Below are 144,179 nucleotides of genomic sequence, written 5' to 3'. Positions count from 1 at the left end.
ATCATTCTATACGTCGTTTCGCATGTTATGTTTAACTACTCTCCTTTTTATATAATTTTTTTTTTGTTTTTTATCTTTGCTTTTTTTTTGGAATTTTTGGTTTTCCTTTCAATGGATTCTTCTGAAATTTGCTTACACACAATTTTGGTGTTCGCGCTGTGTCGCACACAGTGGCGCTGCGCTGCTTTTTCTGTTGCTGTTGTTACTGCTGCTGCTGCTGCCTCATCAGTTTCATGCTTTGCTCCCTGATTTTGCGAGCTTTTTAGTTTTGAATGCAGAAAAAAATGCCAAAAATGAAATAAACGTGCACAACGAACAGTAAACACAAAATCATAACGAAATTACAAAAACAAAAACACTCTGTTAAAATAAATAAATTGGAGAAAAATAAAAAATATCTACATAAATAATGGGAGAGCCCTCTGGAGAGCGCCAGGGCATAGCAGCAAATACAGTTTTCGGCTTTTTATTGTTCAGCGTAGTTGTATTGCATACTGACATTTTAGTTCTTGTTTTTGCTCTTTTTTACGTTAGCGCTTTTAAATTTCTTAGACTGTTTTTGTTCTGTTCTTTTTTTTTTTTGTTTGTTCTTTACTTCGTTTCACTCTTTTGCTTTTGTTTGTGTAATTGCGGCTTTTCCAATTTGTATGCATTGCCGATTTGCTGCTATTTTGATGTATTTTTTTGTTGTTTTTGGCATCCCCAAGATTCCCAAACTTTATTTTCCCTTTATTATTTTTACTTTGCTTTTAATTTTTATTTTTCATACTGATTGTCTTTATTTCATGCAGTTGCTTTGTTGTATCGCTAACTCGCCCGTTTGACTGAACTTGCAAGTTCATATTTCGAAATACGGGGATTATCATATTTGCGTTGTTGTTTCGACCTAATAAATTACACATTAACCAAGGCTAATTCTGGCTGTTGCCGAAAATTTTATTACCAGCAAATTTTGTTACCACTTCCGATAACTACAATTCTGGTGCACTGGTAAAAGCGCAAAACCCACCATAGACGATTTTGTTCTGTGCGGTGAAAAGGTAAAACACCATTTTTGTAAGCAAATCAATATGGAATTCCATAAGTAAGCAGATGATGATTGACTCAGTCAAACGTAAACATTTTTAACACCACATTTTTGGTAGCAATCCAAAGAATCTAAGACAACAAAAATACACAAAAGGGCAAATAAGTTCTTTGCATGGCTTTTGATAGCAATTGCGCAATTTACATTTAGTTTGCGTCTCTCGGCATGCGAAAAGGTTGTTCCTGGGTAAATTAAAGGGGTCATTGATGTCCCAAAGTTGCCACATTTGCCGTCGGCAAAAAGAAAAGCAATACACTTGAAATTATGTTAATGTATAAACTTGAAAAATAAATGTCAAAAATTGTTTCTATCGGAATTCGCGTGCTTTTCCATCTTTTATTTCCTAGAAGTCAGTAAACTTCAACTATTTTCTCGCTTTCTACTATTTCCCCATTATTACCAACTATTGCGCTGGTAACAATGGTGAGCAGAAAACCAAAAGGATAAAAAAATTGCCAGTATATTTATTTATCGGTAGGAAAACATATGGAGAGATAGATCTGTATGTATCTGTGGCGACAGCAAAGCTGCGCTCATGACCTTAGACAGCCCTTCAACCACTTCAAGGGAAGTCAAGTACTGAAAATTCAGTAACGAGATCTCAGACTCTTTAGCCAGAGGAAGTTGGCCTCAGAGTCCGTTCTGCCACTCCCTTCTGCAGCCGTCAATGCCACGGTTAGCAAATGGAGCGAGATTGGCAGGCTGAGAGAGGCTGCAGACGGACTAAACAGATGTTACCTGTCATGTCCGATCGACTGTTGCAAACCCTCCTGCCATTAAGCAGAGAGCACTACAGACAGCTGGTTGGACTGATGACGGACCACTTTCTGTGGGCGAAGCATATGGAAGAGGTAGGCATCTCAAACAGTGCACTCTGCCCAACTTGTGAAGAGGAGGATGAGACGGCGGACCACTTGCTGTGCGTCTACCCCGCCTTCGCTCGAATCAGGTTTGAGGTCTTTGGCACTAATGTGCTAAGAAGCGACCACCTTGGCTCCTTGGCACCACAAGATCTACTCAGATTTCTTTAGAGATCGGGAATATTTAAAGAAAATTAAAAGGGAATCCAAGTATAGTACAATGGACTTAATTGTGTTTGAGTGCTGCACTTGCTACTTGTCCCGACACAAAAAAAAATATTTATTGGTAACAAAATTTTAGTTAGCGGCGCAGAATAGACCTGTCATAATGATTTTCCAAACACCTACTAAAAGCTGTACAGTATTTTTCACTTATAAGCACCGTAAGAAAATTTCACCTATACAAAAAAATCTCTGTACAGAGGAATTACTTTGCTGCAACTGTATACTAAAATATTTGCTGATTATATTGCAGCTGGTTGATAGAGGTGATGTATGAGTGGCACACCGCAGACTCAATTAACATCAAAGGTGCCATTTTGGTACACCACTAGTGGAACCATGGTCGTTATTTACTCAAGCCATCTTGATTTGACTATTAATCTGCCTATGTCATCTATTTTCTTCCCTGCAATTTCGACCTAGCTGTTCATTGAGCACTTTCCCCAGCATTCTATGTCGAACAACACCTTGACTTGGACACTCAGACAGATAGTGGAAGACTGTCCCCCTAGCATCTTCTTGACTGCAGCTTCTACATCAATCGTTATACGACGACCCCCCCCTTCTTTTTAGCATGGTCTCCGGTGTCTGTTCTTGGCTTCCTTAACAGCTCGTCAGTCCAGGACTTGTTGTAATCTGGCCACGTTTCATTCGCTATTTTGCAGATATCGGTCCATCTGTCAACAGCCTCCTTCGGGAATTGCAAACAGATCTCCTTTTTGTAGACCCTTTGGGAGCAGACCACTGCTACCACTTCGGATACTCAAGAGGATGCCGTCTGTCTTGCCAGCTCATCAGCTTTTTCATTTCCTTCCATGTAATCATGATCAGTTACCCACATGAGAGTGATGTATGCCTTTGCATTGTCTGACGACTTTTCAATTGGTTGCAGGTGACTTTATATCTAAGATGGCTGTTTGACTACCCGTAAAAATGCATACTTCCGATAGTTATTGCAAATTATTTTTAATTGTCCTGCAAGTTTCTTTTATCCCGAGAACGTCTACTTGAAAAATACTATTCCAATTCACCAGGTGTCTTTCGAATATCTTGGTTCCATCGGTGTAAAGTGCGGTGGTATCTTCCTTGACAACTAAATTTAACTCACATTCCCTTCGCGCGGGAATCATTACCTTAAGTCTGAAGTCTAGGCTAGCGCTAATATAGTTTGAAGGATTGTCGTTTAGCTTTCGACTATCAGGAATTGTACTATGACCCAACATCCTAGTATTCCAACAACTACCCTCCTTTTTTCTGGTATTTTGGTATTTGCTGCTGTTAGTCATAGTTGCAAGGCTATTGGTAACGGGTTTAGTGTGACATTCAGTGCCTCTGCTGATGGCGATTTCATAGCTCCAGTTATTCCTGCGCAGGCTACTCGTTGCACGCTAGTTAACTGTCTAACAGAAACTGGCATTGTAGAAGAGCAACAAGGATTCAGATCGGCAGTATATGACATCTTTATCTTGCGTCTCCAACTCGTCGAAAAAGCTATTGAATATAAAAAACCTGCTTTTTTATGTTTTATCGACCTGACAAAAGCATTTGATAAGATTCGGCTTAAAGATGTAATTAAAATTCTAGATATTGACTGCAATGTTATTAGAAATCTCAACATCGAAAACACCACTTCCGTCAAGACTAATAATGAAATATCAACCTCAATACCGGTGGCAACAGGGATAAGACAGGGCGACAGCCTAAGTCCTATCCTATTCAATCTGATTATGGACGAGTTAACATCTGCTATAAAATCTACACAAACAAGAGCATATTGGCTGGGATATGAAGTCAAGGCGATGATGCAGTTATAATGTCGAACAACGAGGACGAGACCTTCTGCGAATGTTATATGCATTCTTGAAAGCTGCTTCTGCATTTAGTATCGGTAGCCAAGGCGAAGATCTAAACAGGCGCTCAGGTGTAAGCTCGCAGTATATGGAAAGAGTATCGAACAGGTTACGGAATTCTGCTACTTGGTGACCATAATTTGATCATCGAATGAATTAATTTCTGCTGAGTTTTAGGAGAAAGGTGGCAATTTTCCTGTTTGGTTCTTTCACAAAGCAACACAACAAACAATGAACAAGTTTGAGATGGCAACTTTGCGATCAATCACTGAGTTCTTATGCGAAACGAAGAATTTAGAGGGATATGCGATACGCAAGGCATTGTTAGGTGGAGCCGAGGACGAAAAGGGAATGGAAAAATCAGGTGCTACACATTCCCGACAGTGGGTTGGCTAAATCAGTAATGACGGGCAAGCCGATGACTACGAAGCCACCCGGACGCCCTCCCAAACGGTGAAAAGAGGGTTGCACATTCAGCTCTATATAAAACTAATACTTTTACATGCAACATAATAAAAAAAGGATTTAATCCTATAATAAAGAAGAAAAAAATCACGATATACGCATTTCTCACTCACATGCAGCAAAAAATTGGTCATCATCCAGCTTATATGTATATAGCAGTAAAATATAACTTTGCACTTATCCCTAACAAGTAAATTTAAGTACGATAAGCATAGATGCAGTCAGTGCTTAGAAGCGGCATTTTCATATAAGTACTTCCCGCTTAGAAGCTGCGAATACTGTACCATTGTACCGGAAAATACTGTACCAATTTAGATAATTGTTTTTCCAATTTTTCATAAAAACTATCAATTGATCTTGGCTTCGCAGAATCACTATTAAAATATGAATTATGGCATTTGCTCTAATGTAAGGTACGATACGAGATCGTTTGAAAAGTACGAGCAAAAATAAAAACTACTTAATTGCTTGGAAACCTAACAACCTTTATTATGTCTACACATACTCCTCCTTAGGCTTATACACTTCGTCCACCGCTATTCTAGTTTGTTGATCCCTTCCTTCAAGGTCTGAAAAATAGTCATTCGTTTCTGCAATCACCTTCTCGTTTGAATGCCAGCCATTTCTTCAAATTGGAGAACAAATAGTAGTCCAACAGATCCGAGAGAACCAAATCTGGGGAATAGAGGCAATGTGAAACAAGTTGCAACCCTATTTCCATTAATTTTGCGCCACAACTGCTGAGGCAAAAGGAAAATCACTCGACCTCCTCAATTCAAACGAATTCCAGACGCAAAGAATTAAACCGATCTGGCTGAAACTTGGTGTGTATTTTTCTAATCTTCTACTAATCAGACATAACCTGGATATGCGTTAGTAGTGTCACTTCTCTAACTTTGCACGGACTTTTCAAATGATCGTCATGAAACATATCAATATATTTTACTGTTAAATAGCTAACACTAATTTTGCCTCTAACAGCTACCAAATTGTGTAATAAAATAAAAAATAAATTAATAACTGGCGCGATCTAACTTCTGTTAGGTGTTTGGCCGAGCTTCTCCTCCTATTTGTGGCGTGCTTCTTGATGTTGTTCCACAAATGGAGACGCCTACAGTTTTAAACCGAATCCAAACGGCAAATAGTTCGTATGAAGAGCTTTTTCATAGCAGAAATACAAGGTGAAGCCCAATATAAACATGACTGGAGTCATAAAAATGTTTCTGATGGCGACATCTTTTTAATGAGTTAGTGCGTTGGAAGTTACATCCCGTGCTGACTTCCCGTGAAAGCTTGATGGCATTCGGTTCAGTGGAAGTGAAGTTATTGCGTCTAAAGTGTCAGTATGTTTGTGTTATCGGTACAAAAATGAGTTTCGAACAAAGAGCCATTTTTATCAAATTTTGTTTTAAAATCGGTAAGAATTGGAGGAAGCTGGCGCTCATTGCATGATAATGCACCATCTCATCGATCCACTCTTGTGACTGATTTTTTGACTAGAAACCGCATTTTAACCATCACATAACTTCCTGTAACTTCTACCTATTCGGAAAAATGCATTTGGTCATGAAAAGAAAACGTTTTGCGTCCGTGGAGACCATCCAAAAGGCTTGTACCGACATGCTGAAGGACATTCCGGTTAATGACCTGAAACACTCTTTCGAAAAGCTTTTAGTAAACTCGAAGTTATCAGAAGAAAGCTCCTGCCGTTTCTATTTAACTCAGTCTTATTTATTTTGATTTTCACCTTGTATGTTGATGTCCAGAAAAAATGGTGTGGTACCTGGTACAATTAAAATCGGGTCAGATGAATTTGAAACTGTGAAAACTTTCACGTATTTCGGGTTTAAACTAAGCCACGACAACACAATGTGCGTGACAATCGCTGAATGAATACAAGTAGCACTTGGAGCATTCTACTCATTTATTAAACTTTTTAAATCAAAGCTGCTGAACAGACATTGCAAAATTTCGCTGTGTAAATCTATAGTCCAACCAGTTCTTTGCTACTGATCAGATTCTTGGACAATAAGACAAAAGACAAAATAAAAAGGCAATAAAAAAGACAAAAACATCCTCCAAGGATTCGAGAGGAAAATTTTGGGGGCTAATCTGAGGTGCAGTCAAAAACAACGGCGAGTGGCGTATAAGCTGGCACCATGAACTGGAGCAACTTATAAGAGGGGAAAATGTTGAGCGGTTCATCAAAGCTCAAAGGCTAAGCTGGCTAGGCCATACCATGAGAATGGACCTCACGAGAGCGCAACGAAAAATAATTCACGCTAAAACATTTGCAACGAAAGCGAGAGAGGCAGACCAAGATCAAGATGGACTGACGAACTAGAAGACGACATGGGTAAGCTCAAGGTTAACAAATGGAAGGAATCAACCAAGTACCGGGGCAAATGGAGGCATTTTGTGCATCAGGCCAAAGCTCATACAAAGCTGTAGCGCCAAATGATGATGATGGTGATGTACATTGATCTGCAGTATTTACATAAAAAAAATTATATATTCCTTTTCCTTTAATTTCTCACAACAATGCTATTCATACTGTTTTTTCCATTTCTGCCTTTTTTCTAAAAAACAATATCGGCTATCCACCTTCTGTTGCCATGCGATTTTATTTGTGGTGTCATCCACTGTTTCTTCATCGTTTCTTATTCCTGCATCACTCCTGACTCAGTATTTTTGTAATACATTATACACACGTACTCCTACATATTCACACATAACACATACATACACATGCACATACAATAATGCCGAAATGTTTCTTTACATATGTAATATTAAACGATGACTGTGTCGGTGACGTTTTTGACCATTGCCTTTAATGCCATGCATTTCATTTCAAACTGTGTGTTGGCATTGAGGCACTCCTTTTCACAAATTGTATGCCAACAATAGTTTGAGGAGCTTTTTGACTACTGACCGTGTCGTGGTAGTCATCGAAAACAACGAAAACAGAGTGTGGCTCAAAGTCAATGCACACATACATACATACATATGAAGTAGTGATGCCAATAAGAAATATGGCATACGGCCGAAATTTATTTAATCCTCAATTTTAAGATTTATTGCGAAAAATTGATAATTATACGGATATATATGTATATATACTTGTTCGTATGTATATAGAATTGCAAAAATCGCACTGTTTACTTTTTTTGTTAATGCGCATTTAGAATGCTAAATCTTCGCTACTACTGAACAAAATTTTGTCTGATTTTTTTTCTTTTTTTTGTTACATGCTTCACTCCTTTTAATCAACAATTTTACATTAAATGAGCATTTAACGCCAAAGCATTTCCTTTGCCTTTTGCGCGTATTGCGTGCGTTTACTTGAATGTTTTACTGTTATTGCGTTTTACTTTTCTGCACGCACATCCTTTTCACTTGGCAGCGCTGTCAGCCGCGTAGTTATGATGCTACTCCGCTGCTTGCATAGAGTCGATACCGGTAAGGCAGCTGCGCGGCGGCTTTTAGACTTTTCCGCTTTGCCTGTTCAGTCAGTTTTGCTTTTTCGTGCTATGTATGTATGGATGTATGAATGTGTCTATATTTGCCATTGCTCATATATTTAGGAATAATACAAGCATTGAGTTGTTGGTGCAGCGAGGGAAAACTTATGTCACGATTCAATGAGTTTTTCCCTTAATTTCTAGCATTTATTGCACTCAAATTTTAAAATGAATTACAAATAATTCCGCTTTAGAAACCCCAAAGTAGTAAGAGCATGAAAACCTCATTCCGCACCTGAAGCCACGCCTAATATTAGAGATTTTTAAGTAACTAACCAAGCAAGTATTTGTATGCGCGTATTTGCACATCAATAAATTTAATTTCTTTTCCATACACACATTTCCACATATCAATCAATCGTTTTTATCACCGCCACCCACCTACTCAAAACACTCCGATACACTCTCAGTATACCGTCCGACCACCCGACTGCCCATTCACTTCTATACAAACGCGCTATCACCGGCTTTTCAGCTGCGACGCTGTCATTTATTTTTCTTTATTTCCGCTTTAATAAAGGCGGATGTATGTAGGTATGCACTTACATATATTTGTGTGTGTACATTCTTTTCTATTACCTTTCTTTGCATTATTGTATTTTCTACTTTTTCATTTCATACTTTCAACTTTCGCTATTAGGTTCTTTTGTACTTTTTTCCATATTTTGTTTTGTCACTTTTGTTGTCATTTTTTGCTGTTTGCGCAGTGGTGCAGAGAGCAAATACAATAAATTGAACAGTGAACCGAACTGCGTCGCTGCAGCTTATGCAGCGGCAGCAACTTTAGCTGCTGCGTTTCGACGAGTATCGTATTCGTAATTTACTTTCCGTTTCTCTTTTCGCAAATTATGTACATGTTTACATATACATATTTACGTATAAATTCTGCCTACCGCAAATTTCTTCCCTCGAAATCGTTGATAATTTGCAAAATTTGGAAAATTGCATATGTTTTATGCAAAAAATTATTTACTGATTTGCTTTTGGCGAACTCTCTTCAAGCCGTGACACTAGGTAACACATTTGTTTGGTTGCCGCAGCTCCTTGTTCGTTGTTGTGTCTTCTCTCAAGCCGTTTAACGCACTTTTTCTCTTTTAATTTATTACGTGTTATTATTATTATTTTTTTAATTTACCTCAATTACTTTTACACACTAAAACACATTTTTAATAATATTTCACATAATTTTGTTTACAAAAACATCAACTCAATTAAATAACTTCGATAGAACACTTCACCGGCCGGTTGGCTTTGCCACCGCGCACACACACGTTATGTTATTACCGAGTTGCCGCGTGCACTCCGCTAAAACGTCATTGCATCCAAACACGTTCTGAGCGATTGTAGAACTGATGTGGAAAAAAGCTGAAGAAAGCATAAAACTTTACAGAAAAATTGAAAGCACTAGCTTCGTCGCTCTGGAAATTGTGGTGAGCACGAAGTTACTCTCTGCTCTTGCCAGTGCGATTGCTGCAACAATTGGGTGGTGGAGCAGGGAGGTATTTCACACGAGTTTATGTTTTTTCCTACATACGAACATATGTACTGTACAAAAGTTTGTGTATACTCGTATGAGTGTTTATTTTGTGGATATAAGGTTGAGCCGGCAAAAGGCCGCTTCAACATGGATTGCGCACAGTGACTTAAAAGTAAGAATGATAGAATAAAAAATTGCACGTTTCCAAGTGCCAGGATGCCAGTGCAGAAAATATTTTAAACAAACAAAAAGTGGAGAAAAAATAAGCGAAGAAGTCGTGTACACATTCGTCTACATGAGGATACATTTGCACTCAAAAGTTGGTTTATTTCCTGTGCAGGAGTCACTCAATTGTCAGATTCGCCAAAAATAAATTAGCAGTTTTCTGAAGGTTTTCTCTAGATTTTGGATTAAAAGTACCTTAAAAAATCCCAACTATTATTTACTTAGACATATTGCTGTCATTTTAAAAGCATACTTGATTCGAAATTAAAAACCAATGGTGTTTAATCATAGTCAAAATAAAGCCGGGTGTAAGTTTTTTATATTGAGGTTTAAGAAAAACTGTAATTTATTGTCAGTCGAATTAGCACCGGATTTTCAGCCTAAAACCGGGTTAAAATTTAAAACCACCACAAGCTGGTAAATTAAAAATGCTGGTGCACCCAAATATTGAGAACTAATAAAACTCCTTCATTGCAAAGATATTGAAAGAGATTTGGATATAATAACTATGAAAGATTGTTTAGACACTCTAATCTCTTTGAGTTGGATGAAATTGTTGTCTATCAACAAATAGAGTTAAAAATCAACGTGAATTTTGTGCCACTTTAAGTTAGCACTTTATTATACCGAAAGTCAGTGAGCTAACACAACATACCTGAATTTTTCCTAAAAATTTATATTAAAACAAATTTTATTTTAACGAGTATTTTTTAAATTTTATACAAAGTGTGAAACTTTAAGTTATATGGTTTTTGTTGTACTTATAGTATTAAAAAAAGTATTAAAAAAAATGAAATGAAAAGCAAATATCAAATATGCACTTAACTTTATTTGAAATTTACTTACTTTTTGGAGTTGGTTCGAGAAATTCCGACGATCCGATCGTGCGGACGAAAGAGATACCGCGTTTTCTTCGGATTATAAGTAAAATTTACGTATATTAAATTTCTGATCCCAAAAATTATTTTAATGATAATATTGTTGAACAACAAATTGAATCTTTCAACAAGTATATAAAACGCTTAAACGCACTTTTTATATGGTATTTGGAGATACAAAGCTACCTTCAGCAAGTGTTTTGTAGTCATAATTTATGCAAATTTTGTTTTTGAATAATTTTTTAACTAAATAAGAAACAAATATTTTGAGTGATGGAAATCTTTATTTTAACCTTTCTACGTTCCATTGCTTGTCCGTTTATATATTGCTGCCTTATAAAAGCCCCAATTAGCAGGGCAGCATCAAGACGTACAGAGTTTTATTGAAAAGTAATGAGCCTTCCCGCGCAGAGCAGTCAACATCGCTCCGCGCGTGAAAGCTGTTTTAAAAGTGTATTAAGATTTTGCAGTGACGAAAATGCAGCGATCGTTGGAGCCACGTTACTCGATCAAATTTTGCGTAAAGCTAAACAGTTTGAACCTCCAGGAAGCACTGTAAACGCGGCATTATACAAAGAAGTGCTCCTTCGGCTGAAAAATCGCGGCGCCCTGGTTCGGCCCGACCTCGTCAACAATTGGACCCTTCATCACGACATTGCGCAGGAGCACACCGCCTTCCTCTGCACCTCTGCATTGGCCAAGATGGGGGCTCCGGTGCTCCCTACAGCCCAAACCTGTCCCCTCCGGACTTCTTCTTGTTCCCGCGCCTGAAAAGAAAGCTGAAGGGGCGGCGTTTCGACTCCATCGAGGCGGTCCAAAAAACAGTGACAGCCGAATTGAACACGATTCCGGCGGATGAAGGGCCGCTACCAGCGGTGAATTGAAGCTCAAGGGTTCTATTTTGAAGAATATTAGTTGTATAAGCCAAAAGGTTTAATAAAACTGCTTAAAAACATAAGGCTCATTACTTTTCAATGAAACCCTGTACATCACAAATTTAAAAAACTCTGTCAAATACCCAAAGAGGGATGTACATGCAAGTTATTTACTTATAATTATATAAGCTGGTTTTGGTCTATCGCTTTTGATGTTTCATATAGACAGAGATCTTCGAGCCCATAGCCAACCGAACGGCAATCATGCGCATATCTTTCGTTTAACGCCTTAAGTAAATCGTAAAAACAAAAGGCAAACAAAAAGTTGTTCAACAAAAATAAATGCGCTTTTCATAGTTTACTTCACTGGCTACCAATTAGTGTGATTATTAATAAAATCGTTTGAAAATTTATATATCTGTATACTTACCGATGTGCCATATCGGAAAAATGGAATTATGAATTTTTTTCGTCAGCTCAATTGACATGCGATAGCTTCGCTAATTAAAATAAAGATAACAGAAACTGAATTTTTTTTTGGTAAAAATATTTTGGATCAAACACTATTTTTTCGCTTGATAACTTTGATATGACGTGTTGAATTTATTCATGGAAATGCAACGGTATATTTTACATTATCATATGGCAGCCGTGGTTTATTTCGAGTTAAGCCGCGCATTTGTATCTGAGCTTTTGAACAATTTATACCACTGTGCAATCCAGAAACGTGCCACCTTCCCTCACCAAATACTTACACACTACCTTTATTGTTGCAATATCCGAAGTTTTGTTCTCAACGCCACATACATACTTATACATATTTCAAATTCGAGTACTCAGCATACACAAATTCATCTGGTATTTAAATGTATCGGGAGCAGCACAGATAAAACAACACAATACATGGAAATACATGAGTATGAACTGTGCATGTATATACGAATATGCCCAATGTAATATATATTTGGAGTTACAAGTGAGAGAAAACACGAAAGCCGCAACAAGGAATAACGGTGGAGCGCAATTGGCACTACAACGTACCATATAGCAAGTGTCTGTTTACATATTGGCAACTTACTTTAAAGCGAATATAGGTGGTTCAAGGTATGTACATGCATTCACAACTTGACTGAGAGCCAAAAGCTACCCGCTGAGCTGCTCCACACTGCAAATGTAGTTGTAAATACATACATATTTAAAATGTGTTTGGAGTACACCAAGTTTGAGAGAAGGTTGTGATCAAAGCAAATGCTGTGATGAAAATGCACGAGTATATTATGTCACTCCAAAGTATGAATGAACATGCGAGCAATAGATAAAATACGATTACAATTACATACTTATACATATGTTTTAAATGTATGTACATGTGTATGCATGCAAGCTTGGTTAGTGCTTCAGCTTCAGATGTGCTTTGAGAACACAAACAGCATAAAAAAACGAAATATTGCGTATCTATAACATGTTGACTACACGAGGCATTCTCATGATTTAGCTTTTTTTTTATCAAAACGGAGGCAAACGTATCCGATTTGCAACTTGATGAAGGATGGACCACTAATTTGTGGAAATTTATTTTTGTTAAAAGGAAGCTTCATAACATGGAAAACTAGGGTCTTAACCTTCGAAAGATACACCAAATGTAAGCAGAAACATATCAAATTTTAATGGAGTCAAAGAAATCAGGTCAGAGTGTAAATATATAAGAAAAGAAGTCACCAAATTATAATATAACCTGTAGGACGTTTTCAGTGAACTGTCATGTTATTCTATTTTTTATATTTATTTATTATATATATATATATATTGCTTATGAATACAGTGGGAGGAGTGGATACTATCGATGGCGATTTGTTGTCAAAAGCAATAAAATGGAAAATTTATTAACAAAAAAATGTGTACATAAAATATATTTATAATAATTTTTTTGAACTACACTAAAATGTATAAACAAACTCAACTGATATGCTGATATGACACCGCCTACCGGTTTTTGCAAGTGATGGCAAATTTTCCGTCCGTTAACTTCTTTGCTTTTTGTTCTCTTTCAGAGAGAATTTTCGTTTTGGCTCTTGATTTGGATCGATAGCTAAGTTTGTTATCGAGCACAACTAAGCGGAGTGAAACTCCGGTATCCACAGGATACCGGTATTGAACGCGTCTCCATGACAGTCAGTTCTATGTTACCGGAACGACCTGGATTTATATCCGGGAAAGACTGAAGCAGCTTAAACTGTTATTGAACTCAATTTTATGTGGTCAGCATTTTCACTCTTACGAAAATATGAATCGATTCCCGAATCACAAGGCAAGGAAAACTTCGGTGTGCTCAACTCGTTTGCACATATGTTATTAAAGTACATATTTTATTATTTCTTAAGAGTATGGTTGGCTGTGAAGCAAGCACCTGGGTGGATAGGAACGTGACACTGATTACAAATGATCCTAGTTTCACTGCGAAATCCTTTCGAAGAGGAGCCTTTGCACCTCCTGTAGGCTCTTTTTTTATTTCTTTGACCAAATATTTTCTCTATGATACCTATATACAAGTGGGGCATACACCCTTTTTGGGTGTGCGTCTTGGTGTTGTTCCACAAATGTAGTCACCTACAGTTTCAAGTGGCCTTTTTTTATTTTCATGAGGAGCTTTTTCATGGGCGATCGCTTTAGAAACAACTTCTACTTCATTTTGGTGTCTCACCGAGATTCGAACCTAAGCTCTCTCTGAATTCCGAATGGTAGTCACGCACCAACACATTCGGCTAAGGCAGCCGCCATCTCTATGATATGTTCGCTTATTTTACCGCTTAGTCGACAAGGAGAATCTTGCTGAGTGGATGAATTTTTCTTATACCTTTTCGGGTTTTTCGCAATATGTTGAAACAGGATGGACAAATATTGATCTGAGAGGCTAACTCCTTTCATATATTTGTTATACTCTAATATATAAGTTGGCTTAATTATATCAAGACCAGTTCTATTTTATTTTTCTTTTTTGATGTCATGAATGCGTTTTGAAAAGTTGGTAAAGCCTTTTGTCCTTCCAAATAAGAAGAATGATCTCTTCTTTCCGTAAGAATGTTACTTCTCCGTTCTGTAGATTTTTCCTCTACTTGCTTTGGTAAACCGCGATTTTCCCTTATTATTCCACAAACTTTTCCTTTCTTTCTCAACAATATTCCAGCCGAGAAAAAGCTGTCCCTATCCAATATAACTGGATACCGTATGGAGAATCAACTGGCAGCCCTAGCGGTAGGCCATTCACCTATTTATCATAAATTTTTTTTTAGATTAACGAAATCACAAGTGGCCCTATGCTCCACACTAGAATTCCAGGAATTTATGGTGATTATGATGACCTGTATAAATCTCAAGGTTACATATATAGGCAGTTTCACTTTCGCTAACCATCTTCACTAAAATTCCATACTTTGTAAGTTTTCGGGGCTTATAGGTCCTGAATTTTAGACGTCCTCTCCAAGGAATCATTCGCTCATCAACGGACAACTGCTTTCTTAGTACATATATAAATCGATTAAAATTTTGGTAAAAAATAATCCGAAGGGATTTCAGTTTTGAAAGTCTGTTTCTAGGAACTGGAGTTTGCAAATTGTCGTTGAACAATGGAGAAATGTCAATATTTGTTCGAAGCGCTTTCTTGACATTATCTTCACATATAATATATATAGAAGCTTCTAGTAACGGATCGGTTGAGCAATATTCTCTCTAGTGTGACTTTCGTGTTTGGTCCCATTACAATTATTAATCCCAGAAACCTTTTATGTCAGTATTAGGCGGCTCCCGTAACCGAATGACTACCATTCGGGTGTGTGTGTAGGTTCAAATCTTCGTGCATGAAACAGCAAAATGATAGAAAAAGTTTTTTCTAATAACGTCGCCCCTCGGCAGGCAATAGCAGTGTATTTTTTCCATGAAAAAGCTCCTCATAAAAATATCTGCCGTTCGGAGTCGGCTTGAAACTGTAGGTCCCTCCATTTGTGAAACTACATCAAGACGCACACCACAAATAGGAGGAGGAGCTCGGCCAAACACCTAACAGAAGTGTACGCGCCAAATATTTTTATTTTTTTTATTTTATATTTTTTTATTAGTAACTTCAGTCCAATTTAAACATTTACCACAACTTTTATATAATTTTTCAGTATGCTAATGTTACAGATTTGTTTGCGCCACAAGCAAATCGAAATAGTCGTTGCCGAAGATTAACTTTGTCACTTCACGGATACTCGTACTTTGTGGGTTACTAATATTATATTCAGAGGTTTGTAAAGTTTTCTAATTTCGTAAAATGTTGCTTTCAGTCCATTCTTCTGAGGAAAAGCAGCAATTTTTTCGTGCATCATAGCCGTTATCTTCATTTTCAGAGTCACTCTCAATAATTTTGTTGGTCGAATACTTGTATCGTCTGAATCAGAACTACATATGTTCTGAAAAACTATAATTTTCTTAACCACTAACACAGGCGTCGAGACGTCGAAATCAACGTGACTTTCTGCGAAAAACTGCAAAATGGAAGGGCTAGCAGTGAAGACTCTATAGCGGCTGAACTCTTGAAAGAAAGTACTTAGGACCTACAGAAGTACTTCCACCACCTAATAATAGACGTTTGGGAAAAAGAATCCATACCATCTGATTGGTTAGGCTGCATAATCTTCCCAATACACAAGGAAGGAGATAAGACAGTATGCGACAACTATCGTGGCATATCGCTGCTTAACACGGCTTACAAGCTTTTTACAAATGTTCCCTATGAACGAATCAACGAATATGCAGAAAAAATGATTGATGACTACCAATACGGATTTCATAGAGGAAAATCAATAATCGACCAATGCTTTGTTCTTAACCAAATGCTTGAAAACATCACGAATACGTGCCAGATGTTCACTGCCTTTTCGTTGATTTTAAACAAGCCTTCCACAATGTTAAAAGAGATAGGACTCACCACGTGCTGCTGTCTTGGAATACCAGTCAAGGCTCACAATTACAAAAGCAAAAGTGATCATTCAAGAGAAGCTCACAGATTCTTTCTCTATTGAAACAGGTATAAAACAAGGTGAAGCCCTTGCAACTGACATAATTTGATGCTGCACTTCGTCGTAAAGAAAGTCAACAAAGGTGGTACCTTATTAATTAAAAAAACCCAAATATGTGCACACGCAGATGACATGGCTCATGATCAATACGAATGATTTAAAAGAAACCTTTTTAAAAATTTACAAAACGAGCGGTATTGGTCTGTTTGTAAACGAGAGAAAATCCAAATATTTGCTGAAGTCGAGGCGGCCTACATAGGTGCTGCTGTATGCTTTTGAAGCAGTGCAGCATTTTAAGCATTTGAGAGTTATGTTCGCATGACGCGGTGATTCAGCTTCTGCAGTCAGGGGTCGCATCAACGCCGCCAACAAAACGTATTATGCACACCTTAACTTGTTCAAGTCCTGGCTCTTGTCTAAAGCTACAAAACTAACTATGTGTAAGACTCTTATCCGACCAAACGTATGGATTTGAGGTGTGAACTCTTAAAGTCTCTGACTGCTAGCATGCTGATTACTAAAAAGAATGGATGATGGTACCTATAGAATCCGGTAGAACTCCAAACTAAAGGATCTCAATCAGAACTAGTGCTTATAATCTGGGAGGTTTCCAATAATATGTATATTGGGTTGGGTTCGTAGCTTTTTTTTATTTTGAAGGATAAGGGTAAGTATTCATTCGAGAGAACTCTTTCTGCTCTACAAAACTTTGTTAATTGTATTCGTGAGTTATTTAATTTTTTATTACTTTTGAGGCTCAGAAGTGGAATATTCGGAGGCAAAAATCAACATTTTCGACACCTACTCTCCTTTGCTTTTCATCGAGGGGAAAAAGTTGCCGAAGCAGCCCGGGACATTTGCGACGTGTTTTGGGAAGGTGTCATAGACGAGTCTACAGCACGGCAATGGTTTGCTAAGTTCAAAAATGGCGACTTTCACGTCGATGACACGCCCCGCGGCGGAAGGCCTTTTGAATTCGATAAAGAACATCTCAAATCACTTTTGAAGGAGAACGGTTGCCAAACCAGTCGTGAATTGGCGGAAAAAATTAACTGCGATCATAAAACGATTCTCAATCAACTTCATTCAATGGGATTTATCTAAAAATTGTGAGCCTGGGTGCCTCACAAGCTCAACGAAAAAAACAAAGAAAGTCGCCTTCGAATTGTTTCTCATCATCTCGCCCGCCATCGAGCAATACGCGGTCATAAACAGCGCCTTTTGCACCGAATCGTCACAGACGATGAGAAATGGTGCGCATACATCAATATGAAGCAAAGAAATATACGCCAAAGCAGAGAGCCAAACCGAATCTTCATCCAAAGAAGATCATGATATGAGTTTGGTGCGACTGGGAGGGCATTGTGCAATGGGAAGTGCTCGAAAGGTCAACAAGGGCTCTACATTGTCCAGCTACACCGCGTGAATGAGGCTATTCGACTGAAAATACGTCTTCGACATGGTTAAACCATACTCCTTCACGACAACGCCAGGGACCATGTTGCACAAGTCATCAAAGCCGCACTCCAAGAGCTCCAATGGAAGATCTTTCAGCATCCGCCGTATTCTCCAGAGCTTGCCCCGACCGATTACCCTCTTTTCCGTTCCCTGTCAAACCTTCGATAACAAAGCGGTCCTTAAAAACTGGCGGCTCAACAGCTTCTTTGACACCAGGCCAGGCGATTTTTGGCGGAACAGCATCAACAAATTAGTCGAGAGGTGGGAAGAAGTTGTAACAGCAACAGCGAATATATTATATAAATGATTAACTTATTGATATATTTAATTACTGTTTTTTTTTTGTAAAAAAAAAACTCTTTGGTAAAAACGCTACGAACTTATTCCCCAGCCCAATATTTTATAATATCAGGTCAGTCCATAAGTTCGTGCGTTTTTAAAGCTGGTTTTAAAATTAGTAAAAACGATGTTTAAAGTATTTATTAATCAATAATATATTTTCCTTCGTTATTTACAATGGCTTCCTAACGTTTAGGCAAATTTTTAATTCCCTGCTCAAAAAATGGTTTGTCCTTGGAGCCAAAATACGCTTCGATATCCCTTTTTATAGCTTCTTTTGAGGAGTAGTTCTTGTTACTCATATGGGATTGAAGTCCACGGGAAAGGGGATAATCACAAGGTGTAATATCCGGAGAGTATGGTGGTTGCGGCATTAGCTCCCATCCGAGCTCGTTCAGCTTGCCTAATGTTTGCCTTGCGGTATGAGGTCTTGCGTGGTGAAACAAAACTTTACGTCTATTTACTAAAGACGGTCGATTTTTGTTAAGTGCCTCATTCAGGTTTGATAGCTGATGGGAATAATAATCAGCAGTTATCGTCTGGTTTGGTTCCAGAAGTTCATAGTAAACAATACCGGCCATATCCCACCAAATCGACAGAAGAATCTTCTTGGGGTGAAGACCATCTCTAGGGGCGGTTCTGGTGTTTCATCTTTATCTAACCATTGGCGTTTGCGAACAGGATTATTTTAAAGGACCCATTTTTCATCACCAGTAACGATACGGATCAAAAAACTTTCATTATCAAGCCGTTACAGCAGCTGAGAACACACATTCACTCTCTGCTGAAGGTTGGCGACAAAAAGTCTATGCGGAACCCATTTTCCCAGCTTTGACACCTTTCCCAACTGAACCAGGTGCCTATGAACTGTTCCATGCGATGAATTTAACCTCTGAGCTATCATAACGACTGTCAAATTTGGCTCAGCTTCCACGAGTTCGAGCAAGGCGTCGGAGTTAAAGACTTCAGGATGACCAGCCACGGGGCATCCTCCACGTCGCAGTTACCACTTCGGAGTTTTTAAAACCACTTTTGCGCAGTCCTTACACTCACTTTATATCAAAGAAACATTATATCAAAGAAAATATAAATAGTTCCGTTATATTCCGCGAATAATTTTTTGTATGCAAAAATCGTACAAAAGTGAAATTATGGGTAAAATACGCACGAACTTATAGACTGACCTGATACATCGCCAATGAAATGAGGTTATCGAAAGACGCCCCTGTAAACAATCTAACCACCCCACAATATTTCAATTTTAACTTATTTTGTTTTTTAATTTTCAGTTATCACGAAAAAATCTGGCATCACTCTCCGCCAGCTGTCACTGAAGATGAAGGGTGTAGTTTTGGACAGCGAATTAATTTTTGGAATCTTGTAGTCGGTCGTCAGTCGTCGTAATTACGTTTGGAAGTTGAAGCATTTACAAAAATATGAGTTTTGAACGAAGGGTAATTGCCGAGGTGCAAAAGTACGAATGCCTATACAACATGCAGGCGTTGAATTACAAAGACGCGGCGTTCAAAGATAAGCTGTGGCAAAAAGTTGCCCAAAAATGTGGCTCGAATGGTGAGCCTAATTGCATGAATGTTAGAAAATATGTATGTGTGTGTGTATGTTAATTTGAATGTTCAATTGACAGTAGAGGAATGCAAGAAAAAATGGAAGCATTTGCGTGACTGTTACAATCGATGTAAAAAGCGCGATTTGTTGTATTCTAAGCAGTATCCGGGGGACACAAGGCGGAAAATATGGCGTTATAAAAATCAAATGGATTTCTTGTCGCCCTTCTTCAACCAAAAACAGTAATCACTTTGAGTATCAATAAATATTTGAAAATTGTTTGAACTTTCAGTTCTAGATCCCTAAAAAATCGAGACACTTTCGACTATGATGACGACTTTGGCTCTCCGGTGCCAACACAAGCAACAGATGAATCTTCAGGAATGGAAGAGTCAACAAAAGTCGGAGAAATTTGCGCCGAAAATGAAAGTATTGAAGCTGAATCATTTAAAGAACTTGACCCGGACGAAATAGATCCGGAGAGTGTGGAAACAATGTTTACAAACTTCGTAGAAACAACAATCCCACCTGTTTCGAATGTGTGCGGCTTAAGAAAAGAGGAAGAGGGCGACAGCACAACGTTAATGTTTAAATTGTTAGACCGTAAAATAAAGCAGGCAGCACTTACCGAAGCACAAATTTCAGATATGGAAACTAGCGTCATGTTGTTTGTGTATAAAAAGCTGTCTGAATATAAAAAAAAGAATAAAACCTTAAATTAAGTAGACAATTTGACGCAAATGATGCAATTTTCATTCGATTAGTTGTTGTTGTTGTAGCCCTGTCAGTGTAGTGTATATCACCGGTCGTCTTCGTCTAACTCATCTAAAGGTAGGCCCAGAAAACTTGCTGTTTCGACAGGTTGGGTCCAGAAGGAGAGGGGTGTTAGATAAGTGGGTTTTGAGAGGCATGTGAAAAGGTGGTTAGTGTCGTGCGGGTTGCCTTCACATGCCGGACATATGCTTGGTATGACGGGCTCAATTCTGGATAAGTGGAGTTTAACCTGCTACTATATCCAGAAAATGATTGTGCCAGTGTTACGCGATTCTCACGGGGAAGCTGGAGCTCTTCATCTGCTGTAGGTGGTGGTTGGACGCCGATTACGGCATTCGGTGATCGGGAGCTTAAGAAGATGGTGATGGTATCCTGATGAATGTCGTTTGGACTTTAGTAGCAATTGCGGTTGTGTGCGCAGAGAAGAAGAGCAAATTATTGAAAATAGCTCCCAAAGTTTTAGGGTTCTTTACTGTCAGAGAAGAAGAGCAAATTATCGAAAATAACTCCCAAAGTTTTAGGGTTCTTTACTGTCGGTATTGGTATGTCATCGACTTTTACCTTGAGTTGCAGTTTGACCTGCTTTGTCCAGGTGGTAAAGAGGGTCGCCGTGGACTTTGTAGGGGAAAGTTGGAGATTCCTCGTAGTGAAAAAGCGAGAAAGGTCGGCGAGGTAGACGTTTACTTTGGCGCACAGGCCATCAATGTCATTGCCCGACACGTCAGCGTATGAGACCAGGTGACTCCCTCTGGTGGTTGGGGGAGCTTCGATAGATAGAAGTTCAACAGTTGATCTTCTTCTGTTTGGATGTTTGGTCTCTAAAAATCACTGACGAGTGACGACCGCTCAGATAGTTGGCGGACCACCTCTTCAGCCCTGGCGAGAGTGTCCACTGAAAAATATCATCTAGTATCGTTGAATAGCTGAAAGTATCGCAAGCCTTCTTCAAGTCTAACGCTACTAGGACAGTCCTCTCACAGGGGCGGTTTTGGTTAAGGCCGCGGTTTATCTGGGCGTTTATGACGGTCGTCGGAAACCAAGCGATGTGGTGAAACATGGCACATTGGCTATGCCAATGGAGAGCCGAGTGAGTGTGAGCGATACACCGCCATCGAAACGATCTGAAGCAACTGAACAAGTTGTGGAGGATGTGGAGATGGCGGACAATCTCTCAGTAGACTCAGACGGATCTCTGGTACCGAGTAAGTCTTTGACAACGGTTAAACCTGGTGTGAATCAGGTAAGTACCGGTAAAAAGACCGAAGTTATTGGAGAGTCGAACGCAGGTGTTGGTCTAACCGCAAGGCAGATCAAACGAAGAAGACAGAAGGCGAGGCAAGCCGAAGCACTAGCTAAGGCAAGGACTCAAGCTCCGTCAACTTCGACACCTGTAACGGAAACGGGAAAGCGTGGCAGAACAGAGCATTCCTCTGTAGCGCTGCGCTCTTCCGGAAACGAAACGGGGTCTGTGCCAACGACCGGGAAGAGGAGGAAGGCAAAGAAGAGGAAAGTTGAAAAACGCAATTCGGAAATGCCTGCATCCTCGACCCCATCCAAGGCAGACAAACCTTTGCCTGACAAGGCAGAGGCTAAGGGACCTCAAATGTCGAATGACACTCTTCCGTCAACGTCTGGCGAATCATTCGCGAGAATGGCAGCAAAGGCAATGACGGTGGAGATACATACCGACAAACAAGATGGTCTACTGTCCAAAGGGCAACAAGACTATCTTGACAGCTATCTGTGGAAAGCTATCGGTGAGTCGAAAGACGCGCCGACTTTCGAGGGGAAAAGCGTGGTGGACGGCATCGTAAAGGTGCACTGTTCCAATGCTTTTTCCCGAGAATGGCTAGAAAAAGCGATAGCAAAAATCCCAGCCTGCGAAAACAGCAAGTTTATTCTTGTTGAGAGTAGCAAAGAAAGGCTGGTACGAGCGAGTGTCTGGATTCCGGGTCCTTCCTGTAATTCAGCAGAACTCCTCAAACGCATCCGTGTTCAGAATAAGGATCTTGACACGACTCTCTGGAGAGTATACTCGTGCACCAGGCAGAAATCCGCTACCACTTCGGAGGCGGGTTCCCATCTGGTACTGGGTATCGATCTTGGGTCCCTCAAGGTTCTTAAGTCGAAGTACGGGTGCCGTCCCCACCTACATCTGGGGCGGATCCAGTTCCGCGTCCAGGATAAGGTGGAGGACAAAGCGTAAATATACTCAGTCTCATGACTGAAGTAATATTTACACAGATAAATCTGCAGCATAGCAAAGCGTCTACGGCTCTCTTGTGCCGTAGGCATGCAAAACTGCAAACAAACCCACACATAATACTTATACAAGAACCATGGGTATGTCACAAGCGTATCTGTGGTCTAAGTGCTATGTCGTGGGGACAAATACTTCATTGTGAAGGGAATGTGAGACCGCGAGCATGTATTATCATGCCGAGGTTGATCGAACACACGATGTTAAAAGAGCTATGCTCCGGAGATATCGTTGCTGCAAAAATAAAGTACTTGAAAAGTGGGAACAGTGTCGAAGCTATTATAGTTTCGGCCTACCTACCCTACGACTCTTTACAGCCACCTCCTTCGAGGGAGCTAAGAGAAGTGGTCAAGTACGCAGAATCCAATAATCTGGGGCTAATAGTGGGCTGTGACGCAAATTCACAGAACATTGTGTGGGGAAGCAGCAAATGCAACCCCAGAGGTCTCAAGCTACTGGATTTTATCCTGTCATCCGATTTGGTCATTCAAAACACTGGTAACAAACCAACTTTTGTGACCAGAAGGAGACAAGAGGTGATTGATTTAACACTTACCAATAGGTCAGTTGGAAATCAAATCAACCGATGGCGAGTTTTGGAGGAGGACTCTCTTTCTGATCATCGTCTTATCGAATTCCGACTGGGAATTGACACAATATCAATACCTTCCGGTAGGAATCCTCGAAATGTGGACTGGGACAGGTATGGTGAGCTTGTAACAGAGCGATTACCAAACCTGAAAAAACTCAAATCAGCAGAAATGATTGAAGATGCGACTAAGAAATTAGAAGGTACTTTAATCAATTGCTTTGAGGAACTGTGTCCACTCAGGCAAAGCAGACAGGGGAAAGCGGTTCCTTGGTGGAACCCTGAACTGTCGAAGCTTCGTGTACGGTCCAGGAAACTTCTTAATAAGGCCTTGAAGACCAAAACAGAAGAGGACTGGGCCAATCATCGACTTACACAGAGAGAATATAAGAAAAAAGTACGGCAAGCCAAACTTGAATCCTATAGAAATTTCTGCAGTAACGTCGAAGAAATGAGGGAAACAGCGAGACTTTGTAAGGTCCTTCATTTAGACCGCTCAGTAAGGCTGGATTCCATTCGAAAACCTGATGGTTCATACACCATTTCCAAATCGGAAACGTTTAATGCTCTACTCGAAACTCACTTTCCGGGTAGTAGAACTATCTCTGAAGTTGAGAGTGGCATGAACAACAACGGTGGCAACGGTGGAACCTCTAGGTACAGCTGGTATATTGCTAGTCGGATAGTGACAAGGGAATCGATAAGGTTTTCCTTATCTTCCTTTGAGAACTTTAAGTCCCCTGGACCTGACGGAATATATCCAGCAATGCTTAAAAAAGGAGGAGACAGGCTGATTGAGGCCCTGAAAAGGATCTTCACAGCCTGTCTTGCATTTGGTTATATACCATCCCAATGGCGACGCGTAAGAGTAGTATTTATTCCGAAACCAGGAAAAGATGACTATTCCCTAGCAAAAAGTTTCAGACCAATCAGTTTGACATCGTTCATGTTGAAAAGTCTGGAACGAGTGGTGGAGAAACATATTCGAGTGGGGGTATTGCCGAGAAGTCCACTTAGTAGAAATCAACACGCTTACCAGAGTGGAAAATCATGTGAATCAGCCTTACACGATCTTGTTAGCAAGATTGAAGCTGGGCTGGAAGCTGACGAATACACAATGGGCGTGTTCGTGGACATTGAGGGGGCTTTTGATAATGCCACTTTCGACTCGATATGTTCTTCTGCCGAACGACACGGAGTTAATCAAGCCATTATAAAATGGATATACTCCATGCTCTCTGAGAGGCTGTTAACCGCTGGTGGGAGCGATGACGAGCAAATCACAGTCAGGGCCAAGCAAGGATGTCCCCAAGGGGGTGTTCTTTCTCCGCTGCTGTGGTGCTTCGTCGTAGACTCCCTATTAGTGGAGATGCAGGAACTCGGCTTTCACGTCCAAGCATATGCGGACGACGTCTGTGCGCTAACATCGGATAAATCCTTAAGGAGGCTTTGCACGAAAGTGCAGAGGATTCTTGACAAAATCGATGATTGGTGCATGAGACAAGGTCTTTCCGTTAATCCGAACAAAACAACTATAGTCTTGTTTACGAGAAAACGGAAATTGGATGGACTCAGTCTGCCAACACTGAAAGGTGTGACACTTGGTCTTTCCAACGAAGTTAAATATCTAGGAGTAATCTTGGATAAGAAGCTGACTTGGGAGACACACGTTTCACTGAAGGTGAATCGTGCATTGAAGATTTTTCAGCAATGCCGTAGAGCCTTTGGCAAAACTTGGGGTCTGAAACCTGCTGTGGTCCTATGGATATACTCGGCACTTATCAGACCAATCATCACTTACGCTTCTGTGGTCTGGTGGCGACGGAGCATGGTTAAGTCCACAATCCGGGAACTATACACGCTGCAAAGAAGTGTATGTTTATGCATCACGGGTGCCATGAGTACAACCTCTGGAGATGCCCTAAATGCTATGCTTGATTTGCTCCCCCTGGATCTTAAGATACAACAGGAAGCAATAAAAGCTATGTGTAGACTCCATAAATATGGTTTCTGGCACGAAGATGGAGCTTCGGGACACAGAGAAATCTTTAAGTTGCTGTCGGAGCAGTATCCACTGTTTTTGGCACCTAAAGATGACCTGATACCCACAGTTTCATTCGGAAGGAAATTTGATGTCAGATTTCCATTGCGTGAGCAATGGAGCAATCCAGGAGGCATGCAGGGAGGTTTGACGGATATTTTCTTTACCGATGGGTCCAAGACTGAAATAGGGTCTGGAGCCGGATGGTACTTAAACGATAGTAATAAGTATCACTACGCTATGGGGGGAATGGCAACTGTCTTCCAAACAGAAGTTTTTGCCATCCTAAAAGTAGCCGAATGGATAATCGAGAGGAGATGGACCGGGAAACAGATTGGAGTCTTCAGTGACAGTCAGGCTGCATTGAAGGCCCTGGAGAACGCGAAGCAAACCTCAAAGATTGTTCAAGAATGTAAGAAGAAGCTTAATTCTGTCGCAAAACAGAACAGGCTTGTACTTATATGGGTTCCAGGACACTCCGGTGTTCAAGGAAACGAAATTGCCGACGAATTGGCCAACCGTGGATCAGCGGTGCCTCCACAGGGGCCAGAGCCAATAATCGGAATCAGTCCCGCAGGAATCAAGAACTGGATCAACGATTATGTAGGCAATCTATATAAAGAGCGATGGTCCGGTCTAGAACGCTGCAGAACTGCAAAGTTTTTTGTGACGAGTCCGAACAGAAAACTGTCAAACTTTCTACTAAAACTTAGAAGGAAAGACATTCGGTTGATGGTCGGCATCATTACAGGACACAACCCATGGGGTCAGCATATGGCCACCATTGGAATCATCGAGGCCCCGGTATGCCTGTCGTGCTTGGAGGAGGCGGATAGCACTGAGCACTTTCTCTGTGAGTGTCCTGCCTTTGCTAGAGCGCGACTACGAGTATTGGGTTCCGATGTCATGAGAATGAGTATTATTCGTTCTCTAAAACTGGAGGATATTTACAAATTTGTCAAAGAATCTGGAAAATTCTCACAGGACTAACTATCTCTATCTCTGTCTCTATTCTTTCCTATCTCTTTCTATGATACTTTTCTCCCTCCCTCCTTGACTATCTACCCCCTTTCCAGAGCTTTAAATACAATGGGCTTTTTTAGCCTGAGTGTTTTAGGAGCCACCAAATCTCCTGGTGCTCCTTGGCTCGACCTTTTCAAATTCAATTCAAATTCAAGCGATGTGGGGGCAGGTGTTTCGTGAAGAGTGGGAGAAGGAGGGCTTCTTCACTACTGGGGAAAGGAGAGTTATCGGCCGATAAGATTCCCCTTGGTTGGCGGGTTTCCTAGGTTTCAGTAGCGGGACCACTCTCCCTGCTTTCCACTTGTCAGAGATAATGAGAGTGGCCAAGGACAAATTGAAAACCTTGTGAGAAATCCTACTCCCAAAGGACTCAGGTGCTTCAGCATCAGTATGTTTGGTCCATCAGGGCCAATGGCTTTAGATGATTTGGTTTTATTCGATTAGTTGTATGTTGCTGTTAATCTGTTGCAGTATTGCTGAAGTTATTTTCCATAGAACGTAATATTTGCCAGTTAGAAAAATAGGTCTGCTGACGTAAAAATTATTCAGTAACTTGCCAGTAACTTTATTTACAAGAACTCGCTCTCAAAGAAAAAAATAAAAAAAGCACATGAACGCAAAACCAGTAATAATTTGCAAGTTTTGTAAACAGCTGATTAAATTGTCGTCGGGAAAAATTTAAAAAAATAAAAGTTTTTTCTGTTGAGTATTAAATAAAAAAACAAAAAAACATAATGCAAATGAAATGTAAAATAAATTAGAATCACATGATTTCATTTTTTTATTTTTGACAGAATTCCAACTTGCTTTCGCGACCTTGCTGAGCTTGCGCTGTCTTCAATAAAACTCAAAACGTATGTAAATGATGCTTTATTTAACAGGTAATTTTTGATAAACCTGTTTTGAACCGCATTTAAGTAAACTTTTTCTTTAACAAAAAAGGCAAGTACTTACATTGGTTCGTCCTTATCGGTAGGGCTCCTTGCACCTCTCAATATGTTTCGCACAATTCCGAGACTCCGTTTGCTTCTCTCACTTTTCTCCTCCATTAACACAATTGCATATGTCAACGAATACATTTTAGTTTGAAAATTCAGCTGACTTAATAAAAAACTTAAAGACTCTTAGGTAAATTTGCTTGTTAACATTTAACCAGCTGTTGTAGAAATATCAAAATTTGACATTTATGGTTGGCAGCACTTTTTTGAATGAGTTCTTCCATTTCATGTTGTTGTGCTTGTTGTAGCAGTACCTTTGCCCTGTCAGTGTATCGTAATCACCGGTCGTCTTCGTCTAGCTCATCTAACGGTAGGCCCAGGAGACTACCTGTTTCGACGGATTGGGTCCAGAGGGAGAGGGTTGTTAGATGAGTGGGTTTAATGGGGCATGTGAAAAGGTGGTTAGTGTCGTGCGGGGTTCCTTCACATGCTGGACATATATTTAGTATGTCGCGGTCGATTCTGGATAGGTAGGATTTTAACCTGCTAAAATATCCAGAACGTAATTGCGCCAAGGTTACGCGGGACTCTCGGGGAAGTTGGCGCTCTTCGTCTGTTGTTGTTGTTGTTTTAACAGCATAGTTAGCCCTGTCAGTGTAGGTATATCATCTGTCGTCTTCGTCTAGCTCATCTAGGGGTAGGCCCAGGAAACATGCTGTTTCGACGGGTTGGGTCCAGAGGGAGAGGGGGGTTAGATGAGTCTGATTAAGGGGGCATGTGAAGAGGTGGTTAGTGTCGTGCGCTCTTCGTCTGCGATTGGTGGTGGTTGGACTCCGATAACAGGGGTCGGGAGGTTAAGAAGGTGGTGAGAGTCTCCCGATGAATGTCATTTATGGTCTGTCTGTACACTGTCCGATCCAGTAACTGTATGTTTGTTTTGTCTGAGATCTCGTCCGCGTAGTTGAGGAAATGCCTCCTGATGTGCCTGGGAGGTGGCTCAGGCTCGAGCAAGTGTCTGCATGGGCCTGCGGTAACACCCTAGCAAAAACTGCTTGCTGAGCAGTTTTTTGTGCTCCTTAACAGGCAGCATTTGGACCGCGTTATGCAGATGTTGTATAGGTGACACCAGAAGGCATCCTGTCACGGTCCTTAAAGCAGTGTTTTGGCAGGTCTGCAGCTTCGTCCACTGCGAATCGCTAGTTCTAGGCGACCAGACAAGCGCAGTATAGTTTAGAACCTGTCGGCCTATTGCTTTAAAAGTCGACAGCAACATTTCCTTGTTTTTGCTCCAAGTGCTGCCGGCGAGCGACTTGAGAACCTTGTTGCGATTCTGTACTTTAGTTGCAATAGCGGTTGTATGCGCTGAGAAGAGCAAGCAGTCAGAGGTAATTCCCAAAATTTTGGGGTTGTTTACCGTCGGAATTGGTTTCACTTTGAGTTGTAACTTGGCCTCCTTTGTCCATGGGGGAGAGTTGTAAATTCCTCGCAGTGAAGAAGCGAGAAAGGCTGGCGAGGTAGTCGTTTACCTTGAAGCATAGGCCATCAATGTCACTGCCCAACGCCATTATCGTGCAGTCGTCGGCGTATGAGACCAGGGAGACTCCCTTTGGTGGCTGGGGGAGTTTCGAGATATAGAAGTTGAAAAGCAAGGGTGAAAGGACACCGCCCTGCGGTACGCCTTGCTTTATTTTCCATTTCAGCATCGCTGTCAGATGAAGAAGATTCCATTAGCAAATGTATTGTTGTGCCACATTTTCCTTGCATCTGTCTATGCATTTCACAATTTCCGTAGAAGCATAACTCACAAAATATATGCCTTCAGAGCTTTCGATTTGTATTTCGGAAACTGCAGCAACGGTGACTATTAGCTGGAAGCAGAAGTACATACCTCTATACCAGGGGTCTCCAAACAACGGCCCGCTAGTGGCATCCATCCGGCCCGCAACAGCTTAAAACTAGCCCATATGGCCCACGACAGCTAATGTTTTACTGTTGTTACTATTGCTGTTATAATTTTAGTGGAGGAGAATGAAAATACAATGATAAATACTCGATTTTATTTACTTGCACGACAGAAATTATGAAATTAAAATTATAAAATACAGAAATTAATTGAAATTTGTCCCAGTAATAAAAGAATAAAATACTAATGAGATTTATGTATGTACATAGCAGTGATTTTCCACCGACCATTGTTTGTAGCAATTATTAAAAGAGATTTAAGATGCTGATCGGTTAATTTAGATCTGTAAACACTCTTTGTGTATTTCATCTTGGAAAACGTTTTCTCACACAAGTACGTAGTACCAAAAACAGAAAACAATCCACGAGCAAACTTATGCAAATTATCAAACTGTGCCAGTGCCATTTGGATTTCCGGAGCCAGGGTTTCAATGTCAGAATCAAAAGAGTTTTGAAAAAGCTTAATTTCATTCGCAATGGCATGAAAGTCTGAGAAACGTACTTAAAGTTCAACTGCAAAATCGACGGCAAACTCTGTCTTTGTAGTGTGGCTGAATATTTCACATGTTTTAAATTGTGTGAAACATTTTTTACGTAATTGCGATGGAAATAGTATTATTTTCTGCCTGAACGTTTTGATATTGGTGTATAAATCAGGGAGAAGCTGATTTTCTTCTTGCAATCTCAAACTCAGTTCGTTCAGATAATTTGTCAAACCGACATAGAATCCTAATTTCCAAAGCCATTCACTATATCCTAATTCGACACAAGGGCGATGCTTCTCATTCAAAAAAATGTCGATCTCTGCTCGAAGTTCAAAAAAGCGCTTAAGGACTTTTCCGCAACTAAGCCAGCGTACAGCAATATGATATGGCAAGTAATTTGCTCCAATCTCTTCAATAAACTCCTGGAATTGTCGATGATTCAGCCCTGTGGATAACTGATATGACTGGTTTTAGAAGTTTAGTCAAATCCTAACACTTTTTTTATGGTCCTAGGTTTTCAAAGTTGCGAGACCCCTGACCCTAAGGCTTCAAAGTTCGAAGACCCCTGCTCTATACCATTGGCCGATTCCTATTCAATCAATATATGACTTCAATTAATTTCACAATATATAAAATATTTTTACTTACAACCTCCATCTTAATCACTTTTTTCTAATTTAGAGCTCTGACTCAATTCGTAAATTTGAATTCGTGTTTATTTTTACTTTGCGATCTGCTGTTTTTCTCACCTGGAAATTCTTGCAAGTAAAAATTTAGCCCGTTTAAACTTGCAACACCCTCTCAAAATGAAATGTCATTTGGCTCTCTCACTTTCCCCTACTTTGCAAGTTCTTTTGGGTACACCAAAACCTGATAGTTTGTAAGAATTGTTATAAATATTTGCCTCATGAACAGTCCTACTACGAATTAATTCACCTGGACAAGATATGTAAATATGTATAACTCATAAGAAGAACACCAAATTGTTTTGATTTTTTAATTAAAATGTTCTTTTATATTAAACATTCAAAAAATCAGTGAAGAGTTAATTTTAATTTAAATCATTCAATGATTTCTATGTGTCTTCAAAACGTTTTGCATACACCCAGTAGAGTGCATCTTGCGAATGTACATACATACATACATATGTATATGTATGTAATAAAAACTAAATAAGTTCATTCAAACATATGCCCCATATTTCAATGTAATATAATTTCAATCATTTGAGTAAATATGCCTTCTTGTTACGTATATCAGTTGAACCAAATCTCAATTGGATTCGGTGCCCGAGGTACGCGAACGTTTTTTTGACTTCTTACGCTTCTTTTTCTTTTCTTTAGACTTTTCATCCTTACCATCTTTCGTACTGATTGCTTCAGCCACAGCTGCTATAACTGTCAGTTTTTTAAGATTTTCATGCTCTTCCAGCTTTTGCAGTGTCTCCAATTTGAGACGTTCTAATTCCTCCAGTTCTCGTGCTGTTTTTTCCTTTTCCAAGTCATCCAGTCGCTGCTTCTCCGCACGTCGTTCTTCCTCCCTCGCTATTTCTTTACGCATATGGTCTTTCAGCATTTGTGCAGCCTCAGCACGTTTCAACATTTTTTCGCGCATTTTATCAGAATCTCCAAATGTCGTGCCCGCATTGATACCTGAACTTACATTTGCATCCGAGTTACTCTCTTTTTTGGAGACGGAACGTCGTTCATTCGATTTTCGTGTGTAATTTGCCGATTTTGAACGCCTTGGTGAACGTGTATCAGAACGTCTGTTGCGTGTGTGGCGAATTGGTGATCGCGATTTGGATCTGGTGCGACGACCACGCGTTCGTGAGCCTCGTTCCCGTGACTTGGATGAGGTACGTCGGTCACGCGACTTAGAACGTGTTCGCTTCTCTCGAGAATCAGCCGAACGTTTACGCATATGATCGCGCCGTTGTGATCGAGATCGACTTCGTGATAACGACCGATTACGTGACCGTCGCTCTTGTGGAGGCGTTGCGCGACGTGTGCGTAACGGCGAGAGCGGCAAGCGATTACGATAGCGCTCCACAGAGCGACGACGACGATCCATGAATGGATTGCCGCCACGTCTGCCGCGAAAATCGCGCCTAGGAGGCGAACGAAAGCCACCTCTACGCATGGGAAACCTTTCGCGACGATCTCTGATTGGTGAGCGACGACGAAATGAACGGGAACGCGAACGCGACCGTGATGCACGCGATCGCGACCGGGATCGAGAGCGTGAACGTTGCTTAGAGCGAGAGCCGCTTCTAGATCGGTTTCGATTGCGAAGTGTAGTCTCTTTTTCTTTTTCTTTATCCTTGTCCCGGTCTTTGTCTCTTCCCTTGTCTTTTTCCACAGGTTTGGATTTGTCCTTATTTTTATCGCCGTCCTTCTCGGGATCACCTTTTCCCTTCCCTTTCCCGGTTTCTTTAGCGTCTGCCCTGTCACTGTCACTGCCCTTAGCCATACTCTTCTCCTTGCCACGCTCTTTATCATTTTCTTGTGTCTTTTCTCTATTCCTTTCCTTATCCTTAGATCTGTTATTATCATGCCCATTATCTCTACCCTTCTGTCGTTCCGTATCCAGAGACTCATAGCGCTCATTTTTCTCCTTTAACTTTGAAGTGGATTCTTTCTCCGTCGAGCCTTCTTCATTTTCACTTTCCGGTTGATGTTCATAGTCTAGCGCATTCATATCCATCGACTTCTTGCGTTTTGGTAAAGGTTTTGCATCAACGCTACGTTCGCGTCGCCTTTCCCTTGCCTTATCTCGGTCTCTCTCGCTTTCCTTTTCTTTTTCCCGTTCTCTTTCACGCGGCTTTTCTTTATCCGAACGTCGCTCATCGTGTCTGTCCTTACGCGAATTACTTGGATTGTCCTTACCTCGATTCTTACGGTCAGGCGATCCACTGTATCTACCACCATATGAACTTGCATGCGATAACTCAAAGAAAGACTTTTTAGGATCTCGCTTCATTTCTTCGTGACGTTTTTTTCGCTCGACCTCACGCCTTTTTATTTCCTCGTCTCGTAATTTTTTCTCCTCTTCGAGACGCTCTAAATCAGACAATTTGATAGTGCGATTCTGAGCGCGCTTCCAATGTGGAGGAGTTGTACTACGGCTACGGCTGCGAGATGGCGTGCGAAAACGCTAAAGATAAAATATATCATTAAGAATCACTATTGTGTGAACGTAAACTCAGTTACTTACGAAAACTCCGCGCCCTTTGATAATACGTCCACTGCGCGAAACTGGTACACGTTTTTTGGACCAACCAAATGAGGGTCTACCACCTTCACTTGACCTGTCGTTTCGTGATTCACGCTTTTGTTCGCGGTCTTGGGAGCGATTCGAACGGTCACCACGTAGCAAAAATTTATTCGAGACCTGGAAATGGAAAATAAAAAAAGGTTTTAGTAAATTGAAATTTACCTCCGTTTTGAAGGACTGTGATTTCAAAAATTTTTAAAAAATAAGTTTTTAATACTTGAAAACTTCGGTCATCTCCAAGATAAGAGCTTAGGATAATATGCGAGAACTAAATGAAGCTATAAAAGATAATACAAATATATATGGGGCAAAATTGCCGAGACCCCCAGAGAACACCGGATATATCTAAATGTCATCGAAATTTCCACCAATCTATCATCATCTATTAGCGTACGGGCTATCGGTAAATATTATTTATCATTAAAAAATTATATACCATTTCCTACGTTTCTTAGTGACTAGAAAATTAATGCATATTCAAAATAGTGATATGGACGAGTCGGCTACTTTTTATACTAGAATATTTTTAGATTAGATTAGATTTGAAGCTTGCACTTCGACCTCATGGTATTTTGTGCCCTCTACTCATGACAGTACCTCATCCAACCCCAGTTCCTTTATTAAACTCAGTATAGAGCTGGGTTGGACTGAGCGCATGTTCTTTTCTTCTGGCTGCAAATGGCCAAGATGTTTCAATCTTCTCCATTCAATGAGAAGATGCATTGGATTCTCCTGGTCGTGGACCATATTCCAATAATGTGCAGATGACTACAAGGTCTGCAATGGCCTGTGAGAATGCTCCTGAGCATTCTCAGTTTATCCGTGGAAGAGTTATGAGTTTTTTGAAGTGAAACTTCTTTAGGCGCGTCGGGGGCCCCAAGGCAGATTGAAAATAGGCGAGTGAAACGGTAAGTTCGAAGCGTTACCAAAATCCGTCAAATGGGAGGGGCCAAGGAGCAGCTGCTCCTTCCCACTCTCGCCTATTCGTTCTCTCTGTCGCTCTCTCTTCTAGAAGATAAACCAGTGCAAAAATGCAAACGTTTCTAGCACACCCTGTAGCGAATAATTTCGAAATAATATGAATTGAAATGTATATAGCACACAAGTAAGCATTGAAGTAAACTGGCGACATGCAGGCAACCGACAATCGACAACCGACAACGGGTATTATAGATAGCCATAGCCCGTGCAAATGAGTGCTGTGTGTGAGTATCAGATAAAGCGCCGATTGAATGTGTGTAAGCGGGAAAGCAATAAGAAACTGATGTGAAGTAAATAGATGGTAGGTATGGAGGAGACGAAGCGATACAATGAGTGCGTTTGCCAAACGAGTGACGATAGTTGAAGTAGAAGGTTGTAAAATGACATTTCAACCGTTTCGGTGATCAAAGCAAATTGATTAACGCGCCAAAAGTAGGCAAAAAATACCATTGGAAGTGCAAAGAAATGTCAGCGTCAAGTGCAACACTGCACCCAAGTGTCAAATTTGAAGCTAATAAGGACAAAAATAAATAGTACAAATTTATGTGGAGTGATATAGAAAAAAAAATATGAAAACCTGAATTTAACACGAGAGAGGGGGGAGAGATCTAAACCGGGGCTCCCATGCATGGAACAACCAACTTAGAAGTTTCACTTCTACCGTGCGTGAGTCTGACAGACCCTAGTTTTTTATTTTTCTTTTTATTATTATTTTTTTATTTTTAAAATTTTTTTTATTTATTTATTTTTTTATTTTTTTTTTTATTTATTTTTTTATTTTTTTTTTATTTATTTTTTTTTTATTTAATATATTTTTTTTATTTATTTTTCTTTTATTTATTTTTTTTTTTTATTTAATATTTATTTAATTTTTTCTATTATTTTTTTTAATCTTTTTTCTATTCTTTTTTTATTTTTTGGTTTTAATTTTTGTTTTGTTTATTTATTTTTAAAATTTTTTAAAATTATTTTTGTTTTGTTGTTAATTTAAAATTTTTTTTGATTTGTTTAATGATTTTTACATGTTTTTTAATTTTTTTTTTTTTACTTTTTTAATTTTTCTTTGTTTTAATTAAAAAACAAAATTGTTTTAATTTTTTTTTAATTTTTTTTTTTAATTTTTTTTTTAACTTTTTTAAATTTTTTTTTAATATACATATTTTAAAATTTTTCGTTTTATTTTTTTTACATATATATATTTTTTAGTTATTATTTAATTTTAGTTTTTATTTTCTTGTAGTTTTTATTTTATTTTAGTTTTTATTTTATTTTAGTTTTTGTTTTATTTTAGAATTCATGCCTTAGTATTCATTTTTATTCCATTTTAGTCTCCATCTCTATTTTATTTAGTATTCATCTCTGTTTTATTTTATTTATAGGAAGAATATAAATGCCTTCAAAATAATTTCTTTTTTTAAGTACAGCTATTTTCATGTTCACAGCTGTACATGCATTTGAATACGTATATTTCATTAATAACTTACTTCTGGTATCTCGTTTGGATCGATTTTAGTTACAGACGCAAGCGGATGCAATTCTCCTTCATCAACATCTTCGTTTTCCTCCTCATCCTCTTGACTCTTTTCAGCCCCAGAGCTTCTTTAAATAATAGATATAAATCAATAAAAAATACTATAAAAATGCTGTTATGTATTTGGCTTACCGTTCATGTGATTTTTCCCGCTTGTGCCCTTTTTTCTTCTTTTTTTCCTTACGCTTAGCGCGTTTGTCTGCGTCCGATCCGGCATCCGAATCTTCGCCAGCAGAAACTGTAGATCGCTTCTTTTTCTTTTTATCTTTTTTAACTACAAACAAAACGTTTATTAGTTTATTGTTTTCTTAAATGAAATATATCTACTTAGTCCTGCCATAAGTTCTATTACAAGTTAAGTCCGTTATTGATAGTTTTATTTAATCATAGAAACATTAAAAAACAATTAAATTTTCATTCGAAATGGTCACCATTTGTTTTTACACAAGCCTTCAAACGATTAGGCCGTTCAATTATTGCAGCACGCACGGTTTCCATGGATATTGACGTCGCCACTCGAACCAAAGATTGTTTGAGACTCTTCCAATTTCTGTGAGGTCTTCAGATTTGGACCCTCAAACGCCCAATCTTGTGCGGCTTTGAACCCAGGAATATTGTTTTTTAGCCACTGCTGGTTGGTTTTGCCGTATAGGGTGGAGCGGAATCTTGCTGGAAGATCCAACGCTCCTCATTGAAGAGAGTACTGCTCAACAGCTTCACCAAGCCTTCTAAGACATCCTCCCGGTACCCGTCTTCATCCCTTTTTCGCAGAAATGAAGAAATGTAACGCCTTTACAAGACACTAACCACCAAACCAGTACGGAGGCTAGATGGTGGCCACGCTGAACCCTTGATGCAATATTTTTTGCGTCTTTAGAAGGTTTAGCATAGATTTATTTTGTCGTTTTGCCTATTAAAAACTTCTTTAACAGCGAAAATTCCCGCATCTGTGAAAAGAAAATGTTCATGGCCGTTGACCGCGTGCCACCAAAGAAGCTGCTTGCATCTGTCGAGCCATATTTTCTTCAAGTGCGTTGTCAAAAGATGGCCAGTTGAAGGAAGGGTTTCATGTGGAGATAATCTCTGATTGGACTTGGCACTGATCTGGTCGATACATTCATTTCCCTGGACATGATTTTCTGCTTTCTAAGGGCGGCCGCCGTAGCCGAATGGGTTGGTGCGTGATTACCATTCGGAATTCACAGAGAGGTCGTTGGTTCGAATCTCGGTGAAAGCAAAATTAATAAAAACATTTTTCTAATAGCGGTCGCCACTCGGCAGGCAATGGCAAACCTCCGAGTGTATTTCTGCCATGAAAAAGCTCCTCATAAAAATATCTGCCGTTCGGAGTCGGCTTGAAACTGTAGGTCCCTCCAACATCAAGACGCACACCACAAATAGGAGGAGGAGCTCGGCCAAACACCTAACAGAAGTGTACGCGCCAATTATTTATTTTAAGGGGATTTCTGCGAATTTTTCCTCGAACGGCGTTTATGGCTGCACTGGTTTGAACCACGCGAAGACGACCACTTCTTTTTTCGTTCCCACCACAGTCGGTTCTAGGTTACCGGAATGCCCGGATTTATATCCGGCCAAGGACTGTCACTTCAGCAGTATTCCTGTACATGTATGGGAAATGCTAATTCTGCTACAACAAAAACAATCGCTTCTTTTTCTGTCTTTTTCTGATTCTTGAAATATTAAGTTTTTTCAGCAATTCGTTAATCCAAATACAATGAGATTTTCCTTAACTCCCCACTCCATTGTTAACAAGCGAAATTTGCTACGAAACAGAGTATAATTGATAAGCAGCCATATGAAGAAAAACAAAAACGTTCCCACGACAGTCGTTTCTACGTAACCGGAACGACCCGGATTTATATCCAGCCAAGGACTGTCACTTCAGCAGCATTCCTCGTATATGCACGGGGAATGTTTATGCTGCTACAACAACTACAACAACAAAAGTAAATATAACGAAGCTTTTTCGCGAATTCGTTCTCGCCTACGCATTGTAAAGTTGTCACAGAATTTATGGCAAGACTAAGTATATGCAAGTGCGAGCTAATTCACCTTTAACCTGTCGGACGAGTTCTCCGCAATTTGATATGGTAACATCTTGTAATGGGCGTGAATTTCTATCGACTGGTAGCTCCTCCAATTGACGTACTAAATCTTGTCCCGATATTACTTGACCAAATACCACGTGGACGCTAAAACAAAAAAAAAAAAGAAATTAGTAGATTGAAAAATATGTTTTCAATGCTACGGCGGAACTTACTTGTCCAAGTGAGGTGCGGGTTGTGTAGTACTACAATGAAAAACAGAAGAAGAAAAATATGCTTTACACAGTGTACACATTGAGTTCGATTTCATTTGGTTTTGATTTGGTGCAACAAAGCAATTGAATTTGTCTACGTAGGACATAGTCTGAATTTCCTGCTGCTGTCTCGCTTCCTACTACTGCCTTCACCTCCCACGCATAAAATATCACAGTTTTTTTTGGGATAGCATGGCAGCTATGCAGGATCATACATCTGTAAACCTTTCCAGCTGGTGCGGCGCCGCAACCACATACTAAGGCAACGTCCAACGCGACGATTGCGATACCAGTGTAAGGACACCGACAGCTGATCACTAAATTTGTCATCAATAGTGCACACCACAGCTTTATCGTTCAGTATGCGCAGCTAGCGATTGTTTCATTTACACTCTACTTTGTGACGACCTAGGATTAGTGGCTAGCTAGATGATGACAAATCAATGATAATAATAATAATAATAATAAATCAATATAGACATATTTGTAAACAAAACGTTTCGTTTTAATGTGATGCTGCAAAGAGATGTTATGTGTTAATACTAAAAACTAGAATTCCTTTTATGTATGAAATCTCGATTTTCTAAGTTTCATTCCACTTACATGAAGAATTGTGAGCCATTGGTGTTTTTGCCACGATTTGCCATTGAAAGCAAAAATGGACGATCATGTTTGAAGTCGAAGCTTTCATCTGGAAGGTAGATATGATAAGTTGAATATTTTGACAGTGAAAAATCGAGATCGATAGAATTATAGATTGAGTTAAATGCATCAGCAGCTCTTAAAGGCGAGCTTCCGCGAGTAATTTGTTTACTATAGGCGCTAAAAAATGTATAGGAAAGCCGGAGTCTGTTAGGACTCAAAACCAAAAAATTAGGATCAACCAATGGTTCCTTAAATAATGATAAACACGATGGTGATGGAGAGAACTGACCTTGTGATGATAAACGGTTCACTAGACAGGGCTAGTTTACTGGGGCGGCAGCTCTTGGTCGGGAAAAACCCGAGTCATTCCGGTAACGTAGATCCGGCAGCCATGGGAAAGTGGACTGATATTTTCTCTTCCAACGATTTAAGATTAATAAATCGTGAGCGAAGGAAGGAAACGGACAAAAGAAAGATACAGAGCGCAAAGCATATTTAAGGAAAATATTTTTAATGCTTAATGTTGTTGTTGCTTTTGTAGCAGCATAAACATTCCCCATACATATACGGGGCATGCTGCTGAAGTGACAGTCCTTGGCCGGATATAAATCCGGGTCGTTCCGCTTACATAGGACCGACTTTCGACTGTTCGATTCTCAATCCTATTTGTCTTCAATTAACGGAACGAACGCCAAATCAAGGCAGTATAATTCAGCTGTGGTCAGCGCACTAGACGGGGCTAGTTTACACTTTCCTAAACTCCCGACCACCGAATATCGTTAACGGAGTCCAACCACCCATTGTAGACGAACATGGTGAAAAGATTTTTAGAAGTGGTATATTTAGCAAACCGTTATTCAGCGCTTAGCGAATTTGACAGAATCGGCTGATGAGCTAACGTCACTTGGGATGTGTTTAAAGGGGTACCCGGCCAGATTTTTTCGACTTTGGACGTGAATTTAACATATTCCTATTATAGCTTTTTTTTGTTGTTGTTTTAGCAGTATCTTCGCCCTGTCAGTGTAGTGTAAATTACCGGTCGTCTTCGTCTAGCTCATCTAACGGTAGGCCCTGGAAACTGGCAGTTTCGACGGGTTGGGTCCAGAGGGAGAGAGGTGTTAGATGAGTGGGTTTGATGGGGCATGTGAAGAGGTGGTTAGTGTCGTGCGGGGTACCTTCACATGCGGGACATAAGTTTAGTATGTCGGGGTCAATTCTGGATAGGTAGGAGTTTAACCTGCTACAATATCCAGAACGTAGTTGTGCCAAGATTACGCGGGACTCTCGAGGAAGCTGGAGCTCTTCGTCTGCGATAGGTGGCGGTTGGACTCCGATAACGGCATTCGGGGGTCGGGAGCTTAGGAAGGTGGTAAGTGTCTCCCGATGAATGTCGTTTATAGCCTGTCTGTATACTGTCCGATCCTGGAGAGGTCTGTCCGTTTTGTCCTGTCATTCCCATTGGCAGCCGGTTCTACGTTACCGGAATGACTCGGGTTTTTATTCCCGACCAAGGGCTGCCGCCCCAGTACACTAGCCCTGTCTAGTGCACCGTATTTTACCCTCCTATTATAGCTAATGACTTGAGCTTCCAGGTAGCTTCTTAAAATTTAATTTTCTATCGATTTATGGATATAACCTTCTAAAACGGATCCTCAAACAGGACTAAAAATTAATACTCGAATAGGACAAAGAAGACCAGACCCGGTTGCTCAGCCGAAGGTTTTAAAAAACGTGTTCAAAGGAGGGTTAAGATCCGGTGTAAAACAAAAAGTTGGGAAAAGAGAATCAATAGCTAATGGGTCAAGGTCCGAAAATACTGCTTTGAGGAACACCCGATGTGCCGAGGTATCAGAAAAGAAGACTAGTGTACAGTAACAACACACCGAAATGAAAGCCTAGACAATCAAATTTTACAATTAAAATTGTATCCAACACTTCCAAATAGGCTGTATAGGTAAAACCATCGTAAATAATTACAAGAGCAAGGACTGCGGAACGTACAGGCATAAAACCATGTTGGCTTGCGCAAATTAAACCTTTAACATTTTGTGCTTAACGGTGCATTCGAATAGTTTACAAACAATAGATTGTTTATTGAAATTGGTCTATACGTGGATAGCGACGAAGAAATTAACATAGTTAGGACTATTCATCACCTAGTTTTTTTTTTTTTGATTATCTAAAATTAGAAGAATGGAAGAAGTGTTCACATGCAAAATACATATAAAGCTGACTTAATAATACCCATGCATTTATCGACGTATTCGTCTATCCAGCGGGGTTACATCTGTTAAATACGCGTATTACCTAAAAATCGATTAAGCCCTACAGTATGTGAACATTCTATAGTGACGCCTTGTAGTTGAGAAACGCTGCTAAGACGGAACGAAATTTACATGCCCATACATATTTGAAATTCATTTTAATTGTATAAATTCGCTAGAAATAGCTCATTTTTAGCAACGCTCCGGCCACCTTACCACTTCTTCAATCTCATATGCCACGTACCATGCTTTGTTATTTATATGTACATAGATACCTACCCTCAAAAGTACCGCCATAGATGGATTCGCCACCGGTACCATTGCCAGCCGAAAAATCACCAGCTTGTATCATAAAATCCTTGACAACACGGTGGAATATGACGTTCTTATAATGTAGAGTCTTGCCCGTAACCAAACCGATACCTTTCTCGCCAGTGCAGAGAGCTCGAAAATTCTCTACTGTCTTGGGTGCCACATCCTTAAACAGTTCAAAGACAATACGGCCAACATTCAGACCACCAATCGAAATATCGAAAAAACAACGCGGTCTTGCAGCCGCATTGGCTGTAGCTGACGTCGTCGCCAACCCCTCAGCCACTGTCATATTCGACACTTTTTCACTTCTCACAATTGTTTTGGCAACCAACTTAGATTTTTTGCATTAAACACTGCCTTTATATAATTTTTATTTAAAAATTCCGCAATTCTCCCGTCTAATTCGCGTAAAAACGGCTTCAACGAGGAATGGCTGTAGTCGAAGAAAATTCTTCTCAGAAATGTTATGACATTTGTGGAATGTGGATACTGGATTATATTTGCGAAAGATTGCACAGTGTTGCATTTGATGACGAAAATAGTAGCATCGGTGACAAAAAAACAATCAAACATACTTACTTAAAATGCAGTATTTAAATGATGAATAATAAAACGGACAATTAACTATGCAATGTATTTAAATAGTAATGTTGTTATTGTTGTTTTAGCAGCATAAACATTCCCCATATACATACGGGAATGCTGCTGAAGTGACAGTCCTGGGCCGGATATAAAACCGAGTAGTTCTGGTTAAGTAGAACCGACTGTCGTGGGAACGACATTTGGCATTTAGCTTTTCATATTCATTTCAACCGCACAAAGATTAACGAGCAAAAATGGAATTAAATTATGGAAGGCCGCCGTAGCTGAGTGATTGAAGCGCGACTACCATTCGAGCATGCGTATGTTCGAATCTCCGAGCATGAAACACCAAAATGATAGAAAGTTTTTTTCTAATTGTTGACGTCCCTTCCCAGATAATGGCAAACCTCCGAGTGTATTTCTGTCATGAAAAAGTTCCTCAACAACATGAAGACGCACACCACATATAGGACGAGGAGCTCGGTCAAACAACCAAAAAGTGTGTGAGCGTCAAGTATATGCATATCAATATGCGTGTTTTTTTTTCTTTTTTGACCATCATTTTAGTAAATATATTGAATGGAAGACAACATACTTCTACTCGATTATAAAAATTTAGCTTGGCTTCAGAGTATGTTTCTACTCACAGTGGTACCAGTTTTCCTACATTTAAATTCTTTTATTCTTGAGACTTTCCAAAAAACATGCAAATTAATTTAAATCTAAGCCAATTGAGGTATTACGTTTGCCTTTTTTTTGTAAGTGTCCTAAGTAAAGTAGATTACGTTAACTTTCGCTTGGTGCAGTGTACATAAGCGTAGAGCAACCTCGGCCATCCAAAATAATTCAGTATTAAACTGCTTTCATGATACAAGTAACGAACATTACAACAAATTTATTTTAAAAACCGTTGCAAGAAATTTTTAATTTCTAAGATGTTATTAATTAACAATTTGATATTTTTTAAGGAGACCAAGTTATCAGAGGTAACGCCTAGTTACTTGGGGGTGGAGGACTGATGTGTCATCGACTTTGACCCTCAGTTGTAGTTTGACCTCCTTCCTCCAGATGGTAAATAGGGTCTATGTGTCTTTAGTGGTGGGAGGGAAATTTCAGGTTCCTTGCAGTGAAGATGCGAGAAAGTCTGGATAGATAGTTGTTCCCTTTGAACACAAGCCATCGTTGTAATAGCCAGATGCCAATATCGAACAATCGTCATCGTATAAGGTCAATGAAACTCCTTCTCGTGGTTAAGGAAACTGCGGAATGTAGAAATTGAAAAATGAGGGAAAAAGTACTCCACTTTATGGCACCTTTGCTTAATTTGCACACCACCTCTTGAACCCCGGCGGGAGAGTAGTTTGTTGAATATCATCTAGTAGCGAGGAATCCATAGATGACGTGGAATCCCTAACAGTATAGGTTCAACGCTACGAGCGTGGTTTTGGTTTACACTGCGGCTTATCAGTATATTTATGGCGTTAAGTGCTGTGGTGGAACTGTGTTCTTTGCGGAAACTATGATGATATGTATCTGGAGTCAGATGCTTCGTGAAAACCGGGTGTAGAAGCCCTTTAAGTGTCTTCACTGCTGGGGAAAGAAGAGACATAGGGCGATAAAACCAATATTTCCCCCAATTCAGAGATAATAACAGTTGTAGACAGGTTGAACGCCCGTTGGACCTATATTTTTCAACATCAGCATGTTGATACCGTCGGTACCAGGGGCTTTGGATGTTTTAGTTTTACTGGCTTCCACCTGGGCTCAATCGCTGGAGAAAGCAAGTGGCGCACTGTTGTTTAATATTTTGTGCAACTATGTGACGGATCTATCAACCGAAAGATGCAGCAAGATGAACCGAAAATAGGCTAAAACAGCTCGTGCATACCTTCGGATCCAACGAAACACAGTCCGCAAATGTAACTGCCACTCCATCATTGTGCTTCGTCCTTAAGGTGGGCCAGAGCTTACTCATACCAATGGCGAAGTACCAGGTCTTGAAGTGGTCTACCCATATCAGCTAGTGCTGATTTACCAGTTGCCGAATATCCAAATTGAGATCCTGTAGCCGCAACGCCCTGGCGTAGGTAGTCAAGCTCATTGGCTAAAACGACTACCGCTGGGAAATTAGAGCGGATATGAAACGAGCCGCAGAACAGTGATCACCTTGCAGAATACACGATCGCCTACGCGTACATCCGTGGGAAATGGTAAGAGTAGTAAAAGTTCGCGAGGCTTACCTTATAAGATTTATTAAAGTTAATCTAAGAGCGGTGATTCGCGAAAATGAATTCGGTTGGCCTATCGATCGAGACGATAATAACTTAGGTCACCATGTTATGCTATTAATCAGGCCAACGCTAGCTATCCTATTGGGGGCATTGCCGTTCACTGTGCTAAATGTCGAATCGTCCATGTGTTCCCTACGTGCGTTGGGCAGGTTTAAATGCAAAGTGCGTGATGCGAACTGAAGTCACCAACTACCAAACGGTTTTTACCTTCCATCGATAAGGAGTTGAGGCACAGTAGGGTGAACTATTAGCGTTGGGCTATTTAGCCTTCACTGGTAATCAGTGAGAAACTATTGTGCGGTTTTGTTTCTTCGACCGCAACTATCAATATATCTCGGCAATCTTGCTCGAGCGTCCGAGGAGAGCGAGGAACAAGTGGGGTAGTCTGCGTTAGTGCATGTCGCTGTTGTTATTGTGTTCTGATTAGAATCAGGCTAATAGAATAGACTGTCCTTTAGTTTGGTTTTTGTTGTGACAAAATAAAATATCTCCCATACAATTTTGACGAATGCTGCTGAAGGGACAGTCCTGGATCATATTTCCGGATCGTTCCGGTAAAGTTACGCGACTGTCGAGAAAACGTTCGGTTTGGTTTTGGTTAGTACTGCTTTTGAAAAACATAATAAACTCGTGCCTGATCGAAGGACTTTTTGAAGTGAAACTTCTTAGGCGTCGATGGACGAATTAGAATGGAGTAAAGTTTTAAGGCCATGCAACGTTTTGGGCATTTTCGTTCCGCAAGAGAGAAAAAAGATATAACGTAGAGGAAAAAGAGAGAGAGAGCTACACCTTATATATATCTTAGATACACTTTAGGCTATTTTTCCTAAGTTTTTCGTTGTGGTTGCTAATTTGTAGTGCGAAATAACACTGTCTACTTTTTGGCGCTTGTTTGTTGGTGCAAACTTGTAGGAAATATATTTTTGGTGCCTACTTTTTGGCGTTATATTTCCTTGGTGCCTACTGTTTGGGACGTTTTTTGGCCCCAATTTTGTTGGCGTTTTTTTTTGGTGCATACTTTTTGGCGCTTATGTTCGTTTTCTGGCTAGTGCTTGTGCGTACTATAAAGTGCTATCCATTTTGGCGCCGGATTTATTGGTATTGCCTTGCGGTAATTTTTGCCGTTGCTGCGGTTCTGGAAACGCTGCGTTTGTGCGGGTGATAAACGCTCGGAGTAGTGCGCGTTGTTGCCACGGTTTGTGTCTGGCGTTTACCTACCCCGGTCGACCCTTCTCCGTTTTTTGTAAATTTTGTCTATTTGTATTCCCTGCAAATGTTGTGAATTTATTTAGATATATATTCTTTCTCTCTCTCTCTCTCTCTCTCATGCTCTCTCGGGTCTCTCCCTCTTTCTTTGTCTGCCTTGAAAGTTTCACTTCTGTACTATGCCACACGCACTTTTTTGCTTTTCAAAAATTTCGATTTTTTTTTTTGAACCCGACTTAGACTTCGATTCTAGTTTGCCCTCTAATTTTTGGACTTTGTGCCTATCTGTTACTGATGTCGTCAAGGGTATTATGAAGCTGAAGCCTACAACGAAAACTGACTCGGATGGCCTTTCGGGCATTTTGCTGAAAAACTGTTTCTGTCTCGCTGAGCCTCTTACAATTATATTTAATAAATCGTTGTCCTCCGGTATCTTTGTTGACGACTGGAAATTTACTTCCGTTACGCCTATATTTAAGAGTGGAAATAAAAACAATGTTAGCAATTACAGACCGATTTCAAAGCTTTCGTCTGTCTCAAAACTTTTTAAGATAACAGTGAATGATAAGTTATATTTTGCTGTCAAAGGCCTAATATCTACCAACCAGCATGGTTTCATTGCAAGTCGCTCCACTGTCACTAATTTGTCTATTTTCAATGATTACTGCATTTCAGCCTTCCAGAACAGATCTCAAGTTGATACAATTTATACAGACTTCTCTAAAGCGTTTGACAAAGTATCGCACCGAATACTCTTGTCGAAGCTTGCATCATTGGGTATACACTCCATGTTTTTGTCGTGGATCAAATCATATTTGACCAACAGGCACTGCGTTGTTGCCGTTGATAATACGACATCCCGTGCATTTATTGCGTCCTCTGGTGTCCCACAGGGAAGTATTCTAGGACCCCTTCTCTTTATACTCTTTATTAACAATATTGGTTCTTGCTTTTCATTTGCTGAACACTTGTTGTATGCTGATGATCTTAAAATATTTGCGGTGATTAACAGTGTTAGGGACTCTGAAAAGTTGCAAACCGACTTGCACAATGTCCGGAACTGGTGCTATTTAAACCGTTTGTCACTAAATATTAGCAAATGCTTTCACGTAAAATATGCTAAATCAAACAATACTTTGCATACGTCGTATAGTATTGCTGGCTTACCTTTGCAATCCGTTGAGGAAATTAAAGACTTAGGCGTTATTTTCGACTCTAAGCTGAATTTCACCAGCCATGTTAACCACGTCATAAGACGATCATATGCGATGCTAGCATTCGTACGCCAAAATTGTTCTGCATTTACCAACCCACACACTCTCAAAACATTGTATTGTGCTTTTGTTAGATCAAGATTAGAGTATGCCGCCGTACCAAATAGGTCTGTCTAATCGGATTGAGAGAGTTCAGAAAGTCATTCTTCGTTTTGCGTTCCGATCTTTAAACTTTTCTGAACCTGTACCATTGTATCGCTCTCGATGTTTATTGATTGACTTAAAACCACTTGATAGCAGACGATCTATTCTATCGTGCTCATTTATTATTCGTATCATTTCTGGATCTATTGATTGTCCTTCCCTTTTAAGTACAATTCAATTTATTATACCTAATATGAGGCTGCGACAGTACGAAACCTTAAAAATTGGCTTCTCGAGAACCAACTATGGGGTGAATGCTCCAATTCCTAGGGCATGTGCAGATTTAAATATGTTTTTTAATTCTTCTGGTGCTGATTTTACATGGCCGTATGGCATCTTAGTCAATCATCTTAAATCGTTGTTTTCTTAGTAACTACTAAACTATTGTGCATTAGCTTAATATAGTCTGTAAGAATGTATCCATTCAAAGACAATAAATAAATAAATAAACCGCTTCATTGCTAAAACCTAACATTTTTCTAAGGAAATACATTGATTTATTGAATGTATGTATTTGATTTGATATATTGCACATTTCAGAAATAATGACAAACAAAAGTAAGTAAGTATAAACTATATACATATACACAATAGTTGTGTTCGATCATGATTACCTTCTATGATTGAATCATGGTGTTCGGTAACCGAATTAGCCATCACCAGCCATCATAAAGAGCGCAAACGAAAATGCTCTCCTAAAGAGCAGAAAAAGCAAAAAGTTAACGAACTCTAAATTTGCATTCACATACAAAAACCGGTAGAACACAAATCGGATAAATTTGTTTACAAATTTTTGTGTTGTCCAAAAAAAATTACCATGAATATACTTTATAAATTCCCGTTTTTTGTTGTTAAATTTTCGATTTTATTGTGAAATGCAAATTTCAAACCGGCGCAAGGGCAGAAGTGCGCAAAATACCAAATTCACAAAAAAAAGTTGTTTGTTTACAAAGTTCAGTCACATGCATAAGTTGTTGCTGGCTAAAACTTCTCCATCACAAAATTAACATCTCTCTACCATCCAACTGCCACTTTACTCTCAAAATTTTGGTGTGATGACTAATTTTTGGCGTTATCGGCTACTTGCAAAAATTGGGAATGAGTATTACAAATGTGTGTGTTATCGAACGCAAGTAATACCTATGACACAATACGATTATTATGGGGATATTTAAAAACAAATTAATTAGGATAGTATAAAGTGCTTCTTTAGTTTTTAAGAATAAGAATACTAATTAACTTTCTGTTTTATAAAATATTTATAAACTTTTAATTTGGTTTGCGCTATATATGTTTTTAAGTCATCTACCTTACTACTCCACCGTTACGGATTTGGCCAAGTTACGTGGGCAGTCTACATCGCAGCCCCGCAAAACTGCTATGTGATATGACAGCAACTGCATGGGTATGACAGTCAGAATGCCCTGCAGGCAGTCCACCGTGCGTGGAATTTCTAAAGAACGCGACGAAAACGCTTTTGTATCCTCATCACCCTCCTCGCACAGTAGGATTGGGCGACCGTTGCGTGCAGTTACTTGCTGTAATGCATTCATGCACTTCATATACACCGGATCACGCATGATTACCATCAGCACTGGCATCTCATCGTCCACCAGTGCTATGGGTCCGTGCTTTAGTTCGCCCGCTAATATTCCTTCACTATGCATGTATGTCAATTCTTTTACTTTGAGTGCACCTTCCAGGCATGTGGCGAAATTATAGCCGCGTCCCATTATTAAGAGCGATTTGTGCAAATACAAGTCCTTCGCCAGCTCCTGCACTTTTGAATTCAGCTGCAACACCTGACGTATTTGATCAGCAAGCGCCTCTAAACCGTTAATAATTTCAAGACGACGGGGCTGTAATGATAATCTATCCTCTGACATTACCAGAGCGAACATCACTAGCGAAATAAATTGTGACGTATAAGCCTTAGTGGACGCCACACCTATCTCAGGGCCGGCATTGATATGCACTCCACAGTGTGATTCGCGACAAATGCTGCTGCCCACAGTGTTGGTGATGCCAACTATGAGTGCGCCACGTTGTTTGCAGTAACGCAATGCAATCAGCGTATCGGCTGTCTCACCTGACTGCGAAATGAAGAAACACACATCATCACGGAAAATGGGCGTATGGCGATCCATGAAATCAGAAGCGAGCTCCACCACCACTGGTAATTCGGTTAGCTCCTCAAGCAGCTGACGTGTAGCCACAGCACTGTGGTATGATGTGCCACAAGCTATAAGAATGAGGCGACGGCAGCGCTTAATCTCCGGTATGAATTCCTTAATGCCACCCAAAACTGCTGTTTTTGTATCGAAGAACATGCGGCCACGCATGGTATTTACCACCGATTCGGGTTGCTCAAATATCTCCTTTAGCATGAACGAATCATAGTTGCCTTTCATAATTTGCTGAATTTCCATCTTCAGTGTAGTGATTTCGCGTGCATGCGGATCATCCAAGCATTTCTTAAGGCGATGAATACTTAACTTGCCATCTTGGACTGCTGCCACATCGTCATCCTCAAGATAAATGACACGATCAGTATGCTCAATAATCGCGCTGGCGTCCGATGCGAAAAAGTATTCGACTCCTTTGCTTTCCATCGGTTGATATTCAGCTGATGTGTCGTTGAAAAGCGGCGGCAACGATATCTCGGCTGGTAATGTTTTTCCATGTGCTCTCTGCTTCTTTGCGTATAATATTGGAATGTGGTCGATAGGTAAGAGAGTTTTGGATTTAATGCCTACCAATAGTGGCGTGCCACGTCGTGATGCTACGCATTCTCCAGGGAAATACTTCGACTTACAAGCTATCGCAAAGGCGCCTTCAAATTGCAGAATGGCTTGCTCGACGAGTTCGCGGAACGTGTAAGTTGGATGTTGTCGCCACAAATGGTGAATCAACTTAGCAATCACTTCGGTATCAGTTTCCGATTCAAACACATAACCACGTTTCTCCAGCAGGGTTTTTACATCTTTGTAATTGGTAATGATACCATTGTGGACGACCACAAAACTGTTTTCCTCATCCGAAGGCTGCGGATGGGAATTCTTTTCAGATGGTGGACCATGCGTAGCCCAACGTGTGTGCGCAATTCCGATATGGGTAGTGATGGGTACTTTGTATGCATCGCTATTACAAACTTCGGCAATTGCATCCTCCAATACTTTAACCTTGCCCGTGCGCCGCACAATCATAATGCTGTTACTTTGCTCATCTGCTTCCGGATCGTCAATAGCCAACCCAGTTGAGTCATAGCCACGGTACTCCAACCTCTTGAGGCCATTTAAGAGTAATTCTAATACTTCCTGTCTTGACCGCGGCGTTAAGTAATTAAGATAAGCGAATATGCCACACATTGCGAATATAAGTATGTAAATTATTAAACGAAGTACGCGAATATATGCTCTGTATGCGAGCTATTGTGTAAACAAACTGCAAAGTGCCACGTACACCACACTGTTTAAAAACCTTCCTCGGCTGCTGCTTGGTATCGACGTCAGCATTTATCGCGGCACTCTAAATATTTAGTTTATTCTATATCCAGTGTTTTGACGAATATATTCAATTCTAAAAAAAATGATAGTGGAAATGTAAGATTAACTGCATTACCAATCTACATACATACATATATGTATATCTACTTCTGCAAGATATTTATTAAGTGGAAACTTGCTATGCGATAAGATTATAATTAATTTCCGCTTCTTGATACGTCCAAATTATATTTGCTGACCGTGTTTTGTGGAATAAAAGTTGCTGGAACTTTTTAACACCTTTGTTTATATTTCGCTGTGCCATCCACCATTTTCGTAGAGATCGAGGCGAGGGGTTAACAGTGTTGCCGCGATAAATAGGACGTAATGAAGATGGAATGCAACAAACTGATGAAATAGTGACTTTTATGTTGTAATGGTTCTAGATATTTTATAGATCTCGAAGAGAAATTAGTTTGTCTTTAAAAAAAGGCATGAATACAATACAAATGTGGGGTTCATCTCGTACCGCTATCTGCTCTCAGAATCGCTGTATGTGATAATATATAATTTCTTCATTCAAGCGCGCAAGTTTGTATTCTATCATTCCTGTAACAAACGCATGATGCAATTCATTGAATCATGTAACAATCGTATATCCGTATGTGTGAATTATTTGCATATATTTTGAAATTTATTGAAAAAATGAAGAAAGTATAAATCTGTTTACTGGTACTTCCGTTAATACGGAAATATTTTATTTTTTTATTTCAATTTTTTTTTAATTTTTATTTATGTTTTTTTCATTTTTTTTTTTTTATTTTACATAATTTTTTACTTAACTTATACAATAAAATTTGCATTAACAAGTTTTAAAATTCCAGCTATAGCAACGAAGAGCATCAGCTATCTGAATACTCATGAAATACGAAGTAATAATAGTTACAATATTATTAAGTTTTGAGTAGAAGTAAGATTACAAAGAGTACATGGGGTAGATTAAAACAACGGAAAATGTGTTTGATAAAACTTGTTATAAGTAGTTTACTCCATATATGTATATTCATTTGAATCATACTCTCAATGTAATATTTTATAACTTTGAGGGTGGGTGTCAAGGTCGTCAAAATAGTTATGCGAAAACTTTAATTCTATCCATTTATTGGCGCGTATATCCTTCGTTGTTGTTGTTTTTGCTGTTGTTTTTTGTTGTATCAGCATAAACATTTCCCATACATATACGCGAAATGCTGCTGAAGTAACAGTCCTTGACCGGATATAAATCCGGGTCGCTCTGGTTACCAACTGACGTGGGAACCCACATTCATTATTAGATGATTGGCCAAACTCATCCTCCAATATATAGGGTGCGCCTTGACGTTTTTCCCCAAATGAAACTATAGTTTTATGCCGTCTCCGAACCGCAAATGGTTGGTTATGAGTACCTTTTTTCATGACCAAAATACACTCGCAGGTTTGCCATTGCCTGCCGAAGGCCGACTGTTATCAGAAAAAATCGTTCTTGTCATTTGGGCTTTTATGTCTACAATGGGTCTCGAACCCGGGCTCTACGTGACAACAGTGGCCGCATAGCATTTATATTAATATTACTTGAATTTCAGAAACTGATGATTTTCCAAAACAAAACAAAAATTATTTTTGGCGTTCGCATACGCAAAACTCTAGTAAAGTAAGGTATATTGAGAGAGCAAAAAGACATTTCATTTGACGCGATTTCAGCACCAATTTGTCAACAGGAAATGCAAATCACATAATTTCATTTAGTACTGGAATTTAGATATAGAAATAAGTAAATCTATTTTGCAGGTTTTGCTCTTTGAGAGTCAGCAATTTCAAATTCCTGAACGTGAACGCACATCAATAATGATGAAATACAAAATTTGGCCGTTTTGACATTTTGGCTCGAGAAAGAAAATATCATTAGTCTTTTTTGCATTTGCAAATAACCAGAAGGACAACACTGTTTATTCGATGGCACATGTCCGGTAGAACGGGCCGTTTTACCCTTTCGGCACAAACGACAGTAATGTCATCGTTCTTTTTCGAAGTTTCTATCAACGGCGTCGGCCACATGTTCGCTCGTGAAACGAGATTTTTCGCGAATTACCATTGAAATATGGTGTAAAGTGTTGTGAAATTATACAAAAGTGCTGAATAATCAAAACAGTGATATTGTACAATTGAATTGAACTGAAATTTGTTAATAGATCGCAGACAATCTCGATAAAACAAAATTTTCAAATACGCAAAGAGTACATTTTTTCGTCTCTCTTTACAACTCTATTCTTTTGTCGTCGAATTGTCAAATTTCGACGTGAGTTGAGTTTGGTTCGTATCAATTCTTCGTGTCAAATTTATTATTGTACGAATTTGATCGTGTGTGTAGAATAGTCTCCACAAAGCAAAGGCCGCAATAAAGGTTTGTGAAAAAGAGAATAAGATAAAACGTGTGTGCAAAGTGAGTTGTATTTTGGACTGTGCGGTGCTCAACAAATCGACGTTGTGAGTATTTTTAAATGTGATTTAAACCTTTTTTTATGGAAATTAAGAATAACTCATGAAAATCTATTCGTAATGTTATGGTGGGTACCCCAAGTTCAATAGGGGTCAGTAATTGTAAATGCCCAGAATGTAAGTTTTGTCCGTATTGGTTTCGAGTTTCTCAACAGTCAGCTGACTGCTGTAGAGATGCATTTAAATGCAGTATTGCATAATATGCTCTTGTAGGTTATGGAGTAGCAAAATTAATTAAAATGCAGTTGCAGAAGAAATATGAAATTCCTATTTATATACAAGGCATATATGTATTTGTGTGTTTGTTAACATAAACATTTGCCCATTCTCTTGTGTTCTTCATGTCATTGAGTTAATGACATTGCTAGCTGTGTAAATAAGGTACCTTTAAATGCAGCTCTGTACGGGCCGAATTGCAATTGTCAGTTGATTATGTGTATTATACCTTTCGTTCTCTTTTCGTTTGAAGTTTAACTGTGTGTACATCACTTAACCTCACTTTTGACCATATTTTCTTACAGTCTGACGTTCGTTGGAATATTACGCGAAATTTCGTAAAATTTTCTATTATATACATTAAAAAATTATTAGGAGGTGTTGAATGCAACTTTTGGGAGAAATCAAAAATAATATTTCACCGTCGTAGATGTGCAGTAAAAATTTTGACAGGCAAATTTCCGTGTTTAGTTCAAGATCCTTTATTGCGGCTTAAAGGACATGATGTCATTGGCGAATCTAGTGAATAAATGTTCTAATATCTATACTTCTAGCTAAATTGTATTGATTACTGTGTATGATTTTTCCTTGAAGAATCACAGTGAGCATTTACGAAATGCTGTCAACTAGATAAGGCTCACTATAAATTGCCAGCCGTACGAATTCTTGTGACCGTCTTGAAGTGGCTATTAGCATCGCTGTAGAATTCTTCTTTCACCGGAATTTCAAAACAAGCATAGGTATTATTCGCTAGTCCTTTGTGCACCGCAAAAGTGTACGTTGGTCTTGAATGTTGAGAGGGTAAAAGCTGGAACTAATCTTTTAAATTCTTTCTTTCAGAGTCGACGTCTTGAAATTGATTTGTTTGAACGTTTTTTGTCTTTTTGATTGGGCAAGGAAGCAGCAAAGAGTTTCCATAACGTCAAAGCAATTTCTGGAGTAAGTAACGTAACTGACGTTACCAATACTCCGGAGGCACACGATAAACGCACTTGAAGCTAACATGTCAGCAGGTAAAGAAGAAATTTCAAAAACGAGCGCCACCACCACCGGCCCAACGGTGGCGGCTCCCACTGGCCAGCCGACAGCACCAGCAACAACGTCTTATGCTAATGTGTTGCAAAATTTGGAAACTAAAAAAGGTGCCATTGATAAAAGTGGATCGGGGGATGTCGCAGTTGTTGATTCTGACAATAAAGAAAACCAACCTAATCTAAAATCAATTAAGTCATGGAGTGAGGAGGCTGCTGCCGCTGAAGCAGCCGGCGAAAGCTTAGCCACTACTACTGTTGAAACTAATGCAAGCTTGGCCGGCGAAAAGCGTGCTGCCAATACGGACGCAGGTGCAGAAAACTCTTCGGAAATAGACGATAATAATGATTTTGTGCCGGTGGTTTCACATCATCGACGTGATCGTAAAAAACCACGTAAGGAAAAACCAACCGGACGTGAACGACAAGGTGGAAATAATAACAATGGAAATGAAAAGCTTCCCGGCGGAGGAAATGGTGTTCGAGCTGGTGGTGGCAATGGTGGTGGTGGTGATGGTGGAAAAAGCAAACGTATAACGGGTGCTGTTGAAAAGGAAGGCGATAAAAAGTATACGTCGCGTGCACGTCAACGCGGCGGTAGCCCTCGTAAAGGTGGACCTACTGGCGGAGCACCCAAGTCGCCAAAGGACCGGAAAGATACTTCGCCCAGTGCTAGCGTAGAGAATACAAGCAGTGGAAATGAAGCAAAAAGTAGTGATGCCGAATCGCCAGCAGCTAGCGGTAATGGTGCTGCAGCAGCTCCACCATCTCAGCCGAAGAAATACGTGGCTGCACCTCCACCGAAGGTCAACGCCTGGAAGGTAAGTACGAACAAAAATAATCTTAAGTTGCAAATATCAATTTTACACATTTGCATATTTCATGCAAAAAAAGAGTAGTTCAATAATTGAAAAATTATAAATATAATAATAAAACCGTAATTTATGCTAAAAATGTTAGTGCTGTTTTTGCGTATTTCAGTATTGCGCATTAAATTTATCATATTTTGATGAACTATGAAAAAACTATGTATACCCGAAATAAGGCTCACAAAAGTAGTAAACAAATATGAGTAGAATGAGAAAATAACAAAAAAAAAAACAAATTTAAAATAATGCTGAAGTTGACGATGGCACCGACCAACAGCTTTAAAGAGGTACATACTGCGTTAAATCACTTCCAGTATTGAAAGCACGTTTTCTGGCTTGATGGGCCACAAGCGCATTATTTTGTTTTGATTTACACCCTTAAATTTTTGTGCTTAGGTTTTTTCAATAGTTCCAAAATTAGTTATAATTAGACTCGGCTAAGTGATCTTTGTTTAGGGTAGGTTCATTAAAATGAGTTACTGCTCGGTTATAATTTTAAGAGATTAATTAATATTAAAAAGAAAAAGAAATTACGTGCTTGGGAGGGATAAAAATAAAATAAAAAATATTTGTGCAATGATTGAAACCGGTTAACTCGAAATTAACATAAAAGAGTATAGAAAAAAGAGAAATGAACTTATACAACCCGAAAATTCAGAACAGTACATAAAAAAACGAGTAATAAACATATAAGTAAATTAAAAACAACGAAATATTATGCAATACTTGATCAACGGTGCGACTGAATTTGTCGAGTGTGTGTGTGATGTGAGCGCCAATGCTAGCAGGCCTGTTGCCAGTCGTTGTTGTTGATCACACCACGGCTGGTGGTGTTGGTTCTTGTTAGCGCTATTTTCGTATGTTCTTCATTACTAAATTAAACGATTTTGTTTCTGAAAAGCTTATTTTTTCTCGCTTCAAATCTTAATCGCATTAATATAAACATTAAAAAAAAGTTCAATATAAATTAGGGTTGTAAAATTGTTCAACGAAAAAAGCAAAAATAAATGTCAAGGTCAATATTTGTTAGTGCGACGAGATGCCGCATAAAGTAGAATGGATCGTATAAAATGTACGGAAACGAAAGCAAATTAAAAGCTATTGGGGAAAAAGATGGAAAAAAGCAGACGCAGGCAATCGCGTATCACAAATGTACACATAAACAAATTTATTGAAAACCATACATGTAAACATAGAACAGATGGGCGCATCTCTCTTTTGTTGCTCGACATTAAAACACACTAATGCTGATTGAATGAAAGGCTGTTTCGATAATTTTCATTTTTTTTTTGCAAAGAGATAAAAAATTACGCTTAGGAAAGGGAACGAAGGAGAAAGTAGGGGAGGTATTTCAAAACATTTGTATATAATTGTTGAAACTTTTCCTATGCATTTAATTTATTAATTTATATTTAAAGCTGGAATTCATTTTTACTAATGCACACATGCATATAGTTTACAGTTATCGTAAGATATAAAAACAAAAGTTTTGCGAATGAGCAATTGTTGAGGCATTTCACTTTTTAACAGTTCAATTGCCGTAGTATTTCATCATACAACATTTAAACCCTTAGAGTACGGAGTCTATTTTATAACATAAAACGGAGTGGGTGACTTGGGTCCCCCAAACGAAAAATTTACCTTATAATTATAAATTAATTAATAATAGAATGCCACTAATAACAGGAATAACAGGATTTAAAATAAAACTTGACTACCTAAAGGGAAAAAGAGAGAAAGAAGTTACGAAGTTATTAAGGCAAACTAATCTTGGTGGATCTAAAGTCCCGCACTCCGTACTCTAAGGGTTAATTTCAATCTCTCTCTGTAGCAGCATGAAACATTCCCCATAAATGTTTGGGTCAGTCCTAGACCGAATATATAGGGCGGGCAATGTAAAATTTGCTTTTTGAATCGGCTATACAAAAAAAACCAATCAATATTTTTTCAAACTTTCTTTTTTATTTTGAAGATTGAACATTGTCATTTATGAATGAAAAATAATATCGTTCAAATGACTGCCACGACTGGCTTTACAGTAGGCCATTCATCAACCCAATTTTTAGGCACATTTTCGATTATTTGGGCTCCAATTTCATGAATGGCAACTTCGATTTCGTGTTTTAAAGCATCAATCGTCTCTGGATGGTTCGCATAGCATTTGTCCTTAAAACAAACGAAGCGTGGTTAAAGCCATATAGTTAAGTTTTTATTTCGTGTGAAGATTGGCTCTCGGCAACCCTGATTTAAATCCGTTCAACTACAAATTATGGTTATGGTGATTGTTTTTGTTATAGCAGCATAAACATTCCCCACACATGTACTGGGAATGCTGCAGGAGTGACGGTCCTTGGCCGGATTTAAATCCGGACCGTTCCTGTAACGTAGAAAAAATTAATGTTAAAATGAAATCTAAAAACAATTTCCTTAAATTAATTAATTTTCTCTGTATTTTCCTATTTCAATTTGTAAAAAAACTTATGACATGACCAAGTAGTTTCACTTAACCCAGACTTTTTAGGTGAGATCTTTTTCGACTTTGGACGTGAATTTAACATATTTCTACTATAGCTAACGACTTGAGCCTCCAGGTAGCTTCGTAAAATTAAATTTTCTATCGATTTATGGATATAACCTTTTAAATAGGATCCTAAAACAGGACAAAAAAAGGCCTTACCCGTTGGCCAACCGAAGGTTTTAAAATGGGGACCGACGGCGGGTTAAAATCAATATCTTGTATGTTTTCGAAAGCGAAGATGATAGAAATATATTACAATAGCTTGACACAAAATCCTTGATTTTATTAAAAAATGCTTTGAATCTGTAATTCTCGTTTTTGCTCACTTTTCAATCTTTGTTATTAGCGAATTCAGTTACACATTTTATTTAAAAGTGGTAATGATGTGAAAACATGGAAACCAAAGGAAAATAAATTAGTGTATGGAAAAGAAACCTTATTATAAAATTGTGGAAAGATGAAAATAGTTTCCGAAATATTGGCAAAACTCTTGGGGCAACGTATTCCTTCGTTCAACGCGTAGTAAAAAATTATGTATAAGCAAAATTTGATTTTAACATCTAAGTCCAGGACTGGGTGTTCAAGAACAGTATCGGACCGGGAAGAGCGCAGCGTAGTCAATATGACAAAGGTTAACTCTCGAATTACATAATAAAAAATTGTTGAGAATGTAAACCAAACATTTAAAAAAAAGTATTTGTGCGGAAACTGCTAGAAAAGTTTTATATAGGGCTGGATATCATGGTAAAGTCGCTCGCCGTTTATTTCACTTGTGAACAGACGGTGGCACACCAAAAACGCTTACACCAAGAATGGAAAGGTCAACAGTGAAGCAATTTGACGTAAAACCGCAGTGCAACCTTAGAATGTTAGCTGAAGATTTGCCCAAAAATTAATGCGAAGAGTTCTCTTAAAACTAAAATTTTCATCAAGAAATGCAAGGAAAAAGTCATTACTATCGCTTGCTAAGGTTGACAAATTACTTTCTTTTCCTCTAACTCCCATTTAGCATTCAGTGTAATACTAGGATAAGTGCTTTTTTTTTGTGATGATGGACCCAATGAAGTTTAGAGAAAGCCGCTAACAGCCCTAAAAATTAAGAACATTATTCCCACAGCGAAATTTGGGAAGTTAAGTGTAATGGTATGGGGTTGTATGTATTTGTAACAAAGATATTGCCGAAGTTAAAATTTTTGAAGACAATATGATAAGAGAAACAATTTGAAACCAAGTGTGCAAAAATTTGGACTTACTGAACCAGAAAATCTAAATAAATTGTTTACAAATTATACCAGACTAATGATCCTAAGCACAAGTCTTACATATGCACGCTTTGGTTCATACACATTTGCTCAAATGTGCTAGATACTCTTACCCAAATCCCAGACATCAACCCAATTCAAAATTTATGGTCGCATTTGAAAAAGAAATTAAGAAAAGATGTCCTACAAACAAAAACCACTTGATATGGCGCATCAAAGAGGAATGCGAAAAGACTTCCTAGACCTAGGAAAACTACATTCATCAATGCATAGGATGTTACAATCGGTAATAGGCGCTGAAGGTGGCTACACCAAATATTAACATAAAAATAAATATACCCATTTATTTGATATTTTATTTTGTTGATATGTGAAAACAATTTTGAGACAGCGCCGAATATAAAATATTTTTTTAAATTACTTTTTCTCTAAATCACTTTCAATAAATTATTTCTTTTTTTCAAAAATCGCAGAAAATAGAATGAGCTTGTCTTGTTATAAAAATAAATACGTGCAATACTTTCGAAATCCACTTCAAACATTTTTCCTTGCCAAATATTTTCATATGAAAGTATTTACATATGAGACAAACGGTACGTAACACGTATGGGCTGAAAAGTCCCGGGCCAAACAAAGAAAATACGGTTTTTTTTGTTCAAAACTAACTTTATTCTTCAACTTAATTAAAACTTAACTCCCATCAAGTACAACGCAATAATTCCAGCGCCGCTCTAGCACTTCAACACCACTTTTATGGAACGATTTATCTTTTACCTCAAAATAGGCCCCAGTTTCATCAGGTCCCTCCTTTCATTCCTGCGAAATTTCTTACTGGTGAGCAATATTTTCTAGATCTATTTTATTCGTTGCTAATGGAGCGGAGTCCCCATAATACTTTTCAAGCCATTGCTTCCCTTGAACGGTATTTTTCCGCATCAAGAAGCAGTGTAAAATTAAAGCACGACTTTTTTTTTGATCCAACGTTTTGAAAAAGTAGCATCTCTCTTAGCACAATAAGTCACGAACAAATGAATAGAATATAATGTAATTTTAACAGCTGTCTCTTTATGGTTAGTACTAATTCAAAGAGGTGAATGCAATAAAACTAGTGCCATCTGTGTGTTAGGCTCAGTACTTTTCAGCACATTGCAACCATCTTAAAAATAGAGTCTAAATTTTATGGAAGTTTTTGCCGAAAGCATCGATAACCGTTTTTGAAAAATATTGCTTATCATTCATTAATTGTAGAAGAAGCTCTGTTTTCAATATTTTCGATAAATAAATAGTGAATTCCCATTCATAATATATTTGGGTTTAATGTATGTTACATACAAAACTGATTTTGTTAAATGCCATATTTAGTTTGTAAGATTGTCATTATAAATGCTACTAGCCTACGAACAGACTTTTAATGGTCTCTGTAGGACTTACAGTTTATTGTAAATTATAATGTATTATTATACTAGTAATAAATAAATTCAAATTCAAATTCAAATTTGAATTTTGCACTTGAGATCCTGTACCTTCTTATAAATAGAAAATTCAATGTTAATTTTTTTGAAGCGAATACAAGAACAACGTCGAAAAACTCGCTTGCCAGTTTAAAAAAAAATTTTAAATATTTAATTCAATTATTTTCCCTTTTGTTTCTGCTTTATATTTAAATTTTAATTTCCGTTGAAAATTACGTTTTCTATTTCAATTTCAAATCGTGCATAGAAATGGCCCATAGCTTAATAAGGAAGTTTCTATACATCTTTTTATTTGTATTGAATTGATTTAGCACGCGCGATGTTATTTTTTTTTTTATATTGTGCCTGTTTGCTTTTCTTGTTTCTCATTTTTTATTTGACAAATTTTTATTTACTTTTTACTCAAGCAACAACGGTGGTGCTGCTACAATACATTCTAGTATTTACTCGCACGCTCAACGTTCCGCACATATACACAAATAAATAACACGTACTACATATCTATCTGCCAACAACAATATATCTAGGCAAACACGTTGTTGCTGTATGAATTATATAGCTTCTCATTCTGGGACTTCTCTCAATATGCGGTTTCTGTTGCGTACAAACAAATCTCGTGAATACCACAAAATTCTCTACATAACGCAAAACAACCCACCACAACAGTGCACACGTGGGCTCCAACACTTTGGAGAACGCTGATCATGAGTGTATACGTGGATATCGGATTGGTTGCCTTTCATTTATTTCGCCGCTAGATGGTTGTCCCATTCTAAAAAGCTCAGAATGCTTTTCTGTTTAGAATTGTGTGAAAAATGCAAATAAGCACGAAAGCTAAAGCAAAAGCAAGAAAAAAACAAGTAATACAAAATATCTGCTACAACAACAAGAACAACAACTTGCTTACAAATTTATACCGTGAAATAGACTAACTTCGCCGTTGTTGTTGTTTAGCAGTCTACAAGTAGTACACTGTACATCACTTTGGGGTTTAAAATTGTAGCAGGTGCTGTATTTCCCAACAACAATCGTACTCACGTTTTGCTCGTGCCGTGGTTTATTATGCTCATACATGCACAATTTTCTGTTTATATACATATATTCTTTCACATTAACAAAGAGAGGTGTAAAAGTAAAAGCAATATAAAAATTAAAGAAATGAAAAAATTAACAAAAAAAACAGCAACAACAATATAGTCATTAAAGCAAATTATCGCTCGTGCTTAAGCTAGATAATTCAGACACAAAAGGCTGATTATATAGGATTCTTTGCACAAATATTGCATAAGTGAGCTTACAGTTGCGAACATTGACATCCGGAAATGAAAAGAAATTTTTGCGTTTAACAATTTTTTTTTACCGATTGTTTAATAACCTATTGCCGCCGATTAGTATCGGTAGACCAGCTGATTTCCTTTTTTTCTTTCGCCGTTGACATCTGGATGTAAGCACTAAATGAAATATCCAAAAGCCGTTTCATTCGGACCATAGTCGCAAGTTTTTAGCTCCAACTTCATGCCGGCTCTACAACATAGTTCGTCCTTTCGTTTCCACTTTCTTTTGTCATAACATTTCTAATGTACAAACCGGTGTTGTTTGTGTGTGCCTTGCTCCTACGGAACATTTTTGAAATCGTTTTCGTTCAGATTCGTTAATCAGCTAGTTTCAATAATGATTTCGTTACGAGTTGGTTTAAATCGCAGATTATTCGTAAAAATTCAGAAAAAAGTAAAATATTCCCTCTTTTTTCCATGAAAAATATTAATTCCAGTTGGTGTTAACTTAAATAAATTTTTTTGTCAATAATTATTATGACTAAAACTCAAATAAAACTGCGAAAGTAAGTTACGAACCTAAAAATTTATGTTCGACTATTATTTGTAATGCATGCCCATATGAACCTTTTTGTTGAGTACTTGGCATGCCCTGAGGCGGAATCTAGAATATGCCGATTTTTATTTCGATCGTTTATGCTCTGGAGAAATATTTATTAAACTAATTGACTAGATATTACAGAAATATTATGAAGATTGAAATTGAAAATGTTTGCTGACACTTTACAACTTACGTATTTAGGTGTAATTTACCAATTACCGACTACTCCTAAGCACACCTTATCAAAATGCACACCAACGAATTTGATTTCGAAGAATTTGAGCGGAATCGAAATGCAGAACAGACCTGAATATAACTTGTAGTCGTCGATACATTAGATTTAGAATTATTGGAGGTTTGCACTTGGACCTCATGGTCTTTTGAGCCCTCATAGATACATCCATACATACATATATTTATGGGTATATTCAATAACGCATTATAATGCGCAACGTACTTTTGCAGTGTTGGCAATGCGTTCAGAAATGCAAATATGGCAGTACTGCAAATGCATCGCGTTCCAAAACGCCATTTTTGTATCAAACGTCGCGCATTATTTGCAGGAAAAATTTCAATACTGCCAATCTATCAATTGCAACACTTGTCACATTGGCAGTGCTGCCAGCGCTGCAATTACTGCGCATTTATAATGCGTTTCTGAATATACCCTATATCCTGGTTAAAAAGTAAATAGACATACATACATATATAAAATAGACTAGAAATCAGTCTAAAAATAAAGAGAGTCAAATACGGACCTAAACAGAAATCTTGGCGAAGAACCGCTTTGAGATGTTGTTAAACTTTTTGAATTTTAAAAGATTCGTAAATTGTTTGCACGTTTTTTTAAGTGTAAATCAAGGTTTAAGCATTTATTTACACTTTAAATTATTTTATTCGTACTTAAATACTTAACGGCTAGCAGTAGTAGTAAATATTTGATCAGCTTATTAATTGTGCAGCAGAGTGTACAGTTATGGTTCTTACTGCGCTTGAAAATATTTTATACGAAACTTTTAAATTTACGGCCGTTAATGTTAATGCAAACTTTCATGTTATACCGCAGAAAAGTTGAGTTCACTCTGTTCAAAAGAGAGCTTATAAGCTTTGATATAACAACAATTGCAGGGAATTTTGTAGTTAACTTCATTTTCTCGCAATTATTACCTACATACATTATTAAAGAAAATAACTGGAAAATCTCCGCCTTACGCTCATTCAAATATTTAAATTATATTTATTTTAACATTTAGAAATAAAAATAAAAATCATTCTTAAGAGTGTATTTACTTATTTATGTATGTGTGTATGTATAAAACGACTTTCATGCAGCTATTTGCTATAAGTTTCGCCTTATCTTGCAGTTTGTATAACTATTTGCTTTCGTATACATACATCCATATGTACATATGTGCATTCATGTACAATACCTTTGGTGCTGTTTATTTACTTTTCTCTTATCGCTACCTTCTGTTGACTGATCTTATCTGCTGTTGAGTTTTAATTTATGTAAGTGGAATTACACTGTGGAACAAATTCAGGTTAGCAAAAATTAGGTCCATTCTGAGAGTGGCGGGTGAAAATAGAGGCGAAATTAGAAGACCCGTATCGCGCCGTTTTTGTATGTTAGTGCGAATTTTTTTTTAATCATCCTTCGAAGTTTGCAGTCAAATGCCGATTTTCAGTATATTGTTTCATAAGTACCACAAAAATTTTCGAAATCAATTTTTTCAAAAATTGTAATTGTTGCACAGGTCTCTAGCAATAATTTGGCTTTTACAGATTGAAAAAAGATCAATTAGTCGATGAGTTATAGCCAAAAAACCATATAAACAATTTTGCTCCGATTTCGAACTTCGAAGGCCGATTAAAAAAAAATTCGAACCAACATAAAAAAACGGCGCGATACGGGTCTTCTAATTTCGCCTCTATTTCCACCCGCCACTCTCAGAATGGACCTAATTTTTGCTAACCTGAATTTGTTCCACAGTGTTATTGGTATGGTCGCAGCAAGACATTATATGTATATGGCTACAAATGCTGGAAATATCATAGAATTAGGGCAAGCGAATTTCTTTTCGACACTAAAAGTTGCCTTTTGTCAGAACTGCCCTAGGAGGCGAAAATTTATCAAGAGCATTGACTTAATTTATAACACTGAGTTGTTGAAAGCCAGCCAGACTGGATGAGAGGTCGCGAATTATTTGATTTGATACATTGAAATGAAAACTGTCTAAAAGTATTGAATTGGAAGTCCCACTGGGTGTAAACTACTGTAATTCCATTTCCACTTGATTTCTACATATATTTCGAAATTCTCGCTTATTACTATTATTATCTCTGTACGAGGCCTATAAAAGTCCATGTTGCACGAATTTTCACGCAAAACCTTTGCCACGATCGAATTATATTGCCATTTAGGTTGTTAGCTCGTAGTACTAGGGAGAGAATACCGGGAATTTTTTAGGATGATAGGCAGGGGGCCAGCATCTCGTTTAAATTATGCATAGCTAATATGATTTCCCTGTCTAGCGTATGACCGAAGCCGATACATAAAAAAAGAAAAGAAATTAAAATAAAATAAAAAGTAATATAAATAAAAAAAGCAATACATAAAAAAACAACAAATACAAAAACTATAATAAATAAAAAAAACATTAAATAAATAAAAAAAAAGCAATACATAAAAAACCATAAATAAAAAATTATAATAAATAAAAAAACATTAAATAAAAAAACAATAAATAAAAAATAAAATAAAATTCATTAAAAAAAATTAATTTAAAGAAATTAAAAAAAAGGAATTTAAAGAAAAAAAATAAAAATTAAAACAAAAATTAAAAAAAAAAATACATAAAATTGAAAAATCTAAAAAAAGTTATAAGAATTAATAAACATATAATAAATATAGCGTATGACCGAAGCCGATACATAAAAAAAGAAAAGAAATTAAAATAAAATAAAAAGTAAATAAAAAAAGCAATCCATAAAAAAACAACAAATACAAAAATCATAATAAATAAAAAAACATTAAATAAAAAACAAAAAAACAATACGTAACCATAGATAAAAAAATTATAATAAATAAAAAAAACATTTAATTAATAAAAAAAGCAATACATAAAAAAACCATAAATAAAAAATTATACAATAATAAATAAAAAAAAACATTAAATAAAAAAACAATAAATAAAAAATAATATTCATTAAAAAAAATTAATTTTAAAAAATTAAAAAAAAAAAATAATTTAAAGTAAAGAAATAAAAATTAAAACAAAAATTAAAAAAAAAATACATAAAATTGAAAAATCTAAAAAAAGTTATAAAAATTAATAAACATATTAAATAAGAATTAAAAAACAAAGCTTTTGTTTTTTCAAAATTAACAATATTTGTCCGATTTTCGAGAAAAAAATTAAAAAAAAAAAATCCAAATTAAAAAAAAAAAAATCCTTCGATCAGGCTCGAGGTTTTTATGTTTTTTAAAAGCAATTAAATTTTTTGAAAATTCTGACTACCCCTAACCCCTTATTCTAAACAGAAAATATTCCCATTATTTATTGATCATAATTTTATACATGATAGCCTGCCTCGGCTGGCTTCGTAGTAGTGCATCTTGTTAACCCAATTTTCAAGGCCTTGATGATGGTTCCTGACTATCTAACAAAAGGCTTACTCGATATTCACTTTAAGACCCTAAATCGTTAATGGAGTGCTTGAATAACATCAGTTGTTCTTGTTGCTTTTGTTGTTGTAGCAGCATAAACATTCACCATATATTTACGGGGAATGCTGCTGGAGTGATAGTCCTTGGCCGGATATATATCCGAGTTGTTCCGGTAACCTAAAACCGACTGTCGTGAGAACGCATAACTGCTGCCCTTCACAGCATTTAAAAAATAGTCTAACGTGAGAAATTGACAACGTCACGACGGGTGATAGCCCGATTACCGAACTTAGTGTTCTAAAGATCGATTGTGGCAAGATCCTTTGGGGCTTATTGGTTGTCTATACGAGTATCAGTGATACTAATAGAATTACATATGACTGACTGATTGAAGAGAAGAAGAGAAAAGAAGACTTGATGACTGATTTGGTTCAAAAGGTGAAGATATTTTTTGCGAGGCATTCACAAATTGCTTGGGGATCGTAAATATTTTGAACTAAGAAAGAGTTGAGGCTAAAATATATAAACCGGCACCAAACAATGGGGATACGCCAGGCCAAGGCGAAGTCCTTATTAGTAGCGGACAATCAAACGAAATTCAAGCCGCACATAAATCTCCATAAGAACAAACTTAGAATGCTCACTGGCATTTTTATAGGTCACTGGAGATTACGCAGCCATATGCATGGGGTATGGACTATCGACTCCTTTCGTTTTTGCGATTCCATCCCCGGAAATCTATCTCGAATGCAATGCCGTAGCGAGAAGAAGCAATAGGTATCACGGCCCAACCTTCTTCATCTTAGGTTCACTTAGGGAAATGACTTTGGATGAGTGCGAACCTCCATTTAATCTAACTAGCAATGGCTAGTAGTTTGCACAATAATAATTCTATGCAATTTTTTTGAATTTGAATTCCCATTTCTTCACTCCTCTCCTTTTTTCTTCAAACTTAGTATTTTCGGCAGTAATTCTTCTTTTAATCACTTCCTACTTTCCTTATTGTTTCCGGCCGATTTTAACATCCATTCATGTTGTATTTGTTTATATATGTATGTGTGTGTGTGCATGCATCTATAACATGTATACATGAAAAGAGGTAACAAGGCTATCCTTTGGCTACGTGCCCATATGCATTACACCATCGTCACTGTACACTCGTCGATACGTATTTACTTAAGAGCAATTAGCCAGCGCCTACCGCCTTTGCGTGCTATAATTTGCACTTACATACATACGTATATATATTTGTATATGTATTTATTGTATATAGTGAATTTTCTTCTCCCAAAAGTGCCGACGTGACGGCGCTCACTTTCTCAGCGAGGCTTAAAGTCCTTGTACTGCTTATTAAAGTTTATAAACATACTTATGTGTATACATACTATACATATAAACATACACTTTTTATTAACGAATGAGTGAGCTCACGTTGCAATCGATGGTGATTCTCATTTCGCACGCTCGTTTTGTAATATTTACTTACTTATATACGAGCACATTCATTGTACTTATTTTTAGCACAATTCTTGCAGATTAATAAATATTGACATACATACATCCATATGTATGAACAAATGTACTTTGTTTATATTTTAAAAATTTTAATTGAGTTGCATATTTCCGCGTTTCTCTGTTCAACATTATAGAATGTTTTTGTTGTTGTTGTTTTTTTTTGTTTGTTTTTATCTACACACTTAAAAAAAATAAAAATAAATAATTGGCGCGTACACTTCTGTTAGGTGTTTGGCCGAGCTTCTCCTCCTATTTGTGGTGTGCGTCTTGATGTTGTTCCACAAATGGAGGGACCTACAGTTTCAAGCTGACTCCGAACGGCAAATATTTTTATGAGGAGCTTTTTCATGGCAGAAATACACTCGGAGGTTTGCCATTGCCTGCCGAGGGGCGACCGCTATTAGAAAAATATTTTTCTTAATTTTGCTTTCACCGAGGTTCGAACCAACGACCTCTCTGTGTGGCGGCCGCCAAGTTAACTTCACTTAATTAAGTCACTTAATTTTTTTTCAACATATCAGGATTGCAGTAGGTATGGCAATATAAAGCGTTTATTGTATACGCATAGGAAAATTGTTTTCCATCAATATTCGGCCGCAATGGCTCTCTACTTAACAACTGAGTTTTTCGTTTCGACGACAGTCGGTTGTACGTTACCGGAACGACCCGGAGCTATATCCGGCCAAGGAGTGCCACTTCAGCAGCATTCCCCATATACATACATATGTATGTATGGGGAGTGTTCATGTTGCTACAACAACAACAACTTAATTTTTTTTCATTAACTTTTATGAAAATATAGTTCATACAAAAATGTAACAAATTTAAGAAAAATTATGATTAAAATCTTCAACATTTTAATCAGAATTTTTTGAAAATTTTGGTTCGTTCAATTTTATTATGTTAAAGTGTAAGATTGAGGTCGCTCAAAAATTCCGAAAAAATTGGGAATTTTCGATTATTTATTTACTTTTTATTTTTTTTTTATAAAAATATAATTCATACCACAACAAACACCATATAGCTTAAAGTTTCATACTTTGTATAGAATTTTAATAATTTCAAACAAATTTTATAAAAGTTTCAAACTCTTTAATCACAATTTGTAGAAAAATGTCAAGTATGCATTAAAGAATTTTGGTAGAATAAAGTGCCAGTGTTTTGTTTTGTTTATAAAAACCAAAATTGCAAATGCTCCTTTTTATATACATACATATGTACATACACATTGGGGTTAACGTTATTGCGTGGATATGCTTGACATTCAGCTGAGCCTTTAACCTCAGTTAAGTTCTTTATTATTTTTTTATCGATTTTTTTATTTTAAAAATAATTAGTAATATTTTGTTGTATTTATTGTTTAAAACGATTAAAAGTCACTAGGCGCGATAATATCTAATATTCATTTATGGAGGTTAAGACTACTATTTGAATACTAACATAAGACCGGTTCCACAATCCATACAGGTCTTGTCAATCATACTTAAGTTAAGCAAAATGTTAGCTAAGAATAACTCATACATCTGCATTCTAAGGTACATCGAAAGTGAACTGTTAATGGAATATCGTCGCGTTTTTTGAGCTTCGAAAAAAATCTGGTGATTATTTAAAAATTTGTGATGATTTCATTCTAATGGTGTAAACATTGGGTCTTACTTATGGTGATGAAAGTTATTGATATATATAAACCAGCTATTGCGATTTGAAAGAACCATAATGAGAAAAATCTACGGTCCTATTCGGCTTGAAAACGGCACGTATCGCATTCGTGAAATGAACGAAATTGAAAACCTTATTGGTGGTGAAAATGTAATATTTTTTTATTAAAGCGCAGCGGATTAGATGGATTCTCCACATCATAAGAATGCCCAACGAAAGAATCCAAAAAAAGGGAGATTACTTTGCGTCCAATCGGATACCGACCAAGAAAGAGATGACTTGATGACTTGAAGGCGATGATCATTCGTAATTGGAGAAATGAGGCAAGAGGGCGAGACTGAATTGGAGGAGGATTGTTGATGAAGCTATGGTCCACCACAGACTGTGAAGCTAAGAAACAGAGAGAGAGAGAGAGAGAGAGAGTGTAAATATTGAGGTTATGTATGAAACACAAAATCCAATAAGCGAGCATTTTCAATGACATTTTGGCGTGACGATGTTTCTTAGTTTCATTAGTGATTGTTTTTTGTTTTTGTTTTGATAATTACCATACATTTTTCTTTTTAACTAATCCCGATGAAACGTTCCAGGAGTGAAAAAGTTATCTTTCTATTAAATTCACGTCGCCGTGGCGTGTGATAACTCCACTAAAACTTGGTCTTCAAAGTTCCATTGTTTTGTTCACTGTGAAAATTTGCTGTTATCATCTTGGTAAATCCACTTGTATTCGAGTATCAGTAATTTTAGAGCATGAATTGCTACCATCTAGCAAGGTTTCTAAGCGTGACCCCTCTGATTACCGATAAAGAACGAGCGAGTCGCTCTGCACGCCCAAAATGGCTCGGCACGGATGAATGGGACATGGAAGGATCGCTCTTTCTTGGTAATGATTGTTGTTGTTGTAGCAGCATAAACATTCACCATGCATATACGAAAAATGCTGCTGAAGTGCTAGTCCTTGGCCGGATATATATCTGGGTCGTTCCGATTACGTAGAACCGACTGTCGCGGGAACGTATGTATGTAATGAATCGTATACTTAGAGCAAGGATTTTCTTTTTTGCCTAAGGAGGCAGAGTGGATAACGCTGTACGGAATGAAAACAAATCAACTGCACAAAATTGTCGTTTGTCAAGTAAAAATTTCTATGCCCACTATCCCACTTCTACACCTACTAAATGTGAATGAGATTTGGGCTGGGCTTGAGTTATGGTCGAATGTGTGAGCCCCCTTGATAATGCTGAGGAAGAAGTATTAGTCAGTGGATAATAAATGTCATTTATAAAATAAATAAATAAATAATAAAATAAATATTGAAATTAACTGAAGATTTTATTAGTCTTCGATATTTACTAAATTTAAGTAAACCCCTTTCAATGGCATTTGTAGCCTCTGTGGCTACCTGGCTATCAAAAGAATTACCAGTGGTTATTTTGGTTGTTAACTCAGTTACGTTCTAGATCTCGACTTGACACAAAAGTTGTTGCGCTTGTACGGCTGCTGAATAAGTTCCTTTGATACGTTTATTTAGAAATTATAAGTGTGGCGATTGGACCGAACCGAACCATTTTGTCAGGGGGAATGAGGCAGTCTGAGTTGCTATTAGGGCGGAGATAAATTATTAATTACACCGGCACAAAAAAAAAATTGTCTGTACACCGGGCGCCACTTATCTAAGGGCATGTTTTTCGACCCGCTGAATACGAATTTCAAATCAGTTTGGGCCGTCCAGCCTTCAATTTCGACTAAATTTCAAACATATCCAAAAAATAGCGAAAATTCGATGTTTTGGCAAAAAAATTTTTTTTGAGATCTAAGGAAAGCATAATTTTTTATGTATTTTGATCCGTTACATACTAATTTCGATCGTACTTACTTTTATCGGAATAGAGAAGAGGAGTTCCGGAAGTTTTTCACAAAGGACGATGAGAACTCGGTGGTGTACTGTTCCAATGTTAAAAGCTTGGTTGATGAATTAAAACCTAATATCTGTAAAGACGATGAGTGGAGACTTTTTATAGATTCATCAACTAGAAGTCTCAAAGCTGTCTTGCTTCACATTGGAAACATATTAGCGCCAATTCTAATAGCTCATTCGACGAAGCTTAAGGAGACCTATGAAAATTTGGAAATTGTATTGGACAAGATAAAATATTCAGAACACCAATGGCAAATTTGCGGGGATCTCAAAATCGCAACACTTATTTTAGGCCAACAATCAGGAGTTACAAAATATCCTTGCTATCTATGTTCGTGGGATAGCATAGACAGAAAGAATCACTATGTGAAAAAAGAATGGCCTACGAGAGTGCAATTAAATGTTGGTACGCAAAATGTAATCCGAACACCATTAATTCGCTAATTTTTGGGGTTTTTTGCAATTTACTAGTAATTGAAGGCTGGACGGCCCGAACTGACTTGAAATTCGTATTCAGCGGGTCGAAAAACATGGCCGTAGATAGGTGGCACCCGGTGTACAGGCAACTTTTTTTTTTTTTGTGTGCCAGTGTTATTATTGTAGAATCCCTCTGGCCGGATCCATAGTACGGCAGAGGTTTAGATAGGCCCCGAACCCCACCAAGGTGGTTAGTGTTTTGATTTTACTCTATTTTCTTATATGGGCAACTTGTTTTTTTAACATATCATTTTCAAAATGGCATCAAACGAATCAGATGGCTGTATTCGCAGATTAAAAACACTAAAACAATTGAAAACGTTAGCAGATATGGAGGTAACGAGAAAATAATATTCGCAAATCCGTTTCAAAATTAATGTTTTTAATGCAAAAGGCGCAAAAAAAAAAATGAGTTGAGTTGTCCAACTGCGAGATAACAGTGGAAATTCGCGGTCTCCATCTGTTTTCACTTACCGAAACTTACTTCAAACTGCTAGTTAAGAATAAAATGTTCACTGTGATATGTAGGAATTAATGGGATTATAAAAAAACTACGCACCCACCATTTTTTAAAGGGTTCGTTTTGCATGGAGCTCAATGCTTTTTTCAACATTCTGTCTGTTTATCTGTGTGCTCATATGTATGTATGTATTTATGTACTTATATAGATAACTTTATCGGTGTCGAAACAACAAATTGCTAAATCAGTTTCATTAAAAATGAATTCAGGTCGATTTTGTAAGAGTAACAAATGTTTTTGTTTTATAAAATTAGCTCCAAAATATCGAGAAAGCAAAAGTTTCTTAATACTTCATATATAGGGTCGGGCAATCGAAGTGTAATAAATTTCAAAGTAAAAAAAATGTGAAAATAGTACAAAATTAAGAATCAATTTACTTTTGCTCGATATGACCAAATTTTACCTTGACTATTTGCCTTGACTTCAAAATGTTGTTTTTTAGCCATTTTTGGTTCACTCGAGCTTTGCGAGACGGTGCCGAGTTCTGTTCAAACGTCCATGGTCTGCCACCGAAATGTTTGTCTGCCCACGGCTTCAAGGAACCTCCAGAATACTTTCTCGATAATATTTCGCATTTACCTTGACGCCAGGCTCGCTTTCTCAAGTCTGACTTGTTGCTGCTTTGGTGTGCGATCATGCGCCTTTTGGATCTTGTAAGTCTTGAATTTGAGATAATTTTTCAGTATGCGGCGGATGCTGCGGTCAGGTATTTTTAGTTCTTTCATTTATGATGCATTTCATTTAGCCAATGCGTGTACATCAGCTACGTGAGCGGTCTGAAGTTGGTTACACGTCGAGTGCCGCACCCTGTATTGACACACGTTTCCTTCATAAAATGTTTTAACGTATTTCAGTTTTTGTTTTCTTTGTAATTTTTCTTTCCCATATTATTTACATACTTCAATTATGTTTCTTATATGCGCTTGTGCAAAAGTTTGTGTATTACAGATAAGTAGATTCTCCCATCCACATTGTTAAATTTCGTGTTTACTCAAAGATACCCGGCCTTTGTACTCTGCAAAGCCTCTTGACATCATAAAAGATGCAAGGCAACAAAGAAGGCGTAGATAACAAATGAGATTCGAATTAAGTAGGGCTTGTGCATATTTAGAGGAGCTTTCAGTAGGAATATAAAAGTATTTGTGTTTAAATGAAATAAAATCGGACTGAAGTTTATTCCTGATGTTATGCACCTGTGATTTTTATCTAAAGGACGAAAATTTTGTGCATTTTGTTATTCCACCAGCAAAGTTATGTTTTGCGTTACTTTAAGTTCAATATCAAAAATGTTTTGTGCAAAGTTATTTGTATTATTCAGTTATGCCCTCGGGATGCCCTTAGTTCTCGTTGCTGCTGCAATTCGGAATCTTGGTTATGTTAACTAACTAAGTGGCGCTGTAAAAAGCGGAAGAAACCTTAAAATTGGCTGCTCCGTGAGATGGACCTAATTAAAAACTCCCAAAGGTAAACGCAGTAACAGCCAACTTGTTTCGGGTAGTCTCTACAAATACAAGTTGTTGTTGCTGTTGTAACATTTCGTTGTTCTTGCCAGCGCGGGGAAGTCACCGATCGTCATCACCGAACAGAAAACGTGCTGTTTTGACAGGTTGAGTCCAGAGGCAGACGCGTCTTAGGTTAGTAAGGGGTGGGTCACAATAAGAGGCAGAATTTATTGTTTTACTTTGCAAGTATAATCCACAACTAAATTTCTTTTGCATCCTAAAAAACTAATACTAACACCTTGTCCAATTTCTGGACACGAAATTGTTTCGGAAATCACAAAATCTACTTTATCCTTTCGAAAGCGCTCTACTATACATATGTGTGGCTGTGAAAGTCGCATTAGAATGTGTTTTTGTTCAATTGTAAGCGAATGCGGCACCCATTGTGCACATAGGCTTCTGATACCCAATACGTCAATCAAAATATGGCTTACACTGCCCAATACGATGCCTAGGGCTTCGTTTCCACGACAGTCGGTTCTACGTAACCGGGACGTCCAAGATTTATATCCGGCAAAGGACTGTCACTTCAGTAGCATTCCGCGTATATGTATGGGGAATGTTTATGCTGCTACAAGAACAACAACAGGGCTTCTACTAAATCTCTTTCAGTCACTTGCCGACTTTCCAATACGATTTCCTGTATTTTTTCTACGATTTCTGGTGTTGTTGCTGTTTTTGGACATCCTTAACATGGATCGTCTTCATCCCATCTTCAGCAACCCATCTTTCTACTGTACACTTTCAACATTCGTTTATAAATTTCTGTTGCTTTTAAACCTTCCAAGCCCATCGAAATTCCTTTTTTTATCACTTTTGAATTTTTGTTGCTGATACATCTTCAAAAACAAAGAATTTTATGTGTGCAAGATATTCGGTTTCTTTCATACAAAAATTCATTGACAACTCATTGACCTCCAATGGCTTGTAAACAAAGAATGAATTAACAGATCGAAATGAATTATTTTTGTTTCCTCAAATGATAAATGAAATATTATATGTACTTATATAAATGGAATAGGGTATACGTTTTGATTCTTCTACTTGTTGTTAGGTGATCGCTTTCAATACTTTTCAACTAATCTGCACATAGGATAGGCAGTGATGGCTTAAGGGGTTAGGGGTAGTCAGAATTTTCAAAAAATCGATTTTTTTGTTTTTGCATTTTCTTAAAGTATAATGTATTAAAAATATTGTGTAAAAATTTGAAGTGAATCCGACAAATACTTTTCAAGTTATTCAACAATTAACAAAGGGCGCTCGACCGCTCCGGAGCCGATAGCAAAACTTTAAATGCGTTTTTCTCAAAACTATGTTTTTCAAACTGGTGAACACTGTAACTTAAAAACCGCTACGTAGATTTCAATAAAATTTATACAGCTTTTGAAAAACATAAAAAACTTCTGCCTGATCGAAGGATTTTTTTTTTTTCAAAAATTTCGATTTTTTTTAACAATTAACTGTTGGTTTTTTCCCGAAAATCTGAAAAATATTTCCTGAGGCCGCCATTTTTTTTATTTTGAAAAAAAAAAAAAAGCTTCGATCCGGCTCGAGATTATCTATCAATAAAAATAAATTTTCTCATCCGATTGGTTTTAGATGAATCTGCAAGGACTTGTGATGTTCACCGCAAGGGACTTCTGGAGAAACGGGCTTCACACAAACAGCGATAACTTTTGCAATTATTAATTTTTTTTTTTTGAAATTTTGGTGAAGTCAAGTTAAAACATGATGTTTTTATGCTATGTTTTTATTTTTGTTAAATAAATTAATTAAGTAGCAAAAAAAAATTCGTGAAAATCATCATTTTTTCGGGCCTCTGACTACCCCTAACCCCTTAAAACTAGCACTCAGCCTGTACATAAAAATACATTTTCAGAAGCTTGGAAAGTTGTTATTAGCAATGCTTGAAATCGCAAAATGAGCGTTTGACGCAGTTCTCAATCTAACGCTAATTGCATGTGAATTGCGGTTTTCACCTCATTCACAAATATTTACTAAGGTATTAAGTCTTGTTGTTTCACTGCGAAAACGAAATTAATAATAAATTATATAATATTTTAATACATTTTTTTCTATTTTTGTTTGTCACGCGCCGGTTCTTAAACAAATAATGTAAGATTTGTCTGCAAAAGTTAGCGCTTTTACAACTAATGATATTGCATCGATACATTGTTAGTCCTGATTTACACAGAGACATCTGGAAGGGTGACACTGGAAATTCTCTTTTGACGTTTTATTCGTGTTTCATACCTACTTTACTAGCAAAAATCATCTTGTATTTTGCAATCAGCGTTCTGATGTTTGCCATCGTTGATTTTTTCCATTTGATTGGAAACAAAGACATAACTTTCTCACACAAAAGAAGAAAACGAATGAAGCAACTTCAAAAATTGTTTTACAGCCAACTTTCAGATTGAAAATACGAATAAGAAGCACAAAGCGTGTCGTCAGTACGGGAGACAAAATCCCCTCTCTCTTTTTCCCCCGTACAACCTTCTCTCACTAGCAAAAAGTTTCCCTGTGTAAATCGGCACTTAGCCTGTATATTCATTGCCTTACCTTGCGCGTTCAGATCTGGATACACATATTTGTTCTAGGCGTAAAGGGTATTGTACTTATAATAAAATCAGTTCATGTGTGTCAATTGAAATTCATCAACTGGGTGAATGCTCGATGGAGATTTTTGAAATTTCACACACAATGTGCTTATTTTATGATACAGCACTGTACGTGTGTTCTTTGTGACTATGTCTTTTTTTGTTATCACAAGCTTGATATGACCACAATGCTGTCATGACAGTAGGGGACATTGTTGTTATTGCTTTGTTGTTTTTATTTTATATTTATTATTTTCTTTTTTATATTTCTTTCTTTCTTTATGTTTGTTGTACCCATATGTCATGATTGATTTTTTTATACCCACGCGCACTGTTGCCCTAGGGTATTATAATTTGGTTCACATAAAAGTTGCAAGTAACAGCATTAAAGAAAAAAAGGTACATGTAGACAAATATATATATGTATAAATATATTCCAAAATGTTTGAAATCATGAGAGGAGTCAATTATCAATTCAGGAGTCAAGTCAATCATGAGAGGAGTCTGGTTGTCCGTCTGTGGAAACTTGGTAATCGCAGGTTTTGCGTCTATAGGGTTCCGGGGCATACAGGCATAGAGGGAAATGAGATAGTGGACGAAATAGCAAAAGAAGGCGCGAGACTTACAGGGGATCAAATTTCAAATATCATAGATACCTAAACCCTTGTGCAGAATTCTAAAATAATTAGAGGAGCACATATTGATAAAGGCGAAAGGCAAATGGCTTAGTTTAACCAATCGCAAAATCGCTAGGATCATGTGTAAACACGCATATGATGCCAGGTATACCCAATCGGCTATATCGCTCGATAGAAGGAATTGTGGAACTTTAGTTGAGGTACTAACAGGGCATTGTCTAGTTGCGATGCATGCTTACGAGTTAAATCTAGTTTTTAACAATGCTTGCAAGAAATGGAAGCCTTGGAACATCTTTATGCTGCTGTCCGACTCTCTCAAAAACTCGACTACTACCTGGGTGCTCTCAATTTTTAAAGACTAGAACGTATCCCTGAGCTGGAATCCGCTCAAACTCCAGAAGTTTGCGAACAGTACGCGCATCTTTAGCGATGCATATTTTCTCTACAAAGAGGACTCTAGTCTAGTATCGCTATGGTTCAAAATGGTCTCTACGTGCCTTCGGCCAGCCAGTATAACCTAACCTAAATTATGAAACTTAGTACTAATATATTTGTTTAAGGTAGTTTGGTTTTGAAAATAGGTGCAATCGGTCAATTAATCAATTAATGAAAATGATGTTTGCAGTTCGTCCTCTACTCATCACAGTACCTCATCCAATCCTAGTTTCTTTAAAAAACCCAAAGATAGAGATGGATTAGACTAAGCATATGTGTCGCATCCGCCTGAGATGTTTCATTTTGCTTCGCGCTATAGCATCACGTTCGAGAAGAAGATGCGCTTTCCCACGACAGTCGATTCTACGTTACCGGAACGACCCGGATTTATTTCTGGTGAAGGATTATTATTCCAGCAGCATTCCTCGTACATGTATGGGGAAGCCTTCGCTCTTCTTTCTAAGCTTCTCCTTGATGTGCTTGAGTCCTATTAATGAAGCCGTGGCCTCTAGCTAGTATATCCGCTACTTCGTTCCCAGTCAATAATGACGCCCACTTCGCATATAATGGTAATGTTCAAAAAAGAAAAAGAAAACCGATATTTCTCTTATAAGTGCAGTAAAATTATTAAAATTTGGCGCAAATAAAGGACCCAAAAAATTAAATTGCACGCAAGTAAAATTTTTAAAAGTAATCGTGTCTCGATAACGACTTAAACGACTGCTCCCCACCTCATTTAGATCCGTTATAAATATAAGGTGAAGTCCAAAATAAGCAATACTGAGGAAAAATAGAAACGGCAGGAGTTTTGTTCTGATAACTTCGAGTTTATTTCTTCAAAATAGTCCCCTTTGGCCTGGATACACTGTTTTGGGCGATCTAAAAGCTTTTCGAAAGAGTGACCGGAATTGACCGGATGGCCTCTCCGGACACAAAACGTTTTCCTTTCATGGCCAAATACAATTTTCCGAATAGGTAGCAGTCAAAGGGAGCCATATCAGGCGAATACGGTGACTGATTGAGTCACAAGAGTGGATGGATGAGATGGTGCATTATCATGCAATAAGCGCCAGCTTCTTCCTTCACGCTAGTCAGGGCGAATTCGACGAATGTGTTGCAACAAACGCTTCAAAACGCCAAGATAGAAATATGCATTGACGGCTTGGCCCATTGGCACGAACTCCGTGTGGACAATTCCCAGGTTCATGTTGGAAACACCACGTTTCATCACCAGTTACAATATTGTAAAGGAAGTTCTCGCCTTTTCTCGCCTTTTTAATGAGATCTTTCGAATGTTGAATTCTGAGCAATTTTTGTTCCTCAGTTAACTTGTGCGGAGTGAAACGTGCACAGACCTTTCGTAAGCCTAAATGATCAGTTAAAATGCAATAAATCGATGTTTTGGAGATATCCAACTTCGATTCCATGAATTTCAACGATGATTTCGGTCCTCTTTTATAAATATACAAGCAATTTCAATGGAGTTTTCGGTGATTACTGTTTTTGGGCGGCCCGTGTGTTTATTGTCATTTATGCCCTCACAACCAGATCTTTGTTCGAAACTCTTTTTTGTAGCGGTGCCACAAACATACAGACACTTTAGACGCAATAACTTCGCTTCCACTGAACCGAATGTCACCAAGCTTTCACTGGAAGTCAGCTAGGGATGTAACTCCTAGCGCTCTAACTCATTAAAAAGCTGTCGCCATCAAAAACATTTTTATGACACCAGTCTGGTTTATTTTGGACTTCACCTTGTATTATTGAGTTGAATAAAGCCTTGTATGTTAAAACTATTATTATTGCGTCCGTCCATCTGATGTTACAACCTTTCCAAAAATTAACAGTTCGCTCAAATTAAATTTTACTAAAATATGCGCGGGTATACAAAATTCGGTCCGAACCGAATTTAGCTTTCCTTACTCGTTTTTGTTACTTTTTGCAATTGGAACGCGCTGTTGTGCAGCTTTGTCCGTGCGGTATGCAAAGTAGTTATGCAGCTGAGTGCAACGCACGGTGCCGCACAATTTGCATTAATGTATACGCACGCTTAGATAAATGTGTTTGTATTAGTATATCCATACATTCTCATATTCGTGCGAAGTGCATTATGATTCTTATTCTCGAGCAAACAAGTTATTGCACAAATTGCATTCGATTCATTTGCAAATGTGCCCAGTAATCAGTGAACGCAGTTGATATGTTGCATTTTGCCTTGGCAATTTCGAGTTCGAAAATAGCAAACGCATCTGACAAAAGCATTGAAAGTTTAAAAATACATTTAAATATTTATATGTAAATTTGTAAGACTTATTTGTCGCGTGAGTAATTGTAAATTTCTTTATTTTTATTGTTGCTGTTTTCGTTTTCGGGTGCATGTGTGCTTGATGTGATAAGTTTGTTTTTCTTTTGAATAATAGAAAGTGAAGGTCATTAAACGAACGACGACTTTTATGTCGCCCGCAATCGTAACATGTCGACAGGTAAATAAAACAAATTAGTTTATATCTATTTTTAAATTTCTTAAATAAATTAATGAGTATTCCTTATGGGACTTCTCTTGGTTATTGTGAAATATCGATGTTTTGTTATCAATCATTTAAGTTCCCATATCAACGCTTGGACGATATTATTCGTCTCAAGTGCTGTGCTTTAACTGTTTCTGATTCGTTCGCATGACATCCATCTATCAGAATATTCCATTAAAAAGCTTAACGTTGCGGCCAAATCATATCAAAATGACTGATAATACGACTTTCGAGTTTAGCTGTAAGCATTTCAGCTCACAAAAAGTTAGTAATCATTTCAATGATTGCTGGCACTTGGCTTCAAACCGCCACTCTGTAAATACATTAGCTTCTAGGTTATGACTCAAAAGCGTCTCGTGTGTTAGAGAATATGCCTCAATTTTTAGAAAATAGGGTCATTACGACTACAACTGGTCTTGTGATAAGCTAAATATATAATAACATATTGCCGAGTCTAATATTACGAGTAGGATAATGAAAAAGTATTAGCTTCAGTAAGAAGTGGCATTTGATATGATTCTTGGCTATATCCCTTATAAACATTGCCGAGGAAATTTTTCTTCACATTTCTAATGTTGGCAATGAATGATGATCAGCTACTTTCCCCACTGGCGTGGTGGTCCGTGTGTGTTTTTTGACATGCCCGAACAGAAAACTGTCGAGCTTTTTTCTAAAACTTGGTAGAAAAGACATTCCGTTGATGGTCAGTATTGTTACAGGACACAAACTATGGGGTCAGCAAATGACCACAATTGGAATCATTGAGGACCCGATTTGCCTGTCTTACTTAGATGAAACGGCTGACACTGTGAATTTTCTCTGTGAGTGTCCTGCCTTTGCTAGAGCAAGGCTACGAAATTTGGGTTCCGATGTCACGAGAATGAGTAACATTCCTTCTCTACAACTGGAGGATATTTACAGACTTACTAAAGAATCTGGAAAATTCTCACAGGCTAAACTACTTTTATCACTGTCTCTATTCTTTCCTATCTCTCTCTCTCTGATACTTTTCTCCTTTCGCCCCTTGACTACCAACCCTTTTACTTTCCACTTTGGATACTATGGGATTTTTAGTCTCAGTGTTTTAGGAGCTACCATGCTCTCAGTGCTTCTTGGCTCGCCTGTTTCAAATTTCACTCTCAATGTTGGCAATTCTATCAAAGGCATCTGAAAGGGAATGAATGGCGAATCTAGTGAAATGTTTCTGAACCTTCTCAATTCTTAAAGATGAACCCATGTACTATAGAATGGATCCCAGATGATGGTGCATTATTCGATTTTTGATGTTGCAAGAGAAAAAAACAAAGTCTTCAACGTAGAAAGAATCAGCGAAGAGCTCCCTACTAAAAAGCCGAGCATAGATTTCGACTTGGCAATCATAAAGTCTGTATGATTACAGAACAACATTTTCGATGTAAATATGACCCCTAAGTCCTTCTTTTCATAAATTTTCGTGAGGGTGGTAGTGCATAACTTGTAATCGAAATCAATCGCAATTTTGCGTCTATTGAAGTAAAAGTGATTTGCATTAACAGGTAAAGAGTTATCATCACACAAAGCTTCCAATCTTGTTAAGCCATTATGGGCGTCAGAAACAGGCCATAACAGTGCACATTGCTTATGGCCTTGCACTAGTTTTAGTAAAACTAATTTTATTATTATTTATATACGCCCAATGACCTCAAAAACGTGCAGTAAATTTCCAAACGCGCCACTAATCACTTATTGGATTTATGTCAGTCGTGGTAAAAAAAAATACAAAAACAAAAAAAAAATCCCAAACAAAAAAAAAAATGCTAACAAAAAATACAATAAAGAAATACAACACAAAATAATAATTTTCCTAACGGTGCTAACAAAGTGGACACTTTGCTCGAGAGTTTGCCGATTTAACGAGGCTAATTGCATTTCCATATTTTGTTATCCATAAACTCAATTAAAAATACGCGGCTATAGCAATGTATTTCTATTATTGCTCACATAACGATTTTATCAAACTTCTCACCCACTCATAAACCAAAATTCCCTGGCCGGCTTTTACAAAATATAATATAATTGTAAACATTTATAAACACACACATACACTTACACGCGTTTGTACTATCTGTTTTTATTCAAGTTATCTAAAGCAGTCGTAAATTTTTATTAAATTAAGTAAACATGTCAGTGTGTTAACTCCTTATTAAAATTTCATATGCAACAACTTTTTGAAATGTGTTGACTGAATTACTCGACACCGACACACCGCAAATGTGTGCTTTAAGAATTCTTTTCTTTTATGGTAAATTAACTGCGTAGTTTCTTCGATACTTCGGTGATAACCTCCCGCGAATAATAAGAAAATAAAAATAAATAAGAAGCCAACAACTGTAATTAGTCATGATTGTTGATTGCCAGTCCTTTTTGATGGTAAACAACATATCTACATACATATGCACTTATTTATGTATGTATGTACCTTTTGCAATTAAATTCACCGCAATCAAATAAGGGTGGCAAAGCCACACATTAAAAGCACAATGCTTTCAGTTGTGTACTGTTTAAAAAAAACGACATTATTTATTGTTATTGTAAGTAAATATTATTAAAAAAAATTTTTAGTTGTTTATCGCAAAAATTAGTTGCATTCCTCCAACGTTATATTGTAGGTATATTTATCTTTTTTCTTGTTTATTCTGCATGGACGTTTTTTCTTCAAGCGAAAAATTACTTACAATTTTTGTATTTTTATTGAAAGCTTCTTTTATTTGCGCTTGAATATCCTGCGAACTGATAGCCTTGAAACACGGCTCATACATGCAAGGGTTGCCTTTTATAGTTTGTGCACCCAATAACGAAAACACAGTAAAATTAAAATGAAAATGGCTTTATTGTTTTTCAAAATATTCTCCTTGGAAGTCAATTCAGTCAACTCAGAATTGACTCTTTTAAATTTTTTTTTTAGTGGTACAGTTTCGACATGACTTGAGGTGCTTCTTCCACGTACAAATTTTGTTGGAGAAGGCTCGCCTGGGAACAGCCATAGTGCCGATTGCAGTTTTGTTGCCGGCTCATATGCATGGATTCAAGATTTGTCATCTGGGACCACCCATAGAGCCGATTGCTGTTTTGATTCTTCTTCAAGATTCGTCACCTGTTACGTTGTCATAGACGTTTTTTGAACCACCGCGGCTGAATTTCTTTAACATTTACTTACGCCAATCCATGCGAGGCCGTTTTTGGTCAATTGTCAAATTATGCGGTATCCAATGAGAACAAATATCCTTTCCAATCCAATTCGCGATATGAGTTTGTCACATGACGATCTTGTGTTATGAATTGACGCATAGCGTGGATCCTTCATAATTTTACATGTGACGTATCACTGCTCTTTCAACGGAAATAAATTTCGACCAGTACGACCCATGTCCAAATTTAATACGACCGCAAAAGGCTAAATAAGTGTGCGGATCGAACTTTATATACTAGTGCACATAATTTTTTGGAATCAAACAAACTTATAGACAACAACATTTATAGCTTTTAATATCAGATGGACCTTCCCAGGACAGTTGGTTCTATACTACCGGAATTACTCGAATTTCCATACATATATCCGGCCAATGACTGCAGCATTCCGCGAAAAATTCCTCTTAGCATATAAAGAGTGGTTGTGGTTTTCCCCCATTTCAATAATATTTATACACACCACCTGTGCTCACAATAATAGCAGCGCGACTTATTTCCAGTTTTTACTATTTATTTGTATATTATTTTACTTTTTTTTTCTTTATAAAAATATATAAATACAATACAGGGTTCGGCACTCGAAGTGTAACCAATTAAAAAGGTCATAAATTTAGTTTGGAAAATTACTTTTATTCAATTCAAAGTAAAAAACGTGTGAAAATAATACAAAAATAAGAATCAATTTACTTTTGCTCGATATGCCCACCGTGAGATGATCCCGAAACGAATCGCAAGTTGCCCGAATGTGAGTTGCAGGTATTTTGGCCCACCCGCGGACAATAGCTTTTTTCAGCGCCTCAAGACTGGTGGATCTTTTAGTTCGGACCTGCTCTCCAAAATGGCCCAAAATGAATAATCCATCGGATTTGCGTCTAATGAATTTGAGAGCCATTGTGCGGACATTATGAAGTTTGGAACGTTGTTTTTTAGCCATTCTTCGTTCACTAGAGCTTTGTGAGACGGTGCCGAGTCCTGTTGAAACGTCCACGGCCTGCCACCGAAATGTTTGTCTGCCCACGACTTCAAAGCAACCTCCAGAATACCTTCCCGATAATATTTCATATTTACCTTGACGCCAGGCTCGATGAAAACGATTGGCGAGCGCCCATCTGCTCGAGCACCTTAAACAAAATAAAGTTTTTGTTTATCGCTCCATTACTCGTTACAATGATGCAGAACTGGTAACTTCAAGCTCCAAACTTAGTACCAAATCAAACAGAATCAACCAACATTGCATTTTCCTGCATAGTTCGAATTTTAATTTAAGTAAAACAAATTAAACAACAGTTCCACGTAAAAATAGCACGGTGTTAGCATAAAATACCTTCAAAGCTTTACAAAACGAAGAAAAAAACACGAATGCTTCGTTAAATAGCTTCGGTTTTTCAGTACTACATCATTCCACCTTCATGGAACGGAGTCTATGAGATCTCGAGAAAGTTTTAATGCAATGCCTTTCCATGCCTCTTTTACTACCTTCGATCTTCGACCTTCGACGTTTGTTTTCTGTTCAGAAATACTTTTTCTGATGTCAGCCCACAAATTTTTTATGGGGTTGCGGTCAGGAGACTAAGCAAGCCAATGCACAACCTCAACCGCGTTGACCCTAAACCATTATTTTGCGGTCGTGCTGGTATGTTTGAGATCATTATTCTGTCGATTACCGATTTCAGTGGCATTTTCCATGTGGCACATGGTAACATTACCTCGTCTAATATTTTCATATATGCCTTTTTATCCATGACATCTTCAATCACACAAATTGGGCCTACTGCGCTATATGAAAGTTTACCCCATACCATGAATTTAGCACCGCCGTTTTTGTGGTGAATCGGGGAATATATTCCGTGTTTGATAGTACTTTCTGGAGTCTGTACTATGAAACAACTCGATTTTGCTGACATCTGACCACAATACATTTCGCTATGTACTCACGGACCAGAACACAGAACTCTTCTGCAAACTCTAAACTGGCTTTCAGGTGATTATTTATCAGTAGCGATACTTTTCGTGGACCTCTTGGGCAATAATTTGTGTTCTACCAAACGTCTATGGACAGTTTCGGCACTAACTGGCAAACTAAGGTCGTCACAGATGATCGTGGGTAATGCAAATGGATTACTTTTCAAGCAACGATTATATTACGATCGTCTTTAGTGGATATTTTAAACTTTCGTTCGTGAGTTTCTTGCTTATTTTTGTATTGTAAGTTATTGCATTCACCACCACCTGATCAGAACATCTTATGGAATCTGAATATTCTTCTATGCCTTTCCATGTTTTCTTTCTTTGTCTTTCCATGTTTGCCATATTTGGCGAAGCAATAACAAGTGTTTCTGAAAATGAGTAATCCTACTCTAAGATAATAATATTATCCCGTTAGGTGTATCGCTATGGTGCGGCCTCACTTACAAGTGTTACAAAAAAGTTATGCATTCGTGTCGGCACTCCTATGAATTCGTGGTAAACTGTATTTACCAAAAGACTGAGAATGTTGAGAGAAGTCGATTTAGCCATGTTTGCCCGTCCTTCTGTTCGTACGCATGATTTTAATCTTCAGCAAAAATTAATATATTTTAATAAAACTTAATACACAAATTACCCTTTATCGAAGTATTGAAATTAAGCGGATTCGGCTAATCACCACGCCCACCTAACATATAACGATAAATTTAAAGTAAAAAAAAACAATATCTCTGTTATAAATATAAAATTACTCATATTTTTGGCAAGGAATGAACCCACAAAAAAAACGAATAAATAAATATGACGCAAGTAAAATTTTGAAAAACGGGCGGTGCCACGTTTCCTTCTGGGTAATAAAACTCGCCCAAATTTATAGAACGAATGCTCAGAATTTTTTTATCTGAAAGAAAATGCGACACACCGTCAACAGAAAAAAATAGGTATCAGAAATCAGTGCGAGTTTTGAGTCACGCTAACACAAAATACACAATTATAAATACTAAAATCTAATGAACTGTAAAACTGCATTTCTAAATTTTTTTTTTTAAATATCCTCGAGGTAAAAAAATTACGTTATAGATATGAAATTATAATATTTTTTTTATGAAGTTAAATTTATTTAATTACACAAGCCTTCAAACGATTAGGCCATTCAGATATGGCAGCACGCACGGTTTCCATGAATCTTGACGTCGCTGGTCGAACCGAAGATTGTTTGAGACCCTCCAAATTTCTGTGAGGTCTTCGAGAAAGCATGGCCCTCCAATTCTGACCACAACTTGTAGCCCAATGGATTTAGATCTGGACCTCCAGATGGCCAATTCTGGCTATGCACCTGGGAATGTTGTTGTTTAGCCACTGCTGTGCGGTTTTTGTCTTATGGGCTGGAGCGGAATGCTGTAACATCTAACGCTCTCCATTAAAGAGAGCGGTGCTCAACTGCTTCACGACACCTTCTAAGATATCCTCCTGTTGCACTTTTGCTCCGGTCTTAACCCCTTTTTCGCAGAAATGAACAGATGTAACGCCTTTACAAGACACTCCACATCAAACCGTTACGGCGACTGGATGGTGGCTATGCTGAAACCTTGGTGCAACATTTTTTGCGTCTTTAGAAGTTTTAGCATAGATTTATTTTGTCGTTTTGCTTATTAAAAACTTCTTCAACAGCGAAAATTCCTGGCATCTGTGAAAAGAAAATGTTCATGGCCGTTAACCGCGTGCCACCAAAGAAGCTGCTTGCATCTGTCAAGCCTAATTTTCTTCAAGTGCGTTGTCAAAAGATGACCAGTTGAGCGACGAGAGACTTTCATGTGGAGATCATCTCTGGTTAGTCTTGGCATGGATTTCATCGATACATTCATTTGTCTGGACATGATTTTCTGCTTTTTAAGGGGATTTCTGCAAATTGTTTTTCAAACGGAGTTTATGGTTACACTGGTTTAAGCCAAGCGAGGGCGACCACTTCTTTTTTCGTTCCCACGATAGTCGGTTCTAGGTTACCGGAACGATCCGGATTTATATCTGGCCAAGGACTGTCACTTCAGCAGTATTGCTGTATATGTATGGGAAATGCTTATTCTGCTACAATAACAACAATCACTTTTTTTCTGTCTGTCACTTCAGACGTTTGGGAAAACCGGTAAAAAACATTCTCGAAATATTAAGTTTCTTCAGCAATTCGTTAATCCAAATGCAATGCGATTTTCCTTAGCTCCCCACTCCATTGCTAACAAGCGAAATTTGCCACGAAACTGACTATAATTTATGAGTAGGCAATGTATCCGATGTATCCAATGTCTTATTTTTAATACCAGAAGAATACTTATTATTCCTGATCTGTGTATTTCCTAGGCAATTCAAATACTTTCGCCATGCGCCATGCGTCACAAATTTTTTTATAAACATTTTTCATGCCCAAAAAATTGTAGCCGTGAAGAGACCACATCATTGTGTGCTAATATGGAAAATCCTTTGAAAATATGTAAGCATTAATGTACATACATATGAACATATATGTATATGAGTAGATCAGCACCTGACATTTCCGTCGTGCGATGTGATTACTGTACAATTCAGTACAGAGGTCTGTTGCGATGCGAAATTTCACTCTTTATTTACTCCCACACGACTGCTGTCGTCTGGCTGTCGCTGTGCTGGGCTCCTGGCGAACTCACTTAATTTTCCACTGTACCATCGCCATATCACATACATGAATACTACACACATATCACATATGTATGTACACATATATATACATAACTATATATGTATCTGCCATGTTTAAATTTGTGCTGTCATTTTTGCAACAGACGTTGGCTCTTATCCAGCAAATGTTACATTTATTAAAATTATCTGCATATGTGTGTGTATCTCCATTTGATTTGAATAATCAATTTGGCATGCCGTGCATGCGTGCACAGCACTAATTCCCTTTGCATTCCCATCGTTGGGAGGCATTCGAGTTTTTACTTTGTTTGTTTTTTAACATAAAAATCTAGATAATTGTGACAATGTGAGCGAGCAAGCTTCGTAAACTACACTAAGCAACACGAATATAAAATCATTGTGGTCTACTTAGCACGAAAATAAGGCACAAATTGTTAATGTTAATATTTATTTCATAAAATTATTAAAAAAAAAAAATTCACATTCACCGCTGTCGGAAAAACCTTTTGGTGCTTTGTTATCACACACTCATTCGGCTACGGCGGCTGCAAATATTGCACCAAAAAATCGCTCAATTCTTTTCTAAATTCCATTAAACTTTTGTTGTACTGAAAAGCATGAAAAAATTCCCTTCAGCTGCCTTAACACATAAATTATTTGCTTAACTTTCAAAAATCGAAAAAAAAAATTTGACCAACAAAATTTTTTCTTTTAATGATTTGCGTGTTTAGGAGGTCGAAGTACACAAAAATAAGTTTGTTTGCTTGTGTTGTTTAGTGTAATTTTAAAAATAAATGTGGATGTAGTAGATAAAAATGTCTTACTCAAATTAGAAAATAAAAGCATTTAAATATTCACATTTGTTGATGGTGGGCGTTATGGGGCGTGTCATGGCTAACAAATTTGCCTTTGATATTCGCTAAGTAGTTTTTTGTTGTTATGCATATGATTGAATTAGTTGCGACTGACTAAAATACCAGGTTTTTCGTGTGATGCGAGGCAGATTCATGGGGTTTTAATTTTGGAATTATACTGAAAAAAAAAAATAAAAAATAAGAGAATTATTAAAATGCGTAATCGTAATATCCACCATCGACCAGATATTCACAAAACGCCAAGTCTTGGGAAAATACCAATGAAAGGAGAATTGACACACATCATATTTTTCTCGATTTTAAAGCTGCACTCGACATTACGGAAAGGAGTTGCCTATATGCCTCGATGTCTGAATTTGTTATCCCCGCAAAATGAATACGGCTATGCAAGATGACGTTGCTCAATACCAGCAATACCGTCAGAATTGGGAAGGACCTCTTCGAGCCGTTTGATATCAAACGAGGTTTCAGACAGGGTGACTCTCTGTTCAGAGACTTCTTTAAGCTGATGCTGGAAAAGATCGGGCGAGCTGCAAAATTTAATCACTCACGCACAATTTTTTATAGCTGCTAGTTCTGCCTTTTTCAAACTGGACAAAGAAGCAAAGCGAATGGGTCTGGTGATGAACGCAGACAAACGACAAAACGAAGTACCTCCTGTCTTCAAACAAACAGTCCGCGAACTCGCGTAACGGCACCCACGTCACTGTTGACAATTATAATTTCGAGGTTGTAAAAGACTTCGTTTATTTAGGAACCAGCATTAATACCAATAACAATGTCGCCTTGAAATCCAACGTAGAATCTCTATTGCCAACAAGTGCTACTTTGTAACTACTAAGTAGGCAATTGAGTAGTAAACTCCTGTCTTGACCAAGAAAACTCTACTCTTTCTACAAGGCTCTCATCATGCCCGTCCTATCGTATGGCGTAGAAGTTTGGGCGATGACAATTTCCGATCAAGCGTCCCTTTGAGTGTTTGAGAGAAAGAATCTGCTGAAAATTTTTGGATCTTAGTACGTGAGCGACGGCGAGTACAGTAGGCGACGGAAATTTTTTAATAACTTTCTTACTAAATAAAAAAAAAAATGATTTTCAGTGATGGAAGAAGTGTTTTAGATGGAAGAAGAAATTTTAAAGATTTTAAGGAGCCATTCTGTTATTAAAGTGCCTAAATGGAAATTTTCATGGTTTCGAAAACTCGGTAGTTTATTGAAATTTCATAAAATGCCTCATAGTAGGATTGACCGCTGCATCAAGATTTTTCACTAGTCCCCAGAAGCTCATTTTTCTCTACTCACGGTTAAAATGCTGTTCTTGAACTCGTAAAGTCGTACTTATTAATACATGACCTACCCTTTTCTCATATTTAGGCTTTTTTTTTGAACTTCACAAAAGTCTTGGTGGCATACATTTGAGCGTGCCGATAACCGCTTATTTTTATTCCGAATGAAATAAAATTAGATTCCTTTGTTTCAGCTAAAATTTTACAGGATTCCATTCATTCAGTCATATGAAGTGAAAGGTTATCAAAACTTGCAAGAAAATGTAACGGTCATCGGGCATCATGGCGAAAAAATCGTAAAAACTTAAGAAAGTTTTCTAATTTTTTGAATTTCACGTCCCTTAATTCCTGGCAGAAAGGTAGACGGGGTTGTTGGAAAGCGTAGACTATGTAGCCATCATTAGAGATATATATAACCTTCATAGAATCTACACCAAGAAAATTATAGGGTGCTAGGGAAACAAGTACCTAAAATTACAAAATCCCCCCTACCTCCAAAACGCAGCATTTTACCCTTCCGCTCTCATACGATATTTTGTTTCTATCGCCAACTCCGATTTTCCCACGTACATGGGCCCACGAAAAGCGGTACATCCTGTTTTTGATTGTTTTCAATTTTATTTTATTGGTGCCGGACCAGAGAAACTTTTTTTTGCCAAAAGTAAAAAAAAATGTCTTAGTAATAAAAATTCCACATATCGCGCATTTGTATTTATGTATGTGAAATAATTGCTTATCCTGATGTGTCTTATGCGAACACAGTTGCAGTTTGAGTGCGCCCTCTCATTCAAATATCAGTGTCCACTACTGTACATATATCTATGTACATATACTATGTATTATTACGTCAAGAAATTCCATTTCTTCTGATTTAATAATATATATGTTTTTGTTATTTAAAATTATTTTTATATCTGTTGTGGCGTTTGCTAATTCGCGCGCTCGGCACGTTTCACACACTCGTCTGATCGTTATGAAAGTTTATTTTGGTCCATACTGTACCTCCCACCATTTTAACAGCAAATATTGCTTAGATTTAAACAACAATACCCAAAAACCAAAAAAAAAAAAGAGAATAGAATTTGAATAGAACAAATGCGTAGTCTAGAATTCGCTCTAATTGTGCTTAATGCTAATTTCTCACACTTTTCAAATTGTGAATCCAAAAGCTTCAATTTTAGTTAACACTTATTGACGTATACCTAAATTTTTAAATTTTCTGCTATTTTCACAACCCATCAGGCATTGCATCTGGCAGCTTTGAGAGATTTTAAGTATTTCCTCCAATTGTTGGCGTCTTCTCACAATTACGCTAATTACATATGACTATATACACACATACATACATACAATCATACATATCTTTAGCAATTGGTCGTTAATTCATTTATTTATAATTCTAATTTATGCACATTTATTTTAGTAGTCATCCCACTCAGTTAAACTTTCATGCCGTTTTAGTTTTTCATGAACTAATTTGTTAAGATTTTTAGAGCTTAAATAATTCAACAAACGTTTCAGCGTCTACAACTTGTAATTATTAGTGTTTGAAAGCAGCGTAGTGCCGGTTGTTGCACTGCTAAGATGCCGGTGATTACGTGTTCGTAAAGTATGTTAGACAGTCTGTGTGTTTGTTTTCAATTGGCTTATAGAGCCCCACATCTACTCCTCATAGAGGCCACACAATCGCAAGTCACCTGCCGGCTTGTTTACACCGAACGTGTTTTCATTTTGAGTTTTATATAATACAAGTACGAGATTTTTCGCTGCACATTTTTTAAACCGCAAAAAGTTGCTTGCAAACACACATACACACATATATGCATAAATAAAATATACACTTATGTTCACATAATTGAGTCACTTTAGGTATTTTAAATATTGTCTAACAAAACAATTCTATATCAAAGTTTTAAACCTGATAAAATTTCCACAAAAAATTAAATTATTTATTTAAATAATACTTTTTTGTTGTTGTTTTTTTACATTTTTATTTTTGACCTTTAATTTTTTTTTTTTTTTTTTTTTAATTTTTTCATTTTTATTAAAAAAATTTTCTTTTATATTTTTTAATCAACATTTTTTTAATCAAAAAATTTTTGTTTTTAAATTTGTTTCTTAAATTTGGTTTTATTATTTGGTTATTTATTAAATTTTTTATATTTGGTTGGGTTGGTTTGAGGGTGACCCCGCATCGGAGTGCCACATAGACCGCAAGTTGGGTCCGTTGTGTTGCCCTAGAGCTCATTATGTTATATGATTTCCCCACCTAACCGAGATTTTTATTGTGGATTTTGGTCAAAGATATTAATTCGTTTCGAGAATTTGATGAGAGATTCGATTTTCAGGTTCGAGAGTACTGAAAGATTGTCAATTGTTGGAGAGCCAAGAAGAGCGAGTCGACTTCTGGCTAGACCGGGACAACTGCACAGCAAATGTCTGCTCGATACTTCCTCATCTTCGTCCTCGCAGTATCTGCACAGGTCGTTTTGAGGAACCCCGAGCGGACGTGCGTGAGTGCCCAACAGGCAGTGGCCGGTGATAAGAGATATTATATGCCCTAGTTCGTGTTTCGAAAGACTTATAAGGGTTTTTGTCTGTTTCAGATTGTAGGATGGCCAGATTTGTCTGGTCGTAAAGCAAGTACTTTCCACTCGCCACCTCCGATCAGCAATGCTGTGAAATTCTCGATTATTTTATCGGCAGTATTTTATTTTTTGTTAATATTTTTTTTAATTTTTTCATTTTTATTTTGTACTTAAAATTTTTTTTTATTTTTTTAATCAACATTTTTTTTTTCAAAAAATTTTTCTTTTTAAATTTGTTTCTTAAATTTGGTTTTTTATTTTTGTGTTTTTTTTACATTATTTTTTAAAGTTTTTATATTTTTAACTTTTAATTAAAAACAAATTTTTTTAAATTAATTTTTTTATTTGTTTTAATCAACATTTTTTTTATTGAACAAATTTTTGTTTTTAAATTTGTTTCTTAAATTTGGTTTTTAATTTTTTTTAGTTTTTTTTTAATTTTTTTTAGTTGTTTTTTTAATTTTTTATTTTTAACTTTTATTTTTTTTTATATTTTACTTTTTTTAAATTTTGTTTTTATATTTTTATTTTCTTATATTTTTTTATTTTTTTTATATTTTTTATTTTTTTTTTAATCAAAATTTTTTTTATTAAAAAAATTTTTTTTTTTTAATTTGTTTCTTAAATTTGATTTTTTTTATTTTGTTTTATTTTTTCTTTTAATTTTATGTTTTTATTTTTTTATTTTTCTTTTTATCAACTATTCTTATTCATATTTGGTACAAATTGCACCTAGCAATATTATAAAAGTATATTATTTAATTTAATTTTTTTTGTTTGTATCGTTTTTATCGGCCTTATTTTTTTTTAATTTTTGTTTTTCATTGATGATTCTCATTCATTTTGTGAACAATTTTACCTGCTAACATATACTTAAGTATATTAATAAGCAATTTTCACTTGATAATTTAACTTGTAAAAAAATTGTTACCAAATTTTTAATTAATTTAATCAAATTATTTAGAATACTCCTGGCTATGCAGTTTTATGGTCCATCTAATTTTTGTATTATAAATGTAAGTCTAAAGTCGTTCAAAACTCGCGTTGATGCGGTGTTGAGCATTCGTTTCCCTATGTATAAACGACTTACGAACTGATTAAAGTATACATACTATAATTTTTATAAATTTGTTTTTTTATTTTCAAAATTTTTGTCAATCTTATAAAAATTTTAGAATTTTAATTTATTTATAAAAAGTTCTGAATTGAACTGGACGATAAGCTAAACTAGAGTATACCTGCATTTGAATGGAAACTCCAGTAGTGTAACCTGCACTTGTGCCCCAGAATCAAGCATTCTTCACCGATGGGTAGTTTTCCACGCATCTTGCAAGCGGGGATCTATGCCGTCTGTCTATGTGCAGAGGTAAACTTAGCCAGAAATTTCCGGAATGAGCGAATCGCTATTCTGTGCGACTGTAAGGCTCTATCATCCTGTGAGATTAAGTCCACACTGGTCCTTTAGTGCATCGAGAAACTGAATATGTTAGAAAGCCATACTCGCATCCAGCTAATTTGGCTCATTGGCTGCGGCCTCGCTATTAATAGGACCCAGTTCCTTGTTATGGGCCAACATGCCAGCAAGGAGAAGCTTAGGAGTGAGCTAAGGCTAAGGGAGTTTTGTTGGCACCAAACTTCGGGGTAACGCCAAGCGAAATCCTTATTGAGAGGGATACAAAAAAAAAAAAAAAATAGGACGAAAAGTAACTCAATTATGTGAGCACAAGTGTACACACATTTTTAAGCTTTTATTTATATGAACTTAAAATATTTATGTGCGTGCACATGAATGCTCTCTGAATACTTAAGTATCAATATTTTTCATTGAGCTATAATTAACGATCTTGCCTTGTTTCACAACCCAGTGCTGTGAAATGTAAACAGGTACAGTATGTGCAAATATTATACCTCTATGTAAGTGTTGTTGTTTACTTTGTAAACATAGGAGCAACATTGGAGCAGTCAAATCAAAACGTTTGGGCATTTCGTAACTATACGCGCACTAGTGCAAAATGCCTGCATAGTAGTACAGCAACTATTCCTTGCTGCTATCACTTTCCACGGCATTCAGTGAGAACCAGTACCGCCTCATTGCAGCGAGTTCTGCACCTTTTCCCAATCAGTTGCATTTATTGCAGGGATGGGCATCGGTTAGCAGCGTTTTCTAAATCAGTTTGATTTACTTCAGTAAGCACAGGCATCGGTTGAAAGCCGGCGCTTGCCTGGCAGCACTGCAGCTATCGCCTGCCCCTATCTGCCTGTTATGTGAACAATCGAAGCACGTTTCTTGCTTCGTGTTTACATTCTCACTTGCAAATTTTTCGTTTTTTTTTAATTTTGATTTTATTTCTTGACATTGTTAATGTTTTTGCAACATCTTATTCTAGGCCTGTTGTATAATTTTTTTTTTCACTATTTTTTTTACTCATGTGCGTCCTTTTTTCCATTTGTGTTGCCGTATGAACCTTTTTCGTTTCGTTTCTTTTTGGCTGTGTATTGACTTTTGCTAGTGTTGTACAGTACAGATGCATACATACATATATAAATATTAGACCACAATTGCATTTCGCTTTTATTGCTTTCACTTACTATGTCGCTATTTATTATTTGTAAGTATGCATGCACCACAGTTCGTATCCCGTTGGCGAATCGTTTTTAAATTCTAGCCCTGCAATGTGTGCCGTTCAGTATCTTTCTAGCATTCGAAAGGTAAACAAGTACAGAAACTAAAACCGAAAAACCACAGAGGAAATAACTTCAATTTATAAAGTGAAAAAACGTTCTTTTACAAGTGAAAACTTAACAAAATTTTCCTACCAAATAGACCAGCAATTGAGATCCTTATTATTTGAATTTGCGGTTTAGTGTTTTATTGAACTTTTAACTAATTCAAAAGAATTCAGTCAATAAAGAAAAAATATTTGAAATATTTCAACAACTTCTAAAAGGTGTACACAGCTGGAATCTTAAATATCGTTGTATCACTTGAAGAACTGAATTTTTGTGCACGCAAGGGGCGCGAGAAAAAGGCAAGTATCTACATATGTACACCTGTGCTCACAATAATAGTAGTGCGACATATGGTAAAGTTTTGTGTTTTTACTTATTTTTTATTTATTTACTTATTTTTATTAATTTTTTTTTATATAAAAGGTTTGTTTTCTTTTTTAAATTTTTTTTATTTATTAAATTTTTTTTATTTATTTACTTTTCTTTTTACTTATTAATTTTTATTTATTTACATACGCCTATGTTCAGAATAATAATAGTGCGACATATTGCAAAGTTTTGACTATTTACTTATATTTTATTTATTAATTAATTTTTTTTTATTTATTTAAATTTTTTTTATTATTTAAATGCACCTGTGTTCACAATAATAATAGTGCCACATATTGCAAAGTTTTACTATTACTATTTACTTATTAATTGGTTTTTTTGTGCTAATTTTTTTATTTATTTTTTGTATTTTTTTATTTTTATTTTAATTTTTGTTTGTTTTTATTTTTTTTAAATATAGTTTATATTACAACAAAAACCATATACTTTACATTTTTAAACTTCGTACAATATTTGTAATTTCACAAAATTCAACAAATTTAAAAAAGTCCCAATCATGATTTAATTATCTAAGGTTTGTTCCCTCGTGACACTAGAATTCTGATACTCCCTTACAAAAGGTCGCATTTAAAAAGGGTGAAGAAAGCGGAAAATTAAACACCTTTTTGGTGCAAAAGTTTTTTTTATGTCAAAACTGATCACGAAGTTTCGCCAATAAAACGCTTTTATGTTGCCTAAGCATTATCATCTTTCGTAGAAGAAGCGGATTCATTTATTTTTACATTGTTATGTGGACTCTTTTTGGGAACCTATGAATTTTTAAAACACTTTTTCAAGAACTTCCAAAATCTATGTTTGAAAGGCATCGGACTCAATTTGTCAAAATGCCTATCTTTCGCGCATTGCCCAAAAACAATTCTCTATGATAACCCGATTTAAGCGGCATATCCATATTGTTTTGGTCGTTTTGGTACTTAAAAACGAAATGGTTCTCCTGCTATTTTTACTTTTCCTCCACTTTTACTCAACATTTCTAGAGTTAGCAACCCAGCATTTTGCCAGGAGCCGATTTGTCTAGAGGGAACGAGAAAGCTGCTTACTGAGCAAACCTTTGTTTTATTGAATCATGCGTCCCAATCATATTAGTTTCCGTTCATAACATATTCTTATGTTTGTCACAAAAAAAATATATTTCTTTATGTGTACATTCAGTAATTATTTAATAATTAAATTAGATTAAATTTAATTTTTTTAGCTGAATTAAATTTAATTTATTCAATAATTGAATAATTTTTTATTGTAATGGAAAACCATTAGCTTATCGGAACTTTCATCTTGCTAGCGGCGGCATCTATGGCTAAGAGCTGACTTTGCAGCACTGAAAACCTGCTCACTAGTCACACTCAATGGAAAAGCAGATGATAATTCAAAGCCAATAAATGTTTTTTTTGTTATTTAAAAAAAGTGTTACAAAAACTAAAAGTTTAAAAGTTCTGAAAAAAAAACAAAAAAAATTGCCAAAATATTCGACTCGTTTTTGGTCGAAGCCGAACTTACATTTTGCAGCGGAAGTTTAGTCGTTCTCTACATTTATATTTATTTTATTTAAGTCAAACATACAACCATAGGTTAATTTTACAATGACTGTTACATGTCGTTTGATTATTTTCTATCAAAGTTGGTGTCCAAATTCCCAAATTAATTAATTCGACTATAAATAAAATGCGAATGCAGATTGTTCTAGAATTTTTTTATTAGAAATATTCCTTCAAATTACTTTCACGACTGGCTTTGCAGTGTCCCGCTTTGTCAATCCAATGTCAACTTCGTTTTCATGTTTCAACTCTTGATTTAGATGTAGACATCTGGGCTCTCACTTTTTTGCTATATCGGCGGTTATTGCGGGTTTAAATATCACACACCTGGTGAAATTGCGGTGATGCGGTTAATACGAACGTAATTAACCACTGTTGGCCGTCATCCTCTAATCCAAGGCCCATTCTTCCTTTTTCCACCTTTTTGGTTCTTTTTCTTCTGTTTTCTCCCTCTTCCTGTATAGTATCACAACGCACGAATTTTGAGTATTTGTCCAAGGGCCCCTTCACATGAGCAGTATTTATCCTATCCTATCTTTCAACTCTTAACGCTTAACTCTAAATTGGAGCTTAAACTCCAGACGATAGAAAATTCCAGTTGGCAACTCGTACGTGGCTAACTAAAATCTTCATAACGGCTGCTAAGAATATTACCAAATATTTTTTTGGGTTGGTGGCCTAAGTGGCATGGTTCGTCATCCTGTTGAAACCAAAAGTGGCCTAATGCCATGCTTTGAATTGCATCCCAGACAAAGTGTGTAATCATGCTTCAGGATTGCGCATGATCGAAATGGCGATTCCATCAGCATTTTCGAAGAAATATGCCAATGATATCACCAATCAAAGTGAAAAACGCTTCATCGATAAAAGAAAAAGTTGGAAAAATCGAAAAATTTTGGATTTGCGTCAATTGGTGTGTGCTTGTTAGTCTCGCAAGAGGCGGTTTGACCGATGTGCATGATGGCACTTTCTTTGTGCGTCTCAATGCTAAATATACAAATTTGAAAAAAGATAAATAAATATAAATTCAATATTAATATTATTTCATGTTTGAAGGAAAATGAACCAAATGAATAAATATTTGCAAGTAATCTATAAATCGACAATGAATGCTATTCAAATGTGAAATTTAGAAATCACTAAATACATACACACATACATACATACATATCTGCAAAAAAAAAAAAAAATGTCACGCCACTTCTTCGAATCGTCCATAATCATTCATCCCACCACTCACGTTTTTTAATCGATATTATTACTCATAATTCCACCTCACTAGCGCCAGCTTCAACTACTCGTGCATCCGCAAGCCTGCTAAAGCAAAACTACTAAATATACTACGCCTTGTGCGAGAGGAGAGCATTCAACGGCCCCATCCATGCCAAAAAACTTTTATAAGGTCAATGAAAGTATGTGCGACAAGACAGCCGAACACAACAGCCCCAGAGCAACAACAAGCAGCATTCTAAGTAGGACATGTCGTAACGTCACCTCCACTTTGGGTGCTCCGCTTACACAATATCTTTGTGATACTTTGTGGTATTCGCATACAAATAGTTGGTGGTAGCCAACTTGGCTACTTGGCTATTGATTTACCTCACAATTGTCGCTTTTTACAAATCGATTGAGGTCAGTGTGCGCTGTTGGTTAGGGTGAATAGGCGAAATTAGTTGATATCAGCGTGTCTCTCTGCTAGCTAACAATAGCGATTTGACCGCAAACAAAATTCCTATACAGAACGCACTTCCTAATTATAGTACAATTTCTAGTAGCCATTTAATTGATAGCAATTTAATTTCATTATAATTTTCCTTTTTGTGTTAGACATTTCGTGCGTCATAGCCGCCTTTTAATAATTAATTTCATCGTTTTTTTTACCATGTTTTTAATATTTTTGGCACTTATAAATTTTGTACTATACATAAACGTAATCATCATTCGTACAGAAAATCTCTTGCATACAAAAAATACAATGAATTTTGGGCGACTCTGGCGAACGGAGCTATCTGCTTAATGCATGCAGGCGCCCCTTATCATGCTTTCGCAAAAGGTGAATAGGGCGATTGCTAATATTTCCCATAAAAATGTGCGATAATTCATACTACAATAAATGTATTTATGAATACATACACGTGCATTTATATAGTACATACATACGCATACATTTATGTATACATGTTGCTATTTTTCTACACTTTCCCTCCGTCCATCTGTTATGTCCAGTTAGGGCTTTTGCGATAAGTTTATGTGTGAGTTAATTTGATTGCGTCAAATTTCACGTTATGAACACGTGAACTCCGCAAATGTCCGCATCAGCAAATTGAACACGACAATTTTGCTAAGAGCATCGTTTCATATGCATACATATATCAGCATCGTATGAGGCGAACTTATATGAAAGTTATCGGATTCTTCATTAGATCTTTTTGCTATTCAGAAAGTTGGAATAATTTTTTTTTTTTTTTTTTTTTTTGAGACATGACTCAGAGTAGCTTACATTTTTTTTAATTTAGTTTCATAGATTTTGTCTGCAAATCGTATTCGTTCCAATTACGGTCGGTGCTACGTTACAGGAACGACCCGGATTTATATACGGCTAAGGATTGTCACTTCAGCATTTTTTATTTGAATTTTTTGTTTTATTTTGTTCATAAAAAAAAATTTGAAAAATTAAACATTTTTTCATCAGAATTTTGAACTCTTTAATCTGAATCTTTAGAAAATTTTTGGGTATGCAGTAAATGAACCATGAAATTTAGTGAAGAAAATGTAAATTTTAAGCAACTTAAAAATTGTGTTGATTTTTAATAATTTTTTCTTTGGTGGCGGCTCTTTGCGGTTTATAACACATAAAAATAAATTTATTGTAAAAGAAAACGAATGTTTAAAAAAAAAAGTAAAAAAAAAAAAATCAAATACAGTTTTTCATAAATTGCACTTTTTATATGAAAAAAAAAAACTCGTGCTGTAGTAGTGATATTGATGTAAAAATTCTGAGGGACAACATATCATCAAGGAAGAGCTTAAAAGCTAAAAATAAAGGCTAAAAGATATAAGCTGACACCATCAATGTGGCCACGCCAGGCTAAGTTCTTATTGGTAGTGTACGAGCAAAAGAGATTCAAGCATCTCATAAACCTGCCTCTTATCCACAGGAATGCTAATAGCTCTCTAGAGATTACGCAATCATCTGCATAGGCTCGGAATATAGCCCACCAATTCCTGCCATTTTTGTGACCAATCCCCTGAAACTCCAATATATATTACATACCTTCTTCTCGAATGCGATGCATAGCGAAAAGAAGGAGTATAGATCTCTGCCTGGTACGAATAGAATAACGGCTCATACGCTCAGCCCAACACAGCCTCTTCCTGCGCTTATTGAGGCATCTGCGTTTGGATGAGCTATTGTGCTGAGTAGAAGGCACAAAAGATCTTTAGGTCCAAATGAAAATCTCGAATTATTATATTCTTGTCTAAGCCTTCTTAGACCGTTTGCTTAACTAACCCATAAAGTGAGCTTTACTAACTATACCATTAATAAATTTGTAGTAATTTTTAAGGGAAAAGAGCGAGGGCGAAGTAAAGCTTTCTCACGCTATTACAATTGGTTTATCAGTGATGCCTTTAATAATATTTACACTATAAAACTTGGAGCGGCCGTCGTAGTCGAATCGGTTGGTGTGTATGACTACCACTCGGAAGTGCCCTGGCACGAATCTCCGAGCACGAAACACCAAATAATAGGGAAAGTTGTTTCCGTGAGCGGCAGGTAATAGCAAATTTCCGAGTGTATTGTTTTCACGAAAACAAATTTGAGGAGGAGCTCGGCCAAAGACCCTATAAAGGGTATAAGCTCACTTATATATATACGTAAGGCTTTGAAAGGACTTATCTGCTCTTCCCAAGCGACTGCAAATTAACACCAGTCGAGAAACTTAGTACGTATAGAGAACCATAAAGCTCAAAGAACGTAGTTCATATTTAAGGGGTTACGCCACTCTAGCTACTGTAAAAAAAGCAGTTTTTTAAGGATTTTTTTTACATTGAAAGAAAGGTGCTAGGAAAAAACTTTTTAAGTATATTATTAAGCATGTATTTAAGTGTAATTACAAATATTTTTATTGAAAAATATTACAAAATGGCGCCTTTGGAGTGAATCTCTGAACGCGCCCTGCGAAAAAGGCACTTCACGGCACGCAGTACAACTGACGTAAATGTCCACCTAAACCAAATTAAAAAAATTCTTCTCAATCGACGTGAGTATAGCTGTAGAAGTACGTACGGGATTTTAGAAATATTGAAATTTGTGTATTTTGCAGATGTTTGAAGTCAAAAGTAGAATTTTTCATCTAAAATGGAACCGTTAATTGTTTATAAAAATTTTTCTAATTAATTAAGGAGGAAGTCTACTGTGACAAGGGAAAAAACAGGCTTATTTTCCGGATTTTATTTCTAACAAAATATTGCTCGTACATAAAATCTATTTAAACTCTTATCTTTATTATATATTTAAGTTTTTGAAAAAAAAATTTTAAGTCAAAATATTCAAAATGGCCGCTGTGGCACTTCTGCAAGCGCAGGTCCGCTTTTCTTAGGTGCCTAAACGGTGTACATGAAATCTTACGTTTCGGTGATCTAAAACAAAAAAACAAAATATTGTTATCATATACATAGTATTGACTCTCGTCTGACGTAGGATTATGTCGATAAAAAATTTTGGCGTTGAAAAAAAAATTCTTGAAATTTTTTTCTTTTTTTTGCCTAAAATTGATGTTACTATTGTTTATAACAATTTAACAAATAACGATATCAAAAAAATCCTATGTCAGACGAGAGACACTATTACAGAGAATATATAATTAAATTTTTAAGCTGATTCATTTATCAGAACTCGAGATATCGTGTACACCGTATACAAAAACTTAGTTTCGAGAAAAATGCGTTTAAAGTTTCAGTATAGCAGGTACGCGCTTTGGAGCGCTTCGGGAAAAGGTCGAAATTTCAACGAAGAAAAATTTAGCCAGCTGTAACACATATTGTACCTTATTTAAGAGGGTTCAAAGTATTTTTTAAGCTAAAAAAAAAAATCGATTTTTTGAAAAATTCACAGTAGACTTCCCCCTTAATAAAAAAATCCGTACGTATTTCAGTGCGGAATAATGTTCTAAAGATCCTTGTACAATTACAAGTGAAAATATTAAACATTGTTTGTGTTATGCTGCGTGCAGTTTTGAAAAATCACGTTTTGAGATAAACACGGTTTAAATTTGAATAGTCGTGTCAGAGACGTCAGAGGCGCTCGCGCAAAAGTGCGAAATATTAGAGATAAACATTTTTTTCACGCATAGGACTTTTTGTTTTATATTCTAAAGAGTTTAAAGCATCTTTTAAGCAAAAAAAAAAATGTCGATATTTTGAAAATCCTAGAGTGGCCTAGCCCCTTAAGGGAAGCCCAATTCTATTCATCGAAAATTGATCGCATCACCTCCAAAGTTTAACTGCTTTTCCAAGTGAGAACGAACCATAGCCGTAAATAGTAGTTTTCAGATAAATGAATCAGAAAATTTAGAGCTCTCACGCTGATCGCGTCAAGCTCTTGAGCTGATCCAATAGCTAATTCTTGCTGGTAGGTTTATTGAGTTTGTTTCTTCGAAAGCCGGTTCTATGGAATGAACCGGATTTCTACTCGGTCAACTGCCAATTCATTGGCATTCCCCAACAATTTTTGTGAAATGCTTTTTTTTGTTTTGCTATTACAACAATAAATTGTTAAAAAAAAAAAGTTTTATTCACCATTTGAGGCCACATTCTTGGCATCTGATCACATACTGGAAAATTTGTTTCTAGCGAATTTCTGGCGAGTGTGGATAACCTCCATTCTTCTTTCTAACGATAAAATTGATTGGAGTGTTCTTTGAACAATAATTTGTGGCAAAGCTGTGATTAAAGAAAATAAGACATCACACGAGAACAGTGGTAGCAAAGAGCGCTAGTCGCTAATTAGGATTATTTCAATAGTAATACTCAATCACTTCAACAACAAACAACGACAACATAGCAATCTCTTCATAGAACTACTTCAACATTAACTAATTAACTGGCCCACTCTTCAAAGCCCAAGTAAACTTTGTGCGCTATTTAATTGCCTTTTTTATTTGAAAGTAAAACTTGCAAAAATGAAGTTTCTTAAGAAATAGTTTGCTCTACAATAAGGCAAAGGAAAATATGCGTACTTCCAGTTATCTTAACTTGTAAGTCACACGGATATACTGAAACTTAACTCATTGCATTACTTGCATTATTTGTGTTATTTTCTTACGAGTATTATTTCTATTTTTATTTTAACTTATTTTTTTTTATTATTATAATTTTTGTTAATTTTTTTTTAATTTAATTTTTTTTTTTTAATTTTTCTTTACATTTTTTTTTTAATTAAAAAGAATGTTGCGTTATTTTCTTACGAATACAGTGCACTCGCGATAACTCGAACAAATTAAAACAGGCGCTGTTCTATTTATCGAATTTGTTCGACTTATCAATTGAGTGTGCTATGTTAAAAAAACAGTCATCGATATCGATTTTTCGATCGATTGTTGAAAATGGAAGCCAGTAGAAAATTTCTGTGGTATAGTTTCGTTATACGAATTACATTTTGGTCCATTGGCTGGATCAATGGTGTCACATTCGGCGGCATAAACATAATTAAAATTAAACCATCCTCGGACTTTAATTCGATTTCGTTGGGATGTGATGGGGCATTATCAATTAGAAGAAGAGCCTTCTCAGGTAATCCCCATCTTTCAAATTTTTTCTTACCTAAATATTAAAGTCATTTAACTTGGTTAAAAAAATTGTTTTAATGAATCTGGATTTTACCTGCGGCACGAACGAATTATGAAACCAGTCTTTGAAAATCGCCGAAGTCATCCAGGCTGATTTGGAATTTTTGTACTCCACCGGACAGTTACAATTTTTGAAAACACGAGGAATTCTTTTGCTTTGTCAATAACGAGAAGTTTAAGCTTATGGTTGCCGGTAGCGTTAGTGCAAGCCATAAATTGCCTTATCTTTCTTTTTTATAAGACTTTTGGTGGACTTGGCTACCCCATATTCCTTCGCTAGAGAAGTAACACTACGTCCACGTTTAATTTTGTTAAGGACTTCAGCCCTCTCTTTTAATGTTAAACACTTCAACCTTTTACGATCCATTACTCACGTGCACTGATATACTACAAATGACAAATTTAAAGCAATTTGGTCAATGCAAGATGTTGTTCCCAGAAAACTAACGGGATGTTAACGCCGAAATATTCATATGGACAATACACTAGTATACATATAATTTATATACATATACTATTACATATGTATGTATGTACAAAATGTACATGTTTGAAAAGAATGTGTGTACAAATAAATTTGTTTTTTTTGTTCGAGTTATAGCGCTTTTTTATTGTTCGAGTTACAAAGAAGTCAATAGGGGAAAAAATGTGTTCGAGTTAGCACGTCGTTCGACTTAGCGGCTATTCGAGTTACCGCGAGTGCACTGTATTATTTCTATTTCAATTTTTAATTATTTTTTTTAATTTATTTTGTTTTTTAATTATTATTATTTAATATTTTTGCGATATTTTCTCTATTATTTCTATTTCTATTTTATCTTATTTCTTTTTATTATATTTTTTTTTTTAATTTTCATTTTTTTTTTATTTAAATTTTTTTTTTAATTTTTTCTTTAATTTTTATTGTTTTTTTAATACTATTATTTCTTTTTTTTTAATTTTTTTTAACTTGTTTTTAATTTTTGTGTGTTTTTAATTTAATTTTGTTTTATTTTTAATTTTTTTTTTGATTATTTTTTTAAGCTATAAGTTATTTAGTTTTACATACATACATATATATACATACATTTGCATTCTTTATCCCACTCAACTGCACCTACACTTCCTAAGTAATCCATCATTCAGCAATTACAGCAACAAGTTGTCGTACATTACAAAAACGATACGATTTGTTTATGGAAAAGTGCAAAAGCCCGCCACATTAATTTTTCAATTCTACAAATACTTATAAATTCTATAATTATTACAGTACTGCACGTTTGTAATCTACATAATGTGTAAATATAGAAAACTTTTATATCGCATTATGGAAAATTTTCTATTGCTAGCTATTTTTAGCATGAGCGATAAAGCGAGAGCGAGCGATACGGCGGATGTTCGCTTACATTTACAACTTGCAAAGTAGTTTTATTCGAAGTAAATATATACATAAATACACAAGCACATATACATATATGCATGCACATGGGCCTAAAAAATTATATTTAAGTATTTGATTTTTGTAATCGCAGAGGGCTTTGAAATGAATTTGCCTGCATAATGGGCAAGCAACAAATGTACAGCGAATTGAGCTGTGTACTTGTATAGTAAATGATAGAGCTACTCACCTCCAAGCTATAAGTAACTATGTATATGTAATATTATATGTACATACATACACACGTATTTATTGGGGATCGTACGATCGCGCGATAAAGGTTGAGTTGTTTTGATTGCTTTTAATATTAAATTCCAAAAACAAAAATGTTGATAGTTACACAAGTAATCTTATCTGCTTGCCTTTTTTTGTATTGCTGATTGCATTCTATCATCTAAATATAGACGCATACATACATACACACATGTACATGCAATATATATACACACCTTAATATATATGTATGTATGATAGATGTGTACATTTTTTTAATATTATTTTTTTTTTCATTATGTGCAACTATGCAAAGACGTGCCTGCAAAATTTTCCATAACTCGTAACTCAGCGTTAAAATTGATTAAAAAAAAAAAAAGAAAAAACTTAGTTTCATAGCTTTTGCTCGCCATCTAATAAATTCAGTTTTATTCATTAAAAAATAGAATTTTTATTTTCACACAATCTGTTCATATGTACATATATTTATGCGTGAATTGCCTTGTAAAACCTGTTTGCCAACTCTGTTTATGCATTCAGGCAAATACATGCACACACATACTTGTACACTTGTAAACGTGTGCTTGGAGTAAGTAATAAACAACTTCAAGGTTTGTTTACTACTGAAAAACGCCGGCTGTTAGATATTGTTAACTGACTTTGTTTCGATGTAAATGTTAGGGGGTCATCAGATGTGGCAAGTGAAGTGCTCTTTCAGCAATATAAAGAGTCTTTCAAAATTGACGGCTAGATGTCAGTGTATGAATAATTCCTAGACGGTACCTATTTTCATGCTTTTTAAGTGGACAGATTCCCAATACATTTACACGAAAAGAAGAACGCGTTAAAATTATTGAAACTTATTATGAAAATGGCCGATCTTCAAGAACAACATATCGCTAAAATTCGTGACTTTTTTGGAGGAATGAGTCGGCAAAAGTCGGTAGGTGAAAAAATTCATGAATTCATGAATAGTTGATTTGGCAAATTTTACCTGTAGATATGCCCATGATGGACATTTAAATGAATGAATGAATATGAAAAATAACACATAAAATTGTTAAGAGTCGTAATTTGAATAAAAATTGTGAAATCTTAAAGGAATCTACTTTTTCTCTTTTACAAATTTTGTTTTAAACAACATCTTAGTGCGTCTTTGGCAAGATTCTTTAGATGAACTTTCAGAAAACTAGAAATATTAGTTTGACAAAAAGAAGTCCATTACTTTCTCGGTAAATGGCTGTAGTGATTGATATCTCACAATTTCGTTCAGGCATTTTTGATGTTAAAAAATTTTCGATAATAATGTCGATAAAATCACAGAAATAATCGAAGTTGACCGACATTTTATTAGTCGTAGTATCACCCAGGAGCTAAAGTTCGACCATAAAACAGGTTTTCATCATTACCGCAATAATTTTACGCAAAAATAATGGATTTCTTTTACCCCGAATTAATATTAATCAAAAGTCCATATTATAATAATGGAGTCAATAGGAAAAAAAAAATTAAATAAAAAAAATTAAATAACAAATAAAAAAAAATTAAATAACAAATAAAAAAAATTAAATAAAAACAGAATTAAATAAAAAAAATATTAAATAAAAAAAATTAAATAAAAAAAAAAATTTAATTAAAAAAAATTAAATAAAAAAAAAAATTTAATTAAAAAAAATTAAAAAAAAAAAATTAAAAAAAAAATATTAAATAAAAAAAAAATTAAATTAACAAAATTAAATAAAAAAAAAGTAAATAAAAAAAAATTTAATTAAAAAAAAAAATAAAAATTAAAAATTAAATAAAAAAATAAAATAAAAAAAAATTAAATAAAAAAAAAATAAAAATTAAATAAAAAAAATTAAATTAAAAAAAATTTAATAAAAAAATTAAATAAAAGAAAATTAACAAAAAAAAAAAAAAATAAATTAAGATTAAATTCTTTCCCATGTCAGTCTGTGCCTTCACATTATTACTTATAGCAATAAGCAGTTAAGAACTTTATGCCTCTTCAAATCCAAAAAAAAATATGTATCAATAATAAAAGAACTTATGTAGCTTAGAGAACTTCAAGTGCGCTTCTCTATCTTATCTGATGTATAGAAAAATAGCATGGCCTTGTTTTCAATTGAAAAACAATTTGTTGTATGCCTTTGTATTGAACACAATTTCAATACATACATATGTATGTATGTGTTATGTAGGTGTGTGTATCTCTCTTTCTATTATTTTCTCATTCACTCCTCGAAATCGCCCAATTTTAAAATGCTTTATGTTAGTTTATGATTTCTCTCTATAAAAAATTCAACGATTACGCCTTGTCACATATGGATTCATTACACGTAGATACTCCTCTGGGCTGTAAAGTTTAATGACCGGCCTCGTTGGGCCAGCTTAACCAATATAGACGAATAGACAGACCGACAGATAGTCAGTATTCACAATGCATAGTAGTTGCTGGTGGTCTAGAATTCGTATGCAAACTTTTTCTTGCGTTACATATGCCGCAGCAGCTTTTATGGTTTCCACATTGCATTCGTAAATGCAAATATTTCGAACTGCACTCTCATTTTGTTATTGTACATATAGTCGGCGTACATACATACATAGTATATGTATGGTATGACTACGTGCAATTCAAGAAGCCACATGGCTGATGACCGGTTTTGGTGGTGCTGATAAGCCGTACAGAAGGACGCGCACTGCCCCTTTCGCTGTCGGCTTATCTTGTTTTTGTGCCTTTTTTTAGGTCGAACACATTTTTGTGTATGGTTTATTTTGCTCGTTGCCTTCGTCGTACTACATGTGCTAATTCTTTGGCAATGTCGCTTAAATTAGATGGTCTTCACATTCCAGTGCTTGTTAATTAGATTTTCTAGATAAATTATTCACTGTCTCATTGGTCTGCTTGACAGTATGATAGTTTTTCATAGGGGGTTTGCCAGGGCGTTTCATACGACGCACCAGATCTCAGGGCTTGGCTAGCGGTGTCTACGTGCCAAATGGCACACTTTGTTTTTTATTGGTTGCGTTGTTTTGCTTGGCTGCTTCGTTGTTTGCTGTGTTTCAATGTTTCAGTGTTATGTATCCGCTTTCCCCAGCTGCCATTTTTGTTTCTTCTGTAGTACTTGTTTTTGTCTCGTTTTTCTGTTTACCACGTTTTATGTGTTTTGCTATGCGCGCGCCGGGTGGTTGTTGCTTCAATGCCAACTCGTCAGCCTACCAACAACCACCAGGTTGTGCGACTGGAATTCAGGTATAAATAATGCGCATTGTTTTGAAGTTTCATTCGTTGGCTCTCCAAGTCTCCACTTTTGTACTCATTGCAGTCAATGCGTAGGTCTTTTCCGCTGCTTGTTGTATCTCTTTTTGTTTTAGGGTAAAATGGCACAAACAACTCAAAATTTAAACTCTCCTCACGCAGTCATTTTCATTGGAGACTCATCGAATGACTTCATGCTTTGGTGGTGTGATGTTGTACACCATTGAAGTATTGGTGGTTAAAAAAAAATAAAAGCATATATCTGCATTCAGTTGGTGTACACTCCAAAGCATCTTGTTTACTGTTTACTTTCGGGATTAACGTAAAGTAAAGGGGGTGATAGATCACTTCTTTACCGAAGAAAGCAGTATTACTCTGAATAGTGACATCGATGACTTGCGCTCAAAGTGAACGTCTTTCTCACTTTTTCAGAGCGAGGAATCTCCAGCTTTCCCCACTAAATATACGGGGATCCTCTTTACCACCTGGACGAAGGAGATTAAACTGCAGCTAAAGGCAAAATTCGATTAGCCACCAATACTGACCGTTAACAAACCTAAATCTTTGGGTGTCACCTTCGATAGTTTGCTCTCCTTCTCAGCGCATATAACTGCAATTGCCACTAAAGTCGAAAAGCGCAGCAAGGTTCTGAAATCGATAGGCGACAGCATTTTGGCAGTAGACAAAGAAATGTTGCTGGTGACATTTAAAGCAATTGGCGGGCCTGTTTTACGCCGCGCCCGCCTGTTTGCCTAACACTTGTGATTTGCTCCAGACCTGTCAAAATACTGCTATCATGACAGGCATGGGATGCCTCCTTTACAATACCTTCACAACGAGGCTTCCATGTTGCCGGTCAAGGAGCACAAAAATCAATTTCTGTTAGGTCGCTACCGTAGGAATCACCCCTGGAGACATTTGCTGGCGCCTGAGCCACCTCCCAGGCGAGTCAGAAGAGATTTCTTCGACCACGCCAGCCAGTTGTTCGCCATGCAACTACTGGACCGGACAGTATATAGACAAATTTTAAGTGACATTCATTGGGAAACTCTCACCACCTTCCTAAAGTCCCGACCTTCAAATGACGTTAGCGGAGTCCAACCACCTGCCTTGTGTGACACGCGCAACCTTGACTCAATTACGATCGTGGATATTGTACCAGGTTAAATCTACTCATATAACACTTGAGATATGAGTCGAATACTTGAAATTACGAAACGGTTTTAGATTTTTAATTTCTTTTGAGAATCTCTGAACTTTCATTCATTTTAGCTGATCTATGTATGTTCGAGGTAGGTCCCACTTGCCCAAAATCGTTTCAAACGTGGTGAACCACGCAGGATAGGTATGCGGTGAAGACTCCTACATTAGCACATTTTTTTAAAGCATTTTCTTTCCCCCCCATAAAAATCTTATATAAGTAGCCTATTTTGTTAACACCATAATGCCAGATCAGCTAGGCTTTATGTTTTGGTTTTTGTTTTTGTTTTTAGTGTTCTGATGTAGTATTTTAGCAGAGCTAATAAGCAAAATTGCTTTCTTTGATGTATAATTTATGTATTTTGTTTACAATTATAATTGCAAGCACTGCGTTTTTAACGTTTAAAGCCCCGAACTGAACGTTCAAAAACAAAAACACGAATGCTAAATATTTGACAAGGCGTCAAGCTGGATCCGTTTCCCCTCTTCTCTCCACACTCTTGCGCACATGAGCTATTTTTAATATGAACCCCTTGCGTTGAGTGCAGTGTGAAGAACAAAACAAAAACGTAACAAAAACATATGGCGTCCCATGTTTTGGGTGTATCAATCGTGTAGTCCTGCACATGCACTGTCCGCATGCAGCAATCCAGCAGTCAGGTAGTCAGCTCACTGTTTACTCACCAAGATTTTGTATGGTTGTGTGCGTGTGTGTGTGTAGCTTTGACTTATGTTTTCTTACACAAACACATACCTACGAGTTGGCGTGCCGCTTCGTGGCTCACGTAGACGCCGATTGGCAAAGTTGTTTTTAGCGATCGCGCGACTCGCCAACTATTCAGAACTTCTTCATCCATTGAACAAGTCAGACGTCTCCGCAAAGAAATTAAAAATATCTAAAGTGCTCACTTATTATTTTAATCAAGTCAACTTTGCTTTAAATTCATTGAAAGTGAAAAACTCAAATGAAATACTTGAATACATTTGTGAGGATACTTAAGCAGCTCACAGTGTTAAACAGTGAAACCATAGAAGTGTTGAAATCACATAAACTGATAAAAGACTTATAAAAGGATACAAGAACTTAAAGTCTAAGTGATATCTAAGAAATAATAACACAGTTTCGATTTGATACCGAAAACAATATTTTTAATTAATACATACAGACATTGAAGTGCAATAATAAACTGCATGCATAACTTTTTTGAAACTTAAAAAGGAGTAGAAACAATTTTTAAAACAAAAAATTTAAGTGTACCTCAAATATTTTGCGACTTTGCATAAACCAAATCGATAGCAAGTCTGTATAATACAGAAGCAGCGTAAAGAATAATTACATCAAAACGAGGTAAATTTCAATTTTAGCTGTCACATGCATACATACATACTTATGCCGCAATAGCTTATACTTGTGAGGTTTTATATTAGCCAAACGAATTATTTCACTTTAAAGCACATTTAGTGGATTTAGTGGGCACGACACACTCAAAATAAATCAACTTTAATGCAGTTTATGAAATTTTAATGATTCACGCGTATAATTTCTCTCTTTTTTTCCCAACTTTCCCAACAAAAGCTTAATAAAGTAAAAATAATCGAATTCAGACATTTTGCTGTTCTGTCAGAAGTACGCTGATAAGTTCATCTGCCTGCTTGTATGTCGCTTTGTTTAGCGCAGTGACTTGAATATTTTTATGTGTTATTTATAAATGCATATGGCTGTACATACCAGTAAATCTTTTCCATATTATGCTCTTGTTGGGTTACGTCAATGCGGCAAAACGAAGCGGTTTCGTGCTTTCATATGAACATAGTACCTTCGTTTATCACCGGCAACCGAGTACTTTTCCAGTAGAAATTTTGTAAAATCACGTACATATATCTACATACTATAAGTAAAAGCTTTTTTTTTAATATTTAGGTTATGCCAACTCCAATATGTTGGCTCTCCATGCGCACCGTCATGGAGCAACAAAGCAGAGAGCAGCTAGTACAAATTTTCATTTTTCATATTGTAGAGAGCTGAAAATTTTGAAATAGATGCGTATTAGCCATGTAGTGGTGCGAGGCGTAGGTACCGAATTTCTTCTTCTTTGATGGGGTAGTGGGTGTTTGAATAAACAGTTAAAATATGCGCTTTGAAAAATGTGTTTGACTTAAAAGAAAAATGTCGCCTATCACACAATTTTTTCAGGGCTGTGCGAGAGCAAGATAGCGTCTTCATATATACATAAGTAGAAAGAGCAAGGCAGGCAACTCATTTTCTTGATATGCTTCAAAAGTCACGTAAACAAATGCTCTGAAGAATATAGCTGTTTAAATATGTACAGAATATATATTTTTGGATATATTGAAATTAAACGTATGAAAAGAAATAAAATGAATACTAAACAGAAACAAAATGCATGAAAAAATTAAATAAATAATAGAAAAATTAAATAAATAATAAAAAATTTAATAAATAATAAAAAAATTAATAAAGTAAGAAGTAACAAAACCAAATAAAAATAAACTAAAATTAGAAAACAAAAACAAATAATTTAAAAATGTAACAAAAAACAAAACGAAATAAGATAAACAAATATATAAGAAAGAAAGAAAAAACCAAAACAGAAAAAGAAATCGAAAAGGAACGTAAGGTAAAAAAATTAAAAAAATATATCATAAATACGGAGGTATATATGTATGTGTATATATTAAAGAAGTATAAATTAAAGAAGAAAAAAAATATAAATAAATACTAATAAATAAATTAAGAAAATAAAAAATAAATTAATTAAAAGGAAAAAGAATAGAATAAAAAGAAGTAAATGTAAAAAATAACAAAAAAATGAGAATATGTAAAAAAAGGGGGGAAAATAATAAAAAAAAAAAAAAATAATTAAAAGGAAAAAAAAAATAATAAAAGAAAAAAAAGAATAATAAAAGAAAAAAAAAGAATAATAAAAGAAAAAATAATAATAAAAGAAAAATAATAATAAAAAAAAAATAATAAAAAAAAGATAATAAAAGAAAAAAAATAAAAGAAAAAAATAATAAAGGGGGGAAAAATAATGAACAAAAAATTATAAAAGAAAAAAAGAATTATAAAAGAAAAAAAATAATAAAAGAAAAAAATTACAATAATAAAATAATAAAAAAAATTAATAAAATGACAGAAAAAAAATTAGTCTAATGACAGAAAAAAAAATTAATAAAATAATATGTAAATTAAAACAATGATAATAAATAAATGTAAAAAATTAATAATAAATTAATGTAAAAATAATAAATAAATTTATTAAATAAATTATTTAATAGAAAAAAGTCAAATAATTAAAAAACTAATACTAAAAACTAATAAGTAAATTAAAAAATAATAATAATTAAATAAGTTAAAAAATAATAATAAATAAATGTAAAAATAATAATAAATAAATGTAAAAATAATAATAAATAAATGTAAAAATAATAATAAATAAATAAATGTATATTAGAAAAATAAAAAATAATAAATTATTTAAAAGAAAATAATTGAAAACAAAACTAATGAAAAGAAAATAAAAAGTAAATTAAAATAATATATTAATAACAAATGAATGTAACAAAAATAACAATAATAAATTAATTTAAAAAATATGTATAATAAATTAATGTAAAAATAATGATAACAAATAAATAAAAAAATTAAAAAAAAATAAAATAAAAAATAATTGTAATAAATCCAAATATATGTACATATAATATACAATACATATTCATATACTCTAGAAATACATGCATGTACACGTACGAACACTACAGCCACATCGGCAATAAGAACCATTAAAAATTCTTGCTCGTTTACATCAATTAAGCCAATCAATAAATTCTCTCCTCTTATAAAAGAGTTATGTAGCGATGCAAAGCTAGGCCTCCGAATCAAACAAATTAGCCTCAATTGCCTACAGTGCCTCCTAAAGTAGTCTTATTCCCTTTTATCACGACAAAATATAAATAATAAATAATAATCAATAAACTAATGTTTGTGTTCCGAGCAAAAAAAAAAAAAAAAAAAAATGAAACAAAAAAATACTTAACTGTCTGCCTCCTCTACTTGTTTGCCGATTTTTGTTTTTTAATTAGATTAAATTTATACACACATATTTGACTTTATTGATGACAAAATTAAAAATGTTGAATAAACAAAAGGCCATACGTAAAAATCTAAACTCTTTTCTATCAACGTACTTTTCCTGCTTCTTCCAGATATCCAAACAATCATCCAGCAACAAAACAACCACAACAGGTTCGACGCCTTTAGAAAAACGTGTTTTACAACCTAAAAAGCCGATTGCACAGCAGCAATCACAGGAACCGAAAGTAGCCGACAATAATCCAGATAGTGCTCAGGCGCATACTAATCGAATTGGTGATAGCAATCAAAATAACATTGAAAGCAGCGAAATCAGCACCACCAAAGTCGCAGCTCAAGACGAAGTTATAACAACAACAGCAGCAGCAGCGCCAATTTCTACACCAGCTCCAGCTCCAGCAACAGCAGCAGCAGCACCGACAAATACTGGTGAGTGTGCGTGTGCGTGTGTGCGTACAAGTTAGGTGTTTTCATTTCACTCTTTTTGCTGCTGTAAGTTAATTTTTGCGCTTTGGCAGCTGCCAAAACAAGTGCAGGGGGAGCGGTGTTCGCTTTTTACCGCTTTTTTGTAATATGCCATGTTTTGTTTTTAGTTTTATTTTTTTTTTTTTTATTTCGCCTCTTCTACACCTTTTATGCACTTAACTTTTTTGTTTTGCATTTGGTTCGCCATTTTCGTTTTTAAATTGCGTCTTAATAAATCGCGCTTGTTTGTTAAACCTGTTTCGGAATTACCGATTTAACGTGTGTTTTTTTTGTTTTTATTATAAGCTGTCCAATTTTTTCGATTAAAGCATTGTTGGTGTATTTTTTTTAAATTCGTTTAATTGTGTTTTAACTAAAAATTAAATAAATAAGAAATTAAAAAAATATTCACGTAGCCAAGATGCGTGTCGCGAGAGTGCAATTTGTAAAAAACATTAGGGGTACGTTCACATATCGATAAGTGAGGTTATGCCCGCTAAGCACGTTTTTGATATCATATACATATGTACGTGAATGGTATCTGAAAAATGGGTTTAATATTCCAAGCCTGATTTTAACCGAAAAACACTTTTTCGCTGACATTTAAAAATAATTCTAAAAAAAAATTCTAAATTAATTTAAATTTTAAATATTTCTTAAAGCATCTAGAAATTTGGTTTTCTAAGTCTCAACCTAACCTGCACCTTTTTTGGTCCTTTGTTGTTGGCAACAATTATTTTAACTCCCCTCTCTCTCCCTCCTTCTCTTTGCAGCTAAGCACCAACCAGACACATCACCCGCTCCGGTTGTAAATAAGGGAAAGAGAGCCAATGAAAAGGTATGTCAAAACTCCCAAACGTCAGAGGTAAATTGCAGAACCTAACCTAAACTTTCATTCTTTCACCCTTTCCCCCATTTAGACCAGCGATTTCAGCAACGTTGGTGATTGGCCTATGTTAATTGGTGGTAAACCCACAAATAACGAATCGAAACGCTTAACGAAGCATAAACAGCGTTCAGTGAACGCAAACAGTAAAGAGGAAAACACAACACCAACAGCAGCACCCCCAACATCAGCTCCCGGTAACGCTGATCAAGCAGCTCCAACAGGCAGTGCTACCACAGGTGATAAACCATCAACAAGTCAAGCGCAAAATGAGCCTAGCAAATCTGGCAGTGGTGAAGGCAATAGTGGATCTTCGGCCACAAATGCCACAGCCGGCAACTCAAGCTCAGGATCAAATGGCATCAATAAGAAGATTCCCAAGCACAAGTGGCGTCCTCTCCAAATCGACCTTGCAAAATCAAGTCGCCCGAAACCGATTGGACGTCCCACTAGACGTTTGCCAAACTCTGCGTCTCGCTATCACCAGCAGTCACAACAGTACCACAATCAAGAGCAACGCTCAAACGGTGGTGACCACTACAACGGCGGAACAGCAACAGAGCAACAACGCAGTGATTGGCGTCAACATGCAGCACCAAGCGCCGGCGGTGAAACGTCCCGTGGCGGTGAACGCCCAACGCGGCCCTATTCCCGCCCTACTGAGCGCATTGATTCCTGGCGTAGCGGCAGCGGCACCGAGCGCAGTATTGCCATCGGTGGCGGCAGCGTCACCGAACGAGACTACGAGCGGCCAGTCCGCACGCAACGGCGCTTCCGGACGTCCTATCGTGGCGGGCGGCAAGGTCGGGGTGGATTCGCAAGACCGGGACCAGGTCGTGCGTCAAATCGCATACCACGCCATCTGTTAGCCAGTGGCGAATACGCAAGTTATTTGCCGGCGGACGCAGCCGGTGTCGAACAGTCCTCGTTTGTGCTCATGGGCACGCACTACTACGGTCCAGTGCCGGCGACCTATATCGAAATGGATGCACAAACGGTCAAGGAAGCGATCAAGAAACAAGTGTAAGTATCGAAAAAAAAAAACAATTGAATATTTTGAAAATTTAATTTTTTAAAAATTTCTAAATTTTTTACTAATAATTTTTATTTCGTCCCCTCCTCTCATTACAGTGAATACTATTTCAGTGAAGAGAATTTAACTGGCGATTTCTTTCTGCGTCGCAAAATGGACCCAGAAGGTTGTATTCCAGTCACATTGATTGCTTCTTTTCATCGCGTCTTAGCCTTGACTACTGATGTGGCGTTAATCATTAACGCCATCAAGGAGTCCGAGAAGCTGGAGTTTCTCGAGGGCTACAAAGTACGCACAAATACCAATCCCACAAAATGGCCCATTCGTGATGTGATCGAGACTACATTTAATCCAGTCGCTCAAGTGGCTGTTTCAAATGCAGCCGTTAACACAGCGAATGGTCAGACACCAGAGAGTGTAAACAATGATATACAAACAACTACGCAGCAAGAAAGTCAACCAAATACTGTCAGTACTGCCACCGAGCAAGCTGTTGCTCCTGTTCCCATAAGCAACAGCTTCGGCGGCAATGGTGGTAACACCGCGGAGGCTCAACAAGTTGCTGATGACAATAAAGCTAGTCCCATAGGGGCTGCCACAACCATACCCACGACCAACGTGGATGCAGCATTCGCAAGCGAAGTGCTTTTACAGCCAATACTTACCTCAGCTATGGCAACTAAACCTCTGACTAGCATCCCGCCACCGCCTGTGCCACGAAACTCGCAAAATTTGGTCTCCTCGCTGCTACTGCAGCAAGTGAAGCAAATGCCTACGCCCACTGTGAATGCGGAGAACGCGATAAGCGCGCTCACACAGAAAGTGGCCGAAGTGGAAAGTGGTGGCGGGGCTGTGGCTCAGCTGGCGGACCATTTGAGTGGTCTGGCTGAAAGTGTGAAGATGCCGACTGTGACATCGACGCCTCAGAAACTACAAAAAGGTGGCAAGCACAATAATGAGCAAGGTAATGCAAAAGGCACTGGCGGTAGCAACAACAAAGTAGGCATTGGTGGAAACACGGCAGAGGCTGATGGTGAGGCACCGTCCGATGCCGCTGAGGGCATGTGGAAAGAGGTAAAGAGACGCTCAAAATCAAATGCTTTAAAAGATACTAAATCTTCCAATCAACAACACTCCCAAACGCCCTCAACACAACAAAAACAACTCATTAAAAACGCCACTACAAATGCTACCTCTGCAACTAATTCATCGACCACAACAAACAACAATAACTTAAACAAAATTGATACAAAAATGAACACGGCCACAACACCATTGATTACATCGAACGCCTCCGTCACCAATGCAACTCACACCACCAACACAACGAACGCCACATCATCCACCACTATCATCAATAACAACAAAACAGCTCCTCAGCCATCCACTCAGTCAGCAGTCGCACACGCTTCAGCTACATCAGCAGCAACAGTTGGTCTCACAACAAACGCAATTGAAAAGGAAGAACTAGACTTTCAATTTGACGAAGAGCTTATGGATCCCATCCCAGCCTCTGGACGTATAAATAATTTCACCGAAAATTTTTCCGACGATGACGAATCCGACTATGAATTTGCTGACCGCGACATCAATAAACTGCTGATTGTGGCGCAAGTGCAGCGGGCACCCAAACACGAAGGCTACGATCGCACAGCTGACTACATTTCACGTACAAAAATCACACAAGACCTCGAGAATGTGATAAACGATGGTTTGGCCAATTACGAGGAAGATCTGTGGACCACATCGAATACGGGCACGGCTTATCGCACGGTGAATATTATATCACAAGAAGATTTTGAGAAGTTGGGTGGCGGCGGAGCCGGTGGACGTATGCAACGCAACTATGTACAACAAGCACCGCCACCACCACCACCTGCTTACGAAGATGTGGATACCACATTAAATAGTACGCTCAATTCGACATTGAAGTCGCGTCGTGCTCGCTTCTATGCTGCGCCCAGCTCACATTCGATCGATCCACGTACGCCACGCAAGCGCAAGACCCGCCATTCGTCCAATCCACCTGTAGAGGCGCACGTCGGTTGGCTGCTCGACTCTGTTGAACACCGACCGCGCACCACGTCAATGGGCTCCTCGACAGGCACTTCACCAACGACTTCGTCATATGGTTCCTCCGTGCCACAATCGCTACCTGTCTTCCAGCATCCTTCGCACTCGCTGCTCAAAGAGAATAACTTCACGCAACAAGCCTATCACAAATATCATTCGCGTTGTCTGAAGGAGAGGCGCCGTGCAGGCTATGGTCAATCACAGGAGATGAATACTTTGTATCGTTTCTGGTCATTCTTCCTGCGCGAAAACTTCAACAAGACAATGTACAATGAATTCCGTACGTTGGCGTTAGAAGATGCTTCCAATGGCTTCCGCTATGGATTGGAGTGTCTATTCCGTTTCTATTCGTACGGTTTGGAAAAGAAATTCAGGCCAAATGTGTATGAGGATTTCCAGGACGAGACGATTGCTGACTATAAAATCGGTTAGTATACATTTTGTTTTTTGACAAAGCTGTATATGCTAATATTTTTAATAATTTTTTCTAATAACTTCTACAGGTCAACTCTATGGTGTTGAGAAATTCTGGGCTTTCCTCAAATACTACAAAAACGCTGATAAACTGACGGTGAAACCGGAATTGGCTGAATATCTGAAAAAATTCAAAACTATAGAAGATTTCCGCGTCGTCGAACCGGAGATCAATGAAATGTTGCAAGGTGTTGGCAGTCTGAATCGTGGCCGCAACTTGAATCGGTTGCGCAGCGTTTCCGAAAGCGATGGCACGGCGGTAGTTGGCGCGGGCGGTCGCAGGCCTAACACTACAATCAGCAACCGCAGTGATTACGTGGGCAATCGTCCGCAATACCAACAACACCCACAACAGCAACACCAGCAACAGCAACACAACAATCATCAGCCAGGCAACTATGCCAATTTCAGCAGCAATAGACGCCGCACCGGCTCCTTTGGTAGCGGCAATGTGCGTGTACGTAGCGGTTCATTGGGCAATAAACCACAAGTGGTGTCGCGCAACAACAATTATCATCATCACTACGGCAGCTCGCCACATGAAATGCGTCGTGGCGGCAGCAACTCAGGCCTTGCACCGCACAAACAGCAGCAAAATCGCCAGCAGCAGCATCAACAACAGCAACCACAACAAAAGTCTAAACAACAAGTACAAAATAAAGATTCCAATAATATGCCCAGTGCAACAGCTAACGCTGCGGGGGCAACTGCAGTGACAGCAGTTAAAAAAGAACATCAACAGCAAAATTATGGGGCGACAGCAAAACCAAACAAATCAATAGTCAGCAGTAATGTAACACCAAAAGTCACCTCCACAGCGGCGGAAGTGACCTCAACAGCAGCGGATAAATAATTGTTTATTTTCATGATCTTTTTTTTTTAATACAAAAGCTTATTTAATATTGTTCGTTTATATCTTATCTTATCTTTATTTTGCATAACGTATGTATTTTCTTGTAATTTTTGAGTATTTTCATGACTACAAACTGGCGCAAATTTAGCAGCACTCTAAGCGCTGACAAAAATTTGCATATATATAAAATACTGTAATTACACAAAGAAAGAGAAATAAGTGAAAATGATGAAAGGAGTGCAGTTGACATAAGTTCGGTTGAACGACAAGTGCAAATTATACGAACTATAAAATCAAAACGAAGTAGACGCGAATAAATTGGCTTTGATCTCTGGCTTTCTTAATAAACAAATACAATCAAAGTCACTTATTGCAGCGCAGTGCAGACGAAAAAAGTCCTACTGATTGTTGTACACACAAAAATATATACATACATACAGGCAATTGCTTTACGAACCAAGTTATGAAAATGCTCAAAATTCTGCTATAATTTATTTCACATGCTGCATACACAGATATTGTCATGCATGTTACGGTTAATTGTAAACTTATTTTCATAGACTTTCAAAGCGTTGAATTTACAACTATACACACATATACATACCTATATACATATATTTAAATACAAACAAAACTGAACACATAACGTTAAAGAAATATATTTGCTAAAGTGACTTTCTGTATAAAACGATAAAAAACAGAAAAACGTAAAATGCGTTCATACTTTGAAAGGCATTCACAGGAAGGAAGGCAGGAAGGAAGTACGGTTGGAATTTGCCTGCTTCCTGGCAAGGAATTACAAAAATGGTATAGGTTTGAGCGTCAGCTGCGCAGAGATTTTTCAGATCACAACGAAAATGAAGAAGAAGAAAATAAGTTGCATTTATGTGGTATAACAAGTGAATCTGCTGTATAGCGCCAATGGGAAATGGATCGACTCCAAGCAATAATGGTCAGTTGATGATGAATATGCTTGGGCGCTCTTGAAATCGGAATTGCAAGTAATTTACTTTGAATATAAACGAGAATATCAATCAACTCTATTTAATATTTAGCCAATGCATTAGTGCTAATGTTGAACTGGACTACAACTTTTGGGTAAACAAATTTTTTAAGTGAAATATTAAAAGTTAGGAGAAACCAAGACACGGTGTGGCAACCTGTGCCAAACTAGTTAGTTGCCATTAAAAAGTAGGAAAAAATTAAAGCAAAATGCCGCAAAGCATAAATCGCAGGCATTGCTGCACAATTATCATATATTTTCCATGTATTTGCATATAGAGAAAATGATTTTATTTTAGTGGAAACGAAAAACGTTTGGAAAGAGATCGCTTACATATGAAGTAGCAGAGAATTAGAAAAAAAATGAAGAAGGGCCACTAGTACAGTTACGAAATGACAAAAAAGAAGACATACCAATTACCACTAACACGGGACACAGCAACTAAGTGTTGCCGTTATTGTGAGAACTAAACTTTTATGCTAAGATTTATGCAAAAAAAAAATAACTAACTAAGAAATGCAATTGTGCAAAAATGTGAAATGAAGTGAAAAGAAAAAAAAAAAATTATGCAATATTTGATATTAGCAAAGGCACACACGAATACATGCAAATCTATGCCATTAAAATTTATATATTTGTATTATAAGTTTGTTAAGAAACAACAATAAAAGCGATGGACAGCAGTATAAACGAGACATGTGTGTGCTAAAGCATACCGTTAAAGCAGCCCCTACAACTAACTACATACATTTATGCTTATATGTAAAGAGTTAGTATATACAAATATAAGAATACATACATACATCTTAGTGGTCTTTAAATGAGAAAACAAAGCAACAATAACGCAGAGTTAATATCTGATAACACACACATATATACATACATAAAATTATATAAATATATAAATATGAATATGAATGCAAAGTTAAACTTTATGAGCGCTAAAACGCAAAAATTCTTGTATGCATGCAGGTGCACATTTTATTAAGTCATAAAAATAACTACATATAAAAAATATGACAGTTATAGAGTCATAAGCATTTACAACAAATTCCGAACTTTATAAGCCACACGCTAACCGCTGCTTTGCTTCTACGGCTGCTGTGATGAGAGATAACAACAAAGTGAAGCAAAAGCAAGCAAACAGCAGAGAAATAGGTGCGTTCGGTTAATATGCACATACACACACACACACACATACCTGCACGCAACTAGCAAAGTTAAACGGATAACGGGTAGCATATAAAAAAAAGGACGGAAAATATTTCCTAAGCGTTAAATACAGTGAAATAATGCCAACAAAAGCTATTCTTCAATAAAGATGCATTATGTGTTTAAGAGCAATGAAAAAAAAAGAAACACTAGTGAAATATTTCGTGAAAACACTAATGCCAGTACTCCTCAAGCAAACAAACAAAACAAAAAAAAAAAAAACAAAAAATCGTTCAAGTGTATGTTTAGAAACTTTTTTCTCTCACAAACACATCCAAACGAAAGTTCCATTCAAGTGAAAAATGATTTCTACCCACAGCATGCCTACCTATACACATATACACATACACACAGTTACATACATGCACACACACTGCCGTCTACTCCACAGTGTACAGCCCTGTTAATGCTTCATTTCGAATGCATGCAAAATGGCGCTCGTGAGAGCGCGCGTCATTTTAAGCAATAATTCCCCATATGCACTGTGCGAGTAATTGTTGCTGAAGTTTCATAGAGAATCCGTACATTATTGCAATTATTCAAACTACTACTTTACTTATACCGCTCCTTCCTCTCTTATTGGTTGTTGAAACACAACAAACACTTTTGTGCGTTTGATTTTCTCAATTTTTTGAATTGACATCATAGTTTTTTTATTTTTTATTAATTAGTTTTGTAAGCGATTTCAATCTTTGTGTGTTAGATTAATGATAAGTTTTCATTTGGTTTTGATTTAAATTTGAATTAACAAAAAACAAAAAAAAAACAAAAAAAAATTATAAGAACTAGAAGCAAAAACAAAAAAAAAATATATATATAAATAAAACAAAAAACTGATTTTATTCTCTAAAATCAAATAAAAAGTTCTGAATTTGGTAATATTGCATACGAAGCAACAATTTTGAATCAAGCTGTTAAAAGTAGTAAAGGAAAATTATATGTATATGAAAATGCGAATATGTAGTTTACACTAATTAACGCCTAATTAATCAAGTAAAAATAAAAATATACATTTTTTTATATAAGTTGTAAGTGAAACAAGGAAGAGAAACATGAAGAAGAAAAATGGAAGCAACAAATTACAAAAATACTTATGTAGACTTTTTACCAAAAGCAAACAACTAATAGCTAAACTAAAAGTTGGCAGCAAACAAGTGACAGAATGTATAATTTTGAGCAATCTATTTTCGTTACAAAACAAAAAACAAAAATCAAAACCTAAAACAAATAATGGCATATTTTATTATAGTTTGCAACAAACCAAGAAATATTTGCAATACGTTTGTTATTAACGAAAAAATCACTTTCTGTTCAATACAAAAGTGAAGTTGTAATTTGAATAGCATTGTTTTGGTTTACTATACTTAAATTATAGCAATTTTGTGCGTTTATTTCATAGAATTTTTTATTTCCTTTCGGCGTACAATTTATATAATTTTTTCTTGTAAATAGTTTATTGGAAAACTTAGGTGGAAATGAAGTTAAAAAAGATATTAATCATTATTGCTGTATTTTCATTTGTTTACAATGGCGGAAAGAATATCGCAAAACAATTTCAAACCTACACAGAAGTAAAAACAATAACAAAAACACTTTTAAACGAACAGAAATACTTGCATATGTGCAATGTGCGCATAAAATAAATATTAGCATACAAAAAATTTACTATAAATAGCTACTTATGTATAAATGAAATAAAAAATACAAATTCAGTAGTGCGTCGCAGCAGCCCCACACTCGTTGTATTGCTATGCTGTGGCGACGAGCAGCACTTGTTGCCTCGGTCTTTTAGCTGCTCGTTGCCACACTTAGCTGACCAATTGGCGTGCGCATTTTTCGCACTTTGCCTATATACCTACACACACACATGTAACATCTGAGGATGTATGCGCCAATTATGTATGCATATAAATATATACAATCGCACATAATTACCGACACTAACACAGCAGCAGACGCAATTTGTGCAGAAAAACGATTAATTTAACCAAAAGAAAAAACGAAAAAAAACAAAAACCAGGACAGCGAAAAGGAAAAAAATAAAAACAACACTACTTATTAACAGTTTGAATTTGTTAAAGCGAACATTTTTAATTACGATTGTTTTTATTATTTTTTAGTATTTTTAATACACTTTGTATTCCTAATTGCCTGCGTTTAACTGGAAGCATATAAATTCTTATGTTGTACTATATAAATATATTCATACATACATACTTACGTATATGTATAGATGTATACATATTTTTTTTAAATTATTATATGTAAGTTTACCTAAAAGTGATAGTTCTAATTATAAATTAATTTAAACGAAAACAAAAAAAAAATACAAATTCTTATAAAGGCTTAATTCAGTAAAAAAAACTAACGCAAAAACTACACAAAAAAATGTAAAAACTTAAAAGTGTAAAAAAACGTAAAAAATCTATTAAAAAAATTCAATAAAAAATATGAAAAACTTAATTTGCGCCGTTTTATTTCCTTTTTCCAGGGCATCAGGCACAGGCATCAGCTACCTGTTAGTTGGCTAAATGACAGTCCAGAGTATTGTTTACAAGCGCGCGGAACCATTTTGCCGAGAGTAAACGCGAAAAAAGAAAATCACTAATGGAGTTCAAACGTAATAGTGTGATTGATTTATAAAGGGTGGTTAAATTTTAAGGGCCGATGTTGAATGTGAACCACACCTAACGTCAAGCTTTTTTCTACATTTCATTTGACATTTTTAAATTTCAGGCTAACTCAATTTGAACCATGGAAACATACACAATTGAACAACTCGTTAAAGTTATTCAGACTTATTATGAAAACGGGCGTTCAAATCAAAATGCATATCGAGGACTTCGTGATTCAGTGATGAGGCACATTTTCACCTCAGTGGATTCGTCAATAAGCAGAATTGCCGCATTTGGGCGAATGATAATCCAAGAGTGATTGCCGGAAAACCAATGCACTCACAAAGTGAGATGATAACGAACTTTTTATGGCCCGAATTGAAAGATATGGATGTGGACGATATGTGGTTTCAACAGGACGGTGCCACTTGTCACACAGCTAACCAAGCAATGGCTCTTTTGCGCGAAAAATTTGATGGCCGAATTATCTCACGTCGCGGCGATGTCAATTGGCCGCCAAGATCATGTGATTTGACACCGTTGGACTTCTTTTTTTGGGGTTATTTGATAAAAAAGGTGTACGTCGATAAGCCGGCAACAATTCAAGAGCTAAAGGATGAGATAATTCGCCACATTAACGACATGGAACCTCAATTATGCCTCAGCGTCAACGACAATTTAGACCATCGGATGGAAGTGTGCCGCCGAGGCCACGGCGGCGATTTGACCAATATTTTGTTCCATGCGCAATTGAGCCATACCAATATTATCATAATAAAGAGAAATGACAATAATTTCCTAAAAAATTGTATTTTATTCAAAATCAACACCGGCCCTTGAAACTTAACCACCCTTTATTTGACTGGAAAACACAACCAGCGATTGCTCGTGAGCTCGAGCACCTTAAAGTAAATAAAGTTTTTGTTTATTGCACATCGTTACAATGATTCTGGTAGCAACGCCAACGTCATGGAGGTGGTCATCAAAACATTGCAACGTCACGTGAAATGGTTCAAAAAATGAAGAAGCGACTTGAGCGAAGTCCCCGACGAAGTGTCAATCAAATGGCGAAAGAACTGAAAATATCTGACCTTAGCATTCAAAATGATATCTCATACTGAAAAAAGATCTCAAAGTCAAGCCTTACAAGATCCAAGAGGCGCATGATCGCTCACCAAAGCAGCAACAAGTCAGGCTTGAGAGAGCGAATAAGTTGCTTCGCTTGACCGAAAGCGGTCAATTTCCGAACAGTCCGGGAGCCAGGGGTCGATTTTGGACTGCGTTTTTATACAGTTAAATTCTTGGCTATACTTGTGATTTAGCTTTCATGAATAACGAAAGTGAACGTCAGATGGCGCGGTGGGTGTGAGTGTGGGAGGGTACGAAACGTGTCAAAAAAAATTTCTACCAACTCTTTTAATTCCGGCTGAAATTTTTTTGTGTATTGTTAACATTTAGTAGAATAAAAAAAAAATAGTCAGCTGCGCCGTAGACGGGGGAAACTACGTCAGCTGAACAGGCGAACTTGTAAAATAAATTAAAAAGTAAAACTACTTTATGCCGATTGAAATTTTTTTTACATAATTTTAGACACATATGAAAATATAATAATGATGGTCAGCTGCGTTTATAGCGGTGGGAAGACCGTCAGCCGAAGCAAGAATTTATCATTGCGTTCATACATCTCGGCGGCGCGCGGAATTTTCAATCTTTTTTTTAGCAGCATCCTACGCACGTACCCACCGCTACTGGACCGGCAGACGGTTGGTTTCGTCATCCATTGGTTGGCGTCTGCCTTCAGTATTAAAATCAGTCGGCATGAAATGATGAGGTCAAAATGAGCCCTGGCTGCCGGACTTGAACAGTGTGTTTTCTGACGAGAAAATTTTTCAAATTGAGCAATTCGTAAACTCCCGAAGCGATAGGGTTTATTTGACCGACGTTCATACGAGAATTTGAGTCATCGATTGGCCACAAGGAGGAAGCACACGCCACAGGTAATGGTTGGGGCCACTATAACCGCAGATGGGCGCTCTTCAATATTTTCGATCGAGCCTGGTGCCAAGGTAAATGCGAAATATTATCGGGAAAGTTGGTTTGAAGCCGTGGGCAGACAAACATTTCGGTGGCAGACCATGGATGTTCCAATAGTACTCGGCACCGTCTCACGAAGCTCGAGTAAACCAAGAATGGCTAAAAAACAATGTTCCGAACTTCATAACGTCCACACAATGGCTCTCAAATTCACCAGACGCTAGTCCAATGGATTATTCTCTTTGGATCATTTTGGAGAGCAAGGCCCAAATGAAAATATTCACCAGTCTCGGGGTGCTGTAAAAAGCCATTGTCCGCGAGTGGACCAAAATACCTGCATGTCACATTCGGGCAGCTTGCGATTCGTTTCTGGACCGTCTCAAGGTACAGTCAAGGCGGAAAGTATTTTAGAGATATTAGGATCATCATCATCATTTGACGCAACAGCTCTGTATGAGCTTTAGTCTACTGCACAAATTGTCTCCATTTGACCCAGTCCTTGGCAGTTTCTTTTCAGTTTTTGACCTTTAGTCGTCTAATTTCGTCTTCCAGTTCGTCAACCCATCTTGATCTTGGTCTGCAAATGTTTTAGTGTCAAATATTTGTCGTTGAGCTCTCGTGGGCCAAGCTCCCATATTAAGTAATTTTATAATTAAATCAAATATCACTAAAACCCATATTTATAAATTCTATGCACTTGTAGAACAACACAAATAACGACACAAAAATAGTAAGCGGTTGTTGTTACAGCAGTAATACAAGCCCTGTTAGTGTAGTGTATATCATCGGTCGTCTTCATGTAACTCATTTAACGGTAGGCCCAGGAAACTTGCTGTTTCAACAGGTTGGGTCCAGAGGGAGAGGGGTGTTAGATGAGTGGGTTTTGAAGCACATTTGAAAAGGTGGTTAGCGTCGTGCGGGCTGCCTTCACATGCAGGACATATGTTTGGTATGTCGGGGTCAATTCTGGATAAGTAGGAGTTTAACCTGCTGTAATATTCAGAACGTGTGTGTTGTTCTACGCGCGCCTCTCGGGGAAGCTGGAGCTCTTCATCTGCAGTAGGTGGTGGTTGGACTCCGATTACAGCTATCGGTGGTCGGGAGCTCTAGAAGGTGGTAATGGTCTCCCGATGAATGTCGTTTATTGTGTCTAAACACTGTTTGGTCCAGTAGTTGTCTGTTCGTTTTGTCCTGAATCTCGTCGCCGTAATTGAGGAGGTGTCTCCGACGTGCCTGTGAGGTGGCTCTGGTTCAAGCAGGTGTCTGCAAGGATGAAATCTGCTAACAGGAACTGCTTGCTGAGCAGTTTATTGCACTCCTTTACAGGGAGCATTTGTGCCTCGTTGTTAAAATAGGCGGTCTTTGGTCATTTGCTGCTAATCAAAACCCTCCAGATTCATAGTGTTTTTTAAGTATGCAGTTTTTAATTAACTGCACCGTATACTTGTAAATGGCAGTGTTTGTGCGCGGTACAACGACATTTATCAGTGGTGCAAATGTAATCAGGTACGTCAAAGCCCAAAGGAATCGATGATACGGTCACATTTTACGAATGAGCAACGATAGAACTTTCAAAAAGATATTCGAAATAAATCCACAAGGTGACAGAAGCAGAGGTCGGCCGATAAAGTGGAGAGATGGCATTGAAGGAGCTATCGGCATATCTGATATCAAACGAAAAGCTGACGGAAGCAATAGTTCACCTCGAACTGTGATGCTGTGATGATGATGATGATGATGTGTTATTTATGTTAACCCTGTGGACATGGGTTCAATTTCTACGAGTATTAAGGGGTTATATACAGTTAGAATTAAAAAAAATCGATTTATTTTTTTTTTCTAAAATGTACATACAGTGGTCACACAATTTGTTCGTACACCCTGCGTAGTACGTAAAAAACTTTAACTTTGCGCAAAATATTTTTTTATATATCATTTTTTTTTGGTCAGTGTAAGAATGTCACATTCCTGATAAATTTCCGCAAACAAAACTCCCGTTGTTTGAACTCACACTGAGGAGTTCCAAACCGGTGTTCAAGGAAACGAAATTGCCGACGAATTGGCCAACCGTGGATCAGCGGTGCCTCCCCAGGGGTCAGAGCCAATAATCGGAATCAGTTCCGCAGGAATCAAGAATTGGATCAGCGATTATGTAGGCAATCTACATAAAGAGCGATGGTCCGGTCTGGAACGTTGCAGAACTGCAAAGTGTTTTGAGACAAGTCCGAACAGAAAACTGTCAAACTTTCTACTAAAACTTAGAAGGAAAGATATTCCGTTGATGGTCGGCATCATTACAAGACACAACCCATGTGGTCAGCATATGACCACCATTGGAATCATCGAGAACCCGGTATGCCTGTCATGCTTGAAGGAGACGGATAGCACTGAGCACTTTCTCTGTGAGCGTCCTGCCTTTGCTAGAGCAAGGCTACGAGTATTGGGTTCCGATGTCAAGAGAATGAGTAATATTCGTTCTCTAAAACTGGAGGATATTTACAGATTTTCCAAAGAATCTGGAAAATTCTCACAGGACTAACTATCTCTATCTCTGTCTCTATTCTTTCCTATCTTTTTCTCTGATACTTTTCTCTCCCTCCTTGACTATCTACCCCCTTTCCAGAGCTTTAAATACAATGGGCTCTTTAGCCTGAGTGTTTTAGGAGCCACCAAACCTCCTGGTGCTCCTTGGCTCGACCTTTTCAAATTCAAATTCAGGGGGTTCCAAGAAAGCAGACGTAGTAAAATGCTGCAAAACATTTATTCGTACACTTTCAGTTTGTGATATTGTTGCTGCAAAAGTAACAGTAAAAATCATTTGTGTTTTTACTAATATTGCTGAAAGCGAAATAATAAAGGTTTTTTTAATTTTTCTCGCCGATTCAGTTTCAGTTGCGCGTAATAGCTCGATTGAAAGTGGCGAAATGGGACGAAGTGCGAATTTACCATTAGAAATGCGTAAAATTGTTATTAAATTGTACTTGGAAAACAAGTCTCTGCGCGAAGTCGACAAAAAATTGGCAAATCGCATTACACGGTGCAAAGTGTTATTGTTAATTACGTTAGTACTAGTAAATTGGAAGCTAATCACCACCAAGCCGGAAGGCGAAAAATATTGACTTCGCGTGCGGAATGCAACATAGTAGCATCAGTCGCGCAAAATCCCAAAATAACCTCCACGATACTATGCCGAAATATTCTAGAGTCTTTGCATAAAAAAGTAAGCCCATAAACAATTCGTAATTGTCAGCAAACGCTGGTTATAATAGTCGCACGCCACAAGCCCTACATTTCAGATGTTAACAGAAAGAAGAGATTGGAGTTCGCCAAACGCTATAAAAACGAGCCAGATTCTTTTTGGGAAAACATCATATTGAGTGATGAGTCGAAATTTAATGTTCAGCAGATGTGACTCCAAAAAGTTGGCGAAAAGAAAATACAATAATGAAAAAAATCGTATTTCCATCGTTAAGAATGGAAGAGGAAATGCAATGGTTTGGGGGTGCATAGTTGCATCTGGAGTAGGAAACATGGTTTTTATTGATGATAAAATGGACAAACATCTGTTTTTAAACATTTTGAAGAATAATTTGCATGATAGTGCCGTTAAACTTGGACTGAATGCTAGAGGGTTCTTGTTTCAACAAGACAATGACCCGAAACACTCATCTATGTCGTGTTAGAATGTCTTATTTACCACTGTAAGCAGCTTAAATATTCACGCCAATCACCGGATCGGAACCCAATAGAGCATTCTAGGAGCTCTTAGAAAGGAGAATCAGAAAGCACAAAATAACATCAAAGGCGTCATAAAGTGTTGAGTGGGAGAAAATTGCAGCTAATGAAACCAAGTTATTGGTAAAAAGTGTGCAATGATGTTAGGAAGCAGTTATTAAAGCTAAAGGCGGCCCAACAAAGTACTAAATAATCGTTTTTTCATTATTATTTTTTTAATAAAATATTCCTTATATGGTTATGTATGAATAATATTTTTGCATAAAATTGTGCCTTATTTCGTTATTGCCTTAAGTTCTCTAATTCCAGAAATTAAATTGAAAGTTTTTGTTCCCTAAATATTGAATAAATATCCATTCTTTACGAATATATCAATATTTTATTCGTTTGTATACATTGTGCCAAGTATCAGGTGTATCTGCTTATAAACTGTGAGTGTAGGAATAAATTGTGTGACCACTGTATATTTAAAAATACACCCAGAAAATTTCATATCGTTCCGGTGAATATTTTCAAAGTTTCATGCAAATTTGTAAAGGTGTTTCAGAGTGCTTGAAAGTACCAGATCGCACTTTAACACTAGAACTACGAACCGGTCAAAATGACCGGTTGGAACATTTATTTCCCATTTCCTCTTAAATATTCCAATTACATTTTTTTCGATAATGTCATGATTTTTATTAAATTTGTGTATAGAATAATATTATAGATTATTTTGTTCTTACGCTTCCAATTTTCAGAGTTAACTATGTGTTATACCTAAATATACGAACCGGTCATTTTGATCGGTCATAAAAATATCATGAATACTTTTTGTATATTCTTGAAATATTCATTTTGAATATGGAAAATTCCCGGAATTCAAAGATTTTGCGTTTTCCATATATTATGCGAAAATTTGTATAACTGTAATATGGTATATACAGTTATACTAACTCCGTAATATGAATACAATTTCTACAGTCAGTCTGTAACCCCTATACTGATAAGTTATCATAAATCGTAGCATATAAACATTTCAATTTAGTATTCTTACTTACCGTGTATAGTTGCAAATGACAATAAATTGAATATTTTTTATATTTCTTTATAATCTCACATTATTCTTGCATACATTGTAAGTGGTTTCTGATTGAATATTTTTTTCATTATTAGAAAGGGAAATAAAATTATAGTTTTCAGTTAGAAGTTATTACCCTGAAAATGGCGTCACATTCGAAAAAACCAAAATTTCTTGAAGATATAACAAATATATGCGAAGATATATCCGAAGTTGTCTGCAAATCAACAAATATTTCAGCGGTCCAGTTTGATAAAGAGAAAGTCTATGTATCCAGTGATAGTGAAGAGGAGAACATACTCAAGGTATGTAAAAGAAAAAGTGTAAGATTTCCGTCCTATTCCGATTACAGTGAAGATCAGCAAACTGAAATTGCTAATGGAACTATTTGGAATGAAATCAAAGCTGGATCCTATCCAGGGAGAAAACCAAAACATACCATTTTCAAACAAAAAGTAGGACCTACAGGATATGCAAAAAAAAAAAACATTGTAAAGAATGTTGTGAGTAGTGCTTTCTCATTACTAATTAATCGTGATATTATATATCATATCATAACATGCACAAAACAAGAAGGTTTGAGAGTTACTGGTGAAGAATTGGATTTATCAGAAGAAAAATTCAACGCTTTTCTGGCCATTTTATTTGCGCGTGGCGCTTATGAAGCCAAGAACTTAAAATTATCTTATTTATGTTTTTTATGTTATGTAATTACAATAAATGACCAACATTACTCGAAAACGCCTAAGCCGATTAGGCTCAAATTTTAACACGAGCTTCTCAAATATATTTTTTAGTAATTAATCGAAGACTTTTTCTCTCCGATAAATATTGTTCTCTTTATGAACAACTAAAGGCCGAAATTTTGGTCAAACATCGATTTTTTTTGGAAACCGCCATTTTGTCAAACAAAATTATTTTGCTTATTCCTTCGCTTAATTACTAGATTTAACATTACTTTAACGAAATCTGTTTAATTTTTTAATTTCAGAGGATCCAGTTTAAAGATATAATGGCCACCGCAAAACGTCTTTATTGAGAGGAGCTCCCGGAGATCAGCTGTAGCTCCTTTCCAAATAAATATTTTTACTAATACTAGGTCCTAAAATACAACTAAAAGATAACATAGGTAGGTAGGTAAAATGGTTGAAGTGCACCTGGAACTCCTCAAGTAGCACTACAGCGCCATTTTGAAAGATATCTACAGCCAGCCAGACTTGTTGATAAATGGAGAAGATTGATTGAATTTAGGTTGGCGCACTGCTCCAGGCTGTCGAAGAAAGGAGCTCCCAGTGACCTTAGTCGGCTAGCTGTCAAACTCGGACATTTACAGAGAAAATGCTCTACAGTCTCCTTCTCTGAAAGGTCCCCACAGCTTCTGCGATGGGGCTTAAATGGTAACCCTTGCTTTTTCGCATGTGTGTCGATCGTCCAGTGATCGGTAAACATAGCTACGAGTTTGGAAATTGAATGGCGAGGAGTCCGAAGGACTTTCTGTGTCCTTCGTATATTGTACTGGGACCAAGGGATTTTCGAAATAACACATGATAAAATGGAGCTCCATCTTTTCTGCGCTTTCCTGAGAAACAATTTGTGCAGTTCCCTTTAACAACAGTCAGGAGGATGCCGATGACCGGGTAGGAGGTCTCTGAGGCCAATTCATTCTCTTCCTGGCAAGCTCATCAGCAATTTCATTTCCCTCTGTGTTCCTATATCCTAGAACACAGATCAGAGATATGTTACCTGCACACCCAAGAGATTTGATCTCCTCCTTACAGGAGTTTACTAATTTCGTTCTGCACCATGGCGTCGAAGAAGAGAAAATCTTAATATCTACCTCGCTCCCGCGTTCCCTAAGAATTTTGCATGCCTGAAGAATTGCAAAGACTTTTGCTTGAGAAACACTATCCGTATTCGGCAGTTTAAAGGAGATAGATAAATTGGCTGATATAGAGAAAACCCCTGCTCCGACTTCCGATTTCATCTTGGAACCGGCAGTGAAGTCAGAGGTGCAAGCTCCGGTGCAGATTTTCCCCTCAATCCAATCCAGCCTACTTGGAAAGACTGCTCTAGCACGACTCTCAAACTCTATTTTGTGGATAGAGAGATTTGTTCGAAGTTCGGAAAAATACGGTGTTAACTGCTCGAAAATGCTACCATGTCCCTTAAGAGATTGCCTCTAGAGACCAATCTTCCTTACCCTGATTGCACTTTGGGCAGCAATAGAAATACCATAAAAGTCGAAGGCAAGTAAGTGCAAAACGTCATTCAGGATAGCACAGGGGCAAGTTCTACATGCAGTCCTTTGTACCTCTGCGTTGTACATCCACAGCACGATCTGTGGCTTGAGTCCCCATTTTTACCGAACGTAGAATTGCAGGAGTAGAAGGCTATACTGGCCTTCTTTACTCAATTTCCAATGTGTAGCTTCCAATGGAGTTTGGAGTCAAGTATCACTCCAAGATACCTAACTTCCGATGAGAGCGGGAGAATGTGGTTGTTTAATTTGGGAAGTCAAAAGGGTGGAGGCTTATATTTTCTGGTAAATAACACCAGCTCCGTTTGGTCAGAGTTGACTCGGAGGCCACAAGAGGTAGCCCAGCGACTGAGTACAGCCAGTGACCTTTCCAACATCTCAGCCATGGCTGAGGGAAACGGTCCTGATATCATCACCCTTATTTAGCATTATCAGAACTTCTTTAATTGCAACTAGCCAAAGTAGGTGCGAAAGGACACCTCCCTGCGGCGTGTACAATTTTTTAGATTAATAAAATTAAAAGTTTTCTAAGAAAAAATTCTACGAAATTCGCATTTTCGGCCTTCTAACTGTAAATAAGCACTTAAAAAATATAATACAAAAACTTAAATTTGTTTAAGCAAGAGAAATTCATCGCTATAGAAAATGGCTACATAGCGCCAACATAAGATTAACCAGTGAACGAACCACAATCAAGCGACCATCTGTTCTGATTGCTGGGCTTAAAAGTTTGGAAAGCACTGTAATGTACATCAAAAGCTTAGAGAGCCCCAACTCGAAATGTTTGGGAGGCACTAAAGGCACGAAAGCTGACGCAAGTGCACAGTTTGAGTGGCACCGTTATGTTTACGCGTATGTATGTATGTGTGCATTCAGTTTTCTAGCATCACTTCATTGGATTTGCTTATTATTTTTTGTAAAAAGACAACACGAAAATAAAAAATAAAAAAGCACTTGCAGCCAAAACGCGCTCTAACGCTAGAACACAGGCCAATTATAGAAAAAATGATCAAGACGCAAGTTTACATAATCAAAGCATTTTCGAAAATCATAAACATATCACGTCTAAGAAAACTACAATAAATTATAAATAGCCAGCATGGGAATGGAAATTTGCAATTCATTTGCTAGAAACAAAGGTCGCTGCATTGAGAGCAAAGTGGCTCCACTGAGGTGTGTCGTTTCGGTTTCCTATTACTTTCATCATCAAGCGCCGCCACTCTATTAAATATTAAAATATTTTGTTCTTGCAACAGAAATGAAACCAATTTGCGCCTGGTTTATAATTTTCTGGCTGAGCTGGAGTTCTGCTGCTGTTGGTTCAACAAATGTCAAGATAAAGCGACTTGCTGCGCGCGTAGACCGTGCAATACCGATTGACTCAACAACCACACCAGCGCCAATCGAAGCCACAACGGCTTTGGTGGAAGTGATCAGCAACAAAACTAGCAACTCCACCGCAGTGAATAATACCATTTTTTATGATCATAAACATAAAATTTTGTTGGTAGTTTTGTCGGATTTGAATGTACGGGAAGCGCGCGATGGACAACAAAGTAATAGCCAAAATTTTATTACAAATCCTATAAAAAAGAATTTAAGTGTATTAGAAAAAAAATTAGGCAACGAACAAACGGACTCGCATAATGCAAAAAAGGAAATCTTTAATGAAACTTTCGTACTCGATGAAAAATGGCTTACGGATTTGCTCAAAAGTAAGGAAAGTCGCACAGTTAATTCAATTACATTTTCCTAAAAATACTTTCTACTCAAACAGAACTCCAGACCACAAGCGATCAAGATCAAGGCGTAACGAATGGCATGGAAATCAAGAAGTGTGTGAATATCGTGCCGCATTATGTGCCGCCAACTTTTCCTTGGCTCATACGAAAGCAACAAAGTAAACCGATTGTCTATGTGGAACCGATTGCGTGCGAGGGCACAGCGAAAGATGGTGAAGTTGGAGAAAATGAAAACAGAAAAAGAAGAATTCAAAGAACAGATCCAATCACAAAGAATGTTGGCCACCCACGTTCAAGGCCTTTGAAGAGCGCGCGAAAGCGGCAATGGCCGAGAACTGGCGATTATGTCTTAATGCCAAGGTTTGGTGCAGCGCAAGTAAAGACGCATTTGAAGTATCCATTCAATTATATTCATAACATAGACTACGCGCATTTGGCAACTGAAACGGACTTTGCAGATCCTGGGGGTGATTATAGCTCTGAAGATAATGAGTATTAATATTAGACTTTGTGTTTTGGAATAATAAAGTAGACATTTTTTTATTTAAATGATACAATTATTACTTTAGATTACTGACTTGCTTCCATTTTACAAAAAACAAAAAATATTTTCACTATTAGTCATGTTTTTTATTAATTTTTTATATAAAGCCACTCGTGGTTGCCACTCTATATAAGAGTCTAGATGAAACTCACCTAGGCCTGACGGCTTATTGCGATACCACTAGTTTGGAATCAAGTTCCCTCCTCTAATTCCCAATGTGGTGAAACCACTTCGTCTCTCGGATAAACGATAAAATACTGTGGATGACTGCCGATTCCAAGCCTTCGAGACATCCAAAGAAGTAAGAGTTTAGACAGCAAAACCGTGTTCTGTGGTCGACGAAGTGTTTATGTTCTCCTACTCGTTCCTGCAGCTGCGACAGAAGTCATTTGAGGGGAACCTCATACGTTTATCGTGTATTCGTACTAGGCAGAATAGGTTAGGTTAGCCTGGTTGGCAACAAGGCACGCATATACCTTTTGGTCCCTAGCGATACCAGATGGAGTAATTGAGTAATAGGCAGAATAGAGTGATGATACTAATTACTGTACTAATGGTACCGGTTTCGATTGATGAGGAATCTAGTTTCTTCCTGGCCAAATGTGTTTCGCAAGTGTGCTTTGTGGTCCATCTACTGTAGACCTGCATGATGTAGACTGACCTGATTCGAAGCTTGCTTTAGGATAAAGGGATGCTCACATATTGCGCACATCTAGCCGCGATGCAATTTCCAAGAATGATCAATTTAGAGGTAATGGATTTTGAATTGAAATAAAACAACGAAAATTCAAATGGATTGGGCAATCTTCATTATTTTTGTGTAGAACTATTCCTGGCATTTATTTTTTAAAGATTACCCCTTTCAACTGGGTCGCAACTTGGCCACAACTGCGCCGTTATTCGGCTATTCGGAAACACCGATTTTGAATGACTCGCTGGAGGACTTATGTCGGTATCTCGTGAATAAATTCAGTAATATTGGCTTCCGATGCCTCAATCGCTACTGGTTTATCCACAAAGCATTTAGACTTTACATATCCCCACAAATGAAAGTCTAAAGGTGTGATATCACACGATCTTGGTGACCAATCCACTGGTCCGAAACGAAAGGTAAACTGCTGACCGAAATGACACAGTGATTTCATTGTTTCACAGGCTGTATGGAAAGTAGAGCCGTCTTGTTGGAATCAGTCTTGTTGTGAGGATCACAGGCTTCAATTTCCAGCATTAAAAGGTCGTTTATCAGGGCGAGATAGCGTTCGCCATTCACTGTTACATTGGCGTCAGCCTCGTTTTTTAAGAAATATGGGCCGATGTTTCCTTCGGCGCAGAGGCCGCACGGAACGCTTGTTTTTAACGGTTGCAATGGCTGTTATTGAATGGTTTTAGGTTGCTCTTGAGCACAAATAAGTCCGTAATTTTCCTTATTGGCGTCGCCATTGAGATAAAAATGGGCTTCATCGCTGAAGTCGTGAAGTATTGAAAAGTGACGAAATATATTGTCAAATATTTTAGACAATTGTATCACAGGAGATGAAATCTGGTGCTTTGAGTACGTTCCTGAGGGCAAGAGAGAGAGAGAGTGCGGAGTGGCACACGAACCAGTCGCCACGACCCAAGAAGGCACGCATGTCGAAATCCCAGGTCAAAACCATGCTGATCATCTTTTTCGACTCTCGAGGCATCGTCCACAAGGAGTTTGTACCTCCAGGAAGCACGGCATTTTACAAAGAAGTGCTCCTTCGGCTGAAAAACCGCGTCGCCCGGGTTCGGACCGACCTCGTCAACAATTGGACTCTTCATCACGACAATGCGCCGGCGCACACCGCCTTTTTCTGCACCTCTGCATTGACCAAGATGGGGGTTCGTGCTTCCCCACCCTCCCTACAGCCCAGACCTGTCCCCTCCGGACTTCTTCTTGTTCCCGCGCCTCAAAAGTAAGCTGAAGGGGAGGCGTTTCGACTCCATCGAGGCGATTCAAAAAACTGTGACAGCCGAATTGAACGCGATTCCGGCGGATGAGTTTAAAAACATAATCGTTGTTGAGGCGTAAGTCTTTCCATGATGGAATTTCAGTGAATACTGAAAGACATTATGTATATATAATAGTTTGACAGTAGTCATGCGTGATCTGTCAAAAAAAAAAACCTATTGGAAAAAGTATCTCCAATCTGAACAACCATTAAATTGTAGAGTTTCATAAGTACAATTGACGATTGTGAGATACATTTAATGGTTTCTGAAGTAATATACATTTGACAATCATAGGTGCTTTCGAGGCATGAATAGTTCTAACCCGCTCTAGGAAGAACAAGTCATTACTCCGATGATTTTTTTGTATGTAAAAATGAATGCCCTCTAAAAGTAAAGGCGAGTCAACTGTCCCATTTATAATGTCGAAAGCAAAGCAGAGTGACGTTGTACTTCTTCTACTTGTAACGATTGTAAGTTTAGTAATGCACAACTTAAATTATATGAAAGAGTCGGATCAGTGAAGTTCAAAGACCTGAGTGCAAAACGAAAAAAAATTCTTTTAGATACGTTCATGTCGATTGATGTGGCACTGGCGATAAGGCCTCCAAATAAAGACGGCATACTCCAAATTGGATTAAATGCTTCTACGTAGAAAATGACACATGCGAGCATTTCTTAATATTTAATTGAAGATCACATGAATCAGATAGGTTTCGTAAAGTTTTAAAAATTTTAAGTCGTCTGCATATAAAAGAAACTCTGAAAATTGAAAACATTCAGATATGTCATTAATAAAAATTGCCAAGAACAAAGAGCTCCCTGAAGGACACCGGAAGAAGCAATAAACGGATAAGAAGAGACATTATCGACAACAACTACACATTCACGATTGAAAAGGTACGACTTTGTCCATTTAAGGAAAGTAGAGTGAAACCCAAAACTTATTATTGGGTTGGCAACTAAGTAGCTGCGGATTTTTTTAGAGAATCATATACAATTTTTTCATGGAACTGAATAACTTTATTCTGTAATGTATTGCCCATTTTGATCAATGTCCATTTGCCATCTTTCAGGCAGCAACATAATCCCTCGTTAATAAAACTTCTGGTTTTTATTAGCAAAAAACTGAATCAGGTACGATTTACATCATCATCATTATTGAAGTTTTTACAATTCAAGGAGTTTTGTAAAGATCGAAACAAAAAGTCAGGTCAAAGGTCAAAAAAAGGTCAGGACGATATGGTGGATGTGGCAAAACATCCCAACCAAGCTCCAATCATTTTTGCCGAGTGGCAAAAGATGTGTGTGGCGTTGCATTGTCATGATGGAACACAATACTTTCTTGATTTGTCAATTCGAGGCGCTTTTCTTCAACTGCATTGCTTAATTCCGTTAGTTGTTCAATGTAGACATCAGAATTGATCGTTCGGTTGGGTGGTGGTAAGAGTTCAAAGTAGACAATTTCTTTGTAATCCCACCAAACTGATAACAAAACCCTCATTTATATGAATATCAGCTTTTGATGTTGTTTGAGTTGGCTCACCTGGCCTGCTCCACAATCTTTTCCGCTTGATATTGTTGCAAACAATCCAGTTTTCATCGCCAGTTATCAGTCGTTTTAAAAATGGATCAGTTTCAATACGTTTCTTTAGCAAATCGCAGCTGTTAATGCGTTGCGTTAAATGCGTTTCTTTCAGTTCTTGAACATAGCCAAGTTGTTATAAGTGGTTTTCGATGTATTTACGTGATACATGAAGCTTCTCTGCAATCTCACGTGTTGTACTGTGACGATCCGAATCGATTATTGCTTTGATTAGGGCGTCATCAACTTCAATTGGACGACCAGAGCGTTTTCCATCTTTGCGTGAAAAATCACCAGCACGAAATTTGGCAAACCAATTTTGACACTGCCGTTCTTTTAAGCACCATAACTTTTTATGAGCTTGCGATGCGGTTTTTCCTATGTGGAAAGAAAAAAGCAAAATATGACGAAAATGTTCGTTTTTTATTTTTCCATTTTTCAACGAACGTCAAACGAAAACTACGCAACCGATCACAAAACTCTTTTTACTGATTGGCAGCTGAACTGCCAACTACCAAAGAACAAAATGTTTTTTATCATACATTCAACTACGTCTGAAAACCTAAAAACTCAACTAAAGCCATCTATGAGTGAAATCCGCAATTATTTAGTTGCCAACCCATAGTTTAGAGATTAAGTTTGAGTGGCAGACTTTATCGAAGGCCTTCGAAAAATCTGTATAAACTGCATCAACTTGAAGGCTATTATTGAAAGCCGACGTACAAAAATCTGAGGAAATAGCAAGATTAGTGACAGCTGACCTACCAGCCATGAAACCGTGCTGACCGTGCAGCCGTATGGAAGGACATAATGTTAACTATGGGCAAACCGCTGTTCGAGGCTCTCCAACAACTATCTGGCTTTGATGACAACAACTCAATAAGGTTCTTAAACCACACAGACTGGATATAGTCATGCCGTAAATAACTGGTAAACAAGTTGGTACCGAGGATGTGGCAACAAAATGGTGCGGAAGCGTTAGTTGGATTCTAGATGAATCACCACTCTAACCAACCAACCAACCAACCTTGGGTTCTAAAGGGCGATTTTTTAGCTATTATCTTTTTAAACAGTTGGTTTAAACAGCCGACGCACGTTTCGTGTTTTGTTTCACTATCAAACATCTTCAGTTTGGTCTATAATTTAACCATGAATCGTCTTACAAACGAACAACGCTTGCAAATCATTGAATTTTATTATAAAAATGCGTGTTCTGTTAAGAAAGTTTATCGCGCGCTTCTTCCATTTTATGGTCAGTTTAATCGATCCCCTGAAGCGGCTATTCGAGCTATTGTGACTAAATTAAGAACCAAATTTACATTATTGGACATCAAACCACCAAGACGCTTACGTAGAGTGCGAACTGAAGAAAATATCGCAGCTGTATCGGCCAGTGTTAATGATGACCATCAATTATCGATTCGTCGCCGTTCGCAGCAATTGGGCCTCTGTTACTCAACAACGTGGAAAATTTTGCGAAAGGATAAAAATACAGCTGGTGCACGAATTGAAGCCGAACGACCTATCGCAACGCAGAATTTTTGGTGAATGGGCTCTTGGAAAGTTGGCCGAAGATTCACCATTTTATCGAAAAATTGTGTTCAACGACGAAGCTCATTTTTGGATCAATGGGTACGTAAATAAGCAGAATTGTCGATTTTTGAGAGAAGTTCAACCAGAAGAATTGCAAGAGCTACCAATGTGTCGAGAAAAGGTCACAGTTTGGTGCGGTTTATGGGCTGGAGATATCATTGGACCGTACTTCTTCAAAGATGCTGCAAGTCGTAACATAACTGTGAATGGTGAGCGCTACCGTGAAATGATATCCAACTTTTTTTTGCCCGAAATGCAAGAGCTTGACTTGCATGACATGTGGTTTCAGCAAGACGGTGCCACATGCCACACAGCACGCGTAACAATGGACTTGTTGAGAGGCGAGTTCGGTGAACATTTTATTTCTCGTTCGGGACCTGTCAATTGCTACCCAGATCGTGCGATAGAACGCCTTTAGATTATTTTTTGTGGGACTAAGTTAAAGCTCAGCGGCCGCCGTAGCCGAATGGATTGGGGCGCGACTACCATTGGGAATTCACAGAGAGAACGTCGGTTCGAATCTCGGTGAAAACACCAACAAATTATTTTAAATTAATTTGTAATAGCGGTCGCCCCTCGGCAGGCAATGGCAAACCTCCAAGTGTATTTGTGCCATGAAAAAGCTCCTCATAAAAATATCTGCCGTTCGGAGTCGGCTTGAAACTGTAGGCCCCTCCATTTGTGGAACAACATCAAGGCGCACACCACAAATAGGAGGAGGAGCTCGGCCAAACACCCAAAAAGGGCGTACGCGCTAATTAAAGGGGGTTTCAATTGGCGCCATCATTTTGGCGCCCTGTGGCAGCCATTTTGTTTTGGTGACATCTGTCAAATCTTTTGTTTATTATTCAGTTGTTTATGCCAAATCATCATGGCAAGTTACACGATTGAACAGCATGGTCAAATGATAAAACTTTATTATCAAAATGAGTGTTCATTAACGCAAACACTGCGCGCATTGCGCCCATTTTTCGGTAGACGTGGTGGCCCTTCAAAGTCGGCTCTTCAACGTTTGGGGGCCAAATTTGAGAGGACCGGGTCAGTAAACAATCAGCCAACACCCGTGCGTTCAAGGAACGCAAGATCAGCCGAGAACATTGCCGCGGTCCGTGAAAGTGTACAGCAGAACCCGAGGCAGTCTATTCCTCGCCGTGCACAAGAACTTGGCCTTTCGCAGACTTCAACTTGGCGAATTTTGCGTCGGGACTTGGGCCTACACCCCTACAAGATCCAACTGACCCAGGAGTTCAAAGTTGATGACCATAGACAACGCCGTTTGTTCGCTGACTGGACTTCGAATCGTTTGGAAGAGAACCCCAGTTTTGGGCGAACTTTTTTGAAAACGACGTTGGTGAGGCGGTCACCGTCAACAGAGAGCGCTACACAACGATGATAACCAATTTCTTATGGCCCATATTGAACCATATGGACCTAGACGACATGTGGCTCCAGCAGGACGGCGCTACGTGCCACACAGCAAACGCCACAGCAACATCTACCCGCCCTTATTGAAAAACCTTTTATATATATATGTTAAAACTCATGTCTATTCAGACAAGCCTGCTTCAATTAACGCATTGGAAGACAACAGTAAAGCATTTATATGTGAGATACCGGCCGAAACATTGGAAAGAGTGTGCCAAAACTGGACTAAGCGGATGGTCCATTTGAAACGCAGTCGCGGTCAACATTTGCATGAAATAATCTTCGAACATTAAATTATATGGACTGTTGGTTGGTTGGTTAGAGTGGAGATTCATCCTGAATCCAACTAGCGCTTCCGCACCATTTTGTTGCCACATCCTCTTTACCAACTTGTTATTTACGGCATGACTATACCCAGTCTGTGCGGTTCAGGAACCTTATTAGGTTGTTGACATCTAAGCCAGACAGTTGTTCGAGCTCCTCGAACAGCGGTTTGCCCAGGGTTAACATTCTGTCCTTCCATAGGGCAGGGCATTCACAGAGGAAATGGAAGATTGTTTCCTTTTTCTCCGGTTGTTTGCAACTGTGGCAGTATGTGTTGTGAGGGATGCCCATTTTGGCTGCCTGTTCTCCGACAGACCAAAAGCCAGTTATGACTGCCGTTAGTCTCCAGGCATCCCGTCGTTTCATGTTTAACAATATTGATGATTGTTTAAGGTTGTAGGTGGGCCATAACGTTCTGCTGATTTTGCATTTCGTCTTGCCCCTCCATCTACACTCCGCCATTCGGAGGTATTTTAGGGAAATTGTACTCTTGACTGCGCCTAATGGTGTGAATACCGGTTCTGCAAGAGCGTTATTCATGGCAGATCCCCCTCTTGCCAGTTCATCTGCTTTTTCGTTACCTTCAATATTCCGATGTCCTGGGACCCAGATTAAGGTAACATTATGTTTTTCGCTCAAGGTGGAAAGGCTATTCCTACTTTGTTCCACCACCATTGAGGTTGTAGTCGCTGAATCCAGTGCCTGGATTGCAGCTTGGCTATCCGAGAGAATAGCGATATTGCTCTTAAAAGAGAAGTCTGTGATTAGTAGCCTACAAGCTTCCCCAATTGCCAGTACTTCCGCCTGGAAGACACTGCAGGTATTGGGGAGGCGCACAGATTTTTCAATCTTAAGTCTATGAGAATATATACCAGCTCCAACACCACAATCCATTTTAGAACCATCTGTATAGACTGTAGTGTCGAAGTTGTTTAATGAGAATCCCTTATTCCACTCTTCCTTAGATGGAAAGAGAGTGGCAAAATTCCTATTGAATGTTACCGTCGGGACGATGTAGTCAGTCCTCACCGAGGTTAACTGAGTTTGCCGCAATAGTAGACTGGCATGACCATAAGTGTTTTCTTTCCAGCGGCCCGCTTCGTTTAACCTAAACGCACTCATGGTTGCCGTCTTCTTAATATGTAGGTCTATTGGAATAACGTGTGTCAGTGCGTTCAGAGCCTCCCTAGGACATGATCTGATTGCGCCGACCGTTATTGCACAGGCTGATCTTTGTATTCTGCCGAGTAATTTGATGTTGTAATCTCTCCCTAGAGCTTTCCACCAAACTACCGAACCATACGATAAAATTGGTCGTATAACCGCCTTGTACAACCATAATGTATGCTTAGGTTGAAGACCCCATCTTCTTCCAAGCATACGTTTACAGGCATATAGAGCAATTTCAGCTTTCCTTACCCGTTCTTCGACGTTTAATTTCCAGCTAAGTTTGGAGTCCAAAATTACCCCTA

General features: G+C 37.2%; 5 protein-coding genes across 18 annotated transcripts; 3 read left to right on the top strand and 2 right to left on the bottom strand.

Annotated features, from left to right (window-relative positions):
• The first annotated feature begins 19,645 nt into the window (after positions 1-19,645).
• Positions 19,646-20,615, top strand: LOC128859655 (transcription factor Adf-1-like). Of its 3 annotated transcripts, none has more exons than XM_054096657.1 (3): positions 19,646-19,889; positions 19,963-20,125; positions 20,182-20,615. In XM_054096657.1, the coding sequence occupies exons 1-3, from the start codon at positions 19,754-19,756 to the stop codon at positions 20,603-20,605; spliced, it is 723 nt and encodes a 240-aa protein (XP_053952632.1). In that variant the 5' UTR covers positions 19,646-19,753; the 3' UTR covers positions 20,606-20,615. The 3 variants fall into 3 exon arrangements, with proteins under 3 accessions (XP_053952632.1, XP_053952623.1, XP_053952640.1); XM_054096648.1 differs by having other exon boundaries at positions 20,176-20,615; XM_054096665.1 differs by lacking the exon at positions 19,963-20,125 and having other exon boundaries at positions 20,176-20,615.
• Positions 20,616-30,937: 10,322 nt separating this feature from the next.
• LOC128855423 (peptidyl-prolyl cis-trans isomerase G) lies at positions 30,938-41,750 on the bottom strand. 2 transcript variants are annotated; one of them, XM_054090302.1, is made up of 8 exons: positions 41,252-41,750; positions 38,667-38,754; positions 38,025-38,054; positions 37,817-37,956; positions 35,876-36,017; positions 35,697-35,811; positions 33,172-33,348; positions 30,938-33,111 (listed from the first exon to the last, which is right to left on the bottom strand). In XM_054090302.1, the coding sequence occupies exons 1-8, from the start codon at positions 41,574-41,576 to the stop codon at positions 31,228-31,230; spliced, it is 2,901 nt and encodes a 966-aa protein (XP_053946277.1). In that variant the 5' UTR covers positions 41,577-41,750; the 3' UTR covers positions 30,938-31,227. The 2 variants fall into 2 exon arrangements, with proteins under 2 accessions (XP_053946277.1, XP_053946279.1); XM_054090304.1 differs by having other exon boundaries at positions 30,939-33,111; positions 35,697-35,808.
• Positions 41,751-47,280: 5,530 nt separating this feature from the next.
• Positions 47,281-50,639, bottom strand: LOC128855421 (glutamine--fructose-6-phosphate aminotransferase [isomerizing] 2-like). 4 transcript variants are annotated; one of them, XM_054090299.1, is made up of 2 exons: positions 50,418-50,639; positions 47,281-50,363 (listed from the first exon to the last, which is right to left on the bottom strand). In XM_054090299.1, exon 2 carries the CDS (start codon positions 50,150-50,152, stop codon positions 48,098-48,100), a length of 2,055 nt encoding a protein of 684 aa, XP_053946274.1. In that variant the 5' UTR covers positions 50,153-50,363; positions 50,418-50,639; the 3' UTR covers positions 47,281-48,097. The 4 variants fall into 4 exon arrangements, with proteins under 4 accessions (XP_053946274.1, XP_053946273.1, XP_053946275.1 ...); XM_054090298.1 differs by having other exon boundaries at positions 50,422-50,639; XM_054090300.1 differs by having other exon boundaries at positions 50,438-50,639.
• A 1,689-nt stretch (positions 50,640-52,328) lies between these two features.
• LOC128855420 (la-related protein 1) lies at positions 52,329-123,039 on the top strand. 8 transcript variants are annotated; one of them, XM_054090295.1, is made up of 8 exons: positions 52,329-52,618; positions 53,615-53,760; positions 53,861-54,872; positions 113,937-114,252; positions 115,062-115,126; positions 115,209-116,197; positions 116,306-118,707; positions 118,784-123,039. In XM_054090295.1, exons 3-8 carry the CDS (start codon positions 54,024-54,026, stop codon positions 119,605-119,607), a joined length of 5,445 nt encoding a protein of 1,814 aa, XP_053946270.1. In that variant the 5' UTR covers positions 52,329-52,618; positions 53,615-53,760; positions 53,861-54,023; the 3' UTR covers positions 119,608-123,039. The 8 variants fall into 8 exon arrangements, with proteins under 8 accessions (XP_053946270.1, XP_053946268.1, XP_053946267.1 ...); XM_054090293.1 differs by having other exon boundaries at positions 53,575-53,760; XM_054090292.1 differs by having other exon boundaries at positions 52,329-52,792.
• An 11,316-nt stretch (positions 123,040-134,355) lies between these two features.
• LOC128859651 (uncharacterized) lies at positions 134,356-135,789 on the top strand. The gene is made up of 2 exons (XM_054096638.1): positions 134,356-135,238; positions 135,301-135,789. Exons 1-2 carry the CDS (start codon positions 134,782-134,784, stop codon positions 135,762-135,764), a joined length of 921 nt encoding a protein of 306 aa, XP_053952613.1. The 5' UTR covers positions 134,356-134,781; the 3' UTR covers positions 135,765-135,789.
• Positions 135,790-144,179: the final 8,390 nt, after the last annotated feature.

The sequence above is a fragment of the Anastrepha ludens genome, chromosome 2 (assembly GCF_028408465.1).
Source record: "Anastrepha ludens isolate Willacy chromosome 2, idAnaLude1.1, whole genome shotgun sequence".
Taxonomy (NCBI): Eukaryota; Metazoa; Arthropoda; class Insecta; order Diptera; family Tephritidae; genus Anastrepha; species Anastrepha ludens.
Note: the sequence above shows the minus strand (reverse complement) of the source record. Positions and strands in the feature narration are given on the sequence as shown.

What these genes read in the sequence shown, in the direction of transcription:
- LOC128859655 (XM_054096648.1), top strand. Translation starts at nt 19,754, where the DNA reads ATGAGTTTTGAACGAAGGGTAATTGCCGAGGTGCAAAAGTACGAATGC. An exon ending in CCAAAAATGTGGCTCGAATG is followed by an intron (nt 19,890 to 19,962) that starts GTGAGCCTAATT and finishes TTCAATTGACAG; the next exon opens with TAGAGGAATGCAAGAAAAAA. An exon ending in CCCTTCTTCAACCAAAAACA is followed by an intron (nt 20,126 to 20,175) that starts GTAATCACTTTG and finishes TTGAACTTTCAG; the next exon opens with TTCTAGATCCCTAAAAAATC.
- LOC128859651 (XM_054096638.1), top strand. Translation starts at nt 134,782, where the DNA reads ATGAAACCAATTTGCGCCTGGTTTATAATTTTCTGGCTGAGCTGGAGT. An exon ending in GCTTACGGATTTGCTCAAAA is followed by an intron (nt 135,239 to 135,300) that starts GTAAGGAAAGTC and finishes CTACTCAAACAG; the next exon opens with AACTCCAGACCACAAGCGAT.
- LOC128855420 (XM_054090295.1), top strand. Translation starts at nt 54,024, where the DNA reads ATGTCAGCAGGTAAAGAAGAAATTTCAAAAACGAGCGCCACCACCACC. An exon ending in AGCAGCACCGACAAATACTG is followed by an intron (nt 114,253 to 115,061) that starts GTGAGTGTGCGT and finishes TTCTCTTTGCAG; the next exon opens with CTAAGCACCAACCAGACACA. An exon ending in GATTGCTGACTATAAAATCG is followed by an intron (nt 118,708 to 118,783) that starts GTTAGTATACAT and finishes TAACTTCTACAG; the next exon opens with GTCAACTCTATGGTGTTGAG.
- LOC128855423 (XM_054090302.1), bottom strand. Translation starts at nt 41,576, where the DNA reads ATGACAGTGGCTGAGGGGTTGGCGACGACGTCAGCTACAGCCAATGCG. An exon ending in CTATGGCGGTACTTTTGAGG is followed by an intron (nt 38,755 to 41,251) that starts GTAGGTATCTAT and finishes TCTACCTTCCAG; the next exon opens with ATGAAAGCTTCGACTTCAAA. An exon ending in CGGGAAAAATCACATGAACG is followed by an intron (nt 35,812 to 35,875) that starts GTAAGCCAAATA and finishes TATTATTTAAAG; the next exon opens with AAGCTCTGGGGCTGAAAAGA.
- LOC128855421 (XM_054090299.1), bottom strand. Translation starts at nt 50,152, where the DNA reads ATGTGTGGCATATTCGCTTATCTTAATTACTTAACGCCGCGGTCAAGA.